Genomic DNA, 137845 nt, shown 5'->3' on the forward strand with positions numbered 1-137845 from the left:
GTTAGGAGGTATGTTTTCACAAAAAAAAAAAAAAATTAGTCACATGAAAAAGTATTTCCTAGAAATTAAATGTGTGGAATTGCCACAAACACTTAAAACATTTTGGAAAGAACTGTCAATCGAAGCAGTATTAGGCCAACTCAAATTATCATAAATCTTTTCCCTGTCAGGGTCTGCTGTGAGACTCAATCTGCCCCAACTCCACCCATGATACAACAGCACAAACAGAACCTAGAAGTCAATGGACAATTCCTTCTTAGAAAATAGAGTTACCAGAAGAAAGATTGAACATACAACTGCATTCTCCTGTTCAGCCTTTCAATCTCCTCAGGTAAGATGGCACCCCCAAGACACACTGGCCACGTGAGCTGGAACAATCTGTTCTTATATTGGTTTATGTCCCTACCTTGTCTCTGCACATTTTCTGCCTTTCTTGTGCAGTGACCAAATTCCTTATCTGCCTAATCCTTCACAATTTATTATTTGGCAAGGCCTTTCCATCACATTTGTCCTACCACTCTTCTGTAAAACATTGGGTGCTCAGATCAAGTATTTTTAAGGTATAAAACATACATTCTTGACTAGCTCTTAGAAGCTAAGGAGAAACCTTGGCGGGGGGGAAAGAGGGTACAAAGAGGGTACTTCAGCTGTGTGCTTGTTTATTGGAAACCTTCACTGGGAACTTAGCAAGTATTTTCACAATTAAGCACGACGGCGGTCCAAAGTGTAACACTGCACATGATGCAAATTATAAGGATGATAAAAAAAAAGAAAAACTATGCAACAGTACTGCCACATGTATGTTGTTCTTTACATCTGTCAAATGACATAAAAAATACACTAAAGTCTTCTGAAAATAAAGTTTAATATAAATACAAAGCCAACAGAAAATGAACTAAGTTCTCTAAACTTCTAGACTAATTTCTGAAGAGTACTGCCTCTTCATTTACAGTTTGCTTTTTTTTTTCTTAATAAAACAAGAAGATTCCTCTAGCCTGCTGAATGGAAGAAATTATTAACTTGATACCAAAAGTTGCATTCTCAGAAGACAGTTACACAAACACACATTAGCATGCAGGCCAGTTTTTCCCCTCCACCCTAAAACACCCTTAAAAACAATTCTCTAAAAATATAATTTAAAACAGCACTGTGACATGACTTGAAAAAATTGCCCCAAGTCAGTAAAAGCATATTGCACATTACTTGTATTGCTGTCCTGAGAACCTTCAGAGAAAAGACAAACCAAGAGTACTGCCTTCAAACAAACTTACAATATAGTGGTTGCATATATCAAAACTAAAGTTTCACATTTGCAGAAGTCCATTTCTTGTAAATATCTACATTAACATAAAAAACACCTATACAGTTTTTTGAACAATCATCCCTGGTTTCAGTTGAGAAAGAAACCTTTGGATATGTGACAGTAGGTGTGGAGGCAACAGGATCTTCAATTTACCAGCTACACTTTCCAAGAGAATGCTAAAATGGTATTTAAAAAACTAAGTCAGCATTGTCTAGCACTGCAGTCAAACTCTAATTTCACAGTAAAGTTAACCAGTTCCCCATCTCTGCCCCCATTAACACCAGTTCCTCTGTCCTGAGCCTGAACTACTGCCACAAGTCATTGAGCTCGAAAGATGAAATAACTGAAGGCAATGAACCTTACAAGAGTTTTTCCAAGAGGATTTCTTCAAGTAACATTAAATCCCTGATAAAGCTCATGAACAGTTTTACTAACAATAATCTCCAGTCTCAAAAACAGCAGAACATTAAAGATCCAAGAGATGATTTAAGGTTTTGTTTTTGTTTCTAAAATACTTGAAGGCAGAGTGATGTTCCGTTCAGCAGCAGCACATTTAGATTCCAAGAGAATTTTAAGTCAAAAATGCTTGATAGTCTTCTGGCCCATTTTTCTTTTTTTCCTTTTATTCTGAAGTCTTACTCTTGAACTATCACTCCTGCTCAAAGAAAATGGAAAGTGTCCTACACATAGATTTCTGCATAAACAAAGTTCACATTTAACTGATACCAATTTCAGTATATTTTAGTAGAAGCTTCCAGTAGTATAAGCTGCCACCGTGCAAGTGACATGTCACTGGGAGAGACAGAGAGCACTCCGTGTTTTCCAACATCATCTCTAGGTACATTGCTACTTGGCCAGAAATTCAACGAACGCTCCAGCCTGAAATAACTCTTCAACACAAGCTTTCAGCCAACTCTGACAAGTCACTAACTGAAGACTAGAAGGAAGTAATCTCCAAAGGGTTTCTGTGCAGATGCCTCTCAAAGTGGCATTGAATGAGGTGTATTAATGGATTTGTATTTCTCTCTCTCATTAAGAGCCAAAGGTACAGCCCTCAGCAGAAAGGCACCCAGGTTCCAGTGATCAGTGGATCCAGATCAACGTCCTCTGAATGAGTCATAAAGATTACTGTTCCTTCAGATACACATCTTGTATCACATACAGGGTCTCTTCGTCAGCTTCTGTTCACCTTTTTCTTCTGTTAATATTTATCCATCAAAACACCCAGCTGTATAAGAGTGATGACCACTGAAGTAACTACTGCCATAAGCCGTGGAAATGCAGTGTCTGGGCTCTGTTCCTAATGCTACCTGCACAGCAATGGGCGTTTGGATGGGCAGAGTCTGGGCAGATGGCCGAAGGCTGGCCTGAAGAGCTGCATAGGAGTGCAGCGAGCTGTCAGCACTCCCAGCAAGCAGACCACTGGGCCTGTGGGCCTGTAAGGAGTCACGATAAGCAGAGCACAAATCTTGCACTGGCGACTGGAACTGGGAAAGCGTAGCTGAATGCTGGGCTAAAGGGTGATAACTAGATTGCTGGAAGAGAACTTGAGTAGTAGCTTGATGGCTCAGATTTTCCACTGCTTCCTGTTCTTGATGTTGAATTGTTACTTGCTTTTTTAGGTTACTGGCTTCTTTGATGTCATTCTCATAATATCTGGAAAAAAATATAAGTAAGATTTATCAGAGAGAAGTTCACAGAGCTTGCATGTGTCTCAAAGTTTTCACCAGTCCGGCTACATCATCGGCTTTTTGGCTCTAGCAGTATATGGTAATCCTCAGCTGCTTTCCACAATTAATTTCTAATTATCCTGCTGCGATCTTCACACACTAACAACAGGTTTATGGATCATTTTGCATCACAAGTATGTTTTTACTGATGGGCTGGTTATCTTGGAACCTTAAGTCCACAACACAAAGACATTTTGAAATACTCTGTGTAGGTACTTGCAGAGTATTAAAATGCATAGCTATAAGGGAACAAGGCAAATTCCTGTTAGATATTAGGAAGAAACATTTTCACGCTTTTGATTATCATGAGAATGATGAAGCACTGCCAGAGAGGTTAGGAAGTCTCCGTCCTTGGAGATAGTCAAAACTTGACTAGACAGCACCCCAAGCAGTCTGATTTAACTTCACTTGGCCCTGCTTTAAGTAGGAATTCAGAAGGCCCACCATCACTCCCAACCTAAATTATTCTATTAAACTTTTTTTATTTTCCATTAAGACTGTATGTGCTCACATACCAGACCAGTATTGATGCACTGCAGTCATGTCCTTTACTGGAAAAAAAACCCAAAGAATAGTTCTGAAATGTCTCCCTACTGTATTCTTCATGTTAGAGATACACTGGTGTCTCTCTGCAGCAAGTATATTGCAGGTACAATGAGAAAACAAAGGGAGAAAAGCTTTCAACCACCATCCATAAAAGCTTCCATCCAATCACATCCTGTCACACAGACAACGAGTACAAGAAAACATAATGAACGCTAAATTGTGCACTCCATTCTGCATTGCAAATGTTGCTAAAATACAGTATTTAATAAAGTGACCTGATTTTTTTGCCTTTTATTCCTCTCCCCAAACCAAAGATGGAGATTACCGGTGTAACATTGTACTATCTTAATTCTAGCTAAATAATTACTTAAAAAAAAAAAAAAAAAAAGGAATATTAACATCTTCCTAAGAGACAAACAGATTACTTTCTTTCTGATCTTACATGAACATCATTTCGATGCATTGGGCAAGATGTTCCCAGGAATAACATGTTAGCAATTCAAGCTGTGTTGTCCAGGCAGGAGAAATCTGCATACAGATACGTGAGGCGCACACACAAGCTGCAGCAATCAGAGATGGACGAAAATGGAGGAAAGTGTGATCTACAAAAGAAAAAAACAAAAGCAAGAATTGTACTCTTACTAATCACTGCAGTGAGCCTATTATGTGTATACACGGCAAAACAGGACAAAATTAAATCTACAACTTTGTTCCACACATCTCTGAGTATTAACTCATGACCAGAAAAAGTCTCTCAAAACTGGATCAAGCTTTCCTGAAGATTTCTGTACTACTTGTTCGTAACTACTATCAAGGTTTCACTGTAGTTTCTTTCATTTCAGAAAAAGCCATGAAATAGACTATGCTGAAATTTGTAGACTGATCTCACCTGAAGCAAAGTTAGGTATTGACAATTACACACATACTTACATTAGTGTTGAACCTAGCTTATGAGGATGCTGCAGTTCACTGCCTCTCACATAGGCAGATACTGGAAGCGATGCTGCAAACCAAATCATTAAAAGCCCCATCATTCTAAATATGTCATGTCTTGCAGCACAGGACTCTCTAAAAAATATCATTAAAAAAGATTCAGACATTGAACTGCATAATACCATGTCTGCAACTGACAGTAGTTCATACTCCACGGCAGATCAAAAGTTAGACCCCATTTCTGACAATCTCACCAATTAGCGTTCTAAGCTGAAGAAAAAAGTTGATCTCGTCTACAGATTTCTGAAAAGAGAGAAGAGGCTTATGCGCAAGGAAGGAACACTGTACCATTTGCCATCTGAAATAACTGCAAAGAGAAACCATTCTCCACAGATAATTTTGTGCAATCCATATTATGACAAGTTTTAAAGCCCTTATCTCTTTCAGATTTTTGCCTTTTGCCAAATGGAAGATCATTCTAGCATAAAAATAAGCCTATTACCTTGCACTGAGAAATCAAGGAAATAATACGCATATTTCTCCAGAAAATCTTTGGTTTTAGTCAGTGAGGTGATCGGCCAGCCGTTGTGAAGGTCATTCTCACCAATGGACACATAGAGGTAGTAGTCAATGTAGTGTGCTGGGGTTGGTAGACAAAGGTTCCAGTTGAAGTTTTCCAAAAGCAGCATTTCCATTCTAAGCAAATCTTTCTTGTTCAATACTACATTCACATTGCACATGCATGCCAGGTTATTTACGTGCTCCAACTTTGGAACTTTATCTTCTTTTTCTTCAAATTTACCTGCCAGAAGAGATGGTTTTCAGATAAGATTTATCATTACAATTGAGTGGCCAAAAGCCAACAGAGAACACTCCCAAAACCAGAAAGTCTAATGATTAAAAGGTGTTTTTTAAAGATGGACAGGAAGTACAGTGACACAAGTAGGAAAGAAGCAACAGACTGGTCAACATATTCCTATATCCTTTTTTATGGGTTTGTTTGTTTAATTGTATAGTATTGATGCCAAAACCCAGACCATAAACTCATTAGGATTACAGATAGTTTTTCTGACAATAACTGGAAGCGGTTTTCTGAAGGGCATTCGGTCAAGCGTGAAGAAAGCAAGCAGTATGGGGAAAATATGACAAAGGAAGATCTAATATTGAGGGGAAAAAAGCTCCTTTGTCATGGTTTAACCCCAGCCAGCAACTAAGCACCACGCAGCCGCTCACTCACTCCCCCCTCCACCCAGTGGGATGGGGGAGAAAATCGGGGAAAAGAAGTAAAACTCATGGGTTTAGATAAGAACAGTTTAATGGAACAGAAAAAAAATAAACTAATAATGATAACACTAATAAAACGACAAGAGTAATAATAAAGGATTGGAATATACAAATGATGCACAGTGCAATTGCTTACCAGCTGCCAATCGACACCCCGTTAGTCCCTGAGCCACCGTCCCCCGCCTCCACTCCCCCCAGTTCCTATACTGGATGGGACGTCACATGGTCTGGAATACCCCGTTGGCCACTTTGGGTCAGGTGCCCTGGCTGTGTCCTGTGCCAACTCCTTGTGCCCCTCCAGCTTTCTTGCTGGCTGGGCATGAGAAGCTGAAAAATCCTTGACTTTAGTCTAAACACTACTTAGCAACAACTGAAAACATCAGTGTTATCAACATTCTTCACATACTGAACTCAAAACATAGCACTGTACCAGCTACTAGGATGACAGTTAACTCTATCCCAGCTGAAACCAGGACAGTATGGAAGCTAAATGCACATGCTACAAAAAGGAAGACATTAAAAACCCTTGGGCAACACCACCTTTGCCCTTGCTGCTTCAGAATTTCTCTTTGTTCCTTCCTGTCTTGGAGGGCCTCATTAGCTAAGGTCACCAAAAGGCTAGGAGAAGTACACTGTAACCAAGTGATTAACGTAAATAATTCCTATGGGGTTAGAAGAGAGCATACATTTTCACAGTCAAGATAGATGAGCAAAGCTGCACCTTTTTCTAAATTGTATTTACCAGCCTACTGAAACAGCAGTAGTCTCTAGAATGACTCAATTTTCATCAGTAGCTACAATGTGCTGTCATTTTGTACAGAAAAACAGAATCTCAACTCTATTCACCCTTCTTTCATAAAAAGCATCCAATATCAGATTTGATTCCCAGGATTAGATCAAGTAATAAAGCAACAGTGTTTTCTTAAGTTTGCAGTAAAGTAACAATTAAGTCGTCTTAAATTCGCACTGTTGGTTTACCAAGCCAAAAATGACCTATCTTCCAGCTACTCCTTGTTCAAGAGCTAGCAACAAACAATCACCAGTAATGTTTCCAGTACAGCTTAAAGAACATCCCTGCTGCAAAATCCAAATCCATAGCTACTTAAGAGTACTCTGTAGTTATTTTTCCTCTTTGTTCTTGAGGGCATATATTCCACAATTGATTCTTGCTTCAGTTGTCCTTCCATTGCCTCTGTAAGAGTCCTCCTTTACCAACACAGACCAATTGACAAGATAGTAGCATATCATATAGCTTCGGAGTATTCTCACCAAATCTAAAAACAATACAAAAGCGTGTTGCACTAGAAAATTATTTCAAAAGGAAGTAAGATCTTGCTATCCATTTAGGATACCAATTCTATCCACAGTGTCTCCAGTGTATTAAAAACCTGACAATTTTCTGTACTATTAGCAGCTTAAGTGTCTTTTTAACACATTTAAAAATGGATTTTCCATCTTTGAGCCTGTTCAGGTATTATGGATATGGAACGCATTAAAAGTAATATAGCAGCCACCTCACCATAAAAGAGCATAATCATGAAAAACAAAATTCATCCATCATATGAAGAACAGGAAAGGACTGTGGGCACGCTGTCAGTGAAAAAGCCCTTAAAATTCAGGAGTCTGTACACATGTTCATGAATCTCCTTGTCACCTGAATTTAGAACTGGTTAAGAAAAATGAAATTTGAGAGAAAAGTTAACCCTTTGTTTCCCCACCCCCACCCCCAAGGTGATGTCACAGCCCAATACAGAAATTTAAGGAGTATGCTAGCCGAAGTAGGAGAAACCATTGCATGCCCAGGAAACTAAGGACAAGATCTGTCATTCTGGCTTTGGAAAGGTCCAGTTCCTTCTTTCTTCCCACTCAACCTTGGAAATTTCAAAAGGTCAGGCTATAGTCTAGAGAGCAGACTACCAGCACAGCAGTGTTGGGAAGGTATCATACCAACATAGGGCAAAGCTATTTGACTTGACCAAGATAATTTTTCTTTTAAAGTTAAAAATAATTTACAACAGCTAAATTTAGTGATTTAGATTACTAGTTATTTATTATTTTCCCCCTTCTGCTTTTCAATACACTAGTTCCTAGCTTTAATGTTAGATAAGAGCAGCCACTGCAGCAGATTGGAGACACCAAGTATAAATGTAGCTCGGTAAGTTGAAGAAAGGCTCCAAAACTGAGTTGGGAATGGAGGGAGAGAAATCAACTCAGAAGTTTTGCTTCAAATAAACTGTAAAATTTGAATATGAGCTACTTTCCAAAGCAACATACAAGCAACTTGATAACATTTTCTTTCCCAATTCTACCTCGACCTAAGCACTTTGCTTCTAAGTTCACCAAGCACTTCCCTATTTTTAAATTGAAATCTGGAGAAGACAGAAGTTAGTTCATTCCATCAGACAAAATTGATCAGAAGCAAGCTGGGAAAGAACAAGTTTAAGATGTTTTTAAAATGCAGTGTGTCCTTTTCCAGTTCCCCAATTTTCCTAATTTAAAGATATCGGAATATACTATTCCTATTTTTGTTCCTTCAGTTACACCAGAAACTGAGATTCTATGCACAGCATATTTATGCTGAGAGAACCAGGACCTCCAACACAATTGCTGCAAGAATATTAAAGGCTCAGACAAGACAGTTGGAAGTCTGGTATTGACCAAACAAGTAACACTGACTGGTTTAATCAACATCAGCGTTTGGGAAGAAAAACAAAGCTGTTTCAGCTACATTATCACTTGGAGTCTGTAGTTTGAAGTTCATGAGAATTGTGTACAAGTCATTTGCATGCTTTTGAAATGCCACTGTAGACACCTCAAATTAAAAGTTTGCTATTGTCTTCTGAGCTCCAGTTACTGATAAAACCATTTAGTTGTCACTATTGCCCTCAAAAATAGTTTTGAGGTAACAGAATCATAAGCCTTTGAAGCAATGCTTAATTTAAGTAGTATATGGATGCTGCAATTTTTTATACAAGGAAGCCTACTGACATCAATAGGATGAATAAAATAAGATGAACATGTAATTTAGGTTTACATTTGTGACCAACTTTTTTTTGTAAAATCTAAATAGACTGGGGCAGCATGGGACATTAAGAGTGTGTAGTATTACTGTAATTAACGATGCAAAGATTTTCCATGTTACTTTAGATCATGTTCTGCCCCACTCTGAATTCTACAATCAGATGCTCCCCCAGAAAAAAAAAAAAGTGACTGCTTTTTATGTTTTACATTCACACTTCTGTTTTGATGAATGAAAGCCAAAGTCCTGTTGTCAAGGGGAACAGGCTTAAGTTACAAAGAGTATGTGTCATTAGTACATTTGTCACATTATCAAAACAGCCTATCAATCCATGCCAGCTTTTCACTAGGAAAAACCAAAGGTCTCAGAGAAGCATCGCTGCTGTCAAATGTACCCTGAAGAACTGATTTTTCCACTGTAGGAGGCAAGAGTCACACCTAGCGATGCAGCATGCAGTTGAGACTGATTACTGGCAGTTGGGTAGATGATCTTCCTCGGGTTTTTCATGGGTAGCAAAACAAAAGCAGGACATGCAGGCAATTTGTTTTATTGCATTTTCAGAGTCCTTGAGAAGACCAAGGAACAAAAAGGACTGCCAATTTAAAGAGTCATTAAGGTGTAAGTACTTTTTGTCCCATAAACAATTAAAATCAATCCAAAAGTAGGATAAACCAGTCAAGCCCATCTATCCTAGCATAAAGCACAGACCTATGGCTGCTTACACAGCTGAAGGACTACTTTCCTTTATTCCTGCATTGTTACAGGGTGTACAACAAACTTTTGAGATTCTCTCCCAAAGCTGCCCTCCGATAGAAACATAGCTTCTAACTGTCCTCTAAGCAAGGCAAGAAAGAGACAGACTATTTTAGAGATAGCCTGCTTAATTCCTTTTTCTGCAATGTCTTTCATCTGTCTGTATGATACCTAGCACATACACAAACCACTTAGCTCAAGGCACCTGAGTTTTTAATGCCTTACTATTAGTAAAGTTTAATTACTAAAGAAAATATTCTGTACATGTTACAGCAGCAGGGAAATAAAAATAATTAAAAACAAAAAAAAAGACTACAGACTAAGTTTTGCACTAATCTATATCCTGGACTGACAACCCACTGTTATCTTTTATTCAAAATAAGTAGTTCAGCTGTCTATCAGAACAGTTACCTGCTCAGTGAGACAATAAATGGTATATGGATCACAAAGCACAGTCCAATAGAAAAGCTGCCTGATGTCTGACAACAACTCCTCGAAGTCAATGGGGAATTAGGTGATAAAGGATTACCCATGCCCTAAACTCAGCCCATTTAGCACAGACATCTTTTCTTGCTCTAATTTCCTTTATTGTCCTGATTTAACTCGGCTGCTGAGAATCCACTGGCAGATGAAGGAGCTGGGCAAAGTAAAGCCAGGAAAACCACAAGAAGTACCCAAGCACTCTGTGAAGCAATGCAGCACTGGATGTGCTGAACAGTAAGCTAGCTTTGCTTAAAAAAAAATACTCAAATTTAAAAACTGTTATCATGTCTCCATAGCAGCAGAACCCTCTTGAGGAAGAGGGGCCATAAGAACTAGAATTGCTGGAACATTCAATGCCACTGAATGGCCGAGAGAGATGTTGCTTTTATCAGGTACTGAAGCACGCGCTACTGAAGAGGGTTAGCTCTTCAGGGAAGAAAGGAACAGCTTTTAAGACCCAGCTAGGATTTTACAGCAACAAGCAAAAGCTGCACTGCTTTAACTATACTGATACACCATAACAGTACAGTCCCTGTATACCACAGTTACAAAACCCACAGAAGAAACAGTCACAGCAGTTTAAGACTTACTGCCCAGGTGCTTGCTCTCTCCCCAGAGTTTACTGCTCCTGCAGCTGGACCATCTGAATGGATTGCATCAGCACATCTCACCTACTTTGGGGCAGCTGGTTTGCACAGCTTTCGGCAGGCAATTTGAGCCAAGTAGCACTAAAGCAGATGGGATATCTTTACACAATCCCTTTTTCCAACAGAGCACTTAGGGCTAGAGTACCTTAAAATATCACATTCATTTTCTGTAATAAATTGCCCAATGAATTGCAGTTCAGAACATTACAACCTGCTGCTGCTCAACAGTGCTCCTCTACAAGGGGCTGCCTTTTCAGCTGCCAGGTGAGATTAACTGAAAGTTCCTCAATTCCCTTCAGGCAAAATGTTAGTTAAACTAGATCTATCCACTTACTGAAAGCCAGCTGATTTTGTCTGGAGAAAATCAAAGTTTACACAAGGCACTGGGATGTTTTGGGACAAAAGGAAAGTTGTAACATTTTCAGTCGCTTACCTGTTTGCAAAGTGAGCATCCATCCAGAGCCTGGTGTAAAGAGAGCAATCCTGGCTTCTGTGCAGGTGCACTGGTAACTATCCTGCTCTAGATCCAGCTGGCTTGCCTGAAGACCACCAGTCCTAGATGCCCAGCATTACTTCTGACCAAAAGCCAGCATCTCCCTGACCTAACAGCAGTCAACCTGAGCAATCACTAGTCTGCTTCAAGCAAGGGACAGATGGATCATCTTGAGCAGTTAAAACCACTGGACTTCACTAATGATCTTGCAGCAGCAGGAACCTACAATCTCTTGTATTACCACAGCTGGACCTCAAAAGGAGGTCCTGTCTTCCTATTGTGTGCCTAACCAAAACATCCATGTAGGCCAGGTCTTTCTGTATTACAAAACCATGTTTAGTTTATGATTCTGATTTAGATCATAAAGTTCCCTTAATGCAAGTGAAAGAGACAGACTAAATATTCTAAATACATTCCTAAAGTAACTGTGACATCAACATTTCCAGCCACTTTTCCTTCCCTCCCCCAACAGCTTTCAGTTCACCTCTAGATTACTGTGAACAATTTTTACCATTCTTTTTCAGAACTGATTCAGAGGAAATAACAACCATTGATGACATTAGTAAACTTCAAAGCTTTTATAGCTGTTCTAAGGAGCTAAACTATCTGGCAGGAATTTCCAGAGGCCTTCTCCAATTATCACACTGTGCATATATTTCAAAGAAACATACATCTTCCAGCTAGTGAACAACTGGATGATTTGAGGGACACACACCCACATTCTTCTCAACTGCCACAAGTCCAGGCTGAACAGTACTTGGCTGCTAATGCAATTTGTTTGGAACAGTATTATTTTCTCACTCCCTCATCTCTTTCACAATTACCACTGAAGTGAGAAGCACTATCATCATCCAGTTTAGTTTCCCCATCTGGAGAAACTGATGAGCCAGTCAAAATGCATTTCTAGAATACAGCAAGAGAAATTAGCTCCAGCTAACTAAATGACATCTAGCAAAATGCTATGTTCTCCATCATGAGAGCACTGCTGTTGTATGCTATCGAAAATAAGCGATGGCAATATTTATAGGTAAAGGAGAGACAAGTTTTTGAGATCCTTTAGATCCGAGATAGAAGCAACAAACTTCAAAGCTAAACACAAGTTTACAATTTCTCTAAGCTTAAAAATTGTCCTTGACTTGCATTTAGCTTAGAAGTTTGTTGCTTCCATTTCAAAAGTTGTGTGTCTAAAAGCTTCTCTATTATGCCCCTCCCACACCCCAAGAAACCCACACTTACCATAAGTGGGAATAAGTAATCTTGCCTCTAACTACACCTCATCTTCCTTGTGGTCTGCACACTACCCTTAATCTCTTTCTCTAAGGAAACAATCAGGAAGAAAAACCCAGAGTTTCTCAACATGTGCTTATAACAATTATTGAAAGACAGTCTGCATTAAACATTCATCTTGTTATGATGTAAACACCACAACTACTTTAAAAAAAAAAAAAGATTAGTTTTTTTTGCTCTCTACAGTGAAGGTATAAAATTTTTTAGAAGTACAAGTGTCTTGCAACACAGCCTGAAGAGCATGTTTGCCGCAATCCTCTGCTGAAAAACGGTGCAACTTCCTACAGTAATGCCTTGCAGGAAGTTCTAATTAGTGCATTTGCAACAACAGGCAAGGGACTAGTTTTATTCTTCTTCACTACAATGAGAACCTTCTAGGTGACTTCAGGTCAATACTTCTGACTTACTCAGAATCTTTTACTACAAAACAACAACAAAAAAAGCCCCATAGTACAAGTTTTCTTCCATTTCATGTAATTTTGAAAGTTACAAACTAAACACAGGAATCCCCATTTACTGTAAAGTGGCTTTTCCTGACTTGACTTGCATCACTTTGAAGTACACATACCAAAAAAGAATATCCTTACTGCACGTTAAAATGGCCCAGACAGTAAACAGAGCTTACTATGCTCCCAAAAGTCTCCAAACTGAGTCCTAGCATTTTAAACCTTATCTATACAAGTTAATTAGGCATTAATTTTGTGCAAAGCTGCTTTAGTTCAATTTTCAATGTTTTGTTTCTACATGTTGGTAGGACAGCTGCCTTTACGGTAATAGACCTTTTCCCCTTCCTGTAAAGGATGATTTAATTCCAGATCAGGATGTATACATGCTACTGCATTGCTCTAATCTTAATTTTAGAAAGATTCTCACACCATTAACCCACTAGACTTAGGCTTGCTCTTTTAAGCAAATTGCCTTTTTTTTTTTTTTTAAACAGGCAGAAGTTGCAAAACATTCCCTCTAGTGTTATCATAGGGCAGTTTGTGAACTTCCTTTTGCTTCACAGTTGCATAGAGGTGGCCTAAAGTTGCATTTTACTTCAGTCATTTACATAAAGAAAATCTTGAAAGCTTTTTTGCTTCTTTTTAAATCCTGAAACCTACAGAAGTCAGCAGTCCAGCTCTCCCAATCTGATATAGTGAACACCTGCCCAAGATTTTACCAGTATACAAACTCTTGACAATTCATACAAAGTTTGAGGATACTGTTTTCATCCTATCTGCATAGCACGGGAAACATAACCTATAGCTATGAATTCTTCTTCTAAATCCAAATGAAAAGTTATTAGAAGAACTGTTGAAGCATCAATTTTATGCTGGGGAAAAATGGAGGAGGAGTATAGCTGAAAGTATCAGATTTATCTAAAGAAAATCCTATTCTCTCTTCCTGAAGGTAACATTCATCTATGCACTTGGGAAAATAATTAAAAAAAACACCAAACCCAAAAAACTAGCAATGCTGCAAGGCATCTTGTAGTTATGAGGTTACCCAAAAAAAGAAAAAGAGATGGTCTGAAAGCTGAAGGAGTACACCTCTGAGCAGGCATCAGTCTCCAGGCTACCTGAAGCTGGTATTTCATTCAGTCTGATGTGTTTGAAATTCAGGGTACAGTTTCATAACAATTCACGAATCAGCCCTAGCCCCTCTCCCCTCCATTGCACGAGCCCGAAGCTCGTCTGACCCCTCAGAAAAATACCTCTCTGGTAAATAAAGAAAACAATTCCTCAGCTGGGATGGTTTTCTGCCAATCTACTGGTCTGAAGGAGCTAACGAAAAGTTCAGGTCAGCAGAACTACAATATCTGAGAGTCACTTAAGCTGCTGTAAGACTGCACCTACAGCAACCATTTACATTCTTCTTTGTTCCAGTTTTAATATTGGCCTTTTTTGCAACATGAACCAGTAACTGCTCCACATAATTCACCATCTTCGCTGGAGTCAGATAGACAGCAATGCTTAAATACACTAAGTGTATGGGGTTTTTTATTATTTTACTATTATCTCTACAGATTCAAGGAAAAGCAGCAGCAATCCCAAGTCCTGAGGGGTAAACATATAGTATCACCTTCTTCCCTCAATAGCTTCTGGCTCTCCATAGTGTTTTTTACCTTAACCAGTATGACTACTTGCACTTTTCAGCCATTAATGCTCAAGTTTGCATAACTTTTGTTGTCCACAATAGTGCATTGCTCTACATGGCTCCCATATGGCAGGATAATTTCTCTGTAACCTAGAAACAGAGTCTGCAGGGGTAGACTGCAATTCCTTGAGCCACCAGTCTCACTTTCCTCCACTTGCACAGCACTGGCTGCAGAGATTTCAAGAAAGCACTAACGACAAATGTTCAAGATCATTTGCTAAATGGATGCCAATACTGAAACTTTACTATTATGCAGCAATGCCTAGCTATTTGGTAGGAGCCCAAAACAAGCAATATGCATTCCAGCATCATCAACACATCCACTAAGTGCCTCAAGAAGCAAATTTTCCTTTGGCCCCTGTATAAGAAACCTGTGATTTACAAGGAACTGATTATGCCCAGCGATAGCAGCAGAGGCACGGATTGTCCAAGGACACATCTCCAGGAGAGGCTGCATGTTACACAGATGTCATTCCCTACTACCAACTCTTCCTTGGAACTAACCTCTCCCAGTCTTGCCACTTTCTTCCCCCACCATCACCCCCTGATCTTTACTGTCCCTATCCACTGACCCAGCTTCAGCTGCCAAAACTTCCTCTGCTCATTAACACCAGCATATAGATGGGTAGCGCAAGCTATGCAGTTGAGCAGAGTTTATTAACAGACTGCTTTATGCCTTGACTTGGACTTCATTAGGCCTTATCCTAAGTAGGTGGAAACTGTCAACACAGAGAAAACAGCACATGATATATAAGGAAAACAACCATCTGCTCAGAAAAAAAGCCTTAATATACAGCAGCCAACTTACTTGCTAGGAGAAGACAGGCAAATGAAATGATGTGCAGTTGCTTGACCGTGATATCATAGCGATCCATAAAGTGGTCCAATAAATAGATAGCAAGATGCCGAGCCGTGGGGCAGAGATTGCAACGGTTGCTGAGGACAGTCAAGAGATCAATGAAGTATCGGCGCATCCCAATCTGTGGTGAATGAGCCTTATACATAGGCAACTTAAGTTCCTATGGGGAAAAAAAAAAGGGGACGAAAGAGAGGTACTGAAACAAATACCATTTCAGTGTCTGGAATCCCAAACCAACACCCACCACCTGCTTATGGCAGATGCTTAGCAGCTACAGCACTATGATTGACACAGGAATCAGGGCTGGATTACTGTATGTTTTGACAGTTAACTTCTAATACTTCGGTCATCCACGCACTTTCCTCACAAGCATTAAACACATAGTCAAACACTAAATTACAGTTTAACCCAGGAACAACTTGCTGTTGCTTTCTACAGAACACCAAACTTCTCGGCCATGAAAATTGTTCCTGAAGGACGCCTTTTTAATTTTGTTCACCCAGATCGGACTGTTAAGTAAGGTTTTAACAGAGTTTCATAGGCAAGAAGGTCAAGATACGTTTCTCTGATATTGCCCCTTCTTCAGTTGCCCAAGTTACTACATCCTGTGCCAAAAAAATGCGTAGGTCTTTAGAATAACTAACATCTACCTTAAACATATTAAAAAAATAATCACATGGTGCATGGCTGCAGCAAGAAACAAAAGCAGGCATTAAGAAAAAAAAAAAACAGGGGAGAATGATTAGACTTTTCTAATCATAGCAAATTCCATCCAGTATGTTCTGTAGTAACCTATTTGAGTATTATAAAAGCTAATTATTGAACTGACAGACTGTATTTCACATGTAATGTAAGAATTTTAATTTTAAGGGGAGAATTATATAAGGTTTTGGTCTACCTATGCTAGGTCTTCACCTGCAAGGGTTTTTACACACAGGTTTGTAGCCACTATGCAAAGAGTAGGTTAAGGGAAGGAGTGAAGATCCTTGGGAATACCTGCAACAAGCTAATGCGACTTAAAAGTTGATACTTTCTCACTTTAGACATGGTCATATACTAATGCAATTACCGTGGCCAGACTTTAATTAAAATGCACTGAATACATGTTGATAGGCATGGATTAGAAAAATACTGTTTCAGCAAGGTATCTCTTTCAGTAATTTGTCAAGGTAATACAGCATTTCTGCATTACATATATTTGAAAATAAATTAGCAGTAGTACAGTGCTGCAAGATAGACGCGTGGCATACAAAGCACTACATAGCAGGTAATTTTACTAAATCGATCATGACCTTTTTTTTTAAAAAAAAAAAAAGTGTTGAGAGGAAGTACCTGCACTGGCTACCCCATTTACACAAGTAAGAGGCACCACCTTGCACAGGCACCGCAGTGGTTGCCCACACTCCTTTCATCCCCTGGAAGGGGACATTCCACAAGGAGGCTCAACTTATCAAGGAAAAAATAGCTACACAATGAGGCTCAGAGGGGCACACATAACTGGAAACCAGGGAGGCTCCAGAACGAGAAGCAGCTTACAAAGACAGCAAGCCGAGTGCTGTTACAGATGATTGCTTCCCAGGCCTTTTTAAAGAAAGTCAGTGAAAAAAACACATTCCGGACTGAACAGACACATGCTGTGGACAGGCAAACAGCCCTTTGAAACCTGGGACAGCCTTCACTGGGGGATTATAAAGAAATCGCCCACCAGTAACAATTTACAAAGCAGGGAGACAATGGAACATGTTCCCCTGATTGTTTTATACCCAGAAAAGCACCATAAATCTGATTTTTCAATTGCCTCATGTACAGAGATTTCAATCCATCAGTACAACTGACACACTGGTTCAGAGCAGGAATTCACAACGTACCTGTAACATGAATGTTCTGGCAGAAATGGTTTCAAGCTCACTGCTTACATCAGTTAAAATAACTGCATTTTTTTTAATATGTCTATACAAAGCCCAAGCTATCATAAGATCAGGTGGCAATTCTACCTCTGAAATACTCTTCTAGGTGGCTGGTAGGAGCTTCAAGTTTTATTTTTTGAAATGTGCTTCCTGTTTCCTGGGAGCTAAGTCTCCCAGCAAAATTATACTGTATACTCTGAGGTCAGGATACATATTTAATGTGAAATTTGCTTTTTAGACCATAACAACAAAGGCAAGAAATAAACAGTAACTCCAGTTATATACATCTAGTCAAAAAATCTGACAGGTCTAAATGTTACAGTTCAGTGGGTGAGCTTTAGAGGCTCAGAATGAAAGGTGAGATCTGGAGATTTGCATCCGAGCCTCAGATGCTCAGAAGCCAGAACTACCCCTACTCAGCCCACTGCGCTAGAAAATTCGAAGACCAGTCAAAGCACTGAATTTAAGCCAATAGGATTATTCTGCTACTGGTTTAACACAGACATTTACTCCCCTGTAAGCCATCTGCTTTTTTCGGGTTCTTTTATTTATTTATTGGAAATCGGTTACTAGTAAAGGGCGTAAGTGAGAAGCGTTCTCATTTTGTTCCCCAAACACACCCACGTGGGCTTCCCTGTAACGAGACTTGACAGCACAGAGAAGGTTCAACTTCAGGATTAATGTCAGGAGGAACAGAGCCACGTGCTGGGGTTTCTTACAAGATCAAGTTCCTAGGTATTAATTGATCCAGGGTAATTATCTGTGTATAGGGAAGAGCCTCGCCCTGCACCACATAGCAAGAAGCAGCTAGTAAGTACTTCAGTAGGGCTGCTTTTACACTGACAGATCAGTCTTAAATGATGAGATTTTCTTTTAAAGGAAAGCGAGGGGTACATAGTTTAACAATGCAAGAGCTGAATAGCACTTAGGGTTACCAACACGGTTGGTACCATCAACCCCCCACAGGGTTCTTTAGCATAAGTTCGTCAAGGAAAAAAAAGGTTATTCCTTTGAATTCAAAAAAATGCCTTTTCTGCTTTGGGCATAGTGATGCAGGATCAGCAAATACAACTATATGGAAAAAACTTAACTTTTGGGGACCAAGAATAAAATAAATCGTTTCCATTGCTTATTTTTTCTTCTATCTCCAGTAGAGGAACACAGAAGAAACTAGGAGTCCTGCTGTCTGCTGGAATTGCCCTTTCATGTGCTGCTTCTGCTTATCTTTGACCCGTTCATCTCTATCTACTTCAACAACTTTGCTTTGGGCTACTGAGCAATTGCTACATTGAAATGCTAAAAGCAGCAGCACATAAAAGGCTCACAGGTGCCTTGGAAATTACTTAACAAGCTTTGCTCAACTTATTGATCGGTGTCTCTCCACAAAAAGCCGCCAGAAAGTCACAGCACAGACTTTAAAGGGATCACCGCTTAATCTCAGAACCTGAAAAGTAAGGCTTGGGACTGAGAGTCAGTGTTAAGGGTGAAGACAATTTTTAGGCTGCCACCTCCTACCAGCTTCAAGACCTGACCTTCCAAAAGAAGGGAATCAGTGTAAACATTTTTAAGTGGTGTTAGACGACAAATCTTCCTCAGCAATCACATCCGAAAGACAGCCAGGCTCCAGACATGAGCCATTCGTTCACTGCAGAGACACATCACCTGACCACTTCGGCTGGCACCATTCATTACCTGAGCGCAGGAGACAAGATTTTGTCTCGTTTGGATGGTTTTGTAACTGGGCTGAGAAAATGCACTTCAGAATCCATACCTAAAGCTGACGCTAGGCAACAAGACTTAAACTAAAGCTTTTGAGTAGCCACGTGAAGGTTAGGCGTTCACTGGCCATTTGAACTAATCAGCCAAACAGCAATTAAGGTGGAGAGGAAGAAAACTTAACAGGATCACTTCCTCCAGCTCCCTTAAAGCAGCAGCTGGTACAGGCCAGTCTACCCAGCACTTAACTTCATCAGAGTACCACATCAGATGGTTTGGTTTTCAACATGGCAAGAAATTCCATGCATACATTTTTTCTGTCCAATTTCTTTTCAGTAAAACTGTTCTCCCACTGTTATAAAGCCAGTAATGAACTGACAAGCAGCCAGGAGAAAAAAGTTAGCAGTAGAAAAGTTAGCAAGTGATGTGACATTATGGTAATAAGTCACACTAATAACGATCAGTTCTTGGAACAGAAGTGGAATTCATCAAGGTATTTTAGAACAACTCACAGGCTTTTTGACAAGGAAAATGAAATGCTGCAATAAATATGCCTCGGGTTCTGAAATTCAGGGAGATGTTAACTGAATCTGGTTTCAGAGCACTTGGACTTCAGTTAGAATCTGTTCTGTGCCACAGGTCAAACATGCAGCATCTCCTGACTCCCTGCAACAGCTCGGGTCTTTCTTACTGCTCTCCTCCTCTCAGCACCAGCTGTCTCAGCTGCAAGATACCCAGCTGCTGCACATGGGCATCTCCAGAGAGCTGCATACTCTGTGAAGAGCCAGGTAAATTACCTTCTCATTTCTGGAGCAAAATGAAGCACCTGAACCAGAGCTACTCGGCAACAGTAAAGCCTATTCATCTAGAAACAGCTGTTGCAATACTCCCCTACACAGACACAAGCTTCATTTACTAGTATGAACTTCATACTCCTCTCATTATTACTCTTTTTTAATCTTATTATCTACTTCTTTTTCTGGATATGTAAACAGAATCCAGTGTATGGCCCCTGCTACCACAGCTCACAGATGTTCACCACTGATCCTAACTCAAAATCTGAAAAAAGGTTCCAGCTGATGAACAAAGATACCCAGTGAAGTATAACTTAAGTTTCTACAAGTTCTCCATGATTCTTATTGATCCAGGGGAAAAGTATATAAACCCAAGACACCACTTGTGTGCTGTCAATATAAGGCACCCAAATTAATAAAAAAACTAGTAAAAACGATGGTAACTTTGGCAATCATTTCACTCTCTGTATGTTGCATGTTCTGGAAAAATAGCATGTATGTGACTTCCACCAGACACTTAAGAATTCCTATAGTAAGAATAACAGATACTGCAAAGTTGTTGGCATTAGAACAGGAAAAAGAAATGCCTGTAGATGAAAAATAAAGAGAAAGCTTATCTAGCAGGCTATTAACAGTTGTTGTATGAAAGAGACAAACTCCTTCCTGTTTTGTGTTCTAACCAAAGAGTTTTCCAGCTTTGGAAGAAAGGTGCCAAACTGATCTCTTAGATATAATTATTGCACCGCACATGAGAAACCACTAAAAAATAACTCCTCTATAATTCATTATTTATGCGGGCAAGAAGATGATATACAAAGAAAAATTTAGACTATGCTATTTTTTAATAGCAGCCTGAAAATTCAGAGCACTCTGCATGCTCCTTTGCTGCAGACTAGGTAGCATGCTACCAATTTAATTCTGCTACTAATGCCATGCTATTCTCTCTCCCCCACAGGAACAATCCTTCTGCCTCTGCACAGACTGCAGCACTATGCTTTCCAGTAACAAAATTACTCATACAAAACTTGCTGGTAAGCATTTCTATGCTTAGGCAGCTGACTGCCATTTAATTAGTCGGTTGGAAAGGTTAAGAGTGTGTTTGTGAACAGACTGATAGTAGAGTACAGCTGATGCATTTAGCTTTTACTAATCTTCAAGTTGGCCATGCAAACTCAAGGGGAAGGGCAAAGATAACTAACAGGGCACTGCTCTTAGGGTATGGCCAGCAGGATGTGTTTCCTCGCAGAGCAGAAATGCCATGGTGAAAGTCTCTGAAACAGCCACACTCACTTCATGTGTGCAAGCACAAGCTATGCTGTCCTATAACACAGAGAGACCTATGATTATACCTGCTAGAAGATATGGCAATAACGGACAGTCTAGGATTCACTGCATGAGTTATTACTCCTCTGTTCAGCCCTGCCATAACCATATCTGAGAGTCCTGAAAGTTACAGTGTTTCCCATTATTTAAGCAACCTTCAGCCATTTTAGACAAGTCTTAATCAGATTTTAGGAGAAGTGCCAGTCTTGCACAGCGTCTGGATTCAGTATGTGGGAGTAAGAGACAAACCTGACAGAAACATGTTTCAAAAAGGATGTCAGTTAGTTCCTCTCATTATTTCCAGTGAAAATTTAAAATCCAGAGATTTTCTAACAAGGAAGGGTACATGGGCAATACATCTTTTATTTTCCCCCCTCATTCAACAGTAACCAATCAGATAGAGCAACAGCTTAAACACACTCATTACACTGCCTAGATCAGTGCTGCCAGCAGCTACCCTTACTGATTTATGATACATTCCACTGATGCATGAGTGAAACACCATAAATTAAGATTTTCTTCTGTGTTACCACTGTTCCTACACACTCCAAAGGAGCAGCAAATTCAAGTGCATCTCCCACAAAGGACCAGAACTCTGGCCACGTAAAACAGAACCTCAAGTTCCAACCTATTCAATGACTTTGGCTTACACTGGGTTGTTTCACTTACTCTTTCAAAGAGCCTTCAATAGTTTTCCCCCCTTTTACTAGATTAAAGGCCATCTCAGACTACATTCTGTGCTCTTCATGCATCTCCCCTACCACCCAGTTCTGTCTTCCAAGATATCTACAGGTAAACACAGACTCCATTCCTTGAGATCTGAGCTTAGTGTAGACACTTAAAATTAAGCTTCAGGCATACTACTGAGATGTCACACACAAAACCTGTGGCAGACCAAGACAGTATTTCAACTGTACATAAAAGCTTTTTGTGCTTGAATCCACTCCACCCTTCAGCATCCTCACAACAGTCCTAGGCATTTGAAATTTGCAGGAAAAGTTGAACTACTATTGTGCTTGAAAACCCATTACATGTTCCACTGTGGTATTTTATCAAGCATTTCATTAAGTCCTTCTTACACTCTTCAAAGTATTCAGAAGTTCAGCAGCTAATCTGAGAAGGATCAGAGAAAGAAGTGTGAAGATTGAAATTCCAACCTTAAGAAAAAAAGAAGAGAGATCATGAATAACCATGTACTTTATTAGGGCACCTGTTCCTTTCAGCTTCATGCACATGCTGCCATCTATAACATAAGCAAGTTACAGCTAGCAACCAGTAACGCATTGTTGCTGATTTTCAAAAGCTAGGGTTTTTGTGTGTGTGTTTTCTGTTAAGTGAACAGATTATACTTTTGTTGCTGGGCTGCCAGTCTTGGATAAAAAAAATGATATTAATACACCTCAATGCCTGTTACACTTACTTTCTTTTACAGCTGATTCAAACTGGAAAGATGCATTAGAGTAAAAGGTTCATGTTTTAGCCTCTCTATTAAACAAACATGGAAAAGAGCACAAAACCTTTTGCATGTCTGCAGGTATCCAGGACCCCTGAAGTTCTCATCTAGGTTTTGTTTTAAAAAGAAAAACCCAGAAGCGGCATCTACACAACGCTCTAATGCCTTCCCTCTCTTCAGAGTGTTACTGTCTAGTCTGCACCAATCTGCGTTTCAGGCTGTGCCAGGCAGATCTGAACATATCAAACTTACCATTTAATTAAGCATTGAAGGGACTACCAGTTTTTAAAATAACAAGGACAAGAGCATACTTACAGGCTAAAAGATAAAACAGTACCCGTTACATCAAGACCTTCACACTACCAACAGGTCAAGTAAACCAGATGCTTTGGCACAACTACAGAAAATACATACAGGGACATATGCCAGGTGCAGGGAGAAGAGGAAGAGGTGGTGTTTCTACCAAAGCTTTTACTGAACAAATTTAATAACAGGATCCTGTACTACTTCTAACAGGATGATTTAAAACTGCAAGAAATGCATTTATGGTGACAGTACTCAAAGACCAGTGAAGAATACAACAAACCCTATATGGGTTACACTCCTGCTTCAGAGACCGCAGTCCAGACTGACACCATGGACAAAGCAAAGGGAAATGTTGCACGTCAAAATAGAATGAAACACATCGTGATGGTAAACAGCATTTCCTCATTAAGCTCTTTAAACCAAGAGGAGCTAGGAGACAGGTGTGGAGGAGCTTTTACCTAGAGGAAATCACTCAGACATTTTTACCACTTAACAGCAAAGCACTGTTTGCCTTCAGCAGAAAGAGGATCGGCTCTCCTCACCTGGCTGAAACTAACTGCAGACAGTAATTTGGACTGCCTTTAAAAAGATCAAGTTACAATTATTAACCTTTTAAATTCGCAAGGAACAAGTCCTGTAAAATTTGGCCCTACTCTGAGAAGCTATGCAAGAGATAAATAAAAAGGGAAATGCAGGCAGATCTAGTAATTCTTATTAATTGCAGGAAATGAACATACCCTGGAAGGAAACAGCCCAACATAAGCACAAAAATGGGGGAGGAAAGGCAAACAGACATCACTTATTTCTGGGACACTCAAGACTGCCTTCTAAAGCAAAGTATTTCCTCAACTTTAAACAACAAACAAACAAACTACGCCAACACTGACTTGTTACTCAGCTTTCCACACTTGTGGCATATTCAGGGCTACTGAAGCAGACAGAAGAGTTTTGCACAGATGTTGCAGTAGTCCCACGTCCAGAGAGGTCTCTGATTTTTGATATGGAAGTCAGCTGCCAGGCACAACCAGCACCTTTCCATTAACAGTTACACAGGGCCATTGTAGAAGTACCAGAAAATATCAATGCATACACTCAGCACCTTTTTCAGCTTGCTGTGTTATAGGCTCTTCTAGCGCAAACACACACAGTATGCTCCAATTTTTATTTTCCTTCCTGGCTCAGTCTTGCAACAGGTTTAATGTTCTGGCCTAATCCACGGATACACTTTAACCTTTCATTTAAAGTCTAAGGATGTGTGTAGCACTTTTGGAATTTAAGAATTTGGAATTTTGCTCCACTAGGTCAGCACGCTCAGTAACTAACACAATACAGTCCCGCTAAGCTGAATACTACATCCCAATAATCACAGCAGATATTTTACTAGTCAGACAATTCAGGGGCTATTAATTTCCTCTGCATTGAGCTAGAGCCTTTGAGAAGTCACAAAGCCTCACAGCATCTTTCAGCCCTCTCTGAATTAGAAGCCAGGTATACCACACACATTCAGTATCTGCTCTCATGCAGAACATATCCATCAGATACTGCACACAACATCTGTCACAAAGGACACTAACTTTCAATGAGGTTAAGAAGAATTTCCAAAGCCAACTGGGGGGATGGGAGGGATGGCATAATATTTTTCCAGTTGTTAACATAAAACCTAGGGCATACATGTCCTACATTAATGTGTCTCAATTATTTGGGGGGGGGGGGGGGGGGGGGAAGTGTTTCTAATGATCCTTCAGTTGTTTTAGGAAAAGAGTTATGTTATTTTAAAGGGACATTTTATTCCTCACCTTAAACCCAGAGTTTAAGTGTGTTCTTCAAAAAAAAGTGGGCTAGCCTGCAACATGCATTTCAACTTCCTTGACAAGTATCTTTAAGTAACTTTCCTGTCAGATTTACACGCTAAAGCTAAGGCCTGTTTATTCTTACCCAAGATCAGAGACACACAGCGTTCCAGACTAGGACTCCTCAGCAAGTATCTTAAATCAGAGAGGTCATTTAGGCTTAAGGGTACCATTGCCTGAATTTTCTGTATTCCAGTATTAACATGCTAGTACACTAATAACGCACTAAGACACTAATACTCTAGTGAGGATGTCACTACTGAGGCTTATTTTGTTCTATGCAATGGCCATAGGCATCCCTAAAACTGGTCCATGCTCACAAAACTGACTTCAGTACCTCAAAACTACTTATCTTCCCAAACTGTGCTGAAGGATCCTTTTGAGGAATTTCACAACCTTCTACAGTAAATTCTGACACTTTAGACATCAAAAAAGCAAACCTTGGCAATATACTTAAAGAGTTGCTTCTGCAGCATATTACTTCGGGGGGGGGAAAAAAAAAAAATCACAGAAAGTGAACCAAAGAAGTTTTAGGGGCTGTGATTATTTTTGTTTGATATATTTGCACTCTGGATTCTCACGTAGTACTTCATTCAAAAAGAAAAGACGTCCTTACAAGGTGGGTAGAATTAGGATTAGAATTGTCCACGCAGTAAGAGTTGTAGACCTTCCTCAGAGCAGAAGCAGCAGAACAGCCCAGAGACCCTTCTCCCTCTTTGCAGGTTCCTTGAATTCAAAAATTCTTGTCATTTCAGCTCACCTAGGTTAGTATCCATATATACAAATAAGTTGTTTTAGCAATCTAGAATCATCAGATGCATCCAGAAAGCAGGCTGAAGAATGAAATAGTTGATTAAAAGGTAGCGGATATGCTACAAAAAACCAACCCCAAAACAACCAAAAAACAAAGCTTCCCCCCACCTTTTAACACCCTGTCAATTGGATTCTCTCAGTTATTCCTCCCCCCTGCCAGGAAGACCTGCCTCAGCTAGAGGACATGAGAACAAACCAACCCCCTCGCAGGGACCTGATAACAATTAACTCACCTGACACAATTTATTGCTAAATGCCTGTAAAGAAAACAAAGGGAACCGAATGTCCAAAGCATTAACTTTGCTAGCCATAACTTTAGTAACTTAAAAGCTGTGTCAAGTGCAGGTAGTCAATATTTGCTGAGGGCTCTCTCTCATGTTACCCAACTAACCGCATTTAGAGCCTCTCTGAAGTTGGGAGTCTACCTAAGGAAACGTGAAAAGTAAACCAACAGCCTTAGTTCTACCAGCTCTCTGTACAAGTACGCCAGTTCATCAAACAGTGACCGGACTATTTGGCTTATTGCAAGACATCTTACTGGTTTTCCAATCCATGAGTAGATACACAGCTTCTAGAAAAGCCACTACAAGCCACATCCGTACATCTCTCAGCTCCTCTACAGTCTGCCAGGGAACAGGGTCCTACCTTTTCCTCCAACTGGAGCATTTATCTGTTGGAAGAGCAGCAACGCTATTCCTCCAGATCCTACGATACGCTGATTTTTTGCGGGTCACCATCAGCACCCTCTTAGCATTTAACGCAACGAGTTGTCAACACCCCGGCTAAGTTAAAGCCACTGAAAAGTTGCAAGGAGGTACTTTTGGGTAGCAGCTTTCACAGGTTTGGTTTTGAACCAACCTGGATCAAAACGCAGAGCACCGGGAGGGGCTCCGTGCAAACCCGCTCCGTGGGGACCTGCCGAAGGCGAGATTGCCACCACCAAGCCGCAGCCGCGGGCCGCTGCCCGGGCGTTTCTGCCGGCGAGCAAAGCGCGCAGGGCAGAGCGAGGGGGAGGAGGGAGAGAACAAAGTGGGACCCGACCTTCGTCCGCAGGGTCTGATGGATGTCCGCCGCCAGCTCCCCCTTCCACCACTGCTCCTCCATCCTTTTTCTTCCCATCCAGACAGAGCTCTGGAGGAGAGACGGGGCCGCTCAGCTGGGAGGGAGAACAAACCGGACAAGTGGCCCGAAGCCCCGCGGCTGTTTCCGCCGGCCCGGCCCGGCCCGCCCCGCGGCACCGCCGGCCGCCCCCGCCCGGCTCCCGCGCCCCGCGGTCACCGCCAGGAACCGCGGAAAGCGTTCATTTATTGACCACCTCCGCGGCTCGCCCCTGCCCGCCGCGCAGACCCGAGGGCCCCCGAGGGCCCCCGCGGGCCCCGAGCAGCCCCTCAGCGGGGGCCCGCCGCCCACGCGGGGCCGGGGGCGGGGGCCATCGCCACGGCTCGGCGCGTTGTGCCGGCGGGAGCGCTGCCCGCGGCCCCCGAACCCCCGGCGGCGGGAGGAGGAGGAGAGGGGGCGGGAGAGGGAAGGGGGTGCTGCTGCCCCCCTCTTAGGTTAATTAGCGCTAATTAACAGCTGCCTGCCCCAGGGCAGGGGCGGGTCCTTCCCCTCCGTGCCCCTGAGCCCCCCGCCCCGCCGGCCGTCAGCGGCAGCACCTGTGCGCGGCCCCGCAGCCCCCGCCGCAGGACGGGGGGAGCCCCGGCCCAGGGGGGGGGCGTTAGGGCAAAACAGCAACAGCCGGGCGCGGCTGAGCGGGGTCTGCGGCGTTTGGTTGTCTTCCGAGCTGGGCTGGAGAGGGGAGCGCAGGCAAAATCGCCGGAGGAAACGGAACGTAAGGCTTCTTCTCCCCGTAACAAAGGCTCTGAATACCCAATAAATATCCTCAGGATTAACAGAGGAGATTGACTTTTTCCTTGGTTTAGGATTCCCAGTACAAGATGCCTTATCTAAAGCTGCCAGAAACCTGCAGATAGAAGCGCTCGCTTATGTCTGAGCGTGCGGTTTGGCAGGAGCACAGCTCCCTTTCGGGCCACATGTCAAGGTTTCCCTCTCACAGTGCCAGGAGGCAACTCTGTCCTCTGCAGGCAGTGAGCTGGCGTTTGCCAGAGCACACGCTTCCCCCCATTCTCCAGACTGCAGACATAACCCGTATCTCATGCCTTCGGGACAGGTCCCATCCTTATTACACAGCAGTGCACAGCACCAGCTATAGCGGGACCCTGATGTGCTGCCACACAACTTGGCAATTCGTGGTTTGCCCGTCTTGAAGCTTTAGGTAGGCTATCGGTCACTGCTGTGCCCTGGGAACCCAAGGACCCTCATCCTTTCCAAGTTTTATACCCAAAGAGCCCAAGAAACCGCCAGGCACCACGTAGCTTTATTCCCAGGCCTTTGAGGGCCATGTTTATAGTCCAGTGGATATTTCAGCACATAGAACTGAAATCTTTCAACAAGTGTCTCTCAGCACTCTGCTTCAACAATTCCAGGAGCCAAAAAAAATCACCACACAACCTGTTTTATACCCAAATCGCACTGTTGAGCCATTAAGGATGAAGAATTTTCATAAGGAAGTTTACCAGTCCTAGCAATGGCTTTCCCATTTAAAGAACTAAATGCCATTTTTAGAATTAGGGTTTTGGGTTTTTTGTTAAATAATTGCCAGTCATTCTGCACTCAAATTTGCAAAAGAACCTCACAAAAACGTTTGTTCCTTGGTTGGTTTCTTAAAAGGAAAGGAACAACAAAAATCTGCCTGCTTCTGTCAGAATAAATATTTTTATTTTAGCATTCATGGGAAAATATTTTTGTGATCAAAGAAAGTTGTTGGCCGAATCTTCTGGGGAAAACATACCCCAGTTGTTTATAGTCTGTGTTTGCTGGCTTGTCCCCTGCTATAAAAGAGAAGCAGTGAAGTTAAGTGTCAACAGCTATTAAGCCTACAGATAAAAGCTGCCACCAAGTGTCCATCAGAAATAATTTTCCCCCATTTTCTTTTAAGTACATCCCGGTATCCCTTGAAGTACTTAGGTGCCTTAAATTTAAGGCAAAGAAAAAAATATCTTGTCTTTTTGCTTAAAACTGAGCACATGCTTAACTATTTTGTTGAATAACAGCCGGAGCATTTCTTTACAATGTAGTCTGTTTGTGGTTCATACAATGATATATTAATTTGCCATAACAGTTTTTATATGCATGTATTATATCAATATACTCAATTTTTTTTGCAGTGTAAATCAAACCAATGGTATTATTTGAAAGAAAGAGCATCAGTTCTTTGAAATAAAGTTTCAATGATATGAACATGGTATGGATTTTCAGAAACTCATGTCTGTAGCATCTACTGATTTAAAACTCTTGTATTTTCTAAATCTGAATTATTTAAAAAAAATCTTGAGATTCCATGTGAAATAGAAAACTGTTCCATATAACGTTGGTTTTAATTTTGCAGCCAAAAGATTTTATTTTTCCAGAATATGGTCCACGTGTTTCACTTGTTCCATTTGAAAATAAATTAAGTGTGATGTACCAAAAGTTTCCTTCAGTAACTGCATTGATATTAAAAATGGAAAGAAATAATGAATAAGGTTCTCCTTTCTGTAGCATGGCTGTTAGCAAGGCTCAAATAGACTGCCCTGTTGATTTAAAAAAACCCCAACCAACAGTGTCTTTGATATTATAAAATATTCACAGTAACAAATCAGAGAGAGCAGTAATTCTGGATTTGATAAGAGCTTAGACATAGCCTTGAACCTTGGAATTGCTTTCTTTTGAAGGAGGGAGTGCCAGCAAGGCCATGTACATAAAACACAGAATCCAGTACTCTTCCATCTGATAATCAAATGAACAACATACAGACATTATCATTAACACATTGATATTGTAAAAATTGACTGCAGCTGCAGTGTCTCTTTTTCCATCCAAATGGGATCATTCAAATCCTCATCGGGTTCTGATATAATGGGTAAAGTTTGGGTTAAAATACAGGCTTTAGCCACAACAGAACTGTGTTGATTTAATTTTCAAGTGTTTTAAAAAACAGACCAAGAGAGGTAAACATAAAATCCCATATAGATTCCCAAAGTAGGTTTGCATAGGGTTTATAATAACTTTGAGAATTTTTATGTTACTCTTTCATCATTAGTAAGTCATGGTTGGGTAAGGCACAGATGCAGAGTTAGTAAAACTTCACTGATACAAGTTGAGTTTGTAAGTAAATGAAATTGTTAATGTTGAGGGTTTTTTTCCCGTAAAAAATCAGTTTAACTAAGCAAGTTAACATCTTTACCACTAGTGCTACCATTCTGAGTGCTGGGGCAATAACATTGCTTTTAGGCAACAAGCTATCTGAAAATAGCTGAAGACACAAACCACAAAGTGACCAAAAATTGGCTCAGGCAACCTGTATCTTACCTGCCAGCACAAAGGGCTCAGAGGAGGCAGGGGCTCAGCTGGGGAAGCAATGCAGTGGAAACTCTGGTAAAGAGACAGCACCAAGGGCAGGGAGAGGCTGTACCTGTGTCAGCAAGGAGCTGGGCTGCTTTTGGTTCAGCTTGGGTGGAAAAAATGGGCTTTTTAGCCAAGTCTCAGCTATAACACAGGCAGCACCAGCACCTGCTCATGCCTGTGCTCCTGCCAGGGAGGCTGTGTGTGTCAGGAAAACATCAAAAAGCCTCTTGTTTGCCCCTCTACCCCTCACAACCTCACCTGCTACTGGAGATGAAGAGGAGCTTCCCTCACACCCAGCAAGGATGCCAGTTCAAACAGGGACCACCTCATACCTACACGAGGCCCAACGCCTCCCCCAGGGCTTCTCCTCCCCCAGATGAGCAGCCCAACTTGTTGCTACCCAGGTGCCTCCCATTTCACCAGGATCCCAAAGCTAGATTGGCTCAGCAACAGCTGAGCCCTAATTTAAGCCAATTTGAGTACTTTTACACAGTGTAATGCTTTCCTGTTGATGAAGAGCTTTATCAACTCTGGTTTTCTGTATCCGTCCACACCTTCTACTGCCCTGCCTGTGTGGTTCCTCTGTCACTCTTCATGCATTTTTGTTATCTGATCTACCATACTGAACCTAGTTTTTCTACTGGGTTAGTTTTCTGCAGTTTTAGAGAGTGACATTGGTTCACAGAGGGATCTGAAGCCAGTACAAAGCAAGGAGGTGCAGCCCTGAGCAGCAAGAGGTAAGCGGGGCCTCTTCCTTCAGCAGTGTTAAACTGGGATGATATGATTTGTGGAATTGTGCCCAAATCTGGCTTGTCCTGTGCCCTCCAAGAGCCAGCACTGATGGGGCTGGGCAGCGAGAGCCTGATCCAGCAAAAAAATGCACAGCGGAAGATCCTGCAAGCTGTGTGGAGCTGTACCCTCGCTTTACTGACTTAGCTGGATCAGGTTTAACACAGAACCATTAGCAAGTTGGTCAGAGGCGTGGGAGCTCTGTGCCCTTGCAGGAGGCTGCACCTTTCCATGTGGGGTTCATGGGTTGAGAGAGCTGCAACCTGCTTTCCTCTGCTGTTGGTAGAAGCGAGCTATGAATGACTTCTTGGTTTTTTTAAGGACAATGTTATAGGATTAGGACTGTCCTTAGGAGCTGTAATTATTAAGCCTGGCTGGCTGGTATGAAGGGCTTTAACCCCAGCAAGCTGCTATTGGGTGTGTGTCTGTGCCAGACTAAGCCTGCAACAGTGCAAGGAAAGAACAATATTACAGATAGTATTCTAGGGCTTAAGGAAAACACTGCTGTGCTTCTGTGTAGCTTGAAAAGCCTGTTCTATTCAAAGGCTTTTAAATGGTTGCAGTTCCTAGCTTTCTCCTGATGCTCAGTGGGTTGAACTGGGATACTCTTGCCTTGCCTCGGGGCACTGAGAGCCCCCAGGGGAGGCTCATGGGCCCGTTGCTACCCAGCAGCCTGAAATACCCGAGCTCGAGCTTCGTGCCTGAGAACCGGCACGATGCACAAGCCAGCCCCCCCTCGAATTTGCCCTTCAAGCACACCATCCACTCGTCCCTGCTCCTTCCTGGTCTGAGCGCTCATTTCCTTGTTCCTTCTCTCAGCCAGTGGTTTATGTGGAAATTAGAAACTCTGTGAACATACCCTTCCTTGTAGAGGTCTGTCACTTCTCGACCTGCCTGCCAAGCACCCAGGGGACGTGGCCTCTCCTGCACACAGTCACTGAAAAGCGCAGGGAGGAATGACGGGGCCATTATGGTGGTCACAGCAGTGCTGGAGTGGGGCACGGGGAGCTGCGGGGTCATGGCCTTGTGCTGTCCTGATGTAACTCTGCAGTTTCTACTGTTGGACCTGGCTTGTTTCAAGTGCAGAAATGGCCCTTGGCAGCGGGAAGGGGCTGTGGCTGCCAGGAGGCAGGACAGCAAGGGACGGCGCAGAGAGCTGCCGGCAGCCATGCGGCCCCCAGGGCTGTGTAATGTTATCGTGGGCCTGCCATGACATGGTCTTCAGGGACTTGGTGCTGCTTGGCGAGGCAGTGTTGACAAAACCTGGAAGAAGAGGAAAAAAAAGACTTGCCCCCACCCTTTTTTTTTTTTTTTTTTTTTTTAAGCATTGGGGTGCTGACTGTTGGGTGTTAACTGGTATAACTGAGGGCAGGCTCACCTGGGAAGCAGGGAAAACCAGGGTGACTGGTAAATGCACCTGGATTCTCCTTAGTCCCCCAGAAGGAAGATGCGATCGAGACTTGAAGGCGCTGGTCTGCTTGGGTGAGTGCTGAAGCTCAGCAGCACCAGGCGCTCAGGGCTGAGTCGGGCTCATGGGCTGCACAGGGAAGGCGCTGCCTTCCCTTTATTTCCAGCTGCGACATCGCGTCCTTACTTTCCAGACAGCCTGTGTACATTGAGTCCACAGTTAATGTTAATTTTCCAGAGTGAAAATATTTTTTTGATGTTTATTTTTTCTTTTCATTGTTAGCATTGAAATGTATGGTTTTAAAACAAAACAAAAATGAAAAACAAACAGAAAAAGCCAACTTTGAGGTCCTTTTGTGTAGATCAGCCCTGAAGGGGGGAGGAAAAGGGCTTTGGGAGGCTGAGTTAAGGGGTCAGAAGCTGCAGCAGGCAGGAAGAGTTGTCCTTGGGCTCATCCAGTGCTGAGTGCTTCCCACCCTGCTGATGTTTGTGCAGAGTGCTCAGAGAGTGTGAAATCACAGCTTTGCCTGAGCTGGAAGTGCACTGCTGCATAGCATTGGGGGTGGATGTGGGAGGGAGAAGGCTGCGTGGGAGTGGAGCCAAGCTCCTCTGGCAGAGAAACCCTCCTCTGCCTTGTAGGGGACCTGGGCAGGTACATGTGTTCACAGCCAGGTCCGTGCTGGTCTTTAATGAGCCACAAGCTGAGCCTGCTGAGCCTTTTCTCTGTTGCTGACTGAACACTGAAGGTGGGTGCTCCTGCCTTGCCTTGCCTCCCTGCCCTGGCACGCTGGATGTGCCGGAGGGATTCGCTTGTGCCCAAATGTGGTGCAAAGGGCAGCTCTGACACTTGCAGTGAAGGAGGGTGCTGCGGCATAACAGGTCTTGCGCGAGGGTGGCAGATGTGGATGGCATCCTGTTCAGCCAGGACATTCCTCCTTCCTTCCTGATGGCATCTGCCCGTGTGCTCGCCCAGCTACCACCGTTCCCAGCTCTTCTCCCACCGTGCCAGAGGTGCGGGCAGCTGCCTGGGCTGGGGTGAGCAGCCTGCGTGGGAGTGATGGTCTCTTGAGACAGCTTGGCTGTGAAAACCAGAGCTCTTTATTTGGTGGTTTTCCAAAAATGTTGTGCTTCTGGAATAAAGAGACTTTATGTAAATCTCAGTTTCAGTTTAAAAACAAAGTAAGTAACTGCTTGGCTGGAGGACAATGGCAGCACAAACCAAAATGCAGCCTGAAGATGCAGGAGCAAGCTGGAATGTGTTATTTTTAAAATCCTCTGAAGCCTGAGCCAGTCATTTTGAGTTTTGTGGGGGGTTCTTACCCCCTTTTAATATTTCAGTGATTGGCCCTGTAGTGACCTAGACGCACTTGTACCTTGCCAGCTGCCCTTCCCTCCCTCTTCTCCTGGGTGAGGCAGGAGGAGGGGAGCCCACAGCTGCTTGAGATGATTCTTCTTGCAAGATTAGACTGAGTGGAGACATTTTGTTCAGCATGCAAGTTGCTCTTAAGGCCTCATAAGAGGAAATTCATCATTTTCAGAGGAACCTGTGCAAGAGGAACCCACATGTATCACTTCAAGCGCTCATGCCTCTTTCACAGAAATACTTATGATATGTGGCATCTTTAAATTACTTCAGCCCAATGGGAGGTTAAACAATCTGGAGAAGCTGTTCCTCTCCCTCTTGCCTGCTACATTTTATTAGTTTGGGTTTTCCATTGCTCGGAGTCCTGGATGGCAGCAGATGCCCGACCTGGGGTCTGAGCTGCGCAGCGCAGAGGCCAGCACTGTGACCTGCTGGGGCGGCTGGGACAGGTCCCGAGGGAGGACGGGAACAGGCTGGAGCCAGCGGTCCTGTGCTGCTCCTGCGGGAAGGACCGGCTAGTCCCAAATTGAGAGCAAGCGCTATCACACTGAGCGCTCAGTGGGGGTCGGTGGTTCTCTTTATAATTTGCATTTTGATATTCCAGACTTTAAAGACTCGTTTGCAGGTTTTCCTTTTCACTAGAATAAAAAGGACATTTTGCCAGACAGTTAAAAACTTCCCTTGCTCGTCATCTGGGGAAACCAGCTCGTGTGCCCCTGAGAAGGCTGACAGTGGGAGGAAATGCTGCCTGCTGGGGCCTTCCCTGGAGATAACAAGGGAAGACTGAGCTGGTCTAATTCCTCACTGCTGCTTCCCCTCCACCCTCCTCTTCTCAGGCTTATTCCCTGTGATGCTCTCCCATCCCCTCCCAGCTCTGGTACCTGCCTGGTGCCAAGTGGGTTCTGCTCGTAAAATCATTGGAGAACTAACCCGAGTACCAATAAAACCCAAACAATAAAAAAAGAACACCCCCAAAATACCCACTTTTGGGGATGGGCAATGCACTGAATCAAGGGAAAAGAACTGAGGAGGGCAGCCAGGTCTCTGTCTTTTGGCAGCAGTGGGCTGTGAGCACTACTGGATTAATTAAAGCTGTACTATGTAATTTCCCTTTTGGGTGCAGCACAGCTGGGTGGTGGTGTGGAGAGGCACCATCCTCCCATGTGTCCCACCACCCCCCTTGTGCTGCCCCTGACACGTACAGTTGCTGGAGGACCTGTGTCAGGGTAGAGACCTGCGCGCAACTTGGGCCAGCCAAAAAGCAGTTATTGCCCCCACTGGGCTCCTGGGCTGTCCGAGTGGGATTGAGGGGGAAATGCAATGCTTGAACTGCTGCTGCCTTTGGGAAGCCGCCTGCAAATGCACCCCAGGACACCCTGAATGAGAGAGCTTTGGAACAAAATATATTATCTGAGCCACCACTGTCAGGGAAAGGACACCTGCCATCTGGGTGAGAAGCTTTGGGGGAATGGACAGATCCTATTGTTCTACCTTGCAGGTTTTCTTGCAACAGAGAGCAGAAAATTCTGTGCATTCCCCAACTTGCTGGGCCGGGAGGGGAGAAATACTCCTGTTGCACCAGCCCTACAAAATCCATCACTAAATCCAACAGTGTCTGTGGAATCTGTAACACAGTTTTGAAATACCTTCCAGGAAATCACTTTTATAAATATCAAGACTATTCTTGATGTACTAGCAGTACTTTTGTTCAGCTTTATTTTATAAAATGTATTTGAAAAGATTTTTGTAAGATACAACACAATTACTGTAGTTCACAAAAATCACGCAAATATTTTTGACTTGTAAAAGTAAGATTGGAAAAAAACCCCACAACTTTGTTCTTATGGGATATCCCTTCAATGCCTAAATATGAGGATTAGAGGAGCTGGAAGTTCATGAGAGTTTTCACCAAGTGATAAAGGAGATGAGAAATATGACTGGAAACCAAGAAGATGTATCTGACAGCAAGACTCCTTCCATCTGGCTACTGAGACAGAGACCTCTGTGTTACAGGAGCATTGGACACCCTGGGGCAAGGTAGCTGGACTGAGAGGCTTTATAACAGGAGAACTCTTTGCTCTGGTAATAGCAAACCATTTTGGAGCATGTCCCTGTATTAGCTGATGCAGAGGAGGAAAAAGAATCGCTAAGCTCTGCTTAGCAAAAGCAAAAAGCTCAGCTGAGCAGAAGTTCAGCTTTTGAGTTTTCTGGGTTTTTTTTCCATACAGTTCAGAACCAAAACATTGATTTTGGAGCATCTGTAATATTTGACATACAACATCAAAAAAGCAAAGCAGCAGTTAAGGTATAGTCTAGCTGTAGCATTAAGCCCTTGAGGAGGATCTCAGCAGCAGCACAAGTATAAGTTGGTGAGGGGCCTGGAGCACAAGTCTTATGAGGAGCAGCTGAGGGAACTGGGGTTGTTTAGCCTGGAGAAAAGGAGGCTGAGGGGAGACCTTATCGCTCCCTACAACTACCTGAAAGGAGGTTGTAGTGAGGTGGGTGTTGGTCTCTTCTGTCAGGTGGCTGGAGATAGGATGAGAGGAAATGGCCTCAAGTTGCGGCAAGGGAGGTTTAGGTTGGACATTGGGAAAAATTTCTTTACTGAAAGGGTTGTCAGGCGTTGGAACAGGCTGCCCAGGGAAGTGGTTGAGTCACCATCCCTGGAGGTATTAAAAAAGCGTGTAGACAAGGCACTTCAGGACATGGTTTAGGGGGCATGGTTGATGGTTGGACTCAATGATCTTAAAGGTCTTTTCCAACCTAAATGATTCTATGATTCTATCTTCTTCCAGCAAAAGCTGCCAGGGATGACAGAAGGGGGTTATTAATGAATCTGTTTCTGGAGTGAAGGTTTATGCTGTCTTTGACAGTTGAGTCTTATCTGTAAAGTTCATCCTCCACCATGGCTTGGAGGCCCACAGGTATTTGGCTTGCACAGTCCAGTTTAGGCTCTGGTCGTTACCAACGCTTGTCTGAAACCAGATGCAGGACTCCAGCGCTGGTATATCGAGGCTGAAATCTGAGAAATGCCAGTGGTGCTCAGTGCAACAGCTTGTGTCTTACAAGGAGTCTTACCTTTAACCTTTAAAGTGAGATCTCTCTTTTGTGTAATTTCCTATTTAGATCAGATGCCTTTGCTTATTAGTGCTGCTTTGATGAGGCTGAGAGCTACTCTTACAACTTTAGCTGACAGCTTTCTGACTCTTAAGTAGCTGGTAAAGTGTAACTCTGTATTAACAAGGATTATTACTATTATGGGGTGTGGAGGGAGGAGACGCAGTGATACCATCTCCAGCATCAGTGGCACTTCTGAGCCCAGCTTTCAGGCAATGGTTGTTGGTTTCCATGCTTTAGAATAATAATATAATAATCGAAGCATTCTGCACCAGTATTTGAGTTACATGTCCATGGCATGTTGGAATCACCAGGGAAAACATAATGGGTGGCTTTGAGATTTAGAGATTCATGAGGCTGCTTAAAGGTGAGTCCTGCTGGTCCTGGTACCCTGTGGACTAGTTGATGACATCAAGTAGATATCTAAATAGCCAATACAGGCTGTTAGCGCCAAAAATGTGGAATCGTATGATAATCCCACACATGTCCATGTACAGGCTACACTTTGCTGGACTGAGGTCTCATGCATTTCCTATTTTTCCCACAGGCTAGTTTCTCATCCTATATTTCATTGAGATAATCTTGATCGGGATATATCAGGAAGCCAGTAAATAAGCTGTCTGTCCAATAGGGATCATAAAAGAGCCCATTTTGTTCTGAGTAAAAGATCTGCAGCCATACCTCATCCTCCTGCTTCAGAGAAAGGATGGTTGATCCAGAGGCAACGTCATGGTTCCCAGTGTTGGCATCAAAAGTCTTGATCCGGTACTGCCCGTTGTGGACCAAGCCAATGGCCAAATGTTTGTTGGCCAAAGTGATATCATAAGTGAAGTAGTAAATACCTGGGATGCTGCATATAAATTTCCCACTGGAAGCATTGTAATGTCCTCCCTCGTTCATCAGGATCCTGTCAAATTTGATGGGCAGCCGTTCCCTTGGGTAGCTCTTTGAGACTGCCACGGAGAAGGCAGATTTGGCTTTGTTGGCATTACAGGTGCAGGGTCCTGGCATCCCGGTCTCGCCCTTGTTCCCTTTGGGCCCTTTCTTTCCCGGTGCCCCGTTTTTCCCAGGATTACCCTTTAAACCCTTGGGCCCTCGTGGGCCTGCCTTGCCAATAGCTCCTGCTTTCCCCTTTGGTCCTGGCTTGCCGGGGTTTCCTGCTCTGCCTTGTGGACCTAGAAGACAGATAACCTTGTAAATTTTTCAGTGAAAGAGATGATATGGCAAGTGTAAAGGGGTTGTATCGTTGCAGCAGTATATTTTCATTTAGGAGGAAAACATTGCTGGTGAGAATCCCGATGAAATACCACCTGGGGCTGGACATCTGTCAGGACTGACTAACTGTGTCAGGTAGGTAGTTGGCGTGATAACAATGGGACTTGGGAGCAGGACAGTCTGTCCCTTTTAAGGACCAAAAGGCTGGTTCAATTATCTGGCTCACTTGAGAAAAAGAAGTAATTAATTATAAAGCTAGCCAAGAGAAAGCTTTAAATGTTTGGGTTTTTCAGGAGTGGGACAGGTTTGTGAAGCTTTTGGAACCTTGCTTTGAGCAGATGGAGTACTTTTAATCTCCTGTCTCATTTTTTTTCACATTTAACATGAAACTGTTGTTTAAAAAGAAATAATAAATTCAAGGTGTAGTAAAAAGCCCACCCTAGCTGGGGGATGAATCAGTCGTGAACCAGAAGACACCTGGTGCAGGGACTGCCTTGAGGTGGGAGGCGAGTTGGGATGTTACAGTGATGCTGAAACTGCTGATTAGTGCTGATTGCAGCAGTGTCTGATACAAGACAAATTCATGGGGATTTATACCCCATCTCTTGACCTGCTGTACCAGATTTAAATGCAGCTGTGGTTGAAAACCTGTTCTCCAGATTCCCTGGTTTGGGGGCAGGAGAAGAGAGTAAGTTGCAGCTTTGGCACGCTGGTGTTATGCTGAATCAGGAGTGCACTCTAGTGTGGCAACGGGAAATCACTGTTTTCGCACCGTAGCTGCTCTTGATGCTTGCTGACTGTAAGGCTGGATCTAAAGGAGAGCCCCACCTCAGGATTAAAGAAAAGTTGTTTGCTTTGGTTTAGATTAAGCATGGTCAGAACAGTACCTGTCACCCAGCTAGAGCGCTCCAGGGAGCAAGTACTTAATTTTTTTGCCTGTTTTGCTTGAGAGCAGGAGTTGGAGACCACCGCTTTGTCTCATCTAGACTGCATATATCAGAACAGGGCAAATCTCCCTTCATAACAAAATGAAGCCAATAGGAATTGCATACAGCAAGATGCTATCAGCAAATAATGCGAGTCTGAACCCCCGTGGCGGGAGCTGACAATTGTGAGATGTTGGAGGAGGGAGAGTGGAAATTTCTAGAAGAGTTTCCTATGAGATGTCGTCTGTCCTGGGGCTCCGATTCGGGGTGACAGGTTGCTGTTAACTGGGCTGTTGCACTATTGCTTTTACATTTTACCCCTGTGTTACGAAGCGCTTTTCTCTTACCTTCATCGCCGTGCTCGCCTTTGTCCCCGTCCTTGCCATCCTTGCCATCTTTGCCCGGGAAGCCCATCCTGCCGACCGTCCCTGGAGCCCCGGGCGCGCCGGGGGGACCGGGTGGCCCGGGGGGTCCCGGCAGGCTGCACGCCAGCTGGGGACCTTCCTGCAGCGTTCCCTTAGCAAAGCCCCCGAGGATGTGGTTTGCCACACAGGGCACGGTCCAGAGGAGGAGGACGGCGGAGATCATGGCGCAGCCTGTAAAAAGGAGACGGGACGTGGCTGTTATGTGTGGTAGCCGGCACGTGTGGGTACGGCGGTGTCCCCTCCGTCGGGACGGTGTATTGTGTAGACTTGCATGAAAATGGGAGGTAATTGGGCTTTTTTTGACAGGGTGGGGGAGCGGTTTGTTTTGGTGTGACATGAATTCAAGGATTTGGTTCATGGAATTTTCTGGGTCTGACCAATACTGTTTTCAAACTCGCTCTTCTCTAAGTCCGTATCTGTGGCCATCCGTCGTTTTGTTTTGTTCCCTGGGCCTCCTTTCCCCTGAAACACAAGTAGCGATGGCAGAGGGGTGCAGAAAGCAGCCGCTGGGGACTACCAGAGCGGAGGAAGGAGAAAGGGTTTTGGTGTAAACTTCCCCAGTAAGACCTGCCCTGCGGCTGGGTCACTGGGGTTTCTTAGCAAGCATAAAACCCATCGTGTGATGCAGGGCTGATGTTAGAAGACGGGCTTGCGGAGGCTTTGGGCCAAGGCAGTCCTTACTGCATTTTGTCTGCCAGTACGAATTGAGCCTCTTAGCTAGCTGAGACTGTCCCGTTCCTCACTGCAGCTCGGCCGCGCGGCACTGCACGACCTGCAGCCAAATCGCCGGCCAAGTCTATGGCTCAGTGTCGGGGTGCAGCCCCCCCCGCAGCCGTGACCAGCCCGGCTACAGGCGGTTTTCTAACCTCTTGCCGTGCTGACCTGCCTCTCTGGGGAGGCAATAGCTCAGTCTTTGCGTTTGTTAGTAACATTCACCTTGGAAAGATAGGTAACTGTTAAAGCCCTGGTTGTTGTTTGTCTCCTGGCTCTGTAAAGCGAGGCATTGCTTTAAGTATAGCAAACCTCAAGGGCTTTTTTTTGCAGCATCCCAGGCTCTCCCTTCATTCACGACAGGAGGCTGAGCCTCCTGGGCTTGTCTTACTCCACTCCTGAATGGGGAGATACTGATAGAAAATAATTTCTGGAATAAAGCTATTTCCATGAACCTGCTAATGATACAGAGCAGTTATTATACAGTAAAATATCCCTCTGGATGTCTGCACGTTGTACTGTTTGCAAATAGCTATGCTCCATGTACAACTCCTAAGTAACTCCACTGCATCTTGAAATAGTGCTTAGATGCATCGGCAGCTTAGAGAAGATGCTCAAAATCAGGCTGACTGACAAAAGCCCACCTCCATGCATGACCCACTCAAGACTGTGGGTATTAGAAGCATTTAAAATGGGTTCTACACATAGTTACTTATATAGTAGAAAAGAGAATTTCCCCTATGGGATCATTTTCTGACTACCCATGGGTAAAGGTGCTCCTGCCATCCCCTCCCCAGAACAGGCGGCCTCCCCATGCCCGGGCTGAGGACTTTTTCCTCCCTTTGCTCTGCCAGTGAGGGAGGTTATGGCCAGGCTACCAGCTCCCCAGCAGCTCCCTGGTGGGCACTGACCATGGGCTGAGGGGAGACGCTGATGGAGTCAGGCTCTTTCCCAGCTGCATGAATATGGGAACAAGCTGGTGGGGGGATGAAAGGCATCCCCGGCCCAATTTCTTTCTTTCAGCTTCTGTAGCTGGAGTAGCCCTTGGAGAAATGAGACGTGAAGCCTGAAACTGCCCCATACAAATCTGTGCTGGTTCACTGTTTGTTTGCTAGCTCTTTGATTAGGAGAGATCAAGCTAAAGCCAAAGGATTTTTTTTTTTTTTTTTAAAGGAATTAGCCATGTATCACTTTGATACAACTCCTACCCCCGGGCTAAGAGGTGCTCACCCTTATCTGATGGAAAAGACTCCTATGAAATTTAGTCTTTTCTCTTATTACAGCTACCTCTGATGGTAGGGGGTTAAAAGTTTTACAAGAATCATCTGTTTGCATGGGCTTTCTTGTCACATCCTGAGGTCCTGCTAACGAAATACAGAATATAAGCAAGAATTGAAAAGCAAGCAAACTGCCTTTCACATATTTCTTCAAGCTTTGGTGCTGAAGCAAATTTGTAGTTAAACACAGGTGCAATAGAAGATGAGCTGAGACATCCCAGACCTTTCAATCTGTCAGTGGCCTTTTGGTCAGGCAAGGTCCTGCTAGGCATTAACTTGAATACCGGGAGGCTTTAGCATCTCCCCAGTAGTGTTATGTTTAACTCCTGCACTGGAAATAAGATGCTTAAAGTACTGTATAAATTTCACGTTGGCCTTAGCACTCTCATCCTGGTATTGGCTCCTGAAGGGGGTGGAAATGCATATTACATGCTCTAAATCCAGCGAGCAATATGCTACATATCAATGCTGAGTGGGAGCCCCCCAGTTCTGTGATATGTATAATTAAGAACACGCAGAGGAGTGGTAAATGCAAAACTGATCCCCGGGCTGGATTTGGCTGTTAAGCCATTTTGTTCTTCAGCTGTCTTTTGATTTTCTTATATCTAAGTTTATTTGCTGCTGGTGAAAGTTGTCAGTTTAACGGCCTTGTGAGATGGAAATCACCAACAAGTATTAATGTGAACAGTTGAATAAAGGCTTCTCAGTTCACGGAAAGGGAAACAAAATGTTAAAATGCCTGAGGAGTGGGGAGATCCCGAGGAAAGCTACATCCCTGCTTCCCAGTAACCACAGAAGAAAAGTGAGAGGTGTCTGGAGCTGGATGACACTAATAAGTTGTGGCAAGGAAAAATGTCATTGGGGAGCATAACCTGGAAAAAAGCTGGAACTGCTTCATGTAGAGAAGAAACAGGCAAGCGGGAGCACAGGGTAGGAGGGCAGCTCCTTCTCTTAAAGTTTCTTACCATAAGTACTTCTGTTACCTTCAGACAACCCAGCTAGTTGACCTGATGGGATAAAAAGTGGCAAACACAAAATACCCCGAGGCTGGGAGGTTAGTAGTACCAGTACTTGGATAGACGGGCAATATTCTGCTACCTGGAGCCATGCTCTGGCACAGCTCCTGAGTTGGTGTTAATTAACAGCTCCACAAGAACATTTCATCCCACATCACAGCAGTGCGTGTGGGATGCAAAGCACAGTCACATCCACAAGAGGATCTATAAATAACCTCTTAAAGAAATCTCTTTGAAAGAAAACAAACCTCATGCTGTTCCACCTTAAAAGGAAAATTGCTTCTCGATGTCGAACGTATGATGAGCTCCAAAAAGCAAATTGGAAACAGATCAGCATCTTTCCTCTTCACAGTACGGGCGGCAGGCCTGGCACTGGAGGCCATGCAGCACGGTTTTAGCTGAGGTCTTACTTTTCTAATGACATTTTAATTAATGTCTTTGATAATAGCAGTTTGGAGACTTTTTGGTCATGACTGATGCCTGTTGTGCTGGAGTGTGCACTGTGCCCAGGGGGTTATGAGAGCTGAAGCGTGGTGGAGGACTGCTTAGGGAGGAGAGGAGAGGAGAGGAGATCCTCCATCATCTGACCGAGCGTGGCTGTAGTTTGTACCTGCCACTGAAATGCAAATGTTTGGCTCTTCAGCACCTGGGGAGAGCACACCAGTATTGGGCACTGATTTCAGCACGGGAAGAGAAAGTGGACCAGCTTCGCTTAAACAAGGTGTTTGTTGTAACAACACAGCTGTAAACAAGCTCAGGTGTCCGCAGCATAGGCATGGCTGGCCAGGCCCTGAGGTAGCAGGATGAGGCAGACGGGTGGAGTGACACGTGTCAATCAGCTGGGTTTGAGAGGCAATGACTCCCTGTGTCCTTCAGCTGAATCAATGGGAATTGCTGCTGTGGGTCCAATCAATGTAGTCTGTAAAACTGCGCTGTGGATCCCCACTGGGTAATTTTGGGGAATACTTGTCAGGAAGCAAACCAGGAAGGGGATGATTTTGGAAAATGTTCACTCCTGAAACTTAGAGCTTGAACACACCTTTATAGAAAATACCTCAGGACAAATAAAGCAGTAAAGACAGAGCATCTCTGATTTTCAAGCATGGTACATGCAGGGCTGAGCACTTACTGGCTTCTCTCTTCGTAACGAGCCACATGTTTAGGGACCTTCACTATAATTACATAATAAAATGTAATGAATGACTCAAAGCAAAAATGTGTCTGAAACGGGAATGTTCTGACTCTGTCCCGTGGCCTTTACGTGACACCCCCTTTCTGTTTTAGGACATTCTGTTGTCATCACTTGTCGCTTCGGTGGGCCCTTCTCCTCCTGCTGGAGCTCGGGCCCTTGGCAGAGGCTGCCCCGTGCCCCGGCTCTCCCTGCCACAGGGACCGGGGAGGGGAGACTGGGGCTTAGCTTTCCTCAGGATCAAGAAAAGCTGGGAGTGGGTGGGCTGCCTGACTCCCCAGCTGCCCTAACCAGCCTGTCTGAAGCGGACACTCTTACTCTCAGCAGGATTTGAACCCGACCCCTCCATGCTGAAACCCGAGCATCCCATGAACTTCTGTAGCGCATGGAGCATCTGTGCAGGGGGACTGCAAACCCAGGCTCTCTAATAGCTTTTCTGTGCATGCTCCTTGTCGCCGGAGCTACAGCGCATGGCTCTGTCACCCGAGAGCCCCCATCCCTAGGAGCTGTGTCCCCACGGGGCCCAGTGCAGCCCCCCCGTCCTGACCTGCAGCTCCCATTTCTGCTGGCTGCTGCAGCGTGGGATGGGCTTGCTGCTGCCAGAGGTGCCTCACAGGCAGGAGCCTGGGGGACACATCTCTGGCCATGTCTCCCCTACAGCTTCGGCTGCCACGACATCCCTGCTCCACGTGGCTCCTGCAAGCCTCTGTGCAACCACCCTCATCCCAGCCCTGCCGCAGGTGAGCTTCCTGAATCACTCCACAGTTAAGAAGCCAGACCGATTCTACAGATCTATATGCATTTAAAAAGGTGTTTCTGTAAGAAAAGCTTTTGCCTGTAAGAGTGAGCCCCAGGCGCGAAGGATCAGTTGTACTTTCTGGTGCTACAGGGCAGCTGGGCTGAACTCGCGTCAGAGGGAAAATCCCTGAGGGTTTGCCAGACGTGGGGTGGTTTGTTGGCACGTGTGGTGGCCGGACAGCGATTTTTGGCCAGGGAAGCCATCCTGTGCCACACGGCGGTGGTGTGTGCCCACCCATGGGGAGGAAAAGTGCAGTGGGGGAGAGAAAAGAAGAGGAGAGAGTCTGGGGGCAATTGCTGCTCGGAGGGAGGGAGGAGCAGGATGGTCTGAAAGCCCAAGAGGGGACCCAGCAGCAAATGAACGACTGTGACTTTCTACTCTGTTTACTTTCAATATTCGAGGCTTTCTTAAACAAAACAACCATCTTCCTGCTTCACAATTTCCCAGCATACCTCAAGGCTTCTTAATTAGTCTTCAAAATAATCATTATCCCCGTGAGCCTAATTCTCAGCTCTGGTGGTTGCCCTGCAGAGTCCCCAGGGCACAAGGAACCCTTGGGAGCGCGGGGCTGATTGAGATAAAATAAGGTGTGCCGCCGGTGACAGCAGCTGAAATGGATGTATTTCATTTCTGATATAAGCCAGTGAAGTAGTTTATACCAGATATGAGTTTGATCTGCTATCTGCTATCGCACAAAGCAACGTCAAAGGAGACAAAGGAGAGCGATGCATCTTCTGTGCCTGAACCTGCATCACCATCTCAGCTTTAGGCAGCCAGGGATGCCTGTGGCAAACCTTTCCTAGCCCTGAGCTAAAGCCCCGTTGCCAAAGCTGCCGATTCGTACCAGAGCGAAGGGAGAGGCTGCGGTTTCGGCTGTACGAGATGGGTACTCCCAGCAGAAGTGTGAGGAATGATTCCTTCCTCGAGTATTTATTTTAACTGGCGACTGTTGCCCTTATGGATTCCTGTGCAGGCGTTGGAAACCTGAGTGCTCAATGATCTAGACCTTATTTGGTAAGTTTTCGAAGTTAAGGTTAAGAGGAGGGAGAAAAAAAAAAAAAAGGAAAAGTGAATCTACTCACCACAACTAATCTCTTCAGCGAGATCTTGACAGGCGCTGGAAACCTACACGATTTTAAGCAGATGTTTTGCTGCAGATCGCTGTCACGTGCAGAGCCCAAGCCCCGTCCTGCTGCAGCAGCGTCCTTCCGAGAGGTGCGCGATACAGACTTCGGTCCTTTTTTTGTTAACGTTTTACTCCTTTTTATGCGGATTGCTAGCTTCCTGCAGCAGCTCCAGGTTTTGGCTCAACGTTGCCAAAGGCATATTTTTATTACTGTGTAATGGGTCTGCGCCTCTTCCTCTGTCACGTGGCACAGGAAGAAATTTTTACGCACATATGGCTGGAAAGCTCTTGATGCTTGGGGAGCTTTTCCCATTCTCTCTCTCCCTTGCAGTCTTGTATGAAAGGTTCAGGAGTTGCCTGGATCATTTCTGACCGAATCTGCCCCTCTCTGCTGTAGCTGCTGCCCGCGCAAGCAGAATTTGTAAGGGGATGGGTAACACAGATCAAACTAGGGAACAACTTTGCCGCTTGATCCTGGAGCATTAGCAAGGGAAGCAAATCTTGTCCTAATGGTGGAAACTCACTTCTAAAACAATTTAGACAAACAGGTAATGGCAGATCACTCCAGGCTTTAATTCAAGGACATCGTTGTGAAGCAGCAGCTTTGCAAATGGGAGTTTTGAGAGGAAACTGGGTATACCTCGGTGCTGCTTCAGGTGGATGTGTGAGACAAAACACAGAGACTTTGCCATAGGGATGGCAGGGCGGGAACGCTTCTGTCTTTGGAAAGGGTTGGGATTTTGTTTTAAGCTTGCAAAGTAATTACAAAACCCCTAGCAATTGCTTAAGGTACGGCAGTAACACCAGAAGCAGTGGCTGAAGCCGGAGTTCAGCTTCAGCTTTGCCAACACAGAAGTGTTGAGTCGCAGTAAATCCCTGTCCCTTCTTGTTTCTCCGCTGCAGCAAGTCACAGTGTTACAGCTCTGAGCAGGGTTGATATCCCGGCTTACACCAGCCCATTAAAGCCAGAATTTGCAAGTGCCTTACAACTCTCAATACGGACAGTGCTTCCCTAACAGCCCCCGGGGAGGTGCAGAGAGACAAACCGTGTTTAAGAGTTTCCTGACCCTGCTCCCCCCACCCCTTCCCTCCCTCCCCGCATTGCAGGATGCTCTGTGATGCTGGTTGGTACAGACCAGATGCATCTTTTTAATGGAGTGGTGGGTAGAGTCTAAAGAGGAGCTGCGAGATGATCCAGACATAGAGCCTGGCCCCACGGGTGCCTGGGCTGGCAGCGTGGGAGGTTATGGGGGACCCATCACCCTGCTGGGAAGGCAGCGATGGCCCCGGAGCCATCATCACCCACACAGAGTGGGTCACTGGTGCTCCTGGCCGCAGCCTGTGGGTCCCGGTTGCGGGTGTGTGGTTCCTGCTCTGCCCCAGCCAGGATCCTGCACAGGGCTTGGGACCAGGCGTGTGCTTGGCAGCAGGGCTCCAGATCCTGCCCTGCTGCTCTCCAGCCAGTAAATATTTTCTGCTCAGTGCAGATTATCAGATGATTGGGAGTACGCTGGAAGTATCATTCCTTACTCTGCCAGAATTCATCGTTTTTGGAGCTGTTGTGGTTTTTTTTTAAGCTTTCCCCTGCAGTTGCTGTTGGAACATGAGGGGAAAGTAAAAATGAAGTATATATATAGTTTGCTTTGTGAGCTGTAACCAGTTCAGCTGCTTCTGGGAGGGGTGGGAATGTTTGGCCGAGGAAGCACAGGGCTGTTCTCGTGCTGTGCCGATGGTCCCACAGCGCTCCTTCAGACCTGGCGCCCTGGGCCCCAGCTCCTTGATGGCTCAGCAATGTTCCCTGCCATTGAACAACCTCCAGGAGAACAATGCCCCTCCCCAAACCCATGCAATCATCACCTTAAATTTCACTGATAAGGGCTATTTTAGAAAAGCTGCCATATAGCTGCAGAGCTCTGGCGTGCCTGCGGGGAGCTGCCCCCAGCCCCACTGCCCCAGTGGCATTGGGGTGAGCGCAGGTGGGGACACCCCCAGACACGGGCTCCGAGAGCCGCTCTCCCCTGGGGCAGCTCTGGTGATCGGTCAAGTATGAATTCTTACTTATAGCCTGTTTCCATAAAGTTTGTAGGAACCCAGTTCTCTTGGAGAACCTCTCCCGCCTGGGTGTGGGGCTGGAGTCAGCGAAAAGGCTCAAGGCATTGCACGTGCATGGGTCCTGCCTCAGGTTTCCTTTGAAACCAGATGAAAACTTCCCGAGGTCTTTGCCAAGGTGCCACTTGGATGGGCCTGGGAAGCCACAGCGGTTTCCTCAGGCACTAAAGGTGTTGAGAAGAAAAAGCCCTTATTCTTATCCCAAACCTGCCCCGTGGCAGCTGTGCTGGGGCAGTGGGGCGCCGGGATGGATGTGAAACGGGCCGGGGATGAAACGATGCTTGAAAATACAGCAGTCCTGCCGGGCAATTCAAGGTGTGACTGGGGAATTTGCGGTTACTGGCGATTTTGTGCCCAGATCCGCAGCGTGTTGAAGGCAGCAAGGGCCTGACCTAGTTCGGCGACGTGGGAGAGGCAGTGCTGGGAAGCTCCTGCCAGGCAGATGGAAAATATGTCTGCGCTGCAACGCCGAGCCGAGCTCACCCGGGGTCCCAGACAGCTCTGCTGGAGGACATGTTTGGCAGCACACTTTGTTAAATAAATAAACTGCCCGTTCACAGTGAAACAGAACAGCCCTGAGACTTGCTTCTCGGTTCATTTTGTTTCAGCTAGACATTGCAGGGAAGCGTTACAAGAGATCACGTCCCGTCCGTGCTGCTTTTTAGCAAAAGCCTCCCTGCCGTGACTAACGCAGTTTTCACCACGGATGGCAGGGAAGGCGGCTCGTTGCTGCGGTGCGGGGAGCCGCCTCGGGCCGACGTCCACCTCGGCAGACCCCCACGGGACACGCGTAGGAGCGGGGGGACCTCGTAGCCCCCGTGCCAGCCCAGGAGGTGCTGCCTCCCCCGGGCTGGGTGCTGCTCCTGCCTGGCGTGGTCCTGTCCCCCTGCCCGCATCCCCCGTCCGTGCCCCCAGCACAACGCTCCGTGGCTTTACATCCTTTAGAGAAAGCGTGTTGGGGGGATGCATGGCTCGTGTGGCAAGGGAAAGGTGCATCACCCAGCACCTACAGAGTAGAAAGTGTAAATTTAGCTCCGCTATCGCCTGTGCACACGCTTTGGGTGAGAAACGCGAGTGCCTGAAGGTGGGCGATCGCCAGCTCCCACCCCGGGACTGCAGGACAGGACTGCGTCCCAGCGAGGAAGGATTTTCCCTTGTTTTCCTTCTGAGCGCTAATGTGTTTCACCGCTACAGATGCCGACCTTGCAGCAACGACTTTGTAACCAAATAAAATGACTCAGCAAATGCCAAAATAGCTGCAGTTCACCCAGAGGCTGTAGGCAGCCTAAAATACAGCCTTCCCATTGCACTGGGCACTGGCAATAAAAGCGTACCTTTCTTCAAAGATGAGTGTAGGTGTTTGGGTTTTTTTTTTCAGAGATACTAACGGGAGGGAAAAAGCATTTTTCTACCTGACAGGCCTCCTGGCTTAGTGTGGACTGGTGATTTGAGTAATTTTTATTGCCCTGCCTAAAAGGAATTTGGAAGCCTGTGAGCAGTCTTCAGAGAGTGATTGTCCCTCTCCAAAAGCCCCCATAAAAATGAGTCAAATCTCTGTTTAAACTTAAAGGATGCCCTTGAGACCATTAGCTCTGCTTAGGAACTGCGGTCCTAACCCATTAAGATAAAAATAAATAGAGCTTATTTTAGGAAGAGGTAAGTGGGAACCAGCCCAAGCACCAGTGAGCCACTGCAAGCACAGTGCAGATGTGTTAAGGTTGGGGTTTTTTCTTTTGTCTCATGCACCTTCTAAGTCAAAGTGAAATTCAGCAATCTTTTTGACTTGCCACAATTGGCTCCTGCCTAGGTATCTAATAACATAGTTAGACAGGAAAAGACTCTTCTAAAAACACCTTGTATTTCCCAAACTACAAAAAACTCCAGCCCTGCTTCTGGGGTCTGTAGCATCATCATCAGCAATCCCAGTACCTGGGGACACAGGCAGCATTTGCCCAAGCCAGGAAAGCCAGCGACAAATGTCACTTACCCCTGTCATGGTCCAGTGCCTCCATCCTTCAGGGCAAAGCAGCATCCTCCAGAGATGAGTGAAAAATTACTTACATTGTGTGCGAGCAGTGACAGTCTGTGCGGATATAACAATTACAGATAAAATCCCCTCTCCTACTGCCACTTCCCAAGCAGAGAATTTTGCATTAGCGCTGGCTTTTGCTAAAAAAGGTCTTTCAGCTATTCTTAAAATACTGAGAAAATATTAGTATCTCGGCAGAATATACTGTGGGTCTGTGCTGCCTCTTGGATGTTAAAACCTGCAGCCCAGTGCTTTTGCTTTTGCATGTGCCCAGCATGAGACTTGTTAAAGCAAGAAGGGACACCTGAGCAAAGCCAGAAGCCAGCTGAAGGCACCATTTTCCTCGCCCAGCTTGGGTCTCATGCAGCCCAGAGGCTGATGGCATAACCCCTTCCCAACCAGGATGTGCAGAACCAGGAGCAATGCTAATGCGAGGAAGCTTCTCCTTCACCCGTGCCGCTGTAACAGTCGCCTTGCTAACGGGGCACCACAGCAGGCGACTTCAACCTCAGGCCTTGCGCTCCAGCATCCACTTCCCCAAAGCGCTGTTAGCATACGTCTTAGCAGCTTGCGAACAAAAAGCAGCAATGGGTTAAAACTCTGCTGTGACGGTGGTGTTGGAGCCAAATTTGTAGTTCCTAGCTTTGTATTAAAAACTGAGAACAAATGCATATGCAAACGTGATAAGGCTGTAAACGCATCTGAAAAAAAGTCCCACTTGTAAGAGATGTGGTGGAAGATTATAGAGCAATGGGCTGAGGACTGTGCTTAGATCCAAATGCAGTGCAGACGAGTGGCTGGGTGGAGGCTGTTTCTAAAATGCTTTGCAATTACTGGAATTACTTTTAAGACTTTGTAGGTTAGAAATTTGGGGTTTGCTAATCTGTCCATTAAGCAAGGTTTTCTTAGGCAAAGTGATTTTATTCTCTTTTCCACTGAGGTCTGAAACGCGCTGGTATTTTGCAGAAGCAAAACCCATCGCTATCTACTACCCCAGTGGGGTTCTGGTTAGGTCACCTAAGAGACATGAACAGATTTGTTTCATGTAAAATAACTAGTTTAAGTTTATTATTATTCTAATAATATTTCTGTCTATTTCTTTGTTGCATCCATCAAAACAAATGCAAACAGGAGTGCTAACAGAAGAATGGGGAGTTGTCTACATGTAGTTCAGGGCATGGTGTTTTGGCCTGAATGGGGTAATTTAAGTTATACCCAAAAGTGGTACGGGAAACTGCAGTTACTAGGTTGCATTAGGCACTAGTGGGCACAGAAAATCCTGTCTCTTCTGTTGTTTTTTCTTCTTCCTAAAAGTTGAGCTCCATTTCATCTTTAACTAATTGCTATCATTCCTGCTTTTTTCTGATCCCTCAACAGCCTAAAACAATTACACTCGTGTAGAACAGTGTGCAAACCCACTCAGGAAAGCCATAAAGATCCAATTACAAAGAAATGTAGAGACAGTAAAAGAACTACCTTCTGGCATGCCTTGAAAGATAACACAGAATGCTAAACTCTTCAACAAAAAAATAAAGGAGAATGTTTTAATCTACATGTTTCAAAAATGCAAATGTCTTCAAATCAGCTGGCTAGTTAGTTCAGTTTGCAGACTTGAGTATGCCTCAGACAATCAGAACTCAACAGGATGAAAAACGAGGCAATCAAAGCGATTGTTGACAAAGGGAGTTGAGAAAGTAATTTTTGAGATTTGCCAAGGGCAAGATTCAGAGAAAGCTACCCAGACTGTGCTGGGAGGGTCTGTCTTGTATTATGATTTGAGAATTCGACTAGTCTGTGTTACCAAGCTAAGGAATTTCCTCTCACCTTGCTTCTGTCTTTGTGCATGTGAAAAACAGGAGTTCCCAACTTCAGGTGCCTCTGCTAAAGTATGCTCATTTTCATTGTACATTCATTTTTGTCCAAGCTAGCCTACAAACTTGTTTCAAACTCATTTTAAAAAGGAAAAAATTCTTCTTGTGCAATAGGAAGCAGTCTTTGGATATGCACAGTCGTATTGCATGCCAAATCCAAGGGGAAGCAGATGGAGGAAAATTAATCCTCATGATCAGATCCACAATGTTCTTTAACATTTAACCTTTATGATATAAATAGGACAACATGTTTTAAGCTTTATTTGTCCTTTAACTGTTGAGACTGATCCAGACGAGATCTACTCTGCATCATTCACAAGCTCAAGGGAACTGTATTTTGAATAAAAGGCTACTAATTGCTTTTTCCCCTGGAGCTGCCTTCTGCTTCACCAGAGAAGAAACTGGTCCATCTTCCCCATAGGCTCTCTCTTAGCAGAGCGAGACACAGCATGCCGGAAAAGTTACAGTCATGTCTTCAGGTATTGAAAAGCAAATCCATCCACATGAGTATACTTAAGGTGGAATTCAGTATGTTTACATGTAATAAGCAGATCTTCCTATAGCACTGAACATGTTATATTGGCTTCTGAAATACACACACCTTCAACTCTCTACCCATTTTTCTCTTGAAACTAAGAAAAACACTCACGCAACAAGAGTTTAAAACTGAACTTTACAGGCTGCCTAGACTGGTGAATTATTTGTTCTTCATTCTAAATCACTCTTTTCAGTGTTATTTCTGGATTGTCTCCTCTACTTTAAAAAGAACCAAGTCTCTAGCTACTTTTAGAAAGGTATCTAAAAATAGCTCAAGGAACTGATAACATGGACCCTTCTGACATCTCATCTTCCCTCAAACTGAACTTGGCACTGACCAAGACAACAGCAGTTGGTATCTCTGCAGCTGGAGGTATGCTGGCCAGAACTTCAGATGTTACAGCACTAAGAAGAATCATAGGATCTCTGGAACACAGTAAATATTCAACCTAAAAGTTTGATCATCAGTGAGAACATCACAGATAGTTTTAATATAGAACTATATTGCAGACTAATACAGAATTTCCATTATTAACTATGTATGCTAAAATACTCAATTGCCAAAGCGGCTGTGAAATCACACACACGACACTTAAATGTATGTTTATTGTATGTAATTACTTGTGGAAAAGAGCAGTTTTCCCTTGAAATTATCCGTAACTTAGAAAGGTCGAGACATGAGCTGATCTGGAAACTTAGAATGTGAGTCACTACTATAGCGGAAGGAAAACTATATCCCTAATATTTTTCCCCCTCTGACTGTCTAAATCCACATTGTTTGTGAAAGCATAAAAGCAATTTCTGCAAAAGCTGATTTCTACTCGTTAAAGTTTTTCCTTCCTTGTACTTGGCTATATTAACAATTCCACCCCCAAATCTTTGATCTCACTAGTTGGTTATGTTTTTTGCAAGCAATAGGAGGATCTTAAAATCAAGTTTTATAAAATAAAAGTCTGCAGTCAGGTTTATAAGCCTTATAAAATAAAGTCTGCATTCAGAATTAGTATGTCTATAACAAAACCAAAGGGGAAGCAGACTTGGAGAAAACCTAATAAAAAAAGGAAACCAGCTTTACAGGTGGAAATTGCAGGTACAACATGTTACAGGTATAACATATTGTTTCCTTTTCTTCCAGTAACTTTAAGCTTCCTTCATTGTTTACAAAGTGGAAACTGTAATCAGGTTCTTAATTTTAAGAGGAAAAGCCAGGATTACGGAGTCTTCCTTGTCCTACCATTAATATAACCACATGAAATGTGGTTTAATGTTTAATAAGACAGTTTAAGCCAAAACAGAAGTAATTCTCAAGCCTTCCAACTCTAAGTCATGCTGTGAAGTTCTTCACCCATTTCTTCAACTTTTAATAGTTAAAGGGGAAAGCTCCCAGTTTAAGGACTAATATTGCCAAACACAAAGCAGATGCTGCTTCACATTATCACAAGGTATTAAAGCCTGACACTTGGCATTACACCATGTAACAAGATTCTGGAAGTTATAAGGGTAATATGAATACTGTTATCAAACAGAAAACCAAAGAACTCAGATCTTTGCAACTGAAATTTATATGTTAACATCTGCAGAAACAGAATTAGAATTTAAAAGCTCTACACTCAGAAGCTAACCTCTTCATTAAAAAGACTGGACAGCATTTAAGACCTTTATATTAAATTAAACAGAACTGTACAAAGCAATCAATTTTTATATTTCCAAAATACTTACTAGAAAGTGATCAAGAAACTATTTCTCCTTTTAAAGCCTTGTGACAGGCAACTCTCTTTACAAGTAAGAGGCTTCAGTAGCTTAACAATTTTTTTTTTTTCAATAATTTTTGTTCTATATTAAGTGACATCTGCTGACCATTTCCTTTGAATAGCCAGTTTTACTGAATGTATCATGACTTAATGTATTAGCTGGCCAAACAAACCTAGAATTCCAGTCAGTTCTCTTCCAATAAAGAATTTACAGAGTAGGTGTATGCATTTTATATATATGTGTGTATATATATATTTGTGACTGTATATGTATACATACACACATATATAAAATTGCTGTAAGTATTGGACTGCTTACGTCTGTTGAAAGAAGTTTTCACCAACTTCTTTGGTGAAAAAAAAATCTCTCTGCCACTTCTGGCACTTATTAGACACAGGGAAGGTAAGCAAATATCTACAGAGTTGTAAACAAGTATGAAAAAAGTCTTGTGTATTGGAATGATTTTCACCATGACTACTGTCCAAGAAAAGAGGCCATGGGATCATCAGGTCTCTGCCGTTTCATTCTATAGGCTTCCATTTCCTCTTCTGTTGGCTCCCTTGTTTCATATAGGCTGTTGTATGGTCTCTTCCTCTCATCTAACTGCATGATTTCTTTAACGTGGAGAAGACGAGCCTCTTCTGCATTTAGTGCCTGAAATGAAAGCAAAGGAAAAAAAAACCCCACAATGAAAGTTAAGCAAAAAAACCAATGAAAGTTTGTATTAGATTCTAGTATGAGGAACAAACAGCAGGCAGAATGGGGGGATAAGCAATGCACATCTGTCTGGCCCACTTACAGCATGCTTCATTTAATGCTCATTTGTTAGTGTTTAACATAAAATGATGGTAAAATGGTATTTAGCAAACAGGATACTTTAATCTCTTTCCAATTGCCAAAATCAAGTAAGAAATTCCTTGGCTTTACCTAATATGTAATCATGATCCAGCAAGTACAAAAGCAGATAAGCAAGCATGTGATCTTAGTGGCTTGGGTTTGTTTGTTGGGTTTTTTTTGTTCCCCTCCACCCTGCCCTGTCAGGAAGCATATTTTTTTAAATGCTTTTTGAAATATACATTATCCCATTCCTCAAACTACTACTGTTGCTCCTTCTTGCTATTGAAAAGAAGTTGCATTTGTACCATGCTTTGATTAACCATAGTTTAACATTAGTTTCACACTCTGAATATCCAGAGGCAGGCTGCTGTGCTTGTGGAAGGGCTGTTCAGCAGCAGTGAGTTGATAGCCTGGTGGATGGATTTATTGCATTAACTGTGAGACTGGGCCCAAGTCTGGGATAAAAAGTGCTACGTTAAGCTTTGACAGTGCTTTTGATCTCTCTATCTTTCTTCAATACACAAATCATTGTGTTCTGCAATGTCTTATATAGATCTACAGCTGTAATAGTTGCCTAGACAAGAAGTGTTCTAAATAATCTAAACTAAGTCTTCCAAAACTAAGTATTTATTGCATGTTTGCTTGAGAAATAGGGAATGTGCTTTAGAACATCTAACAGCATGTTAAATTTGCTTTAGCTCAGAATTAGCATCAAAGGACATCCCACAGAATACCACAAGAACTGCCTTACAGGCTTCATAAAACTGACATTGTTGTAAAATGTATTTCAAGTTCTTTTTGCCACAAAACCACTGATGAATATAGTGCACCTTTTTAAGTTTTTCTTGCTTCTTTTTCTCTTCACCCTCACTATCTGAATTTGAGCTCCTTTTGTGCTTCTTCTTTTTCTTCTCTTTCTGTTTCTCTTGGTGGATCTGTAAGGTGGAAAACCAGTGACCGTTAAGATTCAACTTGCAAGCGTTAATAATGTTCAAGCCATTAAATCCCAAGCATCTACTAATGCTATTTGAGAGCTTAGTTTTCAAGAGAGATGTTAATGATCTAACAATGCAGTCTAATAATTTTCAGACTCATTATGACTCACATAATTTTGTGGTTACACATATCTTTCCAACTCTTAAAATGCGGAGGAAAAATATCTGCCTTCCTGAGAAAGGGAAACAGCTTACCTCCATCAGTGTTTTGGGTTTTGTCATGTGTTCTTCCTCCCTGGGTTGCTCTTCCAGTAAGCTTGCTTCAGTATTCTATACAACAGACAAGAGAAAGCATACCCATTTACTAAGCACATTTGAAAGGGAAAAACCCCTCCAAAAACCCAACTCACCCACCCAACCAACAAAAAAGTGAAATAGTCTAAAACTTGGGTAGGAAGATGAATGCTTTTTAGCTCTTTCCAAGTGACTAAATAAGACAATACTTACAGCAATTTCTTTCCCAGCTTCTCCTGTACAGTATGAATACTTGACAAATGAGTGGCAGCATTTGTAACCCCACTTGCCTTCCTTCCAATATGAACCCCAAATGCACTGCAAGAGAAGACACCATGGCAGTTATGTCCATCATGATACCCCCTGAAGAGACAGGCTGCAATTTATTCCTGAGTTTATATCCTGATAAGTAAATTATTCAAACAATCCAGAAGGGAAAGTTATGAGAAATACTTTTGCAATTTTACATTAGCCTTACAGGTACGGTTTCAAAAAAGAGAAAAGCAACAGGATGTGGTCAACTTATATTCAAAGTCAAAGGGAAATACAGTAACTTCCCCTTTAAGTTTGCCATTGCAACTCCTCAAATTCACATCGCAACCATGACAATTTGAAATTCCTCCTTAGTAGAAAAGGGAGAGTGTCACATTTGAGACAGGAGAAATTTATTTGCTGTATTATATTGTACTGCATCCTACCACACCTCATTCCCTTCCAATGGGAAGGAATCTGTTTTTTTTATAATTTTAACATAAGCTAGGGCTTACTGTATGGTTGTTGATCTTAACATCCTCTTCATATTTAGAGCAAGCAATAGCTTTCTCTTGTCCTTTGATGACTGTTCCATGCCTAGAGTATTCCACATAATCTTCCGTTTGAGCTAACAGCAGTTCAGCTGGTGGTGCATCTAGGTGTTCTTGTCCTCCATACTAAAATGCAAATAGAAAAGACACATAATAGTTTTGAAAAAAACCCCCACCTTTTATGCAGTTAAGTATACATTTCAAAAATGTCACCTTCAGTACCTTCTGAAGAAGACATAAAAGAAGTGGATGGAGACAGTTTAGTGAATAGATAAGAGAGAAATACTTCTCCTATTGCCATTGTGGTGTTTTTTGGTGTTTTGTTTTTTTGTGGTTTTTTGTTTGTTTGTTTTTTGTTTTTTTTTTTTAATGCCTGGAGGATTACAACAGTGATATTCCTCACTCAAAGCAGGAAAACTTTTTAGACCAAACAAAAAGGCTCTGGTATAACCAGAGCAGTACTTCCTGTTCCCCTTCAAACTTCAATGTAGACAAGGTTAGAATCTAAAAGGATTACTTAGTTCTTTGTCAGTTGTCCAAGAAACTAGCTGCAAAATCTAAAATAAATATTTATCTAGAATACTGCATCTGAAACTCGAGTCTGAAAATTCTGCTTTTCACATATAAGAAAAAAGAAAAGTTTAAAAATAATTTTGGGAGATAGTAACTTGGGTATTTTACAAAAGATAACACTTCTAAACTGTAAAAGAATTTTTCAACCACTTGTATTATTTAAAAAAAAACCCCAAACCCTAAATTCCCACTCCTCCTACATACTGCTGTCAGATTTTTCACTGGAGAAATTCTGACAGTTAAGGGAAGAGCTCCCAATAATCCAAAGAACTACCAGCAGATCTTCAAAAGTTCCTATATTAAATAATATAATGAATCCAATTGATAAGATAGTGTGTATAGATATAAAATTCTTTTTATAAATCTAAGCTACTGAGAACAGCTGATGTGTTTTCACATAGCATTAGTAACCTTATTTGTTACCCAAGACCCAGACTTCAAACTCAACAGAATTCTTATTAAATAAAACCAAAAGTCTATTACCTTCTCTAGGATGCTTTCTTTCTGCTGTGCTTTGAAATCTTCTTTTTTCACTTTGAAGGACTTATAAAGTAGCTCTAATTTTGTAGGGTCTGCTTGAAGATGAACTTCAGAGCCTTTGTCATAAGCCTCCCAAGCAAACACTGTGTACACAAGAGGTTTCACTCAATATTTATTCTAAAACTGACATAGGCATTCAAATTACAATCTTTAATTCTGTAGTAATTTGAAAGAAAGCCTCAATCTAAGATTTATTTCTCTTTTGCAAGAAAGAAGCATTGTTAACTTAAGTCTTTTAAGTTCGTTTCCTTAAAAAAACCAAAACCCCAAAACCCACTTACGCTGAGTCTGTGCCATTGAAATGGTATCTCCAGTGTAGCGAACAAAGTTGTCACCTGCGTAACCAACTCTGCAGAAAAGAACAATATGATTCTTAGCATTCAAGTAATGTGATTTCCTTTTAAATAAAATCATAGAACACCAACAGGAAAGTAAAAATTCTCCTTTGTGCCCTGAGAGTTAAGAATGGAGGGAGAGGAAGGAGCATTCAACTCAATACATGAAATGAAAGTCTGGGCTCCCCATAGAGTCATGAAAGTATATGATAGCAACTCAGAATACCTGATGCCTATGTTTACATGGAAACATCTTATGACACAAACCTGGAGCTCTGCCCGGAATACCAAGCACCAGGAGTCAAACTTTGATCGAACTGCACAATAAATATGCATAAATGGTAGGTGATATTCTAGCATTGTGATTCTCAGCTTTTGGATTTGTGAATCTCTCCTCCTGCCCAGACCCAGTGTATTTTACTGAGTTAAAGCCTGGTAATAGCTTTACTGCTCTCAGTTACCTTTTGTACACCCCTTGAAGAGATTCACAATGAGTATATGAAACACAGGTTGAAAATCAAATAACGTTAACAATCCAATTTCCCACTCTTTTAATCTTCCCAAAGTCCCTCTGAATAATTTACAGTCTGCAAAGCTGTGGCAGAAACACAGATTCAACAAAGGTCAAATTATGACTCTAGAGAGAAGTGAAAGCATCTGCATCTAAAAAAAGAATTGACTAGCATTATTCTAGCTGGGGGCAAGGAGAGGTGGAAAGAGCATTATTTGCTAGCATTTAGCCACTGCCATTCTATTTCAGGCAGCGAGCTAATCCAATTACTGTACTCTGAATAAATGTTTCTACTCACAGCCTGTCTCCTCTGTAAGTCCACAGCACTACACAGGTCAAGGCAGGGTCACAGCTCAAGTGCTTGACTTGGGTTTTAAGTGAGACAGCCTTATGTGCAGCCAAAAGCCAGCCTATGGCATTTTTTAATTAAGTTGTCTATCTAGACAATGCCAAAGCTTTCAGACCTTTTCTATGCAGACTCCATTAATGTATGAGGAGCTCTTGCTCCTAGTTCAAGCATTTAGTTAGGTACCACAGACAAGGGATGAAGTTTAAGATTTGGTTACTGAAATACTTTACAAACAACATTATTGTTTACAGGTATCACCTCTAGATACAGCAGAGTGTTCTAACCCTTGTACAGGTCATTACACTAAATGGTGGTCCATATATCCCTGAAGATTAAGGGCCAGTATTACTAAAATACCACTTTTATATACTGAAACAAAAAATACTGCTAAATAAAACAATTTTTTCCATGTTTACTACTACTTCTACACATAATTGTCTAGAGATTCATTAGTAAAAGGACATACAGATAAAAGAAAATACAGAACTATTAATCTCATTTTTAACAGTTTTGTTGGATACACAAGCATGACCCTGATTTAACTTACTCATCTGGATTCTTGCCTGTATTGGCATATGGGTTCTCCCTCATTGCTCTTGTTTTGGGATCATAATAAGCAGAGTTCGGATCTAGATTCCTCAAGTACTAGGGAAAGAAAACAACATACAAGATATTCGATAGTTATGATTTTAAAAGAACTGAAGTTACTCTTGTATCTCCCAGCTTAGACATTTTAAAAAGTTCTATCTGTGTAAAAGAATGACCTTGACGAAGTCATGACACGAGCAGGAATAGAACTGAGAATAAACCTTAACCTCCAAACCCCAAGACCCATACGCAAACTCATTAATAATTGAGCATACAATTTTTTGAAATTAACTCTCACGAATACAAAAGAATATCTGTAAAGAATTCTTTACTCACTTTTGCAATATCTTCCCGAATACGTAAATTTCGAACGGTGATACGTCTTTTCGAGTCAAAGTTCTGCCCAGGCATATCAATGTCATCTGCATATTTATCTTCATCTTCATCTTCACTGTTATGATCTCTTTCCTGAGGAAAGATGGGAAACTTCTAAGTAAAAGAGGACATTCACTCCAGAGACAAGTATGAGAATCTGATTTTAGTGGTTTCATTAAAAATTCTGCAATCCCTGTAGTTAAAAGCTGGCATCATTTACCTGGGCTTAAGTGTGCTGTCATGCTAATCTAACATTCAACAGGTTTCAGGTTTTTCAGGTTTCCTCATACGGAAACAGTTACAGAAGTGTAACTGTGATGATATTAAGAAAAGAGTTATCTTGGGCAAAATATACTACATATTAAAAACTAGTTATTTGCTTGCATCTTTAAGGTTTGACAACACACAGGAATTAAAACCAAAAATGCCTCTGTGAAATCCAACAACCTATGCCCAAAAGAATAGTCAGCCAGTGGCATGAACCCAACATTCAAACCCTTATGCCACCCTTGTTTCACTGATCCACTAACTACAGGTCTTTTTTTCTGCCCATGGTGTGATGCAGTGGGTAATCATCTTACTGTCTGTGAATTTGGTTCCTCTTCTCCCCACTGGTGTCTTGGGGAGTTCTGCAGCAAACAAAGAGCACATCAGCAGAGAAGACAAGATAGTGGGGAGAGGACAGAGGGCAGGGATATAAAGAGCAATCAAAGCAGAGCTTGATGTTGGATGCAAAATACAATTTACCTGTGACACAATATGCACAAAGATTGCTATATAAAGGTCTAGGAAAGAGCTCTATTACAGACACGTTGGAGACCTTTTCACTGTATTCCCAATTAAATTTTCAAGCTTTTACAAGAACAGCAAATTCTAGAACTGTCACTGTTATTTAGAGCTTGCTATGCCTTTGAACACTAATGGTTTAGACTGGAATATTTCATATCATGCAAATATAACCAACATTCAACTCTGAAAGCTTAAAAAAAAAAATAAGACGACATATAGCAAGTATTTAGTTAGGATTGACAAGCATACTGAGCATGAATCAGAAGCCATAATTTAATCTGGAGAAATATAGCCAGAATTTATTTTTTTAACCTGCTTAGCCTCTAACTTGAGAATACTTGCAACAGTGAAGATGGAAACAACTGTGAGTCCTGGAACACTCATCAGCAAACTGGCCAGCACTGACTATGCAAAGCAGTCTTGGTCCCCTCCATCAGAGATAGCTCTTATGTTTCAAACCTACTGTTCTTCTTACAGCTCCATTTTATACGGAATAAGTGTATGGAAGCCAACAATGTTTGCTTTGTGGTGAAAACAGGCATCAAAAAGAGAAAGAATCTTTTCTATCGGGAAGGTTGGAAGGCTGTAGTTTGTGCTGGGTTGGCGATTAAGTTCACTCTGCCATCTAGTGACAAAAAGCAAGGTGACAACCTCTGGAAAATGGAGGCCCAGTTGTATGTAGTCTTTTGCTTGGTGTTTTCTTTCTCACAATGTTGATTAAAAAAACCTACTTCTGACCAGCAGCAGTCTCTACTTTTCCCCTACTTTATAAACTTAGAATATTATCAGAAATGCCTTTAAAAATTATAATTTTATATCAAAGAGCATCAAAAGCATTGTCTATAATCCAGGAGGAGCTTGTAGAAGTTAGTGGAAGATGCAAACTCTGCAGTTATAAGCCAGAGGGAAATACATATGCTCAGCCTTCAAATAACCAGAGACACTGCAAATAGTCATAGCAACGACTGAAGAAGACACAAGTTTGGTTCTAAGATAAAGAAAATACCTTCCTATTCCAATTTATACTAAGCATTACTAAAACAATCCACAGTCACGTACTAGCCATTGTCTCAACATTAGTCAGACGTAACAATCTTTAAAAACAAAAAAAGCTTTTCAGTACATGAACAAAATTACTACATGGAAAACAAGTTTTTCTGACCCAAAATGGCGTGTCATTAACTTTCGCAAGAATAATAATCACACAGAATTTTTGCCCCTAAGGGGAAAACAAAACAACTCTTATTTGAAAGAAGATGCTTCAAATTCTTGAATGTGACACAGAATATGCTGGTGCTAGGAAAATCTTTAAATTACTGAAGGGCATAAAAACCAATAATAGACCCTGTATAGAGAGTAAAAGCATCAGAGAGCAGGAGTAACCTGTTGTATATTTATTCAGCCTCAGCAAAAATAAATTGGGCTTTAGTTTACTTACCACTTGCTCCAGCTTTCCTGATGCTAACTCCTCCTGAAGCTTCTGGGCTTTCAGTGTACGTTTGGCCTGTGTATCATGAAAATGCATTTGGTTTAGTATTTCTTTTTAGTAGTGAGTGTGTAGTAATACTTACCATAAGCATCTCTTGTGACTGCTGTCATTTAAAATGTATTACTACAAAAAAAAAAAAGTTTTTTTTAATTCTCTGGGTGCTTGTAAAAAATCAGCAGCCTAGAGCTTGTCACCTCTACTCCTATGCTTTACCACATTTGTTTTTTGAGCCTCAAGGAAATGAAATTATATATACTAACCATTTTACTATTTTATATTATACTGTTAAATGAAACAGTTTACTAGAATTTATGCAGCTATACCATTACTATGAGATAGTTTTATAATTGTGTCCTCGTACTCTAGTTAGAAACTTCAGTGCTTAAGGTACTTCGTGACTGATGCTGCAAGCATTTATGGTTCATTCAGGAAGCACCAAAGTCTAGCACCTAAAGTAAGATTTTAAAGCTGCACATAGTGAATTTTTGTATGTGTTTGACATCATAGAACCATAGAACAGTTGATATTGGAGGTACCTCTGGAGACTGCCAAGGACAATCCCCCTGCTCAAAGCAGGCGTGCCTACAACAAGTTGCCCAGGACTCTGTCTAGGCAAGTTTTGATTACTTCCAAGAATGGAGACTCCCCAGCCTTACTGGGCAAGCTGTTCCACTGATCACCTTACAGTAGAACATTTTTTTCTTATGTTCAAACAGAATTTCTTGTATTTCACTTGTGCCCACTGCTTCTTGTCCTGTCCTGTCACAGGATACTATTGAGAAGAGTCTGGCTCTGTCTTTAAACACTCCCAGTAGACATTTATACACACTGATTAGATCACACTTAACATTAGCTTTTCTACACACTATAGGAAAATACTGAGGACCAGGCACTGAAGGGAGTTAAGTTAGGCGCCTAACTACCTTTTGGACCAGGTAGCCAACATCCAGCCAAGGTAGTGAACTTTTTTTTTTTTCCTTCTAAAAAGTTAATAACGCCCACATGGATTTGGTGCATACAGATAGAAAGTTAACTGCAACAGCAAGGTGCCAGTCTGCACAAAGACAGGTACAAACAGTCCACTGCTCCATCATGGCAACAAAAAGGATTCATAAGTAAAATAACATGAATGAAGTTACAAAACAGATATAGATTTATTGGCTCTAATACAGCCAGATAACAAATTTGTTTCTTGCCTGCAATTCAATCTGTGTCTCGGGTAATAAATTCTATGGCTTGTCTATTAGAAAGTAAGCAATCTGGGGAGACACTTCATTTATTGTACAGACCCGTTGCCAGTTCTGATCTGAATTTTCAGTTTAGGTGAAGTCTGCTATCAAACACAGAACCCATCTCGCTTTTTCATTATGAATACAGCACAAGGTCTAATATTAACAGTGCACGTAACAAATGTTCCTCCTCCCAGCCAAGCCAAACACTAAACCTTTCCCTAGTAAACCACAGAACCTACATACCAAATCAACTTTGGAATACTCCTCTACAATCTTCATGTGCTCTTCTGGGTTATAACCATTCCAACGATCTCGCTTTCCATCATAATCAAACATCAGTTGAGGCTGCACGTGTTCATCTGGTGCAATATTCATGCCTGTGTATTTTGCTCCAACTTTCCTGGGTCTCTGAAAGGAAAAAAAAAAAAACAGGTTGGATCAGTCCATTAGACTAAAATATGTTACTCACTCAGATATCCCTTTAAAAATAGTATCAATGGAGCTCCTCTGAAGCCAGTTAAATTCAGCACTATCAGCCTGTGAATTGTAAATAAATGCAAGTAGTTCATTTCTGTATTTTAAAGTATTGCAACTGACTCCAAATCCCGTCAATTTCTAACTCAATTTGCCACAATTAAGAAAGCACTTGAAACAGTTTCTGGGGATGGCTTTAGCCGACATGAAACAGAAAGACAGGCACAGGAGCACTTGAGTTAAAGCAAACTAACATGAAAAGCTAAACATTTTCACCTATTATTGCAGTGCTTATCACAAACAGAATTGATGAGCAACACCCTGAATAGTATCATTTCTTCCCCTTCACTTTTTCTGCATACCAATTTCTTTAGAAATTTTCAAGCCACCTTTCAATACTTGTAACCTTTTTCAAAATAGCTTTTTCAAAACTAGTAGTTTTTATTTTATCTATAGCTAGCTATTTTCCACTAAGATTAGAATTCACATTGTTTTCAAAACCATTAAAACATCAACAAAAGTCAAGTTTACCTCCATGCAGTCTTTCTTTTTGTGTGTCAATGCACCACAGTTCTCACAAGCTCCTTTACGATATCTAGTTGCTACAGCATGCTAAACAACAAAAAAAGACAGTGTTGTATAAACTTGTGGCAAGATTCATATACGTGTTCCCAATAACCATTTTTTCAGTACAACTAAAGTGTGCATGGTCTACCCAAACTCATAACGCATATTTTGATTACTACCAGACACTGTGACTTGCCTGCTGAATAAGAATTCCCAGCTCCTGTCTCCCTCAAAAACATGTAACCAGAAATTATTTCCTCATGGAATCAAACCAAATCTTTATTTTATGACAAAAACATTTTACATACCTCTTGAACTCCTCGTTTGTACCAATCTCCAGAGGAGCTATACTGTTTCTGCTTCTCTGGCTGAGGTCTCTGATGCTTTAATGTAGGTCTTTTAGAAGGATCTATGTACCATGGTACTGAGGATATGTACTGAGGAATATGAGGATTGATATCTCTGTAAAAGATGTTGTGTAATAAATACAGGGCATAGGGAAAAAAACCCACAACAACTTAGCCTAACAAATAACTCTCACATTAAAGTTCAGGGCTTTAGGAGCAATAATAAAATAATGAAGTTGTTACAGTGCATTGCAAAATAAACTCTAATTTAACTAGATAAACACAGACTTTCACTGAGATTTTCTTGCCATCTAATTCACCTAAACTCCTGACTCCAAATCAAATACCTTATTCTATGCAATGTTACTGAGCACAAAAATAGTAACATGCCTCTTCTCAGAAGTAACAAGCCTTGTAGAAGCAAGAGAGGGAACAGATAAGGTATGCAGTAAAGTTCCCCAGTACTACTTTTTGGTCACTTTCAAAACACCACTCGTAAGTAGCCACACAGATGGGACTTTTTAGCAGCACTGACAATAGATCACAGTAGATAAACACTGAACCTCCATTTTTTTGGAAAATATTTGTTTTCTGAGGATGACTGGAATGTTAAAAGCAGATTTACAAAGTTCAACTATTTACTTCTACAATGACTCATGTAGAAATCATGTATCACCCTCAGGATTATTCCATAATCATAACAGGAAAAAAGTCATTTTTAGCCAGTAGCTTTAGAATAACCATAGCTTTAATAAAACTTACTTTCCTTCTTCATCCACTTCAGCAGGTGCATTTCCTAGTTTTCTTTGTTCTTCTAATTCTTTTTTTTTCCGCCAGTCTTCCCTTGTCATCTTCTTTGGTTCCTCCAGGCTCACATCATTCGATCCTCCTGAAGGTGCGGCGTTCATTACCGTCCCTGATGCCATTTTGTTTTTTCCCCCTCTATCAGAAATAAGAGGAGAACAGTCTTACAGATCAATACCGTTTGACAGCACAGCTCTTCAACGTGGTTTCGTGTCATTCAAGGAAACAAGTAATGCTCTGTTATGCGTTCTTGACGTATGCCTTTCCACAACAATAAGCACCACTGCTGAAAAAAACAACAGTCTTACTAATGTTCCTCTTCTCTGACCAGTATGATCCCTGGTGGGGACGAACAGCAGCAGCTCAGCGCACAGCGTCAGGACACGCACCGCCGGGCCCCCCCAGCCGGCGGGGAGGGGGCCACGGACTCCCCCGCTGCTGCTGCTGCAGGGGCGGGCAGAGCCAGCGGACAGGCCGGGGCTGCCGGGAGGCCCCGCCGCGGCCCCGCGCAACCCCGGGCCTACGCGTCCCCCAAAGGCGAGGCAAGAGAGCGACCGCCAGCAAGCAGCGCCCCACCGGGGCCCAGCCCCGGCCGGCGAGGACGCGGGGGCTTCCCCAGAGCGCAAAGCCGCCGCCGCCGCCGCCGCCCGTACCTGCTAGGCCGCACTGCCACCCCACAATGCGCCACGGCCCCGCCGCCCCGCCCCGCCGAGGCGGAGTCACTGTCAGGGGCGGTGCCGCCCCGTCACCACGGTAACGCGGCGCCGGGGCCTGGGGGGCGGGCTTACCCCTGCGCGGGCCGGCCCCGCCCCCGGAGCGCAGCGGGTGGAGCCGCCAGGGCAGCAGGTGAGGCGGGTCGGAAGCGGCGCTGCTGAGCCAACCGGCTGCTGAGCGTTTGTCGAAGCAGCCAATGGGCGATGCGGAGGCGGTTTAAAATCTGCCGGCGGTTGGGGAGCTGGGCAGTGTGGCTCTTCTCTGTCTGGTGGGGGGTCTGCGGACCGGCCCGCCCTGCCCTTTGCGCGACCTGAGCCGAGCCCTCTCCTTCGTGGGTGCCGCTGTCCGGCCTCGGCGCTGCCGGTAGCTCCTGAGGTGAGCTGGGGGGGGGCTGGGAAGGTGGAGGGCGTTACCTGGTTAAAGCCGGGGTCTCCCCCGAGGGCAGGAGGAGAGGGCGTCTGGTGCTGTCGCCAGAAGGTGGCTTACACAAGGGGAGCGGCGGGATCTGTGGCTGTAAGTCTTGCTTCGACTTTGTGCTTGAGCTTTTGACTGCAAGCCGCACCGATTAAAAGCGGGTTTTTCTGCAGGCCTCTCTTGAACGAGGAATCGCCTGCCCAGGTGTGTCACAGCAGGGATGAGCTCCAGGTGGGAGCTGCCTGGCTGCTCCTCACGGTGCAAGGGAGTGCTCTCATCTGTTGCCGCAGATGGGGCGGAGAAACGGTAGTGAAGTAATCCATTTGTATAGGGTGTTCTCTAATGGTTTCTTTTTCTGGTGAAAAGGTGTCTCTGCTGGTAAAGTAACTGGCATTACTCTTGGCTGCTCAAGTGCTACAAGTTGAGCTAAGGACTGGATTGCTAAGCTAGGAGATGCATGCTTTTCCTGTACTGAGGAAACAGTTAAACACCACAAAGAAGTGATAAAGCAAACCAAAGTATTAGATCTTTCTGTGTAGGATTGCTGGTGAGACCTTGCTCCTTTGAGAATATTGGCCTATCATGTGCACTAATAGTGCCCTCAAATGTAAGGGTCTGTAGGTAAACTAGTATGAAATGGTGTGAAGTATGGGTTTGTTCCCCCTCCTCTGGGGACCGGCACATGGCAGCTATGTTGCCTTTAACGTGGTTTGTTTATAAAGTGTGCTGTGGTGGAAGAAATTACAAGAATGATTTCCTCTTTTTCCTGTATGGACTTTCCAGAGTGGTCTCATCAACCTGAAGATGGCAACGCTAATCTTTATTGACAAGGAGAATGGTGAAGTTGGTGCCACTAAGAATCAGCTAAGACTCCCTTCAGGATCTTGTGCGTATATGCTGCCTTAAGTCAGTAGGGGATCAAGGGAAGAGCATAAATCCTGTTTTGTTACTCACTGTTTTGAACAGTAATAGCTCTATATTCTTATGTCCAATTATCTAACCGATTCTGCTAAGCTTACCAATTACTATAAAAATGAAAATGGCTCTGTGCTTTTATCATAGATGGGGCTTATGCTCCTGAGTTATAAATGGTGAGCAATGATTTTTATGACAACTGGTTTTCCAGGACATGCGCTTACAGAAGTAAGCTTTAGGGTTGATATGGTGCTAAAGTTTGCTTTTTTTCTTCCCCCACTCCAGCAAAAGTCTTATCTGAAAGAACACAAGTTAACACTCCACTTCCTAAAAAAGCAATCAGTACACCTCCAGCCACATCTCACTCTGTCAGAAGGGCTCTTGGAAATGTGAATAGAACTGAAGGAGTCACAAGCAAGATGGAAAAGATAAGACAGAAAAATCAGCCTTGCACTGCAAACAAAGTGAGTATAACACCCTTCTACAGGGTTGGGGTGAGGAATGGGAATGGATAGTTTACCTATTGTTGTGGCTTAACCCTGGCAGGCAGCTAAGCACCACACAGCTGCTTGCTCATTTTCCCCTCAGTTGGGTGGGGGAAAGAACTGGAAGGGTAAAAGTCAGAAAACTCATGGACTGAGATTAAGACAACTTAATAATTCAAAATCTCAAGGAAAAACAAAACCAACTTCTCGCAACCAGCTGACTGATGCCTTGCTAGTCCCTGAGCAATGGCAGCCCTGGCAAACTTCCCCACTGGTTTTCATTGCTTAGCATGATGTCTTATGGTATGGGATATCCCTTTGGTCAGTTGGGGTCAGCTGTGCTGGCTGTGCCCCCTCCCAACTTCTTGTGCACCCCCAGCCTACTCACTGGTGGGGTTGTGAGAAGCAGAAAAGGCCTTGATGCTGTGTAAGCACTGCTCAGCAATAGCTAAAACAGCTGTGTATTATCAACACTGTTTTCACCATGAAGCCAAAACATGGCATCCTATGAGCTACTAGGAAGAAAAATAACTCTATCCTAGCCAAAACAAGTACACCTACATAGGCACAAGGAGTACAACAGCTTAGGGGGTACTTAATGGCAAAGAAGTGGCTCTAGAGAAAATAGTCTGAGTTACTTAACATGTGAACAAGATATTATCAGGAGTTTAATATTATGAGCCTAAACGTTCTAGTGCTGTGACTTGTTGCCACCGTATATAGTACTGCACTACGTAAACTCAGCTGAAGCATTTGCCTGTCTTGGCTTATTTGTGTTGAAGGTATTGGAATTTAGGCTTGACTGAGAACTGCATGGCAGGCATGCTTGTCTGTAGACCTGTGTAGCACATGAGAGCCACTACAATGGGAAACTACAGTAGCTCAAATAATGTGACTTTCTCTTCTTAAGATTACTGAAAAGACTGCTGGATTAGAAAGCTGTGATGCAGTGGCTGAAGAAGACTGGCCAGAAATAGAAAATATGTTTTCTTTTGATCCTCGAGGTAAGAATTATTGGTGTAATTATTAAAATGAACCATTAGGCTTTCCTGAGTGTTGACGTTGCTGTAAGACTTTGGTCAAGCTGTTGTGGCAAACAAGCTGGCACTGCATTTCTCAAAAGTCCTTTCTTAACCATAAGGGCGCTTGCTATTTCTGAAATACCATCTCATTCTTGTATAAATATTTCTAGCTGCAATAGCTGTGCTCCATATATGTAGTAGTCTGAGTCCATTATTATGGTGGCAGGAAACTAGTTCCAAATAACCATGCTATAGCCTCTTAATTCATTAAATGGCAACTAGTAGACAAGTATTCAAGATGGTAAGTTGTAACTGAAGAGATTCCTACTGCTGTAGGATATAATAGTTGAAGATGAAACTTGTAAAGCTGTTCTGAGAATACCTGCAATGGGCTGTGCTATCTCAGTCTTTCAAAGTGTGTCCTTAAACCATCCAGTTCATGTGGAAGTGAGTGTGCAAAAAGTACTGTACCAAAGACTACTTCAGTGTTGGTGAAACATGCTGTGCTTGATGAAGTTGACTTGGTGTAGTGATTGGAAAGAAATTACTGAAAGCTCCTGCTTTACATTAGCAGCTATGTTATGCAGTTTAGTCTTTTGATAAGTGTTAACGTAGGAGATTTTTATGGACAACTAAGGTGTAACTGCAAATAAATACCCTATAAGAGGGGTCTGTTGGATTGTGTTTTGGACCTGTTCCCACTTCATTTAATCTAGGAGAATGTACAGCTTCCCAGGCTACTGCACAGTATTACTAAACTACAGTCTCTCTTTCTCAAACAGACTTTGAGAGTTTTGATCTTCCTGAAGAGCACAAAGTAAGCAATATCAACCTGCGTGGTGTTCCCCTGATGATATTTGAAAGGACATATGACAGCTGTGTGAACATGGTTCCTTCACCTGTGAAGATCAAAGAGACTTCATGGGAGTCTGGTAAGTGGAAATTTAGCATGATTTTCAGTACATATCGTGCTTATTAGTGGTTTGGGAGGAAAGCTAGTTGGCTGCGGTAGTGAACTGCCATTGCTGTCCTAACTACCAGAATAGCATACTAGTATCAAACAGCTTTTGGTGTATAGTCAAGCTGAATTTAACTCGTCAACCCTACTAGTACAGGTAGTCATCTCAAAGTGATGTTGCTGAGCAATCTTTTGTAGTGCATTGCTAACTGATCAGTTAGGTGGAATTGGCTTATGCAATCAAACAATATTTCCCTTAGGCATTCAAGAGGCTTATGCTAATCCCCTGGGAGCTAGCTTATGTTAGAGTATAAATTCTGGGTTTCATGAGAAACTGATTTGCTCTATTTCTAATTTCAGACTTGTTACAATCAACTGCTGACTTCCTTGCTACCCTGGATGAGATCATTGACATGCCACCTCCCAATTATGACCTTTAATGCATATTCTGAATCTTCTATTGAGTTCAAATTTCATGTAGTTCTGTATTTTAATAAAGGCTAACCTAATCTGTATAATACTGGACTTTTTTCAGTGGACCCAAGATATAGGCAGTCTCCTTTTCAGAGCACCATTTTACTATCTGACAAGCAATTAAAGCAGAGCCTCGGTAAGCTTCTAAGCAAAACTGTGTAATACAGTGTTGTGAACCATATCCTGGAGTTACCACATGCTCTTTAGACTATGTGGTCGTGATAGGTTAAGTGGCCCTTTAGGCCTCACTGTTTACATAACTTTATCCTTATCCATTAAACATGCAAGGGTTTAAAACTAATCTGTTTATCTAGTGTAAATTAAGTACTACAGCTAGTACTCTTCTGGCATTTTTCCTTTCTTGAACTTGTTTTTTCTTCACAGGGGTGGTCTGATAGTATATGTTGGATTGTTATGCAGCTGTAGACTACTTTTAATTGTCACAGCATTATGTGGCTCTCATTGCTGGATACTGTCTGTGTTCTGTGAGGAAAGGCTGGTGGAACCTCATCCTTCAAATTATAAGAACACAAGTTCAATAATCTTTTCTCTTGCATTGTAATGGCCTCAACTCCAGTTCTTCATCACATAAGACAAGTCTGTTGTAGAGGTGGTCAGCCTTCACTTAAGTTAAACTGCTTTTATAGTTCCTGAGCAATACTTTGATCTAGTTGGATTACAGCAGCCTGAGCTGCCTTCAGCTTTCAGCTCATCCTCAAGGTGAATCACAATGCTGTGCCTGTGTTCTGGTCATCTACTAAGGCGGAAGGCCTTCCTGTTTTTCGATGATGTGCCTGAGCTCTGAATGGGGAGAATTGTCATGTCAGATTTAACATTAGTACATTGTGGCACTATGTAACTGCAAGCAGTGGCAAGACCAGCTTTTCAGCTCACACTTAGAGTAGTGTCTGAAGTTACAAGAAATACGCTTTAATGACTGCAGGTTGACTAAAAGATGAAAATACTCTAGCTAAGGAATGGGGTTAATTTGGTGTGGGTCAGTGCTGCATCCCACAGTTCTGCTTCTTGGAGGCATGCCATGGCTGCAACATGACTGCAGGTGAAGATGAGATGCGAATGTGTAACCATGCTCCTTTCATGCTTTCACGTTGTTTCTAGCAAACCTGAAAATGCAGGCAGTGAAAGAGCACTTGTGTTTTCCAATAAGTTGTCTGTTTTGTAGGTGCTGAAGGGAATCTGTTTGCCCTCCTGTGATGACATAAGTAGTGAAGGCTCCTTTTAGTCTTGAAAAGGTTAACAGGTAGAGCAGAGAATACCCATTTTCTCTGTTTCCTAGTTTTGGCTGTTTCCTCAAGACATGTTTCATTTGCTTCATGCTTTTTACTCACCAGGAGGTAGATGGGCCTCTTGGGAATTGTCCTGTTGCAAATTCTGACCTTCAATCTGTTAGGACTAGGAATTTGCTACTGCTGTTTCTGAGTTATCAGGCATCTGATGAAGTGAAAACATTCTGTTTCTTCCTCAAACTTGTCAGGGTACCAGCTAAAGTGTTAAATTGTAATGAATTGTATAATAGCTGATCTTTATCTTCTGTTTCTTGTCTTTGGTTTGAAACATCAAAGAATTTAGAGGAATATGAAACTAAACAAAAAGATATGATTAAGGAAATTCTTTATAGAGATTTCAGGTTTTGGCTGATCATTAATTGCATTGTAATAGTTTTTGGTTCTGAAATAACTCGGCCATCTCAGCTGAGAGATAAGTTTGATGGGTATAGTCTACCAGCCATGGGAGTTAAACCGTAGTTACTATAAAAGAAAGTGACAAAATGCATCTTCCTTTGACTTTTTGTCTTTACCAGTTCAAATGAGCTGGGAGAAAACAGTCCAAGCCCAATTTTACAGAAAAATGCCTGTAACTAAGGCACTGAAACTGGTTGTACAGTGCCATCATGTGGCTGGTTGTTATGCAGCCACACAGGTAAAAATAGTCATTGGTATGCAAAATGCCAGAAAATGTGGTATGAGATCCCATAAGAATATGACACTAAATCAACATAAATGTAGGTTGTAACTTTTTGTATGTACAAACAGACATCTTGTCTGGAGAGAGTCACTAGTGCTTTGTATGTGTTATGGAAGTTTATCATAGTAAAAGTTATTTTTTTGGTTGATTCAAAATATTCACTGTGAGCAAGCATCTAGATCTATTATTTGGACCTCCAGAAATAAGCTTTCTGTGCCATGTCCACATGTGTGTATACATGTGCACATGTCAAAACATTTAAAACATGCTTGCTAGTTGTAGGATTTCATACCAAAATGGATGAGCGTTTGTATGTTTGTAAAGGTGATAATGAAATGATTCAGATAAGCCTCTTGGTACTGATAGACCTTAATCTTGAAGCCCTAAAACTTGTTACTTGTAGGTACAGTGGAATGGGTGTGCAGAAAGCACAGTGTGAGTCAGGCTTGGGAATATTGTTGGTCTGTCTGCATGAGAATGAATGCTGCTACAGTGTGGAACATAAGGTAATAATACTAAAGAAACCGAGTTCACACTATTGTAATCTTATTTTACTTAAATATTAAATCCTTTCAAAGTCTGGGGAAAAAGAAATAGTCATAGGTTTTGTCCTGTCTTTCACCCATCCCCACTTTTTTTTTTTTGTAAAATTATGAAAGGGTGTTTTGGGTGCAGAGGAACACTTTCTGTAGGATCCTTTTTTGGGTGTTTCATCTGATTTTCTACAAATACTGTCTCTTATAGCTGCTGGAAAGCAACACAAACCAGTCAAAGTTAGGTCTGAGTAAGAAGCAAGCAAGGTTTTAAAGATTTTTAGCTGTAAATAATTGAGATCAAAAAGGTATGTTTTATCACATTGCAACACTCCTGTTTTGGCTCAGAGGTGGGCTAGGAATCTTGTGTGTGGAATATAAATCTGTATTCAGCAACACAATGCAAAAATCAGTTTTCTTTATACTACCACTACAGCTAATTAATATTTAGTGCTTAAAGATTGATTAGTTTTTTAAAATGTTGGTCATGATCCTTTTAGTTTAAAAGATTAAAAATAAATAAATGCTAATGTCCAATTTCAGACACATCCATGACAAAACCCAGAGTTAAGAAGTCTCTATAGCAGATGAATGATAAAGTTAACTTCAATTTTGATTAAATTTTAATTCTCAGCACCAAATTTCAGGTGACTGAGAATACTTTTGTTTCTTAAGTAGTGTACCTCGTCTGGGGCTTTTTGTTCTCATTGGGATTTCTGGTTAATGCAGGTCCAAGTTTTTGCTTTTATGAAGCTTTATTTTGTAAACATTCATCAGAAAGATTCATTTGTTTCAGGTGGCTTTTATTTTCCCCATTTCATGTACTCTTCAACTTAGCTGGCTGGGGTTAAAGGGAAATGCATGTTCCTGTGACTAGCATGAGAACAAAGCTGTGATGAGACTCAATCTGTGGCTTGAGCTTTCTGGCTGCAGTGACTTGAGATCACAGTCACAAAAGCATAGCCTCCTAATTAGAAAAATGTAAACCCTCCTAGCCTCAGAGCTGCAAAACTAGCTGGTGTCAGCCCATGAAGTGCTGGCTTCCTGAAATGCAGGGAGCCTGGTTGCTGGGAAATTTGCACTGCTTCATGCTACTTCAGTTAGTGTTGCTATAACATGCAGCTTTTTATACTCAAAGTTTTAATTTCTGTTGTGGTATTACCAGGAATACATGCAATGAGTTCAAAATGTCATGTAGGGTAGTGCTTAGACTACAAAAGTCTTATTTAAAACTGCTTGTAATGTTTTGGTTTACTTGCTTGATCAGTTTATGCTTCCTGCAAAGATCTGAGATATTTGGGATTTTAAATGCATGGCTGTGGCGAACATGAATGCTTTCTTGGTGGCTTGTTCTCAGTTTGAATGAGCCTTAATAGGCCAGTGTAACTGTACTGTGATTGGGAAATCTGGATTGTAACCAAGTACACAGAGCAGGTACCTTTTTAGTTGGTTATCACTCTGTAAAGCATCTTCTTTGACAGCGTTCTGGCTGTGAGAATCACTTTAAATCCTTACCTGAATTTCTGTAAGGAGAACTTGGAGATTCATATAAAAATAATCTCTCAGAAGGCTGAGTAAAATTACTTCAGTGCACATCAGATATTTCATCCTATTTGTAATGTTCTGGCAGCGGGTGGCACCATGGTAACAGCATGTATTATGGCTTCTCACTCCCACAACCTGACAGCTGTGGTGTGATGATGTTTGCCTTTGGTACATCATGCACAGTGCAGGCATCTCTAATGGGTTTCATTGCTTCATTAATGTGAAATGGAGGATGAGAGTCAGCACTAAGGAATTCAGTGTGCCTTTACCCTGTGACTGCAGGGAATAGTATATCAGCCAAGGGCTTTTTTATCTTTCGTTGTTTAGAAAGAACAGAAATTAGAAGCCTGGAGGCAATTGGTCTCTCTAGGGTTAGCAAAGCCATGAATCTTGTAACTTTTAGTTTCACTGTAGTTTTATTAGTGTTAGCAAAGTACTGTATAGAAATACAATAATGTCCCTCTAACTAGCCCCAAAGTGGTACTCGCTGTTCTCCAAGAGACACAGGCACTGATCACATCAACATGTCTGTAATGAGGTTTATATACAGTTTATATACACAATATATATTTAGTAACTGGTTGTTTGGGATCTGACTGCAAGCATGTGTTTCTGCATATAACTTTGCAAAGCATGTAAGAAAAGCATAATTGATAAATTTACTTCTAACTGCAGTTTGGGAGAAGTTAAAAGCATGGTGGGCCTGTTGTGCTTGAATGATCTACAAAATTAGAGGGAAAAGTTAAAAAATATGCCTAATGTGTATTTTCTTGCAGTCAGATTATGAAGAATGCCAGGATGAAAAAGGAGTGTGCAAAGAACTTACTGGGGTGACAACTTACTGGGGTGGGTGTTTTGTGCTTTTCTAACAGGTGAGGTAATCTCTCCCAGTTAACGAAGTTGGAGGGAGGTTCATGGAGCTGAAGGCATACTTCTAGCTCTAGATATTGTGTTTGGTTTTTTTGTGCTAGCCAAATTATTTCTATAAGCTGTATGGAAGGTGGAGCCTTTGGAGGCCTTCAGATTTTAGTCTTCAGTGGCTCAGGCTGGGCTTCCTTTGAGCACTTCTGCTCAAAATATATAGCCAATGGGTAAAAGCATCTTGTAAGTCCCTCTGTATCACATAGCCAGAATTGCTACAGGCTCTGGTGGAAGTGATTCCCCTTTCTATTAGTCAAGGGACAAAATTGAGGTTGTTATGCATAGGGAGAACATGTAAAGACTGGAAGAGGGGAGAGCTTGGAGTCTATAATATATTTGCTTAGAAAACTGCTCTGAGTCAATACTTTTCCTGCAGCTATGAATTCTTTGCTTAAGGGCATATATCAGGCATGTCCTTTATGTGTTTGATGACACCGTCTGAAGTGACCTGAACTGATCCCAAATGCTAACTTTGGGAAAGTTTAAACCAGGAACAAAATTAGACTTTGATCTCATTATGACTAGTAATGATGATTTACACAGCACTGAAAAAGATCTAAGATCCAGTCTGCAAGGATATCACTGAGACGCTAAACTTGTGTTAAGAGTTGCTGAGGACCTTTAAGATTAAGTAAGATGGAGGTACTGTTTTGGTGATGGAGATTCTTTCTCTTGTATCATTTTTCAGTTACTTAAAGCAGAATTAGAGATGCTTCCTTTGAGATGGTATAATGATTGGTGTAGCTGTACACAAACAGATTTGAAAGAGGGCAAGGAAAGCTTTTTTGTATGGGACACCAAAGATTCAAAGAATAGCCAGAATGATGCAGGGTGATAGACAAGATGTGTGTGGAGACATATCCTTCTTGGTGACAACATTTCTCTCACTGTATCTTAAATTTAACTTCTAGCTCCAGTGTGGCCTTACCTGCAGCCACAGTCCCTTCAGAAGTAAACCTGCTCCAACATGGCCTTACCTATGGCTGCAGTCCCTCCAGGGCTGTACCTGCTCTGTCATGGGCTTATCCATGGCCACATGCTCTAGCATGACCTCATGCACAGCCACTGATGCTTCAAGGTGTACCTGCTGTGGCACAGTGTTGTGGTTTAACCCCAGCCAGCAACTAAACACCACGCAGCCGCTCACTCACTCCCCCCCCACCCAGTGGGATGGGGGAGAAAATCGGGAGAAGAAGCAAAACCTGTGGGTTGAGATAAGAATGGTTTAATAGAACAGAAAAGAAGAGACTAATAATAACACTAATAAAATGACAACAGTAATAATGAAATGATTGGAATATACAAATGATGTGCAGTGCAATTGCTCACCACCCGCTGACCGACACCCAGCCAGTCCCCCTGAGTGGTGATTCCCCGCCCCCACTTCCCCGTTCCTATACTAGATGGGACGTCCCATGGTATGGAATACACCGTTGGCCAGTTTGGGTCAGGTGCCCTGGCTGTGTCCTGTGCCAACTTCTTGTGCCCCTCCAGCTTTCTTGCTGGCTGGGCATGAGAAGCTGAAAAATCCTTGACATTAGTCTAAACACTACTTAGCAACAACTGAAAACATCAGTGTTATCAACATTCTTCGCATACTGAACTCAAAACATAGCACTGTACCAGCTACTAGGAAGACAGTTAACTCTATCCCAGCTGAAACCAGGACACACAGACATAACCACAGCCACAGATGCTTTGAGATGTACCTGCTCTGGTGTGGACTTATTCACAGCCACAGATGCTTCCAAGGTGTCTTGCTCCCATGTGGACTCATCCATAGATCACAGTCCCTTCGCCTCAAGTTCACGCTGGAGTTCCAGCCTGTCCATTACAGCAGCACAGAAACAGCAGCGATGCCCTGGCCATGTGCCAGCCCAGGCACATCGCCATTGCTGTTATCAAAATGTTCCCAGGCACAGCAGAGTAAGATAAGGAGTACAGCAAGCAGCGAAAGCAAAAAGCAGCCACTGGCAAGCACTAGACTCTAATACACAGTAAGGTAAGCAAGCCCTATGGCGAGCACAGGAGCTTGCCGATTAATAGCTAAACAGCAGTAACAGCTATAAATTTGATCTAGCACATTCCAATCAAATTTGCCATTATCTTGTATCCTTTGAGCCCCATGTTGGGTGCCAAAAAGGACTGTTGTGGTTTAATGCCAGCTGGCAGCTAAGAACCACACAGCTGCTTGCTAACTCCCCTGCAGTGGGTGGGGTGGTGTGAGGAGCCGAAAAGGCCTTGACTCTGTGTAAGCACTGCTCAGCAATAACAAAAACATCCCTGTATTATCAACACTGTTTTCAGCACAGATCCAAAATATAGCCCCATACTAGCTACTGTGAAGGAAATTAACTCTACCCCAGTCAAAACCAGCATAATAAGTTTCATAGATCTTAAAACAGCTAACAATGTCCCAGAAAACGCTGACTTCTGACCTGAGAAAAACCTTTATTACTTTGCCATATCATTGAGGCATGTTCTGGCAGCAGTGTCCAGTGTAGATGGCACTCACGCTTCAGCTCACAAATGTGGTATTTTGGGGTTGAATATTTTCCTCAGGAAGCCAACTCCTGGAGAAAATACCTAACAAACAGCTGTTTGAGCTATTTAAACAGTTAGGAAAGAATATTTTACTTTTAATGAAAAGCATTCAGTTTGTTTTCAAGTATATGCATTTAGTTTTATTTTCACAATTAACCCTGAGCTTCCTTGATAAAAATGTCTTTTGGAGCTGAACTGTCAGACAGCCTCTCTTTGTGGCAAGTGTGTATTTCCAACTTGAGGGAGGGTCCTGCAGAAAAAAATAAGTGCATGGCTGGGGCAGCTCTGTAGGTAAAGACTTCATTTCCTCTGCCTAGCAGTCCAGAGGTAAAACGGCATCACAATTAAAAATGATCCTTGGGGTGCGTGCTGTAAATCCAGCCTTTTACAGCTCTGCAGCCTTGGTTGAGCCCTATCTTCGCATGGGTGCTCAACAACCCTGTGAGATCTGCTCCAGTGTTTCCTAGAGACCAGATCCTGCATCTTCTGCTCTTTCCTAATTCAAACAAAATCTCCATGAGCAAAACTTTTAGAGAGCACTGAGTAAAACCAGGTATTTCAAAAGTGCTGCATTCAGGAGGGGGTAACTGCAGCTTATGTGGACACATCCAAGCCCCCTTTTGCCTCGCTCTAGATCTGTTGAGCCTTGTGGCTTACCACAGTCCTCTGGCTCTTCTCCCTCGCTGAGGAGCCTGTGCTGTCCAGCCTTTTGGCCCCTGGGCGACTGCGAGCGCTGGAGGAGAGTGCTGCGGGCACAGGGCCCCTGCCAGCTCTCGGGGAAGCGGCCATGGGCTGGGCAGCACCTGCCTCAGTGCAGCACCTGCCTCAGCACAGCTCCTGCCTCAGCACAGCTCCTGCCTGAGGCTTCCTGAAGTGGGGGGGTCTGGGTGGCTGCACCAGCGGCCACATGGCTGCAGGGTGTTTCTTCCAGGACTGCGGCCTCAGCGTTTTCGGTACCTGTGAGGGTGTGTCGCGTTTGTGCGGGATTTTGAATTCTCCTGAATCGTGCTCTAGCACCGCCTCGGGAATCCTACCTTTAGTCCTGGCCTTTGCTTCACAAAGTAGTGAAACTGTCATGTCTCAAAAACCAAACTGCTGCACAAAGTCTCTGCAGAGCGAGCGCAGCTGAGCAGTACTGGTGGGAGCTGCCGTTTTCCTGGTGCTTTTTTCCCCTGTTGCCTGCTGCGGGCTGAAAACTAGTTGAATTCTCAGGTTTGGTACTGCACGCGTGGTGAGAAAGCCCATGGGGAGAACTTCATGCAGTGGAGGCAGAACTGGGTGTGGTTGAACTGGGGAGGGGGGACTGGGAGAACTGGGCTGTCCTCACCGCGGCCGTGAGGTGGGAGCGCCTGATGCTGGCAAGAGAGACAGACCTCATCCCTTTGGTACGGGCGGCTCTTTGCTGTGGTGGCATGAAGGACAAGGCTGCCTTTCTGGAGGAAAGACCCCTCCTGTCAGACTGCTGCCTGTGGGGAAAGCTGGGCCCTTTTTATTGCGGTGACGATCACGAGCTATGTATTGTGTAAGTCCAGTCTTCATCCGTGAATATAGAAGCTAATATGTATTTAAATATGGACATGTTTGTGTGTACTTATCACAAAGATAATTGTTCACAATTCTTATAATGTCATTAATATGTGCATTGACACAGAAGTCACAAGGGAGGGCATTTGCTGTCTGGTGAGGTGTTGAACTTGCCGCGTTGCCGTTCAAACAAGTCTCCAGTGGACGGCAGAGCCAGACCCTGAGTGAAAATGAAAAAGTCAGGGTGGGAGCTCTGAAGGATGAGGATAAAAGGCTGATGACACGATTTGGGTTACTTGAGGACAACATATTTCACCGGTGAGAGAGGGCATTATCACTGTGAATGATCACGCAGGACGGCTGTGGAAGGATCCAGAGACCTCGGTAATGGCATCTGAGGGGCTCCAAGTGTGGGTGCTGTGGAAAGGCAAGGGGGGGGGGGGGCAAGGACATGGCCGACAGCTCTGGGTGTGAGGAGGGGTAAAGGGGGCTAAAGGAGCCGGGGAGAGGAAGCGGCACCCCTGCACCGAGCCCGGGGGGTGAGCAGGCGGCCGCAGGAGATGCGGGGAGGATGGGGATGGGGATGAGGCTTTTGGCAGCCAGGGTTTTCCCGCCAGCCGTTCCGGGCAAGCTGCGCCACTAGAGGGCGCCCCCGCTGCCGGCTAGCCGGAAGAGGGGCCGCGAACAACTTTTCCTAAATGCCTCTTGTGGGGGGGCTGCACGGCGGGGCTGGGCCCCGGCCCCGCGGCAGGGTGCCGCTGCAGGGCAGGGACCCCAGCCCCGCGGCAGGGTGCCGGTGGAACGCGGGGACCCCAGCCCCATGGCAGGGTGCCGCTGCAGGGCAGGGACCCCAGCCCCGCGGCAGGGTGCCGGTGGAACGCGGGCACCAGCGCTGAGCGGGGCGGGGGCAGAGCCCGTGCCTTACGGCTTCCGCGTCCGTTGCTGCTCCGTGGGCTGTGCCGGCCGCGCAGCCGCTGCTGTCAGCAGGGCTTCCCTCCGCTTCCCATTACCATTGCTTTCTACGGCCACAGCACTCTGGGCCTGTGACGTGGATCCCAGTAAGAAGACTTCTGGATCCTGAATTATAGACCCTTGTCTTCCCCGAGGGCAGGGGTTGACCCTTTCTTCAGAAACCAAACAAATGTGTTTTCTTGTGAACTGTGACAGTGTGATTGCTGTGCAACAATGGAGAGTGTCTTTTAATATTTCTGTCACTTTTCTCTCCGCTGCTGCTGCTGCTCAAATTTCTTCTGACACACAAGCAAGATACTGCTGTTAATCTTCTGTAAGTAGCCAGCTAGGATACTGAATATTAGTGGGTTTAAGCAAAAATCTCTGGAAACGTTCACATTCCCCACAGTGTTTTTTTCCAGCTGTGGTGTGAACATGCACTCAGAAGATGGAGAAGTGAGCTGTGCTTCAGCGGGAGCACAGGGGAGAGCAAGCAGAGTTCCTGCAGACATGAAGTGCAGATCATCCCGTTCTTCCTTCTCTGGTAAACTCCCAGCTATCCACAGAGAAACAAAACCAATGCATGCCTGTCCCTGCATCGAGGGATGTCCCTGGGACTGTTGCAGGGAAATCCCAACTGCAGGGCCCTGCGGGCCCTTACTGCTCTCCAGAGCAATATGCGGTTCTGCAGTCTGTGGGGTGAATAATGTGGCCAGCCTTCCTTCTGAAGCTTGGGCAGGTGTGAGAAGTCCACGTGGTGAACAGGTCCCTGCTGGGGTCTGAAGAGCAGCACTGAATAATTCTGCAGGGCAGTGATAAAACGGCTGCTCCATGCGCTGCTGAATCATCTGGCTCGAGAGGGATGGGCTGTGGCATGCAGCAGATCTCAGCAGGCACAAACCCCCTCTGTGCTGGGATGTCCCCATCAGGGGATACCAGCTTTCAGCAGAACTGTTTCCTCAACAGGAATATTTTCTTTGTCCGTTGTTCCAGTGCAGGTTCTGCAAAGTCTCTATGACTCAGCTTTGGAACGAGAAAAAAACCAACACAACAAAACCAAGCTTGAATCAGTTGTTGTTTGGCTTCAGTTTTCTGTAAGCCAGGTGAGCAAAACCATTCCAGCTTCAGGAATCAATAAACTAACATCATGTTTAGCTAACCTTATCATCTTGTTCCTTAATCAAATACAAGGTGCTGCTGGAATTTATTATTTCAGAGGGTTTTGCATTTCATTCAGCGTGGTAGCAACCTCCTTTTAAAAATCTGATTAGCCAGAATTGGGGTTCTCTGTACCTGCTGCTTGTGGAAACTCCAGGCAGGAGAAATAAATTGTGATTCTCTCTGATGGATTCTGTTTGTTTTCAGGGAATGTACCAAGTTCTGTTCATCTAAACATACCCAGCAGCAAACAGCGAGTGACGGTTTCTTTGCTCTGAACCTCTTTTCAGCTTGAAAGCTTTGTCCATACAGTTTTCTTCCTAAGGCTGTTTAGGTATTGCCTAGTCCTTGCCCATCACCTTCCTTCTTAAAAAAAATACACAGCCCTTGAGAGCTGTTTTTAGCAGCTGCATGATCCTTTGTCTGGAGTAGAGCCTATTATGTTTCATCTCCTGGATTTTGTGAAGGAGCTTAAAAATTCTTTTTAGGTATTTTAAATTGTCAGTTAAAGTGTCCCATTCTTATGAAAGCAAGACTTCTAATTCCAAAGCTGACTTACAAAATCTTACTCTGTAAAACTTAGGAATGAAACTTCATTTTGTAAATGCAGTGTGCCCTGGTTCCAGAAGCGTGCTGACCTATCAAACTACGTGCGAGAGAAAAAATCAAAATCAAATTGGAAACATTCCTGTGGGAAATTGATTCCAACAGCACAGCACTTTTCTAAGAATAATTATTCCACTGGAAGGTATTCAAAACTTGCAAGTTGCAACCAGATACTGCATTTTGCTTTTTACCTTCTACCCAGTATTGCCCCAGCCTTTTTTTCAGATAAGAAGTTCTCACTCAACAGCTTCTTTCAGTGTTGGTAAACCTTCCTCTGAAGTGTTTTGTTCTTCTGTGCCCATCTTCCCACGCCTTACTCTGAGTTTCTTTTGAAACTAGGAAGGATTTGGAAATGCTTTGCATTGAAATCTAATTGCCTCGAGGAGGCTCATGTTCTACTTCATTTGTGTCCTGGTTCCCCAACCTGGTATATGTGACCATGCTGTGACTCTTAAGTCTTTTGCTACAGTGGTTTGCTGCTTTCTAGAAGCTTATTCTAAGCAGAAGCAGAGGGCAAGGGCCTTTTCTAGTGCTGGAACTCAGCCAGTTCTGTCTGTCCTTCTCCAGATTTTTTTTTTTGTCAGTTGGAACTAGCATCCTATTTTTCTGATTAATACAGAGAGCAAAAAATGATTTGTTCTCCTAATAGCTTCAACAGTATGCTTGAAACAGAGGCCAACATATTAGGAACCTGATGCACTATCTGTGGAACAGCTAATTCTTTAACTATTTTGCCCTATTTAGGAGTCTTTGAAAGTTGGTGGGAGTTTGTTACCAGTCTAGGGTCGCGGTGCTTGTGCGACTCTCTGGGCTTAAGGGCTGAGTGTTATTTCCTGGTACAGCAACTGGGAATGCAACATTTCTGTGTGATGGACAATACTGTCAAATATCTAGACTATAATTTTCAAAGCTGTCTGTGTGACTTCAGAACCCAGGTTCTATTTTTAGATGTAGCTTGTGTGCCTGGAGGTACACCTACAAAAGGACCTGGGCCTCTTTTTTACCTATCCTCAAAATGCAGATCCTCAGAACTCCTGCCATAATGCTGCTGAGCTGCAGTAGCACTGATGACTTATGGCTCTTCTGTTTACTCCAGATGAGTTCTCTGATAAGCATCTGTTTCTAGGCAAGCAGCTAGTCTTGTTTATGCCTAAGCCCTGCTAAGATGTTCCTTGGCCTCCTTGTTCTGTGGAGGATGATGTGACAGTGTTTTCAGAGCAGTTTCTTCTCATGTGGGACGCGGGCAGAGTAGGATGGCAACTGAGGAGGAGGTGTTGGTGTTTCTACTTCCAATGGCACAGTACTCATCTGAGTGCGTGAGAGGCCAGTGTTCAAATTTCAGGATGCTTGATGGGACTCGAAATCTCGATCCCAGCTGAGTTATTCTGGAGGACTCTTCTCAGCTGCTCCTCCTGAGCAGAAGTGCTCAGGAGGCTTCGGTGTGCCTGGGCAGGGTAGGGACGAGCTGGTGGCTTGGTGGTTAGGCTGCTTCTACAAAGGAGAAGGAAAACTGGTTAGAAGACAGTCCCCTGCATGGAGAAAATCTTCCCTCCTTTGGGCAGTGGTCGGTGAAGAAGCGTCCCTTTTCCTCACTGTTCCTGCCCGGCTGACGCTCTCTGCTCTCGGGTCCATTCACTCTGGTTCTGGACGTCCGGGTCCGTGTGCCGTGGCTGGGTGTCTGCGGTGGAAGGGGTTGCTGTTCGCTGTCCCTCCTGCTCAGGGCTGACTCACTTCCTGCCTTCGTAACTGGTTTGAAACCTTCCTGTTTTCTTTAACTTCTGTCTGCAAAGCATCTAGTGAAGCCATCTATGAAGCTTGTGACAGAAATTGTACTGTGCTGCCTGGTACTACTTTGCATCATTTCTTTTCGCTCAAGCTGGCTGATAGGGCAGCAGTAGATTTTTTTTTCTTCCCCATTGAAATGCTGCATTCATTTTAGCGATAGCCGTTTGTCACAAGCGCAGGGTGCACGCGAGCCCAGGGCTTATCACGGGCAGCAGCTCTCAGGCAGGAGCGAGGCAGCAGAGGTGCTGCAGGCCAGGACCGAGGTGCGGTGGCGGATCTGTGGGTTTGTGTGGGGTCTGACTGCGTTGTGCCGGCTCTCACAGTCTTGCTTTCACAGATGTTTAAGCCAGTCACGGCAAAATAGTTAAGAGAATGATAAACCTGAGTAGAATAACTCTGGCAGGGTTTTAAGACACTAGGACAGATAGCCTGGCTGTCGTGGGGGACTCTGAGCAAAGCTGCAGGGGTCGCGGGCCGTTCTGGTAAGATCCAAGCCCTCTGTGCAACTACAGAGCAAAATTCTTCCTTTAGGATAAGAAATATGTGCATGTACATGCACTCACGTACACAAACAGACTCTGGGGGGAAGGTTACTGCCTCTGTATGAATCTCTGCAGGCATTTCCTACTGGGAACACTTCCCAGTTCAGAAAAACATGTCATAGAGGGTAGCTGCAGCTCTCCTGTCTTGGCATGTTCCTCCCTCTTTTGTGAGCCGTGTCCACAAGCAGAGCTCTGTGGCTTCTGGAGGCTGCATAGGTCATCAGGAGTACACAGAAGGCCTGTTCCTACCATCCCCTCTCTACTCTGCTACCCAAGCATGCCTTACGTAGCTCTGCACTGCCTGCGTAAGAGGTGGGAGCACTGTGTCCTAATTTATATGCCCATCACAGGGCAAAATAAGAATTGGCTAATCAAATCCTACCTGGCTTGTGATACGACCATAGCCTTTGTAGATGTGCAAAGTGGTCTATGAAAGGTGCATGATTTATGAAGTATTTCCTAGGTTTCTCTGTCAGGCCAATCTCTTTTGAATCAGTTGTATTGGATATTAAAGCAATGAGACAGAAATCAGTGGGAGAGCTCATAAAATTTGTAAGTCAATTCACCTTAAAGTAACCTGACAACTAGATGCACAAAAGTAAAAAATAATTTATGTTTTTTTGTATAAGGCTCTATATTCTAGAAAAAGATCCACAGAACTCATCTCTCAAGGGAAACCAAGTGAAAGTTTGCTTTTAACAGTACGGAGGGAGAAATTCCAGTTTCTTCAAAAGTAATGTGGATTTTGCCATAGTTTTCAAAGGGACCAAGCTCCAGCTCCTCTTGGAATTCATAACTCATGGTATTATCTCACTGTCTGTCACAAAGAAATACTATAAGCAGGGATGGAAGATTTATGAAATCATGCAAGAAGTGACTATATGTTTACTATGCTTTCTGAAGGCTATATTTTTGTGAAAGATATTTTATATACAGGACCTGATTTATCTCTGATGCCTGCATGTTTTATATTGGTGTAAAGATTTTAACTAGCTTGGGAGAGATCCTCCCTTCTGGGAGGACCTTCCTCCCCAGTGAAAGAAGGAACTCAGCCTTCATATTTATGCAGAATACAGTGAACAGCAATAAATAAAGCAGAGAAGCTGGAACTACCTGGTGGTGATGATACCGGCACCTGGGCTGTGATTTAATGCCTTTAGAAAGCACTGCATGACCACGCATTGTGTTTCTGATAGTGCTGCACTCAGGGCTGTAGTGTTAACCTTGTTTGGCCTAACATAATATTGCCTCAAGAAATTCCAGCCACTGAATTATGGTAAGATCTAGACTTCTTGTCAAAAAACAAATTCAGTTGGTCAAAACTTTCTAGGTGAGATGCTAAGGTAATAATAACCATCCTGACTGTGTCAAGAGCAGTGCACAGTATATTGCCTGTCTCTTCACTTACCAGTCACTGTGTACAAGCTCTCTTTTTTTTTCCTCCTTTAGTCTTTGCTTTTGTTTCACAAAGCAAAGTGGAGAACCTGTCCTGTATCTTTCCTTCCTAAAGGCCTGTGTAAATGTTTAGGCTTTACTGGTCACTTTTCTGCTTTTGCTTGGAAGATGTGCTGAGGACTGAGGAATGTGATTCCCTCACCGTGGGACTCTGGTTGTATTTAGCTACTTTCTGCTTTAGGTTATCCAGCTGTGACACATGCACATAATGAAACCTATCTTTTGGGACCCAGGAAACTTGAATGATCTTTACTTAAAGAACCAGCAAGGATGTATTGGTCAGCAGGGAACAGATTAATTTAGTTCAGTGTCTTTTACAGAGAGGTTTTTAAACCTGGGGCTAGAACGAGGATGCATTTTGAAAGTTGTGCCAGTGAGCACTGCAAATACAGCTGAATACCAGCTTGAAATATGACTGTTCCTCTCTTCCTGTGCAATGACTCATGCAATTTCATTTAAGCATTCTTATTGATAAGTCCTACTAGGACCTTTGCTTCTCCATGCCCAAATTTGACCCAGGGCAGCATCTGAGAGTTCAGACATGGGATTTTGTTAGCCAACACCAGGTCTCTCATGCTGCTGAAAAGCAAAATCCCAGTTCCAGATGCTTTTGAAACTTTGGGATTATTTCCCATCTGGATCTGAACTCAGTGTCAATGGATCTGCCTTCCAGTGTTAATTACTGTTGTTACATATTTTACCATGGGTATTAAAATGATGAGTGGTTTTGTGTCTGAAACCTCTGCTCTTGTGAAATGTATCTTGTGTATTACCCTAATTGGAGATCTGTAAACCAGATCTTGGGATGAAACAAAAGATGCTACATACTTTTGCCCTGACTTTGGACAACCTGAGCCTTTGTACTGACTTGGAGGAATGTGGTTATTAACAATAAATATCTTCCCAATTTTCCTCTTCTCCAAAGTAGCTGGTCCATACATGAGTTTGTTTTTGTGGTAACCCTTAGGGTGAGTGCAGCAGAAAACATCAGAGCTCTCATGAAAAGCATTTGATAAATTTTATGCTCTGGGAGTGGAAAGGAGATTAAGCCCTGACTGCTTGCAGACCTGCAATACCTGGGAAAATGTTCCTAGTTGCTTCCAGACTCACAGATGGAGTTTCTCCAAGATCTTCAGAAGTTGCCTGTGAAGGAGAACCTCCTGGAATGTATCCTAGAAAAGCTCCCTGGCCTGGCTGAGATGAAGGAGACCAGTGGAGTGGGAGTGATTTCCTGTGGGTGAATCCCGATTCAGTACCCATCTGAACTGGAAAATGTTGGGGGTTCAGACTGTGGTGGTGGAGATTTACTCTTCCAGGGCTAAATCCACAGATCAAATTGTAGAGCCTGCCGTTAGCCTGTGATGAGTGGCTGTGAAATGCATTTGGAAACATCTGTCTAATGCCTGGTAAACAAGTGTCTACATTGAACAAAACAAGGATTGCCACACTTCCCAGCTTTGCCGGAGAAGCCTGTAGGATGAGTGTGCACCAGAGTTTCAAGCAAACCCTCTCTCTCAGAAACAATCTGCCTCAAGTCAGTGGTGAACAACGTCGGGATGGAGTAAGCAATCCGTGCTGCTGCTTCTGCTGCGTTATTTGTTTGTGGATAAATAAAGGCATTTAATTAATGAGACATATAATTCTACTCCTTTTTAATAAGCTTGGATTACACACACTGAGCATCTTGATGCAGGTATGGAAAAGTAGATTTGTTTATGCCAGTTTTAAACATCAGTCACATTATTTTGGATACCAGCGATGTTAGACTGCAAGGCTAATCTCTTCTCTCTTAGGGTCTCACTTTTTATTTAGATTTTAAAACTGCATTCAAATGAGGTTTTGACCGAAACTGAATCACTATGTACTTGAAAGCTAAAGAGCTTATCAGGCATCTGATAATGTTTTCAGGATTTCCCCAGATTAGACCGCGGAGTGTACAGACAGGAAGCTGAAGTATTGAGCGCCTGACCAGAGCTTCCTCCTGCACAAGAGTGGGGGTTTCTCTGACTTGAATCTTTAGCTCTACATGTATGGTCTGAGCCTTGAAATCTAAAGGATAAAAAGCACCCAAATTTCCCAGTTGGGTCCTCTGAGCAAGGCGAATGGAGTGCTTCATTTAAGTCCCGCTTGCAAGGTCAGCAAAACAGTTCTCACCTCTCCCTGCTGTTGCGTTACCTTCCTGGCTCTTTATCAACCAGGGAATCAGAAAGGGACTTTCCAGAGCTATAAACATGTGAGCTGAATAGATGGAATGAACCCGTATGCAAATGAGTTTTGATTCCCTTCCCTTTATAAAGTTAAAATGTTTTTGAGAGAGAAACAGATCCTCCAGAATGTGGGTGTCCGAGATTGTTACCTTGGACTGGCTGTATGTCTCTTCCTGCTGTCTGTCTGTCTGCCTTTCTGTCTGTCTGTCTTTCCATTGTAGAGAACAAAGTGGAGTGATGTAAAATAGAAAATGAGAAATGCAAACCTGTGGTGATTGAAGAGGAGGAAGGAAAATGAAAGAGAAAAAGCTGAAGAGTGGGAAAAAGATAAAATAAAATGAATTTTGGGGATTCCACTGTGAGTAAGAGCTGAAAAAAATGTAAGCTGATTTATTACATGCTTATCTTCTGCCTGAGAGCCAGTATGCGTTGTATACGTGGAAGGTAAATTGCACATTAAAGATTGAATCAAAACGCCAAATTCTTCCTCAATTCCTCCAGCTTTAAACCAGAGTAATTCTGTCAGCTTCGATGGATTTACGTTTTGTAACAGCAGCAGAATCAAGATCAAGTGTTTTAAGTCATTTTGAGTTATATTTATGCTAAAGCGATGAGAAATTTAGAATGACTTTTAAATATTGTTGTGTCAGGGAATCTGCACATTTTCTAATGCTTCTTTTCACCGGGCAGGAATTTTTTGCTATTGTCCTTCCAGCGCTGTTATGACTTTATTCTGAATCCAATGGCAATTCAGAAACAAGGGGTGTGGTAGCGTTATGTGCATTAATATTTTCCTTGCATTATGATTTACACATATTCGTTTTTTCTTTTCAATCTGTATCTTAACCCACTTAAATAACACCTATTTAAACAGAGAGAGGATGTGAGTTAATCGATGTATGTATTTTTTTCTCTCTCTCCATCAAATGCCACTGATTTTGAAAGTACAATGTTTGATTGCAGCCAAGGGGTTTGACTGGCTATACCTGGTCTTCTTTCACATTGATCCTTTACTTTTTTGAAGATGGTTTATTTACTTTTTCCTCTATGTGTTCTGAGCTTATCTAGACATCCAAAAATTTGTTTTACAGTATGGAAAAATAGATGAAGGAAATGCCACACCCTTCTGTGGTGGAATTTCCAAGAAATTCCCCCTTGGGTTAGAAAGGTGCAGAGATGGGTTTCTGGAGTCTGCAGGATAAGGCAGCTGCCACCCTTCCACCTATTAGCCTGAATAGAGACAGGCAGTTGCTCTTTTCTTTTTCTGGATAGTTTGCTTGCTGAAAAATGCAGTTTTGAATGAACTGAAATTATTTACAAAGCTCAACTGAGTGCAGCAAATAGTACTGGGGAAATAATAAAAAAGTAAAAATATTTTAACATTTTCAGAATTAAATCTTAATTTTTTCCTTTAAAAATACGTTTTCATTTTCTTAATTGCTCTAATGCAATAATAATAATAGCAAAAAAGAAACAATTCTTTGTTTTAGGCCAAAAAATACCTTGTACCTAAAATGAATGTGTTTTGTCTTCAGAAAATAATTTTTTAAAAAATAATTCCAGGTTCAGCCAAATGACATTTTTCTTTTGCCTCATTTTTCTTCTTTTTGGCTAGTGGATGAAAAAATTGCTAATTGACATAGCTTTGGTGCAGACCATTATTGGGACCAGCTATATTTCACGGTCATCTGGGAGAATGTTGAGATTTTATTTTTTGTGGGAAATGGTGATGAAAATGTGAATTATTTTGATGACAAAAATGTATACTTTTATGTCTTTTTATTGGTCAAATTAAACACATTATCCATCTTTTCCCATAATTAAAAAAAGAAAGGAGAAAAGTCAGTTTTCATTATTGAAATGGATTTTGTGTATTATTTTTGAACCGAGAGCAAGGCTTCAGCTACTCTCTCTTCTGCAGCTTTTCAAGTATCTGTATTCCATCTTAATTTGCTTTGGGGACGAGGCTTCACAGGTGCTTAAAACAGTTTTGTTGTTGGATAAGTGGGGCCTGGAGCTCCTAGGGAGCGGGGAGAGTGGGAGTTTGAGGATTGCTGTGATTGCAGGACAAGGGCCTGAGGTTGCAATGGGGACTCTTTTGCGAGACAGAGGTTTCAAATATGTTGATGACTACCTGTGACCTTCCTGGGGGGATTCATTAAGGAGAAGCCTGAGAAAATTGATTCAGTGCTGCATTTAATCCTTTAGTGGATACTGGATATCCAAGTCCATTCTGGCAACTCCAGTGGTCTTACGCTAAAAGTCTGTGCATGCATCAAAGAATGTCTTTACTTTTCACTGTAATCATTAGCTGTAGTCAACATACTTGACTAAATATTCTAGGTGTGAATATGCTGAATCTAAATAGCACCTAAAATTATTTTCTTTAAAATCAGATCTGGTGAGCTCAGGGGGGAACAAGATTTAAAATGCTGAATAGGAGGCGAGCGTATCCCAGAGGAAGGCAGCGTCAGGTCTCTGCAGGCTGGCTGTGTCAGCGTTTCTCATCCTTTTTTAATGGAGCCCCTTTGAAACAAAAATCTTGGACAATTTCACATGCCCAAAAAGGAGCCGTCTGCACCTGCAGGCAGTCCCAGGCAGCATCCAGAAACTGGCTCCCAACTCTGTCTGCCAGCACTTGTGCGTCGCTGCCAACAGTGTGGGGATAGATGTGCGGTTTTTCATCTTCTAAATGAGATTGTTCATGGATCAGCTTCTGGCGTCTGACAGCAGTGGTCCACAGCCCACAGGCTGAGTAATGCTATCTAAGTAGCTTGCAGGGGTTAGGGTGCCTTAACCAGGTCACAATTCATTGCTCTCATACTATTTTATTAACCGTCATGTACCTTTGTCTGAACTAACTATGGCCAGTTTCCACAGTACTTGAGCTGTTTAATTATTCTAATATTACACTGGTTTGTTTCAGTGAATTAATATTGAAACAGACCATGTATGTATTGAAAATTTGCTTGCCATTCATAGACTACTTTATTTTCAATAAGTACAGTATAGTTACAATATAAAATATAAATACAGTAATCTTTTATATTTCAAGTATTTATATATTGAACCTGTTTGAAGAAAAAAAAAAACCTCTGGCTTCTAATGGATTACTAACATTACAGTTATTTATTACAACATGCTTTTCCAAATAAACTCCTTGCTGGGTGATAGTCACATTCCTTTTTTAAATAATGGGAGAGTTACAAAAAGGTGATTAATTGATGTTTGCCTGTTTGTTTTTTAACTGCTTATACAGAGTCTAACCATTTTGTGTTAGTAATACACAGTATAATAGTTATGCAGTGACAAATACTGTAAAAATCTGTGTACTTTCAGCAGCTGAAACATTGCTAGTTCTTTTGAATTATTAAAAATGTGGAAATTGGAAGGGAACAAGAAATGGCCATCTACTCTCTCCTGTTTACTTTTTTCCCTCTTCCTATATTTTTGGCTGTTTAGATCACGTCTGAAACATATGGATTGACCAGTGTGTCAATGTGCAAAATATGTGGTTCAGACTGTTTACATTCCTCTACACTGTTTAATCCTGTCATCTGAGAATATATAAAAAACCAAAAATTATGGACCCCATAAATGTTTGTATTCTTCAATACAAAAAACCTTGCTGAAATTGTCTCCAGGGCTGTGACCTATTACAGCTTGCTGTAAGTATAACTGAAACTATACTATATTGTAACTATACTGTAAGTATATGCTATAGAGATTACTAAAAATAATACTTAGTATTAGAAGTCTTTATTATTATTGCTGATGGCCAGAACTTTTTAAAAATATGAAATAACATTTTCATTATGCACTTTTCCATATCACTGTTTTAACCAGCTGCAATGTATATAGATGGCTGACTAGGTGTAAATACATGTTTTTCTTAGTGATTTATGCCTGCTATTTATTTTGCCATGTATTTTTTCTTTAAATTAGTGAAAAAATGCAAAAAACATCAGTAAATTTTACATCAAAAAATGAAATGGAATATGCAATGATTTTTATCTTTCATGAAGCAAAATGGTCTGTTGCACAAAGTACTGTGTTGTTGGAAAATGTGATTAAAATGGAGACAACAGAATTGAACCTCCAGATAAGCAGAGTGGAATAATTCTACACGAGAGGAAATTGAATGTTTGTTATTCGTGACATAGACATTGGCGGTAGAAATATAACTACTGCCTGAAATTAAAAATGCATCCAGGAAATAACTGGGCGTTTCAGAAAGCATATTGGGAACAAATGCACTTGCTTCTGCCCAGCCCAGAATAAGTGCTTGGGCTAATACCCAATACTTTATCATGAGATGTGAATTTTTTTTCAAATACAAATGAACTGTTCCAGGTTTTTTTTTTTTTTAACTTTTTTTTTTTTCTTGTTGGTGGAGGGGACAATGAAAGTGTCTGTAGTTGCTGGGCTGAAGGCACTATGGACCTGATGCATTTGTCATCTTGAAGGGTTCAGGAGAAGGAATACCTACAGGCAGTTCCTCAGCTGACATTGCTGATGGTCTTCACTGACGTGGTGAGAACCCGGGATGTAATCCTGGAACAGGGTGTGCTTAGCACCAGTGTATGTATGTCTGATGTGAACTGATTGATACTGGCAGTATTTAGCTCAAGAACAAAGCTTAGGTGTGCTTTTTCTTTAAGACTGCATCCAAACTTTTGTCTTGGGTTTTTCAGTGGTAAACATGATCTTTATGGAGCAAGGAAAGACTTACAGCTTCTCTGCATGTGAACACTCTTTGCCTGTAAACATGCATATTAGCTTTACTGGAAGGGATTAACAATATTTAAGGTGTGTTAATGGGTGGGCAGCATTTGCCTTGTACCTAAGCAACAGAGTCAAGGCTTTCTTGCTGAGCCTTAACTTGTGAGCAGAGCTGCTCTGCTGGTGGTAGGAGTGATGGAAAAAGACCCGATCAGTGTAGAAAGGGCTTGATTGGTTTTGGTGTGGTGTAACCCTGAGCGGGGACAAGGCAGGCTCCCCAAGGCCCAGCACACCATGCAGCTCCTGTAGAGCAGTGAGCTGGGGAAGAAATTTGAATCACGGTGGAGATCAAGGGAGGCTGCCTGTCCCAGGCTGAGCAGGGACAGACGGGCCAGGGCAAGCAGCCAGCCCAGCCAGGCGACACGGAGATGCTTCTCTGCGGGAAAGTTCAAGAAATGCGGGGAAGAGGGAAAGTCAAAGAAATGGGGAATTTTTAAATGGCAAAGACCAGAAAGGTCAGGTAAGGGTTTTAAAGGCTGACGGTCTGGGTTTTAAATGTTGAGATCTGGGCTCACCACGCTGAGCAGCAGTTTCTCACTGACCGGTGCCCTACCAGCAGACAGGCGGGTGTGAGGCTGGTCTGCAGCTGCACCTGGCAGTGCTGTCACAGGGCATGAAGGAGATCTGCCCAGCAGGCAAAATACCCTGCTGCTCTGCAGAGCATGCAGCCCACGGCCCCGCTTCTGAAACCCTCAGCTCTCACGCCTTGCAACGCAGCGGGCCAGTTTTCACCTGAAAGCTTCTGCTGAGTCTATGGCTGCCTCTGGTGTCACTGTGGTCCCTTCTGGCTGTGAGTTTTCCTTTTTTTTTAATCTCAAGATCTCTAGAATGAGTTCATCTTCCATTTTGCCCTCTTGGTTCAACTAACCAGATGTCACTGTAGCTGTGAGGTATGTATTTTTCTACTAGCTGTGGGGAAAATGTATTTAACTAAGTAAGGGTGAAGAAGATACATTATGCTCCTAATGAAATGTGACCATATTCATATTTTATTTCAAGTTCCCCATCGGTGCTAATTAATTACCACCCATGATGAGCTCATTTGAATAGTATCTGGATTTCATGTGAAGCTGCAGTAGATCATTGACTGGTTAAGAAGCATTAAAATCTCACTCTTCAGCTGTATGTTCAAAGAAACGTAGATGTTGTATTAAAAAGAAAGGCAGTAATGGCAACATAGAGAATAAAAGTAGGGGCCGATAAGGAAAATGCAGAGAATTTACTTGATGGCTTTAGGATCTTTATGTTCTTTTCCTGTTAAAACATATTTAATTTGAAAGGAAACTTATGGGAGAATAGTCTTCAGGCACTTAATATTACTTAATCACCCTAAAAAGGTTTGCCTTTCGGTGTAGCGGTAAAACTGTATATGATGATTGCCTATTAAGTATCTGTCCTGTAGGAATAGTTAATTCTGGTGTAATAAGATCTCCAAGCTATATGGTACTTAGTGACCTTGCTGGAATAGGAAAAAATAATGTTTTTTCAAAAAGTAGATTTATGGCCTGTTGAAAAGACTCACCTCCTCACTGCTCTTGCAAAGGCAGAACAATATAATTTTATGGGCTGTCTTCTTGTTTGCAAATGCATGAATTTAATCCTTGAGTAAATGAGTTCTCAGAGGGAGGGGGGCACTCCAGGAATGACACTGAAAGGATAGAGGATGGCACATGTGAAGCTGATAAAGGGTCAAAGCAGAACGTGGCTGAAACCGGCATTGTGGTTTTTTAAGATCAGAGCGCGCTAATGCACTGTGATGGTATTAAACTCTGCAGGCAAACGGAGAGAGAGAGTTTGACCTTTTCTCCTCCTTGGTTAAAAAACCTCTAAAGCCAACTTACCTTGAAAATGACTGTGGAATTATGAGGATGCACCGGTCCATACCTGCCCTTTAGGGATTTCACTAAAACACCGGCTGTGCCGGTAGAGCGCTCAGCTGGGCCGTCCTCCCCAAGGAGACCTTTGGGATGGGTCCATCCCAGAGCTCTGGGAGGGAGCGGAGCTGCCTGCCGCAGAGGGTGCTGCAGGTTCCCGAGTCTGAGATAGTAATCTCAGAGCATATTCGTCTGCATCGCTGTCTTGGGATGTCTGCTCTCCGTGCTCATCTGCCCGGCAGACGGCAGCTCTGCAGGCGCTCGCCCGGGAAGCGGGAGAGGTGGGTTTAGCTTCCCGTGAGCACAGGGCTGGGGAGCACCCCGCGCTGCGCCCCAATGCTCAGCTGCCCTTTTGGCCTGGGTGGGGGCTGCTGTGGTAAGGCCGCCAGCCGCGGCTGAGCTAGCTGGCTTAGAGCTACCGCAGGCTCATTTACTGTGTTTCATGGAGGGACATGTAATATTTTTCCTTGTCGTTGGTGTGCCGGATTGTGCAATGCAAACGAGTGCCAAAGTTCGGCGTCCCTAGCTGTGTGTGCTGACCGTGCTGGTGCCCAGGTAGTGCCAACTCCTCCCAGGTACCCTACAGAAACACCGTGCACTTAACACGGGCAGCGGCACTGTCCCAAGGGCTGGACACTTCCATCCTTTATTATTCTTGACCCTTTCTCTGTTTTACCATATCATGTTTTCATTGATGATAGTTTGACTTTTTCCTGCTTGAGATTGGAAGAGTGATTACCACGAAAGGGCTGGGCTGCTGGTGAATGTGTTGCTTAACGTCAACAGTGACCTTCTTAGCAAGCAACACTCCAGTGACCAATCAGAAAAATCAGACAAGCAAAATTTATTGCTGTGGTATCCTATTTCAAGGTTGCAGATTAAGTTGCGTTTTATTTGAGGGCCTTAACAAGACGTTATTTTTGTTAATTTGTTTTTCCTTTCCTGTAATGGAAGTCTCACAGAGTCAACTGACAGATTGGTGGGACTGAACTGGGCTGTGGGTACCACAAGACGGTTACTTTGCAAAAATGTTTGTTCAGAGGTTTCCCTCCCAGCAAGAGAAATAGTTAAAGAAGCATATTTTTAATTTCTGTTGTTTGGCTGACTGGTTCAGCAGCCTAAGAAAACAATTACAGCCGTAAAGACATAGGCACACTGTTGGATACTGCAGCAGCGGAGCTGTTGGATATCCTGCCAAACAACGCGCTCTGCGCTGAGCCTCTGCTGATTTGGCTGCATGTGTTGCTAATTTAGCTGAAAAAGTGACACTGGGTGTTATCAAGAATCGTTCATTGCAATTTTCTTAGATGTTTATTGTTCATTTGAGATGAAGGTTTTAGAGATAAATTTAAGAGTGGGTTCCTAGTTAAATTAAATGATTCAGAAAACCAGATAGTAATTGCTCTGGGACAGGCTGTACAAAGAATAAGGTTTTCATATCCACACAGTGTGGCTGCACAGTCACCAGTACCCCTGTCTTCAGCTTGACTAGTGAGCTTTACTGGGGAAGCTCTGAATTCCTGCCAGGGCTGGGCAAATTTTTGGATGGAATAAGTTGGGCTTTTTCTAGTAAAAAAATTGGAAATATTTTGCAGCTTTTAATCAAATTAATTTCTCAGGAAAAGCTGGAAACTCCTTGACGCTTTTTAATTTTCACTCAATATTTTTATTTCAAAAAAATTTATGCTTATTTAGAATTTAAGAAAAGCAATACTAAAACAAAATAATTCATTCTTCTTGAACCACTCTGTTAAGTAAATTTACTTAAATTTAGTTTTTGAGGCTAAAAGATTTAATCTGAAATCCCCTTATCCCCTTGACCTCCAAATATTTTATTACAGACCAAATATTCATTTTCACTGAACCCAAAGGGATTTTTTTGTGATGCCTCATCTCATTGGAACATAAAGAAGTATGTTTAAAATGTTCTAAATAAATCTGAAAAATTTTTTTTATAAGTAAAACAACACTGTTTATACATGGTGCTAAGCAGACGTAACATCTAATTTACAGATAAATGCATCATCCAACACCTTATCCAATCTATTTTTCCTCCAAAATTCCAAGTTTGGGGTATGAAGTTTAATGAAACTTGTGACTTCTCTTAGGTTTGTCAGAAGTGACGAGGTGTTTCCTGTCTGAGATGTCAGCTTTGATCTTCAGTGCATTTGAACAGTACTTATCTGTAGTTCAGAACTGCCTTTGGGTGAGATTGTCACCCTGGGATGAGGTTGTCACATCAGACAAAGTTGTGTCAGGGCACAACTCTGCGTCCATAATACTGAAGGCTTCTGCTTGCCTTTTTGCCACCCAGACTCTGATGACCCTGAAGGGCTGCACCAGTGCCAGATTTCCTTCTTTTGAGCTTCTGGATGGATTATTTTGTTAACAAAGATTGCTGTGTGACTCTGGAAGATTTTACCTCTATGTCTGTGTTGTCGTATTAAAAAAAACAGGGAAGGAAATTTATAACTTACCTCTTTGAAATTCTCAAAGGCTTCCAGAAAAGTGCAAAATGTTATACTCCTTGGCTATAAATTTCATTTTTTATTACTAAGAATTCTGCTATGTGTTAGGGCACATTCTGTCTATGTGTGTGGCCACTTCTGGTGCCAAAAAAAAAATACAAAATAGCCTATTTTTCAATATGTATGTCCTCGAGCCATTATTCTGCATCTGACCTACAGTCTGGGTAGAGTTGCTTTGGCTGCAGTGAAGGTTTCACTCTTCTGTTTTACAGCACCTGGAAGAAGGCCAGGCACTGGAGAGAGCAAGGAGGAGTATGAGATACTACTCTGCGTCAGGACAGCCTTAAAACGAATGTCGTGTATTCTCAGCTTTGAGAACTGAATTCCATGGGTTGTAATTGAATCTGCTGTCAGACCCATGGGGCTCAGTTCTTCAGCTTGGATATTTCTGTCTTCACATACACAGGAGATCAAAGAAGCACTTGATCATTCGCTGACTCTTCTGGATTGTGATAGCGGCAAGTAGGAGAGAAAGAATAACTGATGTGAATCATTTTAACAGGGAGGTTTCATTGCAAAGGCCAGGCTCTCTCATGTTAAATAGCTATATAGTGATTGAGTCTTTTCTTAGCTGATAGGCTCTGTGTTGCTGCTCTCTGTTTAATTCACTCTGTTCTTTCCTCTCGGTTTTATCAAGGTTACATATAAATCCCTGAGATATTGTTGACTGAATGACGGTCCCCAAATAATGCAAAGTGGTGCAGTGCTCCTAACGGCAGCCATGGTGAGCTGCACTAGACCAGTGAAACCCTGGACCTCCCCAGTCTGAACGCCAAGTTTGCCAACTGATAACCTGCTGTAACCTCCTCTGTCCAGTGCCACTGCTGTACAGTTATTGTTTCTTTTGCTTTGTCTTATGCCAAATACCCATTTTCAGCAAAAAAATAATCTTAGTTGTGACTGTAAAGAATATGCATTTGCACCAGCCACCACCACCCTTGCATAAACACTTAGGGAGCTTCTAGTGTAATCAGTGATGGCAATGTGTGTGCTGTGTGAAGGCTCGGCAGCACAAGCATCCCCTTATAGGGGGATTCATTCAAGTCACAGGCTGATTTTTTTTCTTGGAGGATCTATGTTCAAATTTTTCATTCAGGCATCAGGAAAATTATATTTGTGGTCTATAAGCATGTAAAGAGTTATCATTACCAATGAGCTTTCCACCTCTTTCCTGCAATAATAACACCTTCCTAAATTACATTTTTCCAACTCGGTAAAGTAGATCATGCACTGATCTTATCCCTATCGTGCAATGCTCTTAAAAGCATAGAAATATTAAAATCCCACAGGTGCAGGAGCGGTGTGTTCAGCTAAGTAGCTTAAAACTGTCATGTGCCTTTTATGCTGAAAATGTATTTACACTAAAAATAATCAGATCTAATCACTGTTGCCTGTGGATACAGATGTACCTTCATACTGATGTGCTTTTCATATAAATTTTTATTGTAGCGGTTGAAGAGCTTCTTTGTGGCTGTCTGAAATGTACCGTGCTCACCAGTCTAGAAATTATAGTTCTTGGAAGAGCTCACCAGTTCCACCAGCTCATGCTGTGGCAATATCCATTAAACAAGAGGGAGAAACGCACAAACAAAGGATGATATTGAAGTTTCATTTTTTTTATTTCATCCCTGTCAGAAAGAGGAAATGAAATTTGAGGTCAGACTTAGCAAAGTCTGCAAAGGAAGAGAGAGTGACAGAACAGTTTTAGAGGATGTCTAATGCAGGCGGCGTGGTGGATATTAGATGGCTGAAGGCGCAAAACTTCATCCACTTCCTTCACTATGAAGTCCAACCTCCAGGCAGTGATGCGGCAGAGAAGATGATGTGTGTATGGTGGTAACCACGCAAGGCCGCTGATGAAATCAAGATGGTCTTTGGTACAGGAGTCTTTGCAGTCCCACCTTTTTGAGGGCAGTCCCCAAAATGTGGTGTAAGTAATGCTTTTTTTTTCTCAAAAGTCTACAATAAATCGTGAACTAATAATAGCACTGTTGATGTTATCTCAAATTAAGCTTAAGTAGTTAAAACGTGGAGTGGTGAACAAGTCACCATCGTGTAAGTGAGAGAACAGATACAGGGCTGTTGTTACTCTGGTAATGGCTCACACCTGCAATCGTATTCACAGGAAGGGTGAGGGGGTTCCCCTGCTGGGCCAGAGCTGTACGGGTGTACCCCCACAGTACACTACACTACAAATTCACACACCAGATTACTACACCTTCCATGAACTGCAAATGGGATATCACTACCAAATAGTTGGTAGCTATGTCTGCATGGTGCTGGACCTCCCCCAGTGCCATGAACTGCCTGTACCTAGGTGAGAGTCATGAAACTTCTGTCTAGCTCTTGAGCTCCAGCTCTCCATGAATGATGGGCATGCATGTAGGAAAAGAGTCACACAGCCCATGTGTGATGAAAAAGTAGTTGGTATTTGTCCCCTGAACAAGTATATGTTCTGATCATAGCTGTTCATGTGAAAAATGGTGAAGGAAAGAGCTGTTCCCAGAGTTTGTTATTCTCAAGCCTTTTTTCTCTCAAAGCTGCCTAGGTGTTTTCTGTGCTGTAGAATTGCTGCTGGGTGAGAGAGAACAGATTAAAATGATTAGGCACAGAGCTATTTTGAAAGCAGGAGCAAGCCTGCCTTTCAGCCCCACAGTGACCGACCATTCTGTGTGTTCTTCCTTTGCTTACAGGCTACTGTAGTTACTTTTGAACCTTGCTTGCCCTGGATGACAAGGCATCTTCTTTTTGGATGTTCTTGGAATCTTTAAACCAGATAAGTTTTCAAGTCCCAGACTATCCTCCTGGCAGTGCTGTGTCTTTCCAGCAGAATAGAAAGTATTTTTAGCATGCGGTTTCAAACCAATGTACCTTCTGTCTGTCTAATTATGCTGCCTGGCAGTATACACATTTATTCTACTTCACTGTAACCAGGGCAGTCCTCAGGATGCCCCAGCTTGCAGCTCACACCCCAGCCAGCCTGCACGGGGATACGTGCCTCTCAGCACACCGAGGTAATGCAGTGTCGCAGTGCCGAAGGTAGAGCGACTCAGTGACTCATTTCGTGACACTGTCAGAAGTACAATGTGTTATGTGTATTAATTGATACAAGTCCTTACTGAATTCACCAGCTTTGTGCACAAGCACCAGAAGTGAAAGCATCACAACTCTGATGACTGCATCACTTCTGAAAGATTTTCCCATCTTCTCCTGTTCCCTGACTTACAAAACCGATCTCTTTAATCTGGCCCTCTAAATGTTTCATTTTGGAATGAAATTCTGATTTTTCATTGTACTTTTTTTCCTCTTGGCAGAATCATTCAGGTGAATTCAGCTATATTTGTTAGTGCTGCTATAGATCTGAAACTTGATTTTGGGGCAGGTAAAGCATTTGCTAAAAAGATATACCCTCTATGTATCTTTTTCAAGTTGATCTATGCCACCTTCTAGTGCTTACTCACAGATCTTACTTTGTTTATTTTGTTCTGAATAAATCAATGGGCCGCATCCCCCTGGCACAGCTGTGGCAGACCAGCAAGGCTACCTACATTTTGCAGATGAATAAACAGAGAGTCCAAACACTTAAAATGGAGAAGCAGCCCTGAATTCTGTTGCATGCTTATTGCTCTTCACTTGTGGCTTTCTGCTTACTATTCACAACAAACAAATGAGGACAAACACCTACACCCTTCTTCTTCTGGTATGAGCGTGCCCCAGTGTCGCCCACTGCCGCTGTTTATGCGGTTTGCTGCCTCCCCCTCCCTTGGCTGATGTTCTGTCCCCACTTCTTGGTCCTTGATCCCTCCCTGCCTCTCTCGGGTCATCTCTTTTGTTTTTTTTTTTCCTTTTCCCCCTGTATATTATGGGATTCTCTCTTTTTTTTCTTTTTCTTGCTCTGGGACACTTTTCTCCCTGCTTCCAGATAGTGCTTGAACCTGGTGAAAAAAAGCAAACGTCATTGAGTGCTGGAGGGCTTGTGCACTACTTCAAAAGCAGAATGGAAACAAATGGTGCAACACACAGAGGGGAGCGGACAGAGGCAGACAGAGAGAGAGGAACTGCCGCAGCGGTAACAGGTCTATAGGTCTTCGCGTGTTTTGCATTGCAGTTGAGGTGAGAAAGTGCCCTGTGGCATTAAGCACTGCTCCCTTTGCTGCCTCCCACCCATCATCTTCTCCTTAAGCCTCTGCATTTCTTCTTTATACTGTGTGTGCCTTTTCCAGTGAATGCTGATGAGAGGCATTAGTGCAGGCTGCAGACAGGTGTTTACTCTTAGCAAATGATCTTAGGCCTTTTCAAATGAGTGGCTGCACTTACACACTCCTGTAGAGATGGCTCTGCGCTTGCTGCCCTTTGGTACCCCAAGACAAGATAGCTGTTGCCGACTGTGGCTCATCTTTTTGGCTAGTGTCCCTTTTTGCTTCCAGGAAAATGATGAGTTTATGTCAGGTTCAGTAATCCTGACGATTGAGAGAAATAGCACTTTAATGCAAGCGTGAGTGTGCATGTGTATATATGGAAACTACAGCTTTGACAAGCCTCTCATCTCCCTTGGAAAAGAAACAGCAAGGCTTAAAAGCTATGGAGTCACAATATGCTGACTAAGGTCACTAGCTTTCAGTGACTCACAATCTGTTTTTTTGGCAGCCCAACCATACAGCAGGTTGTGCTTTTTTGTCTTCTGTTTCTTTCCTTTAAAAAAACTCTACATCAGAAAAGTTAATACCTAAAGATATGCTGGAAGGTCTCTTTGACATGCACTCAAGTATAGAAATCTCTGTTCACTGGCATCCCTTCCTCACTCTGCTATACTAGCCTATTTTTGCACTGGCAAAGAGATACTTTTAAAATTTACATTAGGTTAAAGTTATTATGAAAGGTATTTGCTAGGTTGTCTTTCTGGTAGTCATCCTTATTTTCCATTTTCTGACTGCTCATTGCAGACCTGGAGAGGAGTGTTGGGCAAAGCCAGCTGAAGCAGGCTGTGCCATTACCTCACTGAGGCACTGAGATGTTTCTGGCTGCCATTAAGTATCTAGTTTCTAAAATGAGGGACTTTTCTGCGCTAAAGATAGGATTTACACTGTCTCAGCACTTATGGATCATAGAATGGTTTGGGTTGGAAGGGACCTTAAAGCTCATCTAGTTCCAACCCCCCTGCCATGGGCAGGGACACCTTCCACTAGACCAGGTTGCTCAAAGCCCCATCCAACCTGGCCTGCAACACTTCCTTGAATACTTGGAATTAGTCAAAGAATGTAATTTGTTAGAAGAATCTGCCAAGATAGGATTTTTTTAACTTTCATTTTTCTAAATTTTTTTAAGGTTTTCTCTGACTTTCCTCCCCTTTGTTTTCCTCTCTCTTTTACCCTGCAAAAATTTTGTTGTCTACTACCTGTTGAAAAAACTATCGATTTTGGAACAAACAAATGTACAGTCATCAGGCAAGAAAGCTGTTTCATTTCAAGATGTGAAGGAAATTTTTTAATCAGATTTGAAATAAAAATACGTTGCCCAGAAGATTTGTCTGTATGGATTGCCTGTAAACTCCACTGCTGTGCAGCTGATGGCAGAGCACCACAAGCCTTCATGCCAAAGTACCAGGCAGCACTTCCACTGTGCTGTGGCCGTACCTCTTAGAAGCAGGTCATAGATAAATGAACCAATTTGTATAAAAATAACCATTACTGGGATGATTCTTTCAGATTCATAATAGTGTATTAAATAATGATCATTAATTTGTTGTTTAGAAAAAACCCCAAACCCAGCCAAGCATTTCCACTTTCTATAGATAGCAATTCAATTGCTATTGTGCTGGAGTTAAATCTCATGGTATTCCTCTCAGAAATTTTATTCTTTATTTATTCTCATTTTATAGACTGGGACACAGGGCATACTTGGCTGAGGACACAAAATGAATCTATTTGAAGTTTTCTAGGAAATTTGCCATAGTTAATATCACTGGTTGAAAGGCTCGAGTATAAGGGAGGCTTTCAGTGTTGTCTGTAGCCTAGCCCTCCTCTAAACAGATGCCCACAGTGCAGAAATGTCCATTTTCTGCTTGCACTGTTGCTCAGGAAGTTGCTCTGCCTATTCCTGCCAGGGAGAGATCTTACAGGAGAGGAAAATGCCTCCCCATGCTCACAAATGACTGAACACCACTGGAGGCAGGACCACCTAAATCACAGCCCCACTTTGAAAGCCTCCTGATAACATTTTACAGCTTCACTTGTTTTTCACATTTCCTCCTTTCTGTGTTTTCCTGTGCAAGCTCAGGCAAGGAAGAGTTCTTCCTGGACACAAAAGTCTGTGGCTCTTGTGGCATTTTTAGGCACATTGCTGCCAATCAATCGGTTCACGCAGAAAGCCCTTCAGAGCAGACCTGAGGCCACAGCACATCCTTCAGTGCCTGGGCACTTGCACCATGGTAGGGGCTTAGCAGTGGAAATTTTTATCTTTTCCAGCATGAAAACAAAGCTATTCTCTTGACTGAGATCTCACACAGCGCTGACACCATTTGCTGGGGTGCTGCCAAATAACAAAGGGCAATATTTTCTTTAAAAAGCAGAAAGCGTATTAAAGTTTCTAAGCTGTGTTTGTGAAAATCTCGGGGTTGCTTGATTAGGAGCTTGAAGATGGTCAGACTCCTTCCAGCTTCCCCACTTCAACCTTGTTTCTGCGTGATACTGCAGCTGCTCTGATGAAAAACAGTTATTTAAAAATTTGCTTGTAGCTATGGCAACCTTCATGCACTGTATTTCAATTGAAACTCTAAAACAGCAGCAGAAGTTTCTTAATAGGATATTTATGAAGATTTTAGTCTTTGTACATTTTAAAATGGAAATATTCCATTTTTAAAGGGGGGGTATCAAAATCTCATTAATTTTGGAACTGCATTTTTGTTGTGAGAGCTGCTGCTTAGCTCTTTTTTTGTGTTTTTTGGGGTTTTTTTTTTTTGGTTGGCTTTTTTTTGTTTGTTTTGTTTAAGATTCCTCTGGTTGCTTTAACTCTTCTGAGCCTAAGACCTGGGGCACTTTCCAAATGCCTGCTTCTCCTGTCTGTGCCTGGCCTCCCACTCTCTCTAGCAGACTGCTGGTTTTGTAGTGGCATGGTGGAGGGACAGGGCAACCAGTTGTGTTGGGATCAGGCTGGCGGCGCTGGAGCATTGCCAGGGATCTCAGACTTTGCCTTCCCGCAGTAAAGAACCCAGGTGGTTTATTTAACCCTTTACCTGTGCAGTTGCCAGGTGTCTGCTTGCTCCGAGAGAAGCAAATAGGTGTGTTTGCAGTTAGATTATTTAGTACCTCCATGATATTTCAATGTTTCATCTCAAAGGCACAAACTTTCAGGTGTACTCAGTTTGTGTAGGTGCAGTCATAGTAGGTTTTAACCTCACAGACAACTCAGTTTTCTAGCTGCACCTCAGAAGGGTTAAATTTGCAAAGCTGCTATTTTTCTCTTGTTTTCTTCCCCCTTCTTTTTCTCTGTGCATTCACACCTTCAAAATCATGAGGATAAAATTAAGGAAGCCTTGCTGAGACATACACTCTGCTGCCCTAAACCCCCTCGAGCCGTGATGATATGTTCTGGTGCCTCCGAAGTGTGGATTAGGTCTAATTAATACTGTTTCTTGATCAATGGTTTTGACACAAATGCATCGAAGGGATTTATGTAATTACAGCTGTAACAGCAAGGGCTTTTTGCTAGGAAGCTCCCAGCGCTGCGGTGGGGAAGTTTGCTCCTAATGATGGGGTTTTTGGCCTCCAGCCACTGTAGGTGCGTGACTGCTCCCTCACTCTTGAGGGTTTTTCTTTTTGCCTGGGCAGGTTTGAAGCTACTGGTTTGCACGGGAAGATGCCTGAGGTGTGGACGGGCACATTCCTCTGTTAGCACAAGTTTGTATAACTGAGCATTGGCACCTTTTGTCCGGACCAACGGTATTATTCCTGACCCATGAAACGTTCATTTTTGGAAATGCCTCACAATAGGTTGTAATGAGCCAGCTGAGGAGGTGTTATCAAGGTATTCAAAGAGGATTTTTGTGTTTCTTTATTCTAATCTGTAGAAAAAAGAGTGGAATTGATCACATTTCTCACAATACATCTAAGAGAAAACACATAAGGGATGTGAAACATTCAACACCCTCTAGCCCTCCCATTCTGCATGTTGGATGACTGACATTGTCTCCACCCTCCTCCCAGCACAATGGACATCCAGCGTCTAATCCGTATGCCACGTCTATTGCTGTGATCAGACGAGACAGGACCAGGACACAGAAAAATATATGCCTATTAGATAGGCAGGGCTCTAGTAGGGGAATTGCACTACTGCAAAAGAGATTAAATTAAATGATGAAACTTTGCAGTCCATTGACTGTGCTAAACCAACTACGCTTTATTCAGGGTTGTGAAGGTCTAATGGAGATTGAAAAAGCTGCCAAAGGGGCTGGAATTATATCTGTATTAGAACGGGAAGTTTCTGGTTCGATAAGAAATTAGAAGGATCAAAGAAAATAAGGCTGGGTGGGATCTTAACGAATCCTCTAGTCTAGACCATGCAATGTGCTGAGAGGCATGAATAGACATCAAGGAGATGCAGGGCTTGGGTTCATGGCTGGATCTGGGCTTTAGCAGTTTTATGTTGTAAAATTTCCCTATCACAGTACATATCAAAGGATTTGCACAGCCCTGCATGCCTTTGGCATAGAGGTGAATGCGCAGGAATGAGGAGAGCTGAGGTGTGCCCGTCCTTCGCTGAGTACCAGCAAGGTCTTTTGTAAGCCAGTGCAGCATGAAGGAGGCTGGAGGTACAGAGCTGCAGAGACATCATCCAGTCATGTCTGTCCTCTCTTCCACTGGATCTTATGCAGAGAATAACTTGGTCAGCCCCGAGACTGAAAGCTCTACTGCCTTTTTTGGAAAGTGCCACATGCAGCACGCAGACACACAGGGCCTCACTGTACTGCCGTCTGGATGCTGCGGCTATGGCAGGGTCAGTGCCAAACTGTGGATTAAAACAGCATTACCACCATCTACTTTGGGACATATTGTACTGAGACAGTCGTACCATGAGCCAAATCCTTCTGACTTAAGAAAAAAAATATTGTCTGTTTGCATAGAGGCATTCAAGAAGCTATAGCATACCTTGTTATGTTTTTCTGGTTTGTTTGTTGATTTTACAGTGAAATTGTCTTCCTTCAGCAGCTGGAGAAAGTGAACACAATTAGAAGGCCAAAGACAGGGAATGACACTGGGATGATTTGCTTCAGTAGGATTTGTGCCCTGTGTAAGTAAGTTAACTTGCAGCTGGTGATCCACCTTTGCTTAGGTTTCATTTTAATGGGAATTGTCTCAGTCACTTTTTAGGATGAGAAGATGGAGATAGATCTAACTCTTTCAGCAGTTCAGTGCTTTTAGCTGCAAAACTATAATGGAATGAAAAAATACAATTTGGAAAGGAACCAACAATGTTTTGTTCTGTAGTTTCCCACTGAAAAAAAGGAGGAGTTTTTTTCCCCCGCTACTCAAAACACGGAAACAAATTCTATCAACAGCTCAGAACTGGAAGGAATTAACCAAGTAAATACATGAGCTACAACTTATGAAAGCTGTTTTCAAAAACTGTTTGAAGGAACCACTGAATCACTGCACCTCCTCAGCACTCACCGGGTTGTGCTGCTGCTGCTGGCGGAGCAGCTTGTGGCGGCTCGCATTGTACCAATGACCTGGTGGAGCTGCCAGGACAAGCACTTGCAGGTTATCTTATGTTGAAACTAATGTACAAATATTTATAGGAACCCTTAAAAATCTGTCTGTCACCTGTCTGGCTTCCTTTATTCAGATACAATGCGATGTTTCCAACATATCTGGTCCTTCTCTAATTTAATAGCTTAAGAGTTTTAAGACCCACTACTCTCCATCATTTCATAGGAGCTTTCCAGCTAAATCTGGTGGATCTGTAACTTTGAAATTAGTCTCTGTAGTTTTCTTAGTTAGCATTTAAACTTTCCTTACTCCATCCTGGCTAGACACATGGCAAGCTCTGGCCTCATATTTCTACTGTTTGGTTTTACCTTCCTTCAGGGATTTTTCTTTTTCCCCTTAATCTTGCAGCTCGCATCCTCAGGAAAAAAAAAAAAAAAAGTGCGTGCTCTGAACTTCTGGTTGAATAAAACCATCTTGTATAAATCCCTTTTGAGGTCCACGAAATCTTGTGATAAAGCCTAGTTCTCTGATGCAAACTCCTCAAAATTGGCTGAGAAACTGAAAACGTGCATATTTATTTGAGCAGAACAAATATTTATAGGAGCCTTCTAAAATCTGTCTCCTGCCATCTGGCTCTGCTGCTTCAGAGGCACTGGAGCCTTCCCGGCGTGTTTGGCCCTCGCCTCCATGTGCGGGGGGAGCGGGGCAGAGCCGCAGCTAGGCTGGCAAGAATTCAATGCCTTTTTCATATTTCGGGGCTTTTCCTCCCTTTCCTCAGCATAGCAAGAAAAGCTGCGAAGCTCCCTTTACCCATTAGAGGGCAGAAATGGAACAGCAAACACCGTGCACAGCGCGGCGGAGGGGGGGAAGGGGAGCGCCCGCAGCGCCTACCCGCTCCGCACCGCGCCGCGCCGCACCGCACCGCACCGGCCCCGCAGACCCGGGCGCTGCAAGCGAACCCTGCGTAGTCTGGATTGGGATCCCTGTTAATGCACTCCTAGTTTTTAAAAAAAATAAGGCGCTCAGTTCCAGAAGGGGAGGGGAAGGTGAAGGGAAAGGAGTACGAGCTGGAGTGTGGGCATCTGGTGAAATGGGTTGCTAAGTGTCTGTCAAGCATTTGGGGGGTGGGGGGGAACAGAGAATGAACCTTTGCCAATTAATTCTATAGGCAGAAATTGTGAAAGAGAAGGTGTTTCGCCTTAAGAATATTAGTTTTAGCAAAGAATTTACAGGTGGTATTGGAACAAGGGGTGAGGTCAGTACGGGGTTGTTCTCAGAACCATTACTTCCACTGACTGGCACTGGGAATTTGTCCCACTCCTTTCCTGGACTCTGCAGGAGAAGAAATCCAGTGATCCCAGGCTTGTTTAATCAAAATAGCTCTGCAGTTGCTTTTGCTTCAGGGATTGTCTGTTTGCACAGAAGATTGCTCATCTGAACCTCAGAAACATTTGTTTCATCTCCTTCCCCCTTCCCTGAAGAAGCCTGGTTTGCAGCAGTGTGTAGCTCCCTTTCGTCAAGCTGCCTGCAGAGCTACTTGGGAAGCCAAACACAGCTCTCCACATTTATTAAAATGCGTTGCTTGCTTTTTGTCAGCAGTGCTGATGTCGGTAAGAACAACAGGGCAACACCTTAATAGGCAAGCCAGGAGCCTGTGTAGTGTTTATCTACCTCACACACACGAAGTCTGGATATGGCTCAGCTATTGCATTACAGGCAGTGGTGGTATTAGTTTCAAATGGTGTTGGAATTAAGTACAACTGGGCCTGTGTGTAGAAGCCTAGGTAGCTGCTGAGCTTAATAGTGAGCTGCAGAGCCGATTGCCTCCAGGGCTGTAGTCTGAACCCAAGCCCAGTGCGGGGCCCTTAAGAGTGCTGATCTTTGGGGGCACTATTGTGGCAAAAGAAAGCTTTTAGGTGGCTCAGACTGGCCGCAAAGGCTGAAAGACCCTGTCACCATGGCGGTACGGAGTGCTGTGAGGGCTGGTACTGGGGGTCTGCCACTCTCCATCCACACTGATGAAATACAAGAGAAAGAGGCAGCTCTTCAGGTGCTTTGCTAGGAAAGCATATTAACAGATATAGAAACAATTCACCGGGCGCTGCCCTCCCGTGGGTAGAGCTGCCTTTCCACAATGCACAGAAGCTCCAAAAATGCTCCTTCTCCATGCACGGGAGAGGGAATACTCTCCTCTGCTGCCAGTACTGCAGAACTACTCCAATTAGTCAATAGTTTTAAGGTAGAGGTGCTTTTTGGATCTGAAAAGCTATGGCCGCTGTCCAAATCATCTAGGTCTTTTTTATGTGAATAAATATTACAAATATATGACAGAGAGATAAAGAGCCTCACTGAATAGTTGCTCAAAGAGGCTGAAGGATAGCGTTGAATTGATGAAATAAAAATGCATCAGTGGATGTAGACGGATCTCACCTGTGAGAATTGAAGTCCCTTTTGTCTGAATGTCTAGTTGTGACCAACTGGGATTTGCACCGTATCTCAAAAGGTAGAGCCATTTGTTTAAAATTCTTAACCTTCATTTAAGAGTTGCTTCAGTAATGACTCACGGAGGAGACTGCAGTGAATTGAATCACTACTCAAATTGTCTACTGTGTGAAGAATTTAGTTGCAGAAAAACGTTTAGTGAAAAACCTCTAAGGTCTAAGACGATCACAGCCCAAACTACTGTAACCATTTTAACTTGCTAACTGCTGCAGTCTGGGCTCAGCCTCACTGCTGATGGTATTTTCCACTGCAAGATTGTTCTCCTACTTTTCTTTGAATTATGTTGGTATTGCCCAATGTCCAAATATAGAGTAATTCAATGTTTCCATTCAGTGCTTTTGTATGTAAAATGTGTTAATCTGTTCTAAGCAGCAGAGCATCTTCTATAAGCTGGTATTTTGGCACCTCCTTTGGTCTGTAGCTATTTCAACTTTCCTGAGCTGTTTGAAGGGGAAATGTGTCCTGGCACAGAAAGCAGAGCTGCAGCGGTCCCACTGCTTAAAGACACTGAGGTATCTTCAGCCAGTGGAACTCTTCCATCAAAGGAGTCCAGGCCTACACGGACATGCTGAAATTGTGGTGGTAATGTTGCAGACACAATTTCCTGTGTCAAAAGGAGGTACTTTGTTCCTAGCAGGTCAAAGACTGGATCGGAAAGGTGAGGACTTTCTGAGGAGGCTGAAGTTTTAGTCTTTAAGGACAACAGCTACCATGGCGAAGCTGGTCCTAAGGATGGCAGGGGCAAGGGGATAAGGTCTAACCAGAGATGTCTGTGAGCAGTCTCAACAGAGGGTATCCAAGATATCGGTGATTCCAATAAGCCATATAGGCAGTCCTGCTCCTTTCTGCACTGTTGAGTAAGCCAGTTCTCAGCTCTCCGTCCAGCAGAACTCAGCCTCCAGCAGCAGAGGGAACAGCCTCCAACACCTCCATTTGCACCCAAAGAGAGGTGCTGCCTTGGAAGCTGTGAGGGAGGAAGGGAATCAGCATCAGCTCTGTCTGCTGTAGGCAGAGCTGTCTGGTACAGCCCATGTCCTGCAACCTTCTCAGCCTGTGCCCATCGCGGGCTGTGGGAAGGACCTGCGCAAAAGGCAGGGCTGTCTCGCTGTCGTATTTCAGCTTTCCTTGCTCATAATTGACTGAGTGTTAGACATCTAATCTTGATTCAAGCCGGGGAGAAGCTTGCGGCTCCAAAGTAACTAAGTGGAGAGACCAAGCATTTCATGGGAATCTGAGTAACCTGTTGGATGGCAGGGGGGACACAAAACCTCAATTTCCCAGAGTAAGTGATGAAATAATTACATCATAACTGACACAGCTGCTGATTTTAAGGAGGATAAATTTCCCAAGGGCAATACTAAGATGACAAGCTTTCAGCTCTGGTGTGTCGTTTACTGCTCTTCCCTGTGTTGATTTTTTATAGTGGTTTCTGTGGAGCAAGTGGCTACTCAGCAAAATTAATGTGGCAGAATGAGACCCTCAGATGGGGTCTGGGATTTCATCACTGAGCTTTTCACATATTTCAAAAAACATATTAATGTTAGGAGAGACCATTTATCAATTACTTAGTAGTTTGCTTCCCAGCCCACACCGCAAAAATTTTACCCAGGGGTTCTTGGAGTGCTCCCAGGAGTTATTGGCAGAAGCAGCTCCCTGGAGCTAAAGTGGAAGAGACAATTTAATGTGACTAAAGTTTAAAAAAATGCTTCTCTCCTTTCTAATATAAATTATCTGTAATGAATTATCACTCCTCCTAGGGTTAGAAAATAAGCTCAACAACTTATACCTGGCAACATTTAATAGCTGTGCATATGCAGCCTCTTTGCTCTGCGACCCAGGAGAATGGCTTCTTAATATTCCTCTTAAAGACTTAGTGTTTGTGTTGGGTTTCCTGTAAATTCATAGTGTTTCATTTGAAGCCAAACTGCAACAAAACCCACATAACGATTAGGAAGCCTTGCACGTAGATACAGAAAATGCAGTCACAAGATTGCTAAATAGAAATTGCTCTATCTTTAAATGATCATGAGCTGTCAGCTGTTCCTTTGTTCGGATTATTATAGACACACATAAAACATTTGATTGAATGCTCAAGTTTTCACCAGCTAGAATCCAGACGGATGTCTGCTAAAATAACAAACACACCCCACTCCACCCCTCCTCAAAATCCCCTTCCTGCTTCGGCTGAATTTCTCCCTGCATTGAAGCCAGTATTTCATGGACTAAATTGGACAAAGCAAGCAAACAATCTCCTTCGCATTGATTTCCAAATCAAATCATTGTTAATCACATCAATATTCCCAGCTGATTCAACAGTCTCAGAGGCCGGCTTTCTGGCTCAAACAAGCTCCTCTGCATGGATGTCATGGAGCCCTCTGTGTGTGCCGCCCAGATTTGCTATTAATTATTGTTGGAAACATCCAGGTCTGATTCTCTCGCCTCTTCTTTCTCCCCCCTTTCCCCTCACGCAGCAAGGAAGAAACAGAAATACCATTCTTCACGTGACAGTGGACTTCTGACCTCTCTCAGTGATGTGAAGGAGGCAGCTGCCTAGTGCTGAAATACAGATCCAGGGCACCACTGGCTTACCTGTAAGCAACCACAATACCTCAGCCACTGGAAAGCGCGGCAGATATTTCAGTGTGGTGAGCTGCTAATTTCTGGGGCTAAACTCTGCTCTTTTGTGGTACAGCTCTGATGGGGGTGTGACAGCTTAGAGGTATCAGAGCCTGCCTCCTCAGGCTGTGCTGACAGTGGAGCAGAAGCCTGCTCCTGCAGACATTTGTCCAAAGGATTAATTTCAAATCCATGTGCATCTCTTTAGGTTCAGTGAGATGCCTCTCATGCTTTAAGCTAAGCAAGTGCCTGTGCTTTGGGAGGATGGCAATCAGGGCAGAAATGGTGGAGCTGCGGTCTGACCATGGCAGGAGCAGCACTGGCATTGGCAGCTGGGTCTGGAAGGGATGCTGGCAGGACCCGGGAGGAACTCGGAATCAGCTCCTGCCTCCTCAGCAGCTCTGCCTGAGGTCAGGTCTCACTGCAGGCGGTGAACAACTCCTTCCCTCCTTTGCAAAAGAGGGAGCAGAAAAGAAGAAAAGGTGGCAGACTCGAACATGAGTGTTGCCAGTGATAACAAGAAACCCCAGCAGTGTGCACACACGCAGGCAAAGCAGCACACACAAACACACAGAGCACATCACGATCCAGTGTGGAGAAGTCTGTCTGAGACCAGATTAATGGTCAGTCTGAAAAGGAGAGGATGAGCCTTGGAGACTGAAATACCTTCTCCCGGTTAGACACAGCTCACAGAGACTCACTCTGTGCACACGTGGGCACAGCTGGTTGGGAAAGCATATGCTGCCCATTTGACATGTAAGAAATTTACCCTGTCAGATAAGCAAGACTTCAGGACTATATCTGTAGCATCTATTAGGAACGGCAAATTAATTAAAAGTATGAACTAATTAACCTCCCTGCTCTCTGCCTCTTCCTTTGCCAGGGCAGTGAGGCTCATCCTGCCGTAAGCCCTGCAGCAGCCTGTGCTGTGTCCCGGGCAGCCTTGGTTTTCCTAATGGCCCATGTGCTGCTCCCTGTGCATCTGGGGATGGAGGTGCCCTCTGCTTAATGAGGCCACTGACAGTTTGATGATGCTATCTGTAAAAGTGTTCTCCCCTGTGCCTTTACTGAAATTGTCTGTGGACTGGCTATAATATGGCCTTAGGTGTAGAGTAGATTCACCAGCAGAGGCTGGGATTGGAATAGGGTTTTGAAGGGTCTCTGCCTTAGAAGTGGAAACCCGATGAGTTGAAGAGGGCTCTAGAAAGAGACATAAACTTCTCTTAGGATGGTTGAGCTGAATTTAGGGAATATTGGTGTAACATACAGCCCTTTGAACTATCTAGCAGAGTAGACTTGGTATAGCCTCAAGGAAGCTTTAGCCAAGGGGAAATTGGGTCTAACTTGATATCTGCCGTGGTTAACCTGCTAGAGACCACTGCATCCTCTGCAAACAGCAGAGACTGTACACAAGCTGGTGAGCGCAGCAGGAGGCTCTGCAGTGGCTGCACAGTCAGCCCACGTCAGCGCTATAGGTGGCCTCACCCCGTGAGAGCTGGTCTTTCTTCTCTTGCTGTCACATTTTCCCGTCTGCTCACTTGTAAATCAAATTGCCATGTTGTCTGATGATAATGTTTTACTCCTCTGAAAGTTACTGTTTGCACAGTAGCATCTGTACGATGCTATTTTCCCCTCTGAATAATCATTTTCATAATCTGAAACTGAAAAGAAAACCCAAACAACTACCATGGAAGAAAGGAAAATTCTCATGGAATAAATTACCATAGACTCAGTTAAATTTCCCTGTAAATGCATATTACTTCTGGAGCTTCCTGTGAAGACAACAATGAGAATTACTCTGCTCAGTTTTTACCTACTGACCCTACCAAATACTTTCCTCAGCATGCTATATCAGAGGTGTTGTAGAGCTGATGCATTTGCTATTTTCTGTTTAATAGAGCTGATATTCAAATCGAGTGATGTCCCTTGTCACAAATATAATTTCATCCTTCTACTGCACTTGCCAAGAACAATGCAATGGCTTCGCTGTTAGATACTGTGCTTGGTTCATTACTTTAAAATATGTTAGCACTTTGTTCATAATAGGTTTGATGGTTTAAACAATATAGGTGCTGAATTTTTAATGGTAACAATAAGGTATTATTTATTTTATTTGTATTTGAAGAAGGAGCAGGAAGGACAAGTACCTTGTGAGGAAGCTTGGTTTTGTGAGATTATGTCTAGTTTTACAGCCATGCCAGATCATGTCAGCACCCTTTTTTGAGGTGACCCTGAAAATGTTGCAATTACTGCAGGTGATTTGTCATTTAAGGATGTTATGAAAAATACTTAATGGGCTCTCGCAATACATGGGTGAGTTTTACCTTTATCCTCACAGCCCAGCAGAGACGGTCTGGCCAGCCATAGGGTCTAAGCTGCATGCAGAGAGAGAAAATCTTGCCTGTGCTCAAAACCATCTTAAATCAGTGGCAGAGATGTTTCTTGTGGGGGTGCAAAATTTGACATAGGACCATAGGCATGGGTTGGGGTTTCAAGATCATGTAGCCATTGGCACCATCTCCCCTATTTCCTTCTGGTGTATTGAGTGCTATATTCAGGTCTGATGTGTCCAATTAATAGTGAGATTGAAACCCTACCAAGTGTCTCAAAATTATCCTGCAAGGAGCAGAGCATGAAGCTGCAACAGGAGGGGAGGGAGGGGACCAGCTGTGCGCTCTCGCAGCATGGAGCAGCTCACAGCATCCCATGCTGCCAAGGTGCTGGGCGGGTGGGCTCCTTACTGAGGAGTTTGGAGGTACCGCGGGTGATAAATAGCATTACGATGTGCTTTATGCATAAAGCATCCCTGCCTTGCAGGGGCAGCAGGCTTTCTGGGGAGAAGCACGGTGGCATTTCTGGATGTGGTGGTCCGCCCCTCTGCTCATGGTGGGCTTCAGTTCGCCCTGCAGGGCTGCTGCCCCGTCTTCTCCTGGCCCGGCCCCACACCAGCCCCGTTCCTCAGGGCAACTGCACAATCCTGTTGACGTGTCCAGAAATGGCTTCATCGGTCTTTCCCCTGCTCGGGAAAAAGTTAAGAGGCTGCACAAAATTTCCATATTGCAACATGAATCTGGGGTTCCCCTGGCAGGACTTCCCAATGGCATGTGGGGAAGAGAGGCAACGTTTTAAGGAAGGAGAATTTGACAGTATTTCTGCAGAAAACAGAAAATATTTTATTTTCAAAGCCTTGTGCACAAAATTTGGCTTCCTCTGAAACTAGAAATTGTCTCACAGCAACATATGCTAATTCATTAGATGAATTTCATTCATTGAAATACGAACTAGAGTAATTTCTTCCTACTTTTGAATGCAAATTGCAGTTCAGCCTTAACTATGGCGGTATTCCCATTACCCAGGGCTGAAGAATGTCTATAATATTTACTTTACTCTTGCTTTTAACTTAGCAAAATCTTTTCTCAATAAGCTTCATCTCATCCCAGAGCAGCCTTTTGTGCTGTTCCTGACGTTGCAGTTTTGCATGAAGGGGTCAGCTCAGCCCGTCAGGGTAACAGCATCACCAGGACCATAAGTCTCCTGGACACCTGGGGGGACCATGTTGGGACATTTACACTTCCCTTCTGGTTTCGCTCCTGGTGGGAACTGGGTCTGTCCAACCTGCAGCAGTCTAATACTCACAGAGCAGGGGTCTGCTGAGGCATAGCCAATACCTGGCTTATTTTCACTTTGATTTAAATGAGCAATTAGTTAATTTATAAATAGAGGAATTTGCTTCCATTTTGATTTGCAATTTGAATTAATGATTCTTCCAGCAAAAATAAACTACCCCAATAATAACAACATCTTTATAACCTCAGCGGTTCTCTTTGGACTGCTTATGAAATTTCTGCATAACCCCCATCAGTACTGAACTTGTACTAAGCATCATAACCATTGAAAAAAAGAGGAGGAGTAGTGAGAGGGAGACAATGAAGTTTGCTTCCCCCATACATTAGATTGTTTCTTAAAAATTGTTTGATAACTTTTTTTATGCTCACAATAGACTTGCCTGTGTATTTATGTGTGTTATTCTCTCTGTGTGAGACTAATGGCTTCCTGAAATCATTCACTGAAAGCAATTGTTTGAACATCCCTCCATGTACTTTAAAAGGTGATAAACTATAAGGTCTTCGTTATTGTTCAGGTCACATCTGGAGTCGACTCCTGCCCATGTCTGGCACGCCAAGTCAATAGCCTCACTCTATATTCCACTCACAGCTTTTCCTTTCCTGAGCTTATTCTGTCTGACTTGATCCTGCCGGGTGGTGTAGTCACAGGAGGAACTGTGTGCAGGAGCGAGCGCTCTGGTTTGTGGTAGGAAGCTGGTGTGAGGAATTAAAACTCCTGTTGTGACAGAGATGGCAACAAAAGCAGAAAACTTCCTCGTGCAGAAGGAAAAAATGTCAACTGAGACATTCAGAGGTGACACACGGTTATCGAGCAACGACTTTCACACTAATTTCCAAAGTGCTGTTAATGTCAGCCTAGGTCAGGTGCTGAAGCTTCCTTGCCAAAGGCTGCCTGCTGAGGTTGCTTCCCACTGCTGTGGCTAGCTGACGGGATTTGTTCCCACCTACGCTTTAGCATAGTGGACACATAAAGTACAGTGAGGAGACAACAAATCCTCTTTAATGCCCTCCCCTCCCGTTCCAAAATCCTGAGGATTTTGTGTGCCGATTGCACATAACAAGGAAAACCAACTCAAGTTTCCCCGTGGCAGGGGCCCCCAGACCCATACTGTCTGTCAGGCAGTGGGAGCTGCCTGTTAAACAACGTAATTTCCCCACCAGATGACATCATCGCTGCAACCTCCTGCTGCTGTCACCCATCTCCAAAGGGCCACTATTGCCCAGTCTGTAGATGCTTGGGGTAAGCAAATATCTCAAGCTGAGAAGTCTGGTATTGGTACATTGCAAGGAAGTCCCTCAGCCTTAAAATTGCTTACGGTAAAAAGCTCCAATTTGTAGGTACTACTGTCTAACAGACCAAACCATCTCAGGAGTTTAAGAATAAACCTGGCATACACTGGTGTGACTGTTGCGGGGTGAGGGAAGATTGGCACAAAGTACAAAGAAGCTGTGTTTGAAGGAAAGGCAGCCTAACAAACAGTCTTCATCTTTACCCTTCAGTATTTAAGTCTCAGTGCAGCTTCCTGCCATTATTAGAGCAATTAAAATGCAATTACTTTTTCATCTTTATTTCAGTTCTTGAGTAACTAAAGCCACTTTACATCAAGGGTGATCCATAAAGGAAGGCATTTAGCATGTGAAAAGCTGCAAAGGGTGGAAGACTTTGGGGTATCAGCAGTCAGCAGCCGAGCAACTGAGATTGGTAATGCTACAGTAAGCAACCTCCTTTGCACAGCTCTACAGGATCATGGAAAGAGGCCAATTGCTGGATTTCTGTACTTTATCTTGATTAAACGGCTGTTTCAATTTGGTATTCACTCCTTTCATATTTGTAATCACTTTAAGATTTTCATTTTATAGTATTCACTTATTTAACTGCTTGTTTCCTGCCAAGTCTAAAAAAAGAAAGGCTTTTCCCTCCCTTCTCCTTGCTGCAATAAAGGCAAGAGTTTACACAAAATTATTTCTATATTTAAAGTCTCCTGATGTAAATCTCTGATCGCTTTAAAGAGTCAGAGCTGGTAGATATTGCAAATAAGCATTGGAGTGAAAGATCCTGAGCTGCTGGGAGAGGCTGACAACTGCCACAAGTGCGTGGGCAGGCTGATGGGTGTCCCTGGGGCACAGGGAGGGGTGCAGCACCCCTGGGACCTGAGTGGGTGCCGCCCCTCCTTAGATCCTCTGGAAGATTTTGGAGATTGCTGTGATACCTTTTCAGGTGTGTGCTGCCTACCTGCAAAGGGGCTGTGCCCCCCCAAGGCTCCTGCAGTGCTGCGGGATTAGGAACGGGAGAGCGGAGGCTGCCAGAGGCTCCGTGTTGTGGGCACTTCTCCAGAGCTGTGAGCAGAGGAAAGCTCTCCCCACGGGGCTGCAGTGATTGCCAGACTGCCAGCAGCAGAAAAACACCCCCCCTTTTGGTTTCTTATCACCGAAATTGAATGTCATCTGTGTTGTATCTTAGCCAAGGTAATGGGAAAAGAAATACAGTCTAAATGTGCTGGAAAGAATGAAACCCTCCTGGGTTTTAATTCTATTATTAGAGACTAAGGAAATCAACATATTCTTAGGCATTTGCTGGACTAGTTAGCTTTATCACATTCATTTGTGAACACTTTTTTATTGATGTTGAGGGATGTAATTTAAAGAAAGTGAGCAGCAGGAAAGTTAAAGATCATCTGAGGGGACCTGCTTTGGGGAGAGGATCAAAAGTAGTGAGCAAATGCGTGTGGTATTGCCCCTTGGCCAATGCGTTCTGCCGTTACTGTCCCCTTAGCAAAGCCAGTTAAATGCTTTGGGAACCTCAGAGGTGGCGGCACTGAAGTGTCTGAGAAATCGGTACGGAAGGATTAGCTGGCAGCTTCCTGTGGCCAGCCCCGATCCCAAGCGCCTCAGCCAAGGTAAACTCGACGGTCACCGCTAGCAATGATGCCTGCAGACACAAATGCCATTGCTCAGCTCAGCTTGGACATAGTCTCAGATTACAGCCTAATAGCTAGGGCAAGACACATCCAGCTAATATCTCACTCATCCAAGACTTGCACTGTGCTGTAAATTGGGTTTAATTACTGCATTTTAAGTACAAACAGCTTTTGAACTGCTGAGGCACTGTGTAACTAGTTTGTGAATCCAGTCCTAGAGAAATGTATTATGAAACACTTTTGCTCTCAAAAGTTGACTGGTTTTAGCGCATAACTTCAGAGGGCACAGGGAAGGGCAGGAAGACTGGCCGAATTGCAGACTTGCAGAAAATCAAATTGGTCCAAAAACTTGGCTGGCTGCAAAACTTTATCAAAAGAAAAGGCAGCCGTGGCACAGCCCTGCCAGAGCAAATCCACAGGTAGTGGGGGCTAAAGGCTGCGTTTGCCTACACTCAGTTGCAGTGCTGCAGTATGGGTGTTGCTGGACCAGTTCCTGCTGTACGTGGGTATGAGAGTCTAACAGGGTGCTGGGGAAATGACTACCCAAAGAAAACTCTGGTTTCCTGATATATATATATATATATATACACACACTAGGTCAAAAGTGAAAGGCACTCACATAAGAAAAAGTAAAGTTGTAAGCCTGTGGGACATTTGAATTTAAAACTGGATCTGGTCAGGATCTGGATCTGATTGGGATTTGTATCTGATTGCTGATAGACTGCCAGGAACTGGTCAGTCCTTGGCACAAACCTGGCTTAAGGACCAGGACTCTGTAACTGCAGAGACTGTGTTTTCTAGATTTTCCTATCAAAAGTCTTTCTTTCTAAATAAATACACTCAGAAGATGTTACAAAGAGCCGTGAGTGGCAGAGCTGTAAGTTGTGAGTCTCCTGCTTCTAGCTTTTCTTAAGTTATAGTGAAAAGGATGATGAAATGAGGGACAGATACTGCAAGGGGAAATCTAAAATCTATAGTAAGAGTAGTTCAGCTGAAAATGCTGGAGTCCTATGGCTCCTTACAATATGTGGGTTTTTCATGGTCAAAAAGCAGTAGTGCATTTGTGGCCTTGATGGCATCTGAGATCTGAAAAACCCTCTCTATCCTTTGTATGGATTTTTTTTAGCCTTCTAAATCTCAGTGATATGAATCAATCATATCTGAGCACCTCTGTAAAAATCTCACGTCCTTTCCACTATGAGTTTCACCCATCATTCCCTTTTTCAATCAATAGAACAAAAGCCAACTTCAATCTTCATTCATAATTGGTACAGAAAACAAGTTTGAAGTTTGAAAAGAAAGTTTTGATCATTTGTCCTTAACTCAACGCCTTCCCCCCCCACCCCATATATATCTCATTTCTGACCAGGTTTGGTAATAAGAGGGTCCTGGTAGGAATGAGTTCTCATGGGGTTTCTGACACTGCTGGAAACAGCACCAACCTTGCCTTTTGCCATGTCATAACCAAAAAATTTCATAAGGATGTGTGTGATCAGAAACCTTCTGAGATTTACAGAGTTGGAAGTGTTGAATGATGAAGCACAAGCTGGAGCAGTCATCTGAGCTGGCTCTCCAGAGGCACCGTCACCTCGCGGTCAGAGAAGACTTGGTCTCTTCAGGTCTGTTTCATACCACTCTGGTCTCTTCCAACTCTTTCCAGTTGTACGGAGTGACACAAGTCTTCATTACGTCACACCCAAGGAAATACCTAACCTGAGCTTTATACCATATATAGACCACCCGCTCAGGAAGTTTCATGGACATCACTAGTAGTAAGACCAATGTTTAAAGGGTCTGTGGGATTTCAGGGGTGTTTGGACTTGGGGGATGGAGACTTAGGATTTTCATGGCTCTTTCTGGCACCGTGAGCCTCATGAAGCATGGGCACCCTATAGCGGCTCCAGCTCAGAGTGATCTCAGGGTAATTCATAACCGTTAATGAATTGCCCAGCTTCTCTGCACAGTGGAGGTTTGACTTTTTGCTGTGATTTTGGAGGCAGGGAGGAAAGTTAAAGAGCAGCTAAAGGAAAATACGGAGATTTGCATTTGACTGAGCTACAGCATGATCGGAGCCCAGTCCCATACCCCAGGAGCCAGCGTGCCTGTAGCCCTGTGTGCTCAGGAGGTGGGGGGGACAGAAAAGCAGACGGTACGAGTAAGGGCAGTATCTCACTGCTGCAAGGAAACCGGGAGCTTTAGGTGAAAATTAGAGCAAAGCTTGGATTTTTCTGCATGTTAAAATTAAAGCTAGCTGACTCCTTTACTTGCTTTTACTAGACCCACTGGCTGAGGTGCAGAATAGCCACAAAAATTACCATCAAAGCAGAAAAGCCCTTGCTTTATTCACTGCCTGGCTTTACAGTGAAGCAAGGTTTTACCCTGCTCAGTTTTACAGTGAAACCATAATTCTGTCCTCTATATCACAGTCACTGCAGGGCAGGAAGATCCTCGAGGTGACAGAGCTGGGGATGACATTTCTTTCCAGGCTGCCATGCCCTGGCCTGGCTGAGCTGCAATGAGAATAAGCAACCACAGGAGGAGGGTGGAAAATTACCTGCCAAGTCATTTGGTTTCCGTACGAGTGGTCCCCTTCCAGTTCATTCTGCTGCAGAAGTTTTCTCTAAACACGTATTCCTGCAGCTTGCAGCCAAATTCCACTTGCTTTCCCTCCTGCAATTTCTTCTGTCCTTGAATTTGATCGAACCAAGCTGTAACTGGCGTGGTGTTCAGGGCTCAGAGGATATCGTTTCATGAGCTGTGCTCCGAAAAATTAGAAGAGTTGACCCATTGCTCTCCTCACCCTTCACCCCCAGCCCCAAACATGCAGCAAGACCTGGGCTTGAGTTGGGGAGTTGCTGAATTTTTATTATCTTAGGCAATTTTTCTCTGCAGATTGATTTCTGTGAAACACCTCAGGGTATTTGCTAGCATAAACATTGCTCCAGTGGCACAGGCTGTTTGTTTACATCGATAGGAGGAAAAGAGCCCTTATTACTGAAATTTTGCCTTCTTCCCTCAAGCTTCTCCCTGGGAGCCAGCACATAGGCAATATTGATACCTGCTCTTTTAATTTAGGGCCAATTTTCTATATAGATGGATGTGACGATGCATAAATAATATACCACTTTTTGCTGCATGGATTGTTTATTCCAGACCTCATTGGCATGCACAGCACACAGGCAAACCGAAAGCTTCTCTGGATGGGTATTGTCAGATAACTTGCCAGGTTGTTCTCTAGAGAAAATCATCAGGCACACAGAGCTGGAGTTTGTAAAGTCCTTTTATTTTATCCTTTCAACGCACTCTGTGCTGGTACAGCAAAGTTCAGGCTGAATCAGCACTCCCATTAAAATTCCTTATTTTCAGGAATTTATAAGTTGCCCGTGAAAAAGAAAAGAGCAGGACATGACCGTGCAAGAGCGGGGCTCCTGGGATGAAGTCGTTGGCACAAAATTTTAAAAAGCACGCAAAACCAGAATGACAAATGCCCGTTGCATAAAGCAAACAATCATGCAGGGAGGCTGTCAGGCTGCAGAAGGTGGGCACTGGGGAGATCACGCTGCTTCATTCGGAGTGTTTGGCCATCTGTGCGGACGCCCGCCCGCCTGCACCCCATCGTCCCCCGGCTCTGCCTGCACGGACAGGAGAAGGGGCCCTTCGCGTTTCAGAGGGTTTCTGGGCTCCAAGGGGACACAAATGCCTGGACAGCTTGTTTCTGTGGAGCTTATCATGATGCATGATATAGTCTACTTAAATAGATTATGAAAGGCCCAATTCTCCCATTAATTGCAAAATTCTCAAGAACTTCATTATAAGCAGGCCTTAAATGTACAGTTTAGAGCCTTAATCACTTGATATGCCATATGCCATTCCCCAAATCTAATACTGCAAGCAAACCCCACTCCTAAGTGCTTTATGATGAACTCAATTTACAACTGATACCAAATAATATTCAATTCTTTCTTACTGTCTTACTGCTGGGAAGTATCTATCTATCACCTTCTGCTTTTTTTTTCTATCGAAGTACATTATTAAATCTGCTGAAACAAGGGGCTGGATTTAGAACTGTTGGATAATAAACTCTGACCTGTTCTTAGTCCAAGGGCAGTCTTGGTGTTTTCTGAAAAAAGGGGGAATGGTGACCAACCCCTCTCTCTCTGCCCAGCTTGCAGAATACTGGTTTGCATAATGACTGTATGTTAAATTTACATTAGGTTTATAGTAGTGCCTCACTGGCTACATAATGCATGGAAGCATTCTCAGCATCCAGATGCTGGAATGTGCCATGATTTTGGAAGCTAAAGTAAGTATAAAGGATTTTCGTCAGCTGACTGCATGGTGTTTTGTGTTAGTTGTTTCAGATTAGTGAGAGCCTACCTCTTCTCCCAGCATCTGGAGATGACAACAGAACACGCTACTGACTGGATTAATTTTTTTTAAAACTGTTTGTTATTAAATTTTGCAAAAATGCAAGCAGGGAAATACAGACCTGAGAAGCTTAGTCAAAGCAAGCTTATTACCCAGAGGAAATTACAGCAGTCTTGCATGTATTAGCGGGGAAAAAAGGAAAACAAAAGATATTTTGTTAAATGAGACTTGTTTGGGTTGTCTGCTGGAATTGGTTTTTTTGGTTAGTAAGTAATTGCCAAGCTAAGCTGCAATGATAATGTAAGCATGGTAATAAGATAACAAATGCTGAGGGATAGCTGATGTGAATTTAGATGATTGATCCTGCTGACCATAAGAGCAAGGTGTCCTAGTTTAGTTAATGGGCAGGAAAGGCTTGGCAAAATGAATATGTAAAGTATATTGAGTGAGGCATAAAAGCCAAGTTAAATGCAATAATGTTTTGGACCTACTTTCATCTGCATGATGGCCATCAACACGCCACAGTCCTGCACTGTCGGCCTCAGGCGAGGAGGCTGCAAGTCTGAAGATGACTGGCAGGGCTAAGGTGTTCACTTGTGCATCTTGACTGGAGGCACCTGATTTGATTTTAATAGCAAAGGTGTGCTAACACAAGCAGCTTGTTTTCTGATGCATATACATGAAGAGGGCTTGGAGGGACTGGTCAATGGGGAGAACGGAAGTATGGGCTGCTTTTTATTTTATTTTATTTAGACCCACAAATTCTGTGTCTAAGTTAGACAGCCAGGCTTTTAGGCTCCCTCCAGAGTCAGCAGAAACAGATAAGCTGCCTCTATGGGCACCTATGCTAGTTGCTCCTGCCTTTCCTCATCCTCCTCATCTCAGAGCCCCTAACCAGATCAGTGAGAGGAAATTAAATCATTCCCCAGAGCCGGCCAGGTTTTCCTACCCACCCCAAATTTCTCTGGCAGGCAACCAAAGCACTTGTAGGAACAGAGGGAGATGTTAGTTGGAGAGTTAACACATCAAACTGCTACCGTCTGTCACACAGAGCCCCAAACAAACAAACAAAAAAGTATTTCTAATCTAGGTTAGATCAACCTGTTAGATCAATGGCTTTGCTCCTGCCCATGGCAAAAAACACTTACCTGCCTTGCTGTGTGCCAAAGAGGCTCGTGTCGTCTCTACTTCCACTGTTTTAAGCAAGCTTCCCTCTTCAAAAAGTGCCTGGGCTGATATGGTTGGGCACATCTAGATAGAGACACAAATTAACTATTAATGCCAGAAATACAGAAGGCTCTTTTTTTCTTTTTTTTTTTAAATTTCTATAAACCTTCAGCTGAGGAGCAGTTCCCTGGAGGAGCACTCACACAGCCAGTGTCACAGTTGCTCTTACGCCGGCAACACCGTGTGGCTGAAAGTCTGCCATGGGCATTGGGACACCTGAAGCAAAGAGTGTGCAAACCCAGGAGCACTTGGTAAAGCAGAACTCAAAAGCTGACAGTGGGAATAAATGTATTTCAGGTATAATAGGTGAGCTCCCTCAGCTCCATGTTAGCCCCACAGCAGCAAGAGAGAGTACCTGGACCACTGCTGGGGACAGTGGGGCTGAGCACACCTCCTGCCTCGTAACAGGCCATCGTTACTCAGCTACCGGAGACAGACACTTGCTCTCTCCAGGCTGACTTTACTCCAGAGCGCTGCTGGCTGTGAAGCTAGTTGTCTCCTTATAACAGCTTGGAGTGACGCCCAAGATTTCTGGCTGTCACCCATTGCTACGGCCCCCACCGGCAGCGTTCCGGCCCCGGCCCCAGCCTGGCCTGCGGTGCCACGTTGGTTCAGGGGCTGGAGGGCTGCGAGGAGCACCACGAGTGTGACTAGAGCTTGAATTTCAAAAGTATTATTTGTTGTTTCACAATTATTAAATCTAGGGGAAAAAATTAAATCTGGGGCTGGAAGGTGTCTATTTATTTGGTTGAGCACTGCAGCAGGGTGGCAGCCAAGGGACCGGGGGTCCTTCCTTCCCTCAGGTACTTTGGTTACGACGTCCCCATCACAAACACAGGTATTTTTCACGACGCGAGCACGTGTATCAGACAGCGTGCACAGAGGGTGCAACTATGGGCCCAAGTATGCCAGGAGCTATACCTTGTGCCAACTCCGACTGCCCTGACTCCTGCTCTGAGCGGTGGCCGGGGACCCGGCGAGGCCGAAGGCCGCGGTGGGTTCAGCCGGAGGTGTCGCCGGCCCCCGGCTGGCGGCGGCTGCCTGGCAGGCGAAGCCGTGGAGCGGAGCCAAGCCGTGGTGGGGCGTTCGTCACAGCCGAGGCACCCGGGCAAAGCCACCCCTGAGTGTTGGCGGGTGCGCCAGGGACCGGCTGGATGAGGCCGAGCCCCCGGCGGGGGGGATGAGCGGGAGACTGGTGCAATTACGCTCCAAAATGGCTTTGGGCAAGGTGCCTAATACGAGGTGGGGGGCTTGAAATATTGCTTGAGATGTGCAGCCAGCCCTGGCATGTCTCTTAAATGAGAACCGTCTTTTTTGCTGGGATAATCTATCATACTTGAAACGTTCTGAAAGGCTGTATCTTTCCCCCTAACCATCTTTATCATTTTAATTTAAAAGCTTTTTAAAATTATCACCCAAATAAACGATAAGTAGTAACAGGGTAAACTGCTCTGAGCTCTCCATTAGTGCAAACAATGCAAAGCGACTGTGCTCTATTTACAGAAAATTAATGAACGTAAAAAAGATGAACTGCATGTCATTCTAGTGATCATAAGTTGTTTTTCATGCAAGGAGGTTTGCAGCTTTATACATTAAAGTCTGGGACAAAAGAAACATCTCTGCAATATTAATAGTTATAATACATGATTGTATGTGAAGGGAATAGAAATAACATTTATTTTATTTAATGAAGACTAATGAAGTTGTTCTGATCTTTCCATTACAGTTTCAACAAGTTTTTCTAATCAGGAAAATCCTACTTTTTGAAAGCTAATTTTTCATTTTAAACTTCTGAAATGCCAACAGAACAGTGAAATGCAAAAGCAATATCGTAGGATGTCAGAACATTTCCAGTTCTAATGGGAAATTGATGCATTTCAGGGGTTTTGTTTTGTTTTTGATTAAAAGAAAAAACCTCAGGCTATTATAGAAAAGTTTGGTTTTCTGTCACGGTCCTTTATCTATAGACAATCACGGCAGATACTCTTCAGTGGGCTTATCCACAGCTGGATGGAAAAAGGGCATCTTTTTCTCAAACCTGATCAGGGCGGGATACCGTGCAGTTTAAGATAAAAGACACAGTGTTGTGGGATGGAGAGAGGGAAAGAGATAATCACTGAAGCCAACTCCTCCGAGAGCACCAAAGTCTCAGCATAGCTAGTCTTTGAAAAGTGCCCTCAGCTCTTTAAGCCTGGTTACAAATATTGGAAAGCAAATAGGACCAGACTTTTTTGGGGGTATTCATGTTCAGATTCACAAAGAAGCATGGCTGTAGGGACGCACCAGTCTTTGGGATGATGCAAAGGGAGGGCATGGACCTGGCCAACCATGTGCATGGCTGGTAACAGGGGAGAAGGGCATTGACCGTCCCTTTGGTGTTGTGGGCACCTAGACTAGCTCATGGGCAGGACAGAGTGCCTAAGGCAGAGGGGAAGCTCCTTAAGTGGGGAAAAAATTTAAATCTATATCATCTCATCTACTTACTGGGCAAACAAGCTAGCAACAGAACCATGGAGGAAGGGAGAAAAGACAGCTCTGCCCTTTTATTGCCACCTGCAGCTATGCTCCCAAAACCCCTGTGGGAACGCCCAGAGGCTACTTACTGCTGATGAGGGTCTCTGTCTAGGTGGACCTGCCCCATATCCCTCTGTCAGCTGCTGGGTTTCAGATCACATGTTGCAGCACTGCTTCTAGAAGAAAAAAAATGTGAAGTAGTTGCACAGAATTTTGTTGTCTTCATTTCTGTCATATATATCTTATGCCATGTTGGTGCTGCTACATAAATCTGCTGTCTAACACCTTCTCATAGCCTTAATAGGGTTGTTGAGCCTTCAACATTTTTCACACCTGACAGTTTCTTAGAATGCATCAATTATTTTCCTACCTGTGTTCACAGTTTTGCTGTCATTTGTAAAAAAAAAAAAAAAAGAAAGAAAAGAAAGGATTGATTTTATTTTCGATTTAAACAGAACTGAAGTCTTTCATAGCCTTTATATAAGCACAAACATGATAACTACCAAAGCTGATGGTGAAATCTGAACTGGTGAACTGCCATTTTCAGGCCAGCAGGTGTGAAGTAGAAGAAGCAGGACAAGAAAGTCATACTGAAAATAAGATGAGAAAAATCACTACCTGTTAGTGCCATTTCTAGCTGCATTGATGCACCAAAGCACATGTAAACACCCACAGATACACACAGAGAATATTTCTGCCCTGTAATATTTCATTGCTGTACACTGGGTAAAATTTCCTGGTATCACTTATCTTGGGCTGAGAAACAACTGGCTTCTCCCATTCTTCCTTTCCTTCCTTAGCAATTCAGTTTTATTTTGCCACCCGCCTTGTGCCCCAGCCTCCCCCCCCCCCCCCCCCAGTTTCTCTTCATTCCCCTGCTCTCACCATTAGACACCACCTCTCCTCCAGCTTAACACTGGAGTGATGCCCTGGAGGTGGCAGGTTGACCTTCATGGCACCTTCTGCTGTCTCTGGTGCTTCTGGAATGGCACCACGACACGCAATGGCAGAGAGGTTCTTGTCAGACCCAGGAGCCCTGATGTCATACTAGTTTTTTTTTTTTTTTTAAAAAAGAGACAAAAAGGCTTTTGTCCCTGTGTACTTCGTGCTTTGCCTCAGCAGCATCACCCACACATTTGCTTGACTTCCTTCTTGCCCTTACACATATAAAATAGAAAGCTGACGATTTTAATAAGTATAGACTTTTCTGCCTAATTGAGATTAACATAGACAAAGTATTAGCACAGGAGCTGAACCTTGGCGCCTTTCAGGAATTGCTCATCTATTTGCTGGGTCAGGGTCTGATTAGTTAGTTTAACACTTACATATTTGCGGTGCAATGTCATGGGATAGACCCACTTATGCCGTCCTGCCCTTTGCAGCATGGACAGGGAGAGGACCCCCTGCCATGTGTACATGCACACACATGTGCTCATACACCCGGATGCCCCTTCTCTCTCTGATTTACATGCTTTGCTGTATTCTTTGGTGTTAGCCAAAACTGTGGGCATCACTCATCCTTGTGTGGTCAGGAACTGGTATGACCCAGCAACGTGCCCCTAAGGAGCCCCAGCTCCTCCTCGTGCGTGTGTGAGTGATTCGAGACGCTGCTGCCCTCCCTGCCCTCTGGGTAAAATGGAGCAATAAAATGACTCCAGAAGAGGTAGGTAGAATTACATTAGATTTGTAGTGGTTGTAACCACCAGTAACTGCTGGGTTGGTGAGCCTGCAGCCCCGGGGAAGAGCAGTGAGGTGACCTCTTGGCCGTACCCCGCTCCCCGCCGGTACCTGTTTCACCTTGCTGGATGCTTCCAGTAGAGATCCAGCCCTGTGGGAGCACTGAGCTTTGCCTGCAAATGACAGCCAGAGGTGGCTGGATGCTGCTCACCCCACTGTGCCGGCTGGGCTCAGCGTTCCAAGAGGTAAATCTGGAAGGGGCCGTAACCCACCGAACCCTACGGCCCCGCTGTATTTCCCGAGAGTTAGCTCTGTCTCCAGCTACCCTCCCCCTTCTCCTCCTTCCTTGCCCCCTCTCAGTTTTGGGGGTATAGAGGTCTCTGCTGGCTCTTCCCATCACAATTTCTAAAAAACCAAGTCCACTTTGCAGTGGAATCAGTTCAAGGCATGGCAGAAAGCATCGGGAGCGGGGTTCGGCACCCGGGGAGAGGGGCCCATCTGCAGCTCCAGCCAGCGTGGCCCCTCGCCGGCAGCTCGGCACACGGCCGGGACTGTGGGCGCAGAGCGGGAACAGGAGAAGGGAAAAAACGACCCAGGGAAATTATTTACGTGACTTTGATTTCTGCACAAATCTTGCCCTAAAAAGGGCACAGCTGTCACTCCATTTGTCAACATCAGCAAGTAATTATGTAAAGAAAAACATCATTGTACTTTTGACTTTGCCGCTTGTCGTATCTGCCGGAGGCCGATAGATGGACCACTTGGATTACGCGAGGTAATCGCACGGTGTGAATGCGCAAAGCTGGAAGGGCTCTTCTGGCTTCAGCTAAGCTTGTTATTTTTTCCCCTAATAATAGAGTGAGAATTGAGAAAGAGAGAGAAAATTAGCAGTAGGAAAAGCAGCTCCTCTTTGTTGAATAGACAGTTTAATTTATTCCTGAGCACAATGTACCTGAAGAATGATAAGAAACAACTTTGATATCACGCTAAATAAATAAAAAAGAGGTTATATAACCTAATTTTCTCTGGGTCTTACAGCAGTTTCTATTTTATCAGCTTTCATTTAACCGGAGCAAAAATTAATAAGATGAGAAAAGTAGTGCTACCTAGAATACTCTGAGATTTCTTCAAAAGAAAAAGAAAGTGTCTGTCAGCTAATTATTTTGTGTGCAGGTCACTGCGTGGGAATTCAGGAGGGCTGACCTCCAGGAGAAGCTGATGCTGGGTGAGTGGCACTGAAGGCTGGGTCCCCAGGCTGGAGCTCGGCGGCAGAGCGAGTGGCTCCACTCGTGGGACCTCACACCAGCGCTGGGGCTGGTCCGGGTGCTCGGGCTTGGCACGTCTCGGAGGTGGGGGACCAGGGGAGGCGAGACGTCCGCGTGCACCTCAGCCATGCCGAGTGCAAGCTCAATGATCCCAAGCATTGCAACCGCCCCCAAGATTTCAGAGGCAGCTGATTAAAACAGATTAAAATGATTGACTCTGTGTGTGAGCACAGCAAGCCCTTTAGTTAATAAGTTCCTCCCATTCCTCCCTCTTGTTCCCCAAGAACAAGAACTAAGGATAAAAGAAAACAAAAGATGAAATAAACATTTTTTAATATATATATTTCCAGATTTCGATTCTGCTTGATTTAGAGATGAACCAATACTACAACTGCAATAAAAGGAGATGATGACAGCCACGCACCTGCCTTCCCCATAGTGTCTGATGTTCATGTGCAGGAACACAGAGCCCATCGGTCTGTCGCCAGCTGAAGGTGGCTTCAGGCATAGCTTTAGCCTTTTTGGCTTTGGGTACGTTTTTAAAATTAGTCTGGAAAGAATAGTGGATTCAAGGGTTTAGATGTAAAATTCCCCATTAAAAAAACCAGTGGTAGGTAATTTTATTATTCTTTGGTTTCCTGTTGCATGGCAAAGGAGGCGGGGGGAGTTGAGGGGGCTCCTTTGCAGCAGTTTTACTTTTGCTAAATACAAGTCACATTAACCCAAAGAGGAGGGCGTCAGTGCCTAGCTGACTAGCTGGTGAGGGTGAGGGGGAATTGCATAAGTGCAGAAACTCAGCCTGCAAAGCTGCCGGGGCTTGTACTGCAACAACATCTTTTGGACTAGACGTTTCCGAGAGGCTTAAACTGCCACATTGAAAGGGGGAAAGTCCCACCCTCTTCGACTGAGGGGCTGTTCAGCTGCCACGCACGCAGCGTGTCCTGCTTTTCTGCCCTTGGACTGAGCTTAAAGGCTTCTGGTAATGAGAAGACCCGATGCCAGGAACGCGTGGGAGCTGGCTCACCCTCCTCCCAACAGTGATGCCTGTCTGCCGGCCGCTGGTCCCAGGGCATAAATAACTCTCGCAATGGTCTGACATGGAACTAAGCCTCTTACTTTACGTGCATTGTAACCCTGCTGCTGGAAGTAAACTTGTATATGCAAATCGTAACCAGTGACAAATGTGGCCTGATTCCTCAGGCGTTAGGCATTTACATTGGTGTCTTTTGTGCTTTGGAAACACAAAACAGGAATGGGAGAATAAATTAGCCAGTATTAGGGGTTATTTCACTTGGGCTTCTATTTTTTACAAAAGGAAGAAACTCCATGGTTGTGCAGCATGTTGATTGAGGCTAGCCGTAAAGAGGAAAAGGGTGCTTTTGGCTTGCTTCCTGCAGTGTTTACTGCTTTCACACCACTCAAATAATGATAAAACTTGTGTATCCGTGGCTCAGCAAGTCACGATACAGTTCCTTCTCTGGCCCGCAGTGTGCCAGTCTCACCGCTTGTCCCACAGTGCGGAGTGACATACAGACGGGGGCTACAGGCAGACAGTTGCTGTGCACTGCTGCTGTCAGGCCAAGGGCACCTCTAGCCTGAAACATGTCTGAGAGGTCGCCTGAAACAGGCTGGGGCTGCGCTTCATGTCGGAGCCACACTGCAATACAACCATTGCTGCCTATTTACCTTCTCTGTACCGACAGGTTTTCCACAATAAAGAAGATAATGCAGGAGCATAGCAGGCTGCTTTGCACTGGGTTGTGGTATAGAAATATATTGCAGATGGTATTTACATAAAAGACAAGTACATTTTTATTTTTGTGTCTACTTGGAATAAACCTCAGTAAAAGCTAAGCAGAATGTTTTCCTCTTCACTTAAAATATTACAATTAGTGGCAACATCTGTGTTGCACAATTTATTATTTGTATGTGCAATGTTGTAAAATACACTTTCCCAACATTATAAGCTGGTGTACAAAACCCCCGCAACTATCTAATTAAACAACGTTAAAATGCTAATCTAATTTGGAGTAAGAGAACTCAACATAATTTCTTGTCTTTAAAGTGTTTTTCTTAGTCCTTTACAGAACCACGGGGAAACTGCTGTGGGGTCAGCTGGGGGTGTGTGTCCTTTCACCATATATGAGGTCTGCAAAATACAGGCTGACGCTTCAGTTGAACTTAATATTGGGATGTTAGAATTGGAGAAGCGTCCCATGGATGGTCCTTCAATTAACAAGATTTGAGTGAAACGAGAACTGAGGGGATCACAGTCACTGCCCTGAGTGGCACAGGGAATAGACTTCATCTCTGCACCTTATGTTTCATGGTGAGGACAGTAGCTAAAGAAGTAATTCTTTTCTGGCATAAAATACTATTTTCCCACAGCTTTTCATCCCCAGGATGTTACCTAACACAGAGCACAGTGGGAGTCCTCTCTGCAAGGACAAAAAGATTTGCTCACAGCGTACAGCTGCATTCATCTTTCTTTTGAGCTGGTGTTGCATTCAGTCCCTCATCTCCCACATCAGCCAATGCCTTAAACACTCCCCTCCACTTCCATCTGTCCTAGTGTTAAAGCCCCGTGGTGGCTGCACCCTCCTGGGAGGTGCAGTGCTTCCAGAAGACCTTTAGTCCCATGCCTCAAGGCGCATGGGCAGGAAGGTGGAAAGACACGGGAGCCAGAATAACTGCTCATCCCCTGGCGTCTGGTAGGAGCTCAACCCATCCGCGGTGTGACTCACACCCTCAGGAGACTGATTAAGCAGAGGAATACCTCTGTGTAGGTTATAAATAGCCTAAGGAGTACATAGCCCATTTGAAGTCAAAGTCAAAGGATGACCTTGATTGTCGTCATTGGCAGATTAAATCAGCCTGTGTGCCTTTGCCCAGAGGTGGATCAAACAGGAGCACCTATAAGAGCAGGAATAGCTGCGAGGAGAAACTCCTTCTCTTGGGAATTTCACCGGCGAATCTCCTCTGCTGCTGTGTAACCTGACTGCAGCTCCAGCCCGGCATCAGTAACTCCGGATGGAAATGCAACATCAGCATGTTCGCAAACACGCTGTGAATAAGGTTGTAGGCAGCATCCTTCAGACCATGTATGCTTAATCTTAGGTGATGGATTTAGCTGGGGTATAAGGGAGTAGCCTTTTCCACCACTGCAGCCAAGTTTATCAGGGATCGTGAATTGATCTGAGACACTAGATGCCTACAAATACAGCCCTGCTTTTAGTGAGCAGAAGTGGGGACACATCAAAAGCAGGTCTGTTTTGGAAAGACCCATTAACGCCCCCCCCCCCGCCCGCGGTACTCAACGGGGGTTTGCCTTGCGTCTGTGCTTTTAACCTCAGCTGTGAGCTATTTCTTCAGCTCTGAGAGTTGATTGCGTTCCCAATTCTACTTAGGCTGGCAGAGTATCTTCATACAGCCCATTACAGCTGCCAGTCATCTAAATTACATAATTTGCATTGATTTGATTAATACAGCGAGTTTTTAGCCATTTAGAACAGAAACTGATTTTCTGTTGCTGTTGTGCACGCAACGCCTGGAGATGAAGGTATGTCGGGCTTGCTTTGCCTTCCAGACATCTCTGTTCCCAGTGCTCGGTTGGTGCACATCAGCTCACAGAGGTACCTCACGGTGCCGTCAGCTAGGCACATTTCAGGGTGTTCCCGCTTGTTTCCCACCCACCAGCAATCGTTTTATCAATGCTGTATTTTCTCTGCACACTTGCTGCTTTTCTTCTATGAATGAGATGAAACACAAGTACCTGGTGCTATGACATAACCATGAGAGAAGATATTAAACTGAAGCTCATCACCTCATCAGCCTATGGGTTGCAAAGTGTTTATACAACAAATCAAAGTCTTTTCCTCTGAAGTGAAGCCATTTGTCTCCTAAATGGGAACCTCCCTCTCATGAAGAAAGCCAAACTTCCATTGGGGTTGCAACTTCGCTTCAACACTGCTTTTCTCCAGTAGCTGTGGAGAAATGTAATGATAAAAAAAGTAGAAAAATTTATTTTATTGTGTCAGTGAAAGGAAGGGTGAAGTGAGAAAGTGAAAGCTTACTTTAAAAAAAAAAGGCAGAGATAGTTTCTATTACAGATGGAAGGTGGAACCAAAAACTCTGGAAAGCCAGATCAAATGCCATACAGAGAGATTCCCTCAGTGATTAATTAGTTTGTCAGAAAAAAAGTCAAATAAACTGTGTTTTTCACTGTTTCTTTTGCTGGATCCTGTGTTATGCTCTTGGCAATCCCAAGGGGAGCCCTCCACTGCTGTCTGTCGCAAACCACTTTGTTCTGGTGCCCTCTGCTCAGTCCCAGGCTGCTCCCGCCTAGAGAGAGCACGAAAAGATAACAGAAAAGCCTTGAGGCCTATGGGGACCAGTTATCGGTGGGGGGGGATTTTCACTTTACCTTTCATTGCACTCTGTTTTGAGGCAGCAAGGCTTTTGCTGTTCAGTTCTTTGCACTGCAATCTGCATTGCTTGGTGACTTTAGGACAAAATGAGTTGCTCATTCTCTCTCATGAGAAGTATCCCGTGTCCGGAAGGGAACTGAGGACACAACAGGGAGAGGGAAAGCATCATGGTGAGCATGAATTGCCTCTCTGATCTGGTTTGGTTTCATCCTAGCCTGTGGATTAGGAAATGTTCGGACTGGCTACAGCAATGCCAGAATTAGATAGTTTTTAATTACCCTCAGTCATTATATATGTTTGTTATATAGCCAGTGTAAGAGGAAAATTGCTCAATAAAACTTTTGTTTCATGAAGCTACGGGAACTTTGCAGCATAAATAGATGTCTATACATTGGTGTCAGACCTTGTGGCATATAATATATGCTCTTAAGGGAAAAAAAATTATATTTAACGACTGTGGTAGTAATAGTGCTTTTATCTTGCACTAGACACCCCCTAGACACTGCCACCCTCGCCCCACTTTGCAGGCCTGGCACGCAGGAGTGTCGGCATGCTGGTGTGCCCTGCGAACCTGCAGCTCTGTGCTGAATGTGCTATCTCAGCTCTGCTCATCGCTTGGCTGCGGTAAGAAAGATTGACAAAGATAGAAATGAAAACGATATAACACTCCAGGAATAATTGGTATCTTCAAATATATTTGTTGAGTGAATCTGGGAGTAAAATCTGCTACCCTAGAAGTCTGATCCAACCGGCCCTTCCTGCGGCGGGGAGGAGCCATGGGGCAGCCCGGTGGGTTTACAAACATGCGTGAAGCCATGTTGTCCCCGCAGAGCGGGCCTGGGTGTGAGAAGTCAGTGGCTTTCTTTGTGATTCCTCAAGCTGCTGCCGGAGGCAGCTTGCTCTGAAAAAGTTCTGCCGCGAGCTTGGGCTCGCTCTCCCAGCTGCATTCAACACAGCCCATGCTTACCTACTGGGGCACATCAGAGTACTACGTCCCACTGACTACGCTGCAAAACACGGCATGTTGTTCTCCTGCTGAGGAATCAGCTCCTCAGTCTGTCCTTTCTTTTTCTTGCTTGTTTCTTCTGGTGCTGAGGCTCTGTGGGGCCTTGCAGAGCAGGACATGGGTGAGATGCTCTCATCCCTGCATGAGCAGGATGAACCCAGCACTATGAGCATCTGAATGCTGAAGCAGGTATCACGAAATCTGAAATTTATTTCAGGTTGCTGAAAGAGGACTAGCTGTGCCAATGATGTTTAACAAAACGTCTGTTTGTCCTGGGTCAGTGGGCACCAAAGGCAACCACCCCCTCCTGCCCATCCGCTCCTCCGCTGAGCAGCCTGGACCTGACTGCCAGCCAGGCTTCTAGGTCATCCAGCTGCCATCGGTTTTCTTGGAAGCTGAGGAAACCAGAGTCCTCCCAGAAGCAGAAGAAAGCCTCACGGCCAGACTTTCTGGCTGCCGCCGCTGGCAACTTTGCCCAGGAAACTGGGAACCTTTTCCTCTGACACTCAGGTGGGAAGGGAAAGAAACGTGTGACTGGGACCTGTGTTTATCAATGTATAGAAAAGAAGTTGGTTGGTGCCAAAATAGTCAGCAACACCTACCCCGGTCCTTAGATGTACAAATAAGATATCCATGAGGATCAAGAAATTAAATCTAACAGAAATAAAGCTCTGACGCTTGTCTGGCTGTTGGTGTGTAGGCAGGCAGCGGGCTGCCCTGCCTGGCTGACCTTCCCTCTCTCCACTGACTAACCAGCACCATGCCAGGGAAGGGAGTGTGCGGGAGTTGTTTGCCCCTTTATCAAATTAGAGGTATGCTTGTGAAAAAAATGAAAGGCAGCAAAGGTATCACTAGGTATCACACACAGGATAGAAATGATTGGTCCTGCTGAGCCCAGAGGAGCTGTGCTGCTTTCGAGCAGCCAGGTATCCAACCTGCCAATTCTCTGTTTTAATGCAGGTTAAGCCCAAAGGTCACAGGAGACAGGAGGAAAGCAGAAAGGAAAGGTTTTGGGGTAGAGCCATTAGTAAATTCCTGTAAAATATTTTTTCCACTCTCTCCACTATTAAAGTATTTATTTTTTTTAAACACTCAAACTGATTCCTCTTTTCCAGGCTCAGATTTGATTTAAAGCCCTGTTAGGCTTCTTAGATCTATTTTGGATTAGCCTGTTCAGACAAGTCTGCAGGCAGATCCCGTTAGCACCTACTCTTTCCCCCGCCTTGGCGAAGTCCCTCTGTGTGACCTGGAGGGTGATGAACAGCTGGAAGTGTAAACTGGGAAACAGCCAGCGACCGCAGCGGTGAGCACACATGCAGGGACCAACTAATTCACCCACAGAGGCTGTGTAGGTAAAGAGAAAATATCACAAATAGCCAGACAATGCAATGCAATAAGTACCCACTTGTCTCTTTTTCCAGAATATTTGCAACTTCTGTTTCCCTTACTTTTAGCAAATGCACTGATGCATTACATGTCTGATAATTCTCAGGAAAGTTCCCTGTCTAAATTTCTTTTCTTCTGTGAAAGCTTTTAATAATTCAAATCCAACCTAGCAAATCACCGCAAGGGACACTTTGTCTTCCCAGCTGTGCAGAGGCAGGCCTAGACCTGCCTCGCTGATGTTGGACTACTCAAGACTCCCCCTTACAGATTACTAGGCCTAATTTAGCTTTTATTAATTCTGCTTTTTCCTAATTTTAATCCACAGACCAAAGAGACTGGGTGGTTGACATGATCCTTACCACAGCTGATCCATCAGCCAAAATCAGCCTAAGTTTTACTGACCATCATGTCTGTTAATTTTGCCTAAGCTCTTCCATAGACAGAGAATTATCTGCTCCATTCTGGCAGCAGCAATTCAAAGGGAAGTTACTGGATTTCAACACTACAGACCAGTGTGGTGCTCCATGCCTCGATCTTCAGGTGGGCTGGCAGAGCAGGGGAAGTTATGAACTTACTGAAGAATTAGGAATTGTACATACTAGGAGGTATTAAATAGTATGGGCAAAATTTAACAGATTAATCTTTCTTCTTTGTTAACGTAAGTACCTGGAAAAACATGCAACTTAGATCTAAAATAATATACATAGATACATTCATACATATATGTATATAAATCTTATGGGTATGCATATATATATTTCAAAGCACGGATATTGGAAGTGCACACCTTTGCTTCCCAGGGTTACAGTATTTCATGATTACTCAGTTTAAATCCTCCCACTACATAACTGCCAGGATGAAAATTATGTTTTGGTTCCTTTCCTCCTGTACAGTGTTAATTTTTTAATGTCAAATGTGATGTTTTTGACACTAATAAAAAGTATTAATTTGTAAATTAATTTATTTATAGGCTTTTCTATAGAGTTCAGCACCGTCAAATCTGAATGCCCTTAAAAAGTTGCTAGGTGACACTGTCATACCTCAGTCTGATGAACAAATGAGAGCTTGTAATGTTGATGCAGTGACTTCAGCCAAACAT

The 137845-nt window shown here is 43.5% G+C and overlaps 4 protein-coding genes and 1 long non-coding RNA gene across 10 annotated transcripts; 2 read left to right on the forward strand and 3 right to left on the reverse strand.

Annotated features, from left to right (window-relative positions):
• Positions 1 to 408: 408 nt before the first annotated feature.
• CCNJL (cyclin J like) lies at positions 409 to 26831 on the reverse strand. Its single transcript, XM_052771987.1, has 5 exons — positions 26683 to 26831; positions 15429 to 15639; positions 5015 to 5314; positions 4022 to 4181; positions 409 to 2959 (listed from the first exon to the last, which is right to left on the reverse strand). Exons 1-5 carry the CDS (start codon positions 26758 to 26760, stop codon positions 2512 to 2514), a joined length of 1197 nt encoding a protein of 398 aa, XP_052627947.1. The 5' UTR covers positions 26761 to 26831; the 3' UTR covers positions 409 to 2511.
• An 8513-nt stretch (positions 26832 to 35344) lies between these two features.
• C1QTNF2 (C1q and TNF related 2) lies at positions 35345 to 45819 on the reverse strand. Its single transcript, XM_052816346.1, has 3 exons — positions 45404 to 45819; positions 39252 to 39500; positions 35345 to 37938 (listed from the first exon to the last, which is right to left on the reverse strand). Exons 2-3 carry the CDS (start codon positions 39490 to 39492, stop codon positions 37325 to 37327), a joined length of 855 nt encoding a protein of 284 aa, XP_052672306.1. The 5' UTR covers positions 39493 to 39500; positions 45404 to 45819; the 3' UTR covers positions 35345 to 37324.
• Positions 38094 to 70613, forward strand: PTTG1 (PTTG1 regulator of sister chromatid separation, securin). 4 transcript variants are annotated; one of them, XM_052816351.1, is made up of 6 exons: positions 38094 to 38113; positions 67499 to 67601; positions 67916 to 68094; positions 69026 to 69119; positions 69920 to 70069; positions 70456 to 70613. In XM_052816351.1, exons 2-6 carry the CDS (start codon positions 67520 to 67522, stop codon positions 70533 to 70535), a joined length of 585 nt encoding a protein of 194 aa, XP_052672311.1. In that variant the 5' UTR covers positions 38094 to 38113; positions 67499 to 67519; the 3' UTR covers positions 70536 to 70613. The 4 variants fall into 4 exon arrangements, with proteins under 4 accessions (XP_052672311.1, XP_052672308.1, XP_052672310.1 ...); XM_052816348.1 differs by lacking the exon at positions 38094 to 38113 and adding an exon at positions 66426 to 66676; XM_052816350.1 differs by lacking the exon at positions 38094 to 38113 and adding an exon at positions 66702 to 66814.
• On the reverse strand, positions 52581 to 66337 carry SLU7 (SLU7 homolog, splicing factor). Of its 3 annotated transcripts, none has more exons than XM_052816343.1 (16): positions 66241 to 66336; positions 65546 to 65725; positions 64745 to 64898; positions 64401 to 64481; positions 63639 to 63803; positions 62113 to 62178; positions 60467 to 60514; positions 59847 to 59978; positions 59470 to 59567; positions 58009 to 58076; positions 57671 to 57810; positions 56579 to 56740; positions 56025 to 56129; positions 55773 to 55847; positions 55413 to 55517; positions 52581 to 54399 (listed from the first exon to the last, which is right to left on the reverse strand). In XM_052816343.1, the coding sequence occupies exons 2-16, from the start codon at positions 65707 to 65709 to the stop codon at positions 54220 to 54222; spliced, it is 1743 nt and encodes a 580-aa protein (XP_052672303.1). In that variant the 5' UTR covers positions 65710 to 65725; positions 66241 to 66336; the 3' UTR covers positions 52581 to 54219. The 3 variants fall into 3 exon arrangements, with proteins under 3 accessions (XP_052672303.1, XP_052672304.1, XP_052672305.1); XM_052816344.1 differs by lacking the exon at positions 66241 to 66336 and adding an exon at positions 65896 to 66213; XM_052816345.1 differs by lacking the exon at positions 60467 to 60514 and having other exon boundaries at positions 66241 to 66337.
• A 27130-nt stretch (positions 70614 to 97743) lies between the features above and the next one.
• Positions 97744 to 113185, forward strand: LOC128134442 (uncharacterized). The gene is made up of 3 exons (XR_008232755.1): positions 97744 to 99440; positions 112188 to 112361; positions 112541 to 113185. It is a non-coding gene; the product is annotated as an uncharacterized LOC128134442 (long non-coding RNA).
• Positions 113186 to 137845: the final 24660 nt, after the last annotated feature.

Source organism: Harpia harpyja, chromosome 20, assembly GCF_026419915.1.
Source record: "Harpia harpyja isolate bHarHar1 chromosome 20, bHarHar1 primary haplotype, whole genome shotgun sequence".
Classification (NCBI taxonomy): domain Eukaryota; kingdom Metazoa; phylum Chordata; class Aves; order Accipitriformes; family Accipitridae; genus Harpia; species Harpia harpyja.

Bases quoted from the DNA above. Each gene is read 5' to 3' on its own strand.
- CCNJL (XM_052771987.1), bottom strand. From the start codon at position 26,760: ATGGGAAGAAAAAGGATGGAGGAGCAGTGGTGGAAGGGGGAGCTGGCG. The intron at 5,315-15,428 runs GTAAGTTGGCTG...CTCTTCTGGCAG, and splicing joins TGCCTGTCTTCTCCTAGCAA to GTAAATTTGAAGAAAAAGAA. The intron at 2,960-4,021 runs GTAAGATCAGAA...ATTTTTTTCCAG, and splicing joins TGCATCGAAATGATGTTCAT to ATATTATGAGAATGACATCA.
- C1QTNF2 (XM_052816346.1), bottom strand. From the start codon at position 39,492: ATGATCTCCGCCGTCCTCCTCCTCTGGACCGTGCCCTGTGTGGCAAAC. The intron at 37,939-39,251 runs GTAAGAGAAAAG...TCTGTCTTCTAG, and splicing joins AGGCGAGCACGGCGATGAAG to GTCCACAAGGCAGAGCAGGA.
- SLU7 (XM_052816343.1), bottom strand. From the start codon at position 65,709: ATGGCATCAGGGACGGTAATGAACGCCGCACCTTCAGGAGGATCGAAT. The intron at 60,515-62,112 runs GTAAGTAAACTA...TGTTTGCTGCAG, and splicing joins CAGGAAAGCTGGAGCAAGTG to AACTCCCCAAGACACCAGTG. The intron at 55,848-56,024 runs GTAAGTATTGTC...TCTGTTGTATAG, and splicing joins AAGCTGGGAAAGAAATTGCT to AATACTGAAGCAAGCTTACT.
- PTTG1 (XM_052816351.1), top strand. From the start codon at position 67,520: ATGGCAACGCTAATCTTTATTGACAAGGAGAATGGTGAAGTTGGTGCC. The intron at 68,095-69,025 runs GTGAGTATAACA...TCTCTTCTTAAG, and splicing joins AGCCTTGCACTGCAAACAAA to ATTACTGAAAAGACTGCTGG. The intron at 69,120-69,919 runs GTAAGAATTATT...TTTCTCAAACAG, and splicing joins GTTTTCTTTTGATCCTCGAG to ACTTTGAGAGTTTTGATCTT.